Here is a 144179-nt window from a genome sequence, read left to right on the forward strand (position 1 = left end):
CGATCCTAGAGCTACACAGTATTATTAAACAAGGCCGTGAACCCTCACGAACCTGCCTTAACCCAAGGCCTGCGATGATTCGGACCGAACTGGCAACCCGACCTGGGTCCCAGCTCGTCCCAAGCCAACCCAGGCCAACCATTCCATATTTTAGTTGTTGAGCAAATTTTAAGAATTAAAACACTGACTTGGGTACATTGCTCGGCTTGCCCATATCCGAGGGCTCGGCTATTCGAATAGATTTACTCTGATCAGAGGTGTACATCTTTACCCACAAGACACATCTTTACTCCGCATTCCATGGCCTTGGAACCCGTCGTAAAGATGTGACATAGTTCCCAACCCATCCTAGCCTTAGACAAGAGTACCGACCCAATCCCACCTACGGCCGGGATACCCGGGACAGGCAGGCAGAACTGAGCCCCTAGCAGCAGGGCACCAACCCTCTGCCGTATGACATCTCGACTACCGGGCCGCAGCTCGTGTAGCCTTCATTTGCCCTGGAGAATGTCCATCGACACCCGACTTCATCCATCTCCAATCCGTGTACTTTTGTTTATGACTAGACTGAGCCACAAACTAAGCCTTACCCATTAGACATGTGGAAGTACGGTAGTGCTTTGCAACAGAGGCCCGAGCTTAATCCTTATAGTGGCCGGGGTGCTACTTCCCACAACTGGCATGCACCCAAACCCCACCGAAAACAGGTTTTAGGGGTTTTGAAAGAGGAAGAGAGGTGTGTGTCCAATTCCAACATAAGCCAACCATTCCATAGTGTCCAAATGATATGAGAATTTCCCAAGTCTAAAGTTGTAAAACCACCTAATGTTGTCTAATTCAAACCGCGAAGCATCTACCTAAATTCATACTAGTGGAACCATGAATAGAGTACCCACTAGTTGAGGTTTTGTTTAATCTAGGGTGAACAAGGTAATAATAATAACAATAGCAATAATAAGGTCATAACAAAGGTAAATAGGCATGGCTAAATAAAACAGTGATAACGCGGGAATTTAAACAAAGCGATAATGCATTAATTTAAATTAAAAATAATTTTGTAAACTGGGATTCAATATGCTCAAGGATGATGTGACTTGCCTTGCTCAGAGAGAACGGCCTTCCGAACCTACGGCGACGACCACGAACCACGCTTCGGGAACCTCCGGAACGACAGAAGCTACGCGAAGCACACAAGCAAAGCTACAAGCCTATAAAGAAGCAATAACAATACATAAAAAGAAAGCACAGGGTTCTTTAGGTTATAACAAACATTAGGAGACTTGAACGGGTCGATTCGGAGTTCGTATGACCAAAATATGATCATCCGAGGTTTAATGCTGTTATATGGAGATTTGCGGATTATTAAGCTTTGCAATTATAAAACATGTGTAAGCGCTAGCCTGGAAAAGACAGGAAGGCTGCGCCGTTGACATGCGGACCCCACATGTCAACCTAAAGGACCACGGTAGACCGGGTACACAGAGACGGTCCACGGGTCGACGGAAGCGGACCCCGTGTGTCAACCGAGGCGAGTGGCCGACAAACGGACTCCACTAGACACCACACGGGTTGCACACGTGGAAACCACGCGGCTACCGAGCGGGCACACTAACACGGACACTACACGGTCACCACCCGCACACGTGAACGACTACCGACACCGGTACACGGGTACCGGGGTCGACGACCGCACAACGGGTACGGGGCGACACCGAGAGGACGAGGGCGGGGAAGCGAGAGGACGGATCCTTACCACCACGCGACGAGGCGCGGGAACGACAACGACGAACGGGCGCGGCGGAGACAGACGGGCACAACGGAGACGAACGGCGAGGGGACGGCTTCGGCGGCGATCCTTGAACGAAGGCGAGACGCGGCCGGCACGGGGCTTGACGACGTGGAGCCGAGGACGAAGACGAGGACGGGGCTGCGGCGGCTCGCTTGACGAACGCGGACGACGGACGAGAACGGCTCGACGGAGGGACGAACGCCACAACGACCGGGAACGACGAGAGGACGAGGACGACGACGACCGGGACCGGCGAGGAGGTGACGAGGACAGCCGGCAGCGGCTGCACGGGGACGAGGACGACGAGGAACACGCCGCTACGATGACGATGACGGAGGCGGCGCCGCGAGACGACGAGCCGAGCGACCGACGGGACGTCGACGACGAGAACGGTCGGAGACGATGATGATGGACCACGGAGGGGTTTGGATGGAGGGGAAACGATGCCGAGGACGGCCTTGCCGCTGCGATGCCGGAGGTGGTAGTGGTGCAGCAAGCCGACGAGCCGGGGAGGAGGAAGGGGCGGCCGAAAGGACGCCGGCGACGAAGAGGATGGAGAGACCGGCGCGGCGACGGCGTTCCGGCGAAAACCGAGGAGCAGCCGGGGTGGAGGGCGATGCGGCGACGCCGAGGGAGGAGACGGTGACGTCGGCCGACGCTCAGGCGAGGCGGCCGGGACGGCTGGAGATGGTGGAGTGGTGGCGACACCACTAGTCGTCGGTGAGGACGCGTCTCCGGTGATTTCCCCGCGAAACGGAGGCGAAGTCGGGAAAGAGGAGGCAGCTGCGAGGCCGAGGGAGAAGACGGCGCGGCCGGGCGGCGCTCGGGCGAGGAGAGGAAGGCGGCTGGAGGTGGCCGGCGCGAATGAAAGAGGAGGGCGACGGCGGGAACGTAGTTCCGGGGGTCTCCTCGCGAAACGGAGGGCAGGCCGGCGTGGAGGAGGTGGCGGCGACGCTGGAGGAGGCGATGGCGCGGCCGGCCGGCGCACGAGCGAGGCGGCACAGGCGGCTGGAGGTCGCCGGCGGCGTGGGAGAGAGAGGGCGACGGCGGGGATGGGGCTAGAGACCACGGGGAGGCTCGGGATGGGGTTAAAACGGTAGAACGGAGTGCGGGGATCCTATTTTATATGAGAGAAGAGGGAGCCGGCCACGGGGGAGGTCGGAACGGCGGCGGGAAAGCCGGCCGGCGGCAATGGAAGGCGGCCGGGAATGGCGCGGCCGTTCCCGGCGATTGGGGGCACCATTCAAGGGGAAAATTAGGGGGAAATGAAGAGGAGTCAATGGGGATTAATTTCCCCTATTTAATTTTGGAATTAACCAAGTGAATCAAGCGGATTTAGAGGAGGAAGCGAGCTAGGGTTCACGGGAGAGGGAGAGAGGACGGCCGGGCGGGAGGAAGGAGACGCGCCTGGCGCGTGGGCCCCACGCGGTCGGGCGGCGGCGTCAGCGCGCGCACGCGCGCGGCACGTGCGGGAGGGGAGCGGCTCGGGGGCTGGGGCGGCTTGGGCCGGCGGCCGGCCCAAGAAGAGAGGAGGGAGAGGCGGCCTGGGCCGGGCAGGCCGGGAGGGGAGGGGAAGAGAGAGGCAGCCCGGGAGGGAGAGGGAAGAGGGAGGTGGGCCGAGGGGAAGGGGGCCCAAGAGGAGGAGGGAGAGAAAAGAGGGAGGAGAGGAGGACTTCGGACTGGGCTTGGCCCAAAGGAGGAAGAGGAGGGATTTTTAGGTTTTCTTTTAAAAAAACTTTGATCAAGGTTGTTGTTGCTTAATAATTATTTCCGGTGCTCTGAAAATTCAAGTAAAATTTGAGGACTCCTTTTAGACCAAGGAGAATTTAACAAAAATTCTCCGGGCCACATTTAAATTTTTCTTGTACGTATTTTAATGTTTGCCAATTTCTTTTTCGAATTTTAATTAATTCTATTATTCCTTTTAGCGAATGAATTTTAATTTTGGGATGAATTTATCAGGACGTGACAACAATTGATGTTCCCGCAACTTTCCCAATACCAGACGGAGATGGTGCTGATGGTCTTCCTCTGATTGTGAGTATACCAGAATATCATCAATGAAAACCACAACAAACTTATCCAAGTATTCCATGAACACTTGGTTCATTAAGTTCATGAAAAGGCAGGAGCATTGGTTAAACCGAACGACATCACCGTGAATTCATACAATCCGTATCGCGTGGTGAATGCGGTCTTCGGAATATCTTCTTCACGAATACGTAATTGGTGATATCCGGAACGAAGATCGATCTTGGAGAATACAGTGGCACCTTTAAGCTGATCGAACAGATCATCGATCCGGGGAAGAGGGTACTTGGTTTTGATGGTGACTTCATTGAGAGCTCTGTAGTCAATGCACATCCTCTTCGTCTTGTCTTTCTTCTCCACAAAAATCACAGGAGCACCCCAGGGGGAAGTACTCGGACGTATATACCCCTTTTCTTTCAACTCTTCCAACTGTTTCTTAACTTCAGCCAGTTCATTTGCTGCCATACGGTAGGGTCGCTTGTACAGAGGAGTGGTTCCTGGAGCAAGATCTATCCGGAACTCAATCTCTCGTTTGGGCGGCATACCGGGTAGTTCTTCCGGAAACACGTCTCCGAACTCTCTGACGATGGGGATTTCTGACAGTCCTATCTGATGAAGTTCGGAACTACTGACAGAGGTTGGGGGTGCAAAGAAAACAACCGGTTGTTCCGGCCCTCGGTACAGAGTGACAGTGCGTCTCGCACAATCCACTACTCCTTGGAATTGAGCCAACCAATTCATCCCAAGGATCACATCCAAGTTCTTGGTGTCTAGCAGAATCAGATCCGAGGGAAAAGGAATCCCCTGAATTTCTATAGGGACGGCAGGACTATAATACTTTGCTGTCATAACCCCTCCAGGGGTGGTGATGAGCAGAGGGTTCCTAAGCCTTTCTACCCCCAACTGATTTCTCCCCACGAATGGCACAGACATAAACGAGTGGGAAGCTCCAGAGTCGAACAGAATGGTAGCAGGGATGGAATGAATGAGGAACGTACCAACGATGACGTCTGGAGTTGTCAGCACGTCCTCGGCCGTCACGTGGTTCACCCGACCCCGAATGACATCCTTCCCACCGTTGTTGGAGCGGGGAGGCGCTTGGCCTTGCTGACGCCTCGGCTTTGGGCATTTATCCGCAAAGTGCCCGGGCTCGAAGCAGTTGAAGCACAGACGCTGCGGACCTTGAGCGTCCCTGCGGCCTTGACCAGGCTGCACAGTTGGCGTAGGAGGACGGGGCGCACGAGTCCCTTGTTGATTCTGCTGCTGCTGCGGCTGTGGGACGCGCACCACGAATTGAGGTCGAGGCGCGGAGCGAGGTTGCTGCTGCTGTTGTTGCTGCTGCGAGGAGGATCCCCCTGGATAGGGATTGGTGTAGCGGACCCTTTGGTTAGCACCCTGTTGATTGCGGAAATTCGCCAAGCGGCGCTTGTGCGACTCCAGTTCCTTGTGCTTGGCTTCCAAGCGGATGCTTTTGTCCACCAGACGTTGGAAATCCAGATAGTCCCCGGAGACTAGACGGACGGACAGCTCAGGGTCCATTCCTGCCAAGAACTTCTCTTGCTTCTCCTCATCTTCCCGCACATCCTCCGGGGCGTAACGGGCCAGGTTGTTGAACTCATGCAAATACTCCATCACGGAGCGGTTGCCTTGCTTCAACTCTCGGAATTCTCTTTTCTTAAGGGCCACGACTCCGGCGGGCACATGGGTCCTCCGGAAAGCGGCGGTGAAACGGGCCCAAGTAATAGGCTGCCCCTCTGGCTGCGTAGCCTGGAAATGGTCCCACCATAGAGATGCGGGCCCCTGCAGCTGGTGGGCAGCGAAGATGACTTTCTCCTCATCGCTGCACTGCACAGTGTCTAGCTTTTTCCCCACGGCATGCAACCAATCCAACGCATCCACGGGGTTGTTGGAGCTAGAGAAGGTAGGTGGGCGGATGCGGAGGAACTCGGCGAGTTTAGAGTGTTGGGGAGGTGGTGGTGGAGCATTATGTTGTGGCGGATTTTGGAGGTGGTGGAGGAAAGCAGTCATCATGTTGGCCTGCTGGGCGAGGATTTGGGTGAGAATGGCGTTGGTATCTGGCGGTGGTGGTGGAGGCGGAGGAGGAGGTGGAGGTGGGCTGCCCTGGTGGTGGTTGCTGCCTTCAGGTTGGTTGCCATCACCGGTGGCAGCACTTCTCCTGGTCGTCACCATCTGAAAACCCCACACAGAACCAGCAAACAGAGGGAGAGCTGACAATTAAAGCTAACCATCCACGACTACCATAATTCTTGAATTTATTACTGCTATTAAATGGGTTCATTAAAGTTCAAGTTGCTTAGGCAAATAAAATAAAGACAGGCTCCGACACAGTTATACCACACACCGGCATAACCATGCCCCACACAACCCAACAAGAAGACAAACGAGAAAGAACACACGCGCAAGCCTACTAACTGCTCGTCTACCGCTGCGACGGGCCAGGACGGAAGGTGAGCAACAGCGCATCCTCCGTGCTACCAACGCCGGAGGCTTCCCCCTCCTGAGGAACCACGGGCGCGGGCTCGGCACGAGGGGTCTCGACGAAGCAAGTCCACGCCAGGGACTGACGAACAAGCTCGGGCCTGGAGGTGCTCTTGCGGGCGGTGATCTTCTGGCTGCGGCAGACGCGGCGACGCTTGGGGCGGCAGACCTCTCCCTGGGCGATCTTGAGCTGATGCAGCTGCGCCTCCACCGCGTCTAGGTCCTTCTTGAGCTGCAGGTTCTCCTGACGCAGCTCCAGGATCTTCATGTTGTTCTCGACCATCCCACGGCGCACCATCTGATGGAAGTCGATACGAGCCGCGTCGTACGCCTCCACCATGCGCGCCAGGTGCATGATGGTAGCGTCATCCTCCGAGCTAGCATCCCGGAAGGTGGCGTAGTCGCGGGCTCCTCCGCGACGAGGGTGGTAGCGGTAGGGCGAGTGCTGCAACTCGTCCGGGTAGCGCTGGTGAAGAGTGCCGATGGCGAGGAGAGCGGCGCTTTGGCAAGCGGCGGGGAAAGAATCTCCACCCGCGGTGACTGCCAGCGAAGTCCGCTCGGGAGAGCCAGCGAGGATCACTGCATGTCACGACCGGAAATAACCCAACGGGCTTTCCTGACGTGCGTGCATTAATCCTTGTCCCAGGAGGCAAGGTACACCAAAAGTTGATACAATTCAGAGTTTAACAAGCGGAAGCGTAAATAAAAATTATTACACGGGCAACGAAGGCCCAGCACACTCAAAGACAACGAAAAACAGCGGAAGACTAGGGCGACGACCACAGGCACTTGACGGCAGGCACGAGCTAGACACCAAAGCCTTCATCTTCCAGGAACTCCTCATCTGGGCTTGGGAAAATTGAGCAAGACTGAGTACAACCACCGTACTCAACAAGACACACCCACAAATGCAGAATAAATGCAAGGGAGTACAAGGGAATTATAATATAAAGGGTTAGGGTTGCAGTAAACAGCATTTAAAGACATTTAGTTGCTCAAGGCCATTTTGTAAACACGATCCTAGAACTATCCAATATTATTAATCAAGGCCGTGAACCCACACGAACCTGCCTTAACCCAAGGCCTATGATGATTCAGACCGAACTGGCAACCCGACCCTGGGTCCCAGCTCGTCCTAAGCCAACCCAGGCCAACCATTCCATATTTTAGTTGTTAAGCAAGTTTTAAGAATTAAAACACTAACTTGGGTACATTGCTCGGCTTGCCCATAACCGAGGGCTCGGCTATTCGAATAGATTATACTCTGATCAGAGGTGTACATCTTTACCCACAAGACACATCTTCCTCACGTGTAACCACGTGCCACATACCACCACGGTATACAGACGAAAGACGTGACATAGTTTACAACCCATCCTAGCCTTAGACAAGAGTACCGACCCAATCCCGCCTACGGCCGGAACCCCCGGGACAGGCAGACGGAACTGAGCCCCTCGCAGCAGGGCACCAACCCTGTGCTTTTTGACATCTCGACTACCGGGCCGCAGCTCGTGTAGCCTTCATTTGCCCTGGAGCATGTCCATCGACCCCCGACTTCATCCATCTCCAATCCGTGTACTTTTGTTTATGACTAGACTGAGCCACAAACTAAGCCTTACCCACTAGACATGTGGAAGTACGGTAGTGCTTTGCAACAGAGGCCCGAAGACCGGTCCTTATACGGCCGAGGTGCTACCATCAAAACCACGCACCCCGAGCCCAGCCTAAAACCATTTTAGGGGATTTTGAATAGAGGGGCGGTGTGAAGCCAATTCCACAATAAACCAACAATTCCAGAGTATCCAAGTGATATGAATATTTCCCAAAGTCTAAAGTTGTAAAACCACCTAAGGTTACCTAATTAAAGCGAAGCATCTACCTAAAATTTATACTAGGGATACCATGAGTAAAGTGTCCACTAGTTGAGGTTTTGCTTGTCTAGGGTGAACAAGGTAATAGTAATAACAATAACAATAATAATATGGTCATAACAAAGGTAAATAGGCATGGCTAAGTAAAACAGTGATAACGCGGGAATTTAAATAAAGCGATAATGCAATAATTTAAATCAACATAATTTTATAAACTGGGATTCAATATGATCAAGATGATGTGTCTTGCCTTGCTCGTTTTCCCAATCGACGGCTTCGACTTCCACGAAGAGCGGATCTTCCGAAGCTGCAGCGTCTACACGACCAACGGAAAAGAAAAAGGCTTTAACACTAAATAACTCCACATAACAGCAGAAACAAAGCACAAAAATGGGTTCTTTACATCTTAAGGAAAAATTAGAGACTTGAACGGTCCAATTCCGAGTTCAAATGGCCAAGATATGGCCATTTGAAGTTTATATGCTCTTTAAATGGATATTTGCGAATTTCTTCATTTAATTTTCAATTAAAAATCGGATTATTGCGTCAGCCGAGGGGGCGGGCGCGCGGACCGGGTCCACGGGAAGTGGGGCCCACGCGTCAGCCGCGCGGTCCACGGTGGACCGGGCGCACGCGGCTGGCGGCGGTCGGCGCCGTGGGTCCCGCGCGTCAGCCGCACCCGCGGGCGCGGGCGGCTGACGGCCGGGCCCACTTGGCAGCCGCGAGGGCGCGCCCGAGGGCGGCCTCGCCGGCGCGGCCGACGGGAGCGGCGCGCACCCGCGCCCCGATGGTCGCCGCCGGCGACCAACGGCGCGGCGGAGTGGCACCCGCGAGAGAGGAGGGAAGGGGGAAAGCGAACGGCGGTCTTCGGCTCACCCCGGGACAACGACGACGACGAGAACGGCGGCCGGAGCGGAGGAAGACGGCGGCGCGGTTCGGGATGACGATGACGACGGTGCTCCGGCGGTCGGCGGGCGAAGCGGAGCGGCGGACGGGGTCGGCGACAACACGGCGAAGCGGACGGAGGGGTCGCCGAGTAAGGAGGAAGTCCGGAGCGGCGGCGGCGGCGGAACGGAGCTCGGTGGCGACGGCGGAGAGAAGGTGCGACGGCGCGGGCACGAAATCGACGGCGAGAGCGAGCGGCGAGCGGCGGAAACGGAAGAGCGGAGCTCGGGGAGCAATTATATAGCACCGAGAGGGGGAGAACGCGGCCGGAGAGGAAGGAAACGGGCGCGGGGATCTCGGGCTCCATAGATGTCGCCGGCGAGGATTACGGGATGAATCCGGACGGATCCGAGGGAGAGAGAGAGGGGAAATTGGGGGAAACGGGAGAGGGAATCACGGGGAATGATTCCCCTCTCTTTAATGCGCGCGGGGACGGCGGGATGCGGCGCAATCCGCGGCGGCGGCGGCGCTAGGGCACGGGCGCGGCGGCGGGCGCGGCGGGAGGAGGGAGATGACAGGTGGGTCCCACCCGTCAGCGAGAGCGGCGGGCGGGCCCGCCTGTCAGCGGCGCGCGAGCGCGCGGGGAGCCGATGGGCCGGGGGGGGAAAGAGAGAGAGAGAGGGAGGGAATGGGCCGAGCCGGCCCAAGAAGGGAGGAGGAGGGGGAAATGACTTCTTTTAGGGTTTTCTTTTTATAAAACCTTTTTAACTTTGTTTATATCTTTTCAATTATTATTTGTGCTCTGAAAATTCCACTAAAATTTATTTAAGCATTTTAGGCTTTTAGGAAATATACAAAAATCCTCCAAGCCTCATTTGACTTTTATCTTTGCACATTTTAATTGTTGGAGGCTTTCACATGAATTTTAATTATTCTTTGCACAATTTCGAGGATGAATTTTAGAGTCGTTTTGGGACGCGACAAACCTACCCCCCTTAAACGGAATCTCGACCCCGAGATTCGGAAGAACTGGCGAAGAGATCGGGATGGGCTGCCTTCAGCTCGTCTTCGCGCTCCCAAGTAGCTTCTTCTTCGGCGTGGTTGCTCCACTGGACCTTGCAAAAACGGATTACCCGGTTCCTGGTCCTGCGCTCCATGGTGTCCAGGATTTTCACTGGCCTCTCCACATAGGTCAAGTCTTCGCGAACTTCAATTTGCTCTGAGTCGGCCTGCTCGGATGGCACTCGAAGACATTTCTTGAGTTGCGACACATGGAACACATCATGCACGTTACCCAAGGAAGCGGGCAACTCCAGCTGGTAAGCAACCTCTCCACGTCGAGCGATGATACGGAAGGGACCCACATACCGAGGTGCGAGCTTCCCTTTTGTCTGAAACCTGTGCACACCTCGCAATGGCGTGACCCGAAGATACACAAAGTCATCCACTGCGAATTCCAGATCACGGCGACGGTTATCTGCATAACTTTTCTGCCGAGACTGTGCCACCTTTAGATTATCCCGAATGATTCTGACTTTAGCTTCAGCTTCTCTCAGGATATCAGTCCCGAACACTTGGCTTTCTCCAACTTGGTCCCACAATAGCGGTGTCCGGCATTTGCGCCCGTACAGCGCTTCATAGGGTGCCATTTGTATGCTGGCTTGATAGCTGTTATTGTAGGAGAACTCGGCATAGGGGAGACTCTTATCCCAAGTCTTCCCGAAATCTAGGACACATGCGCGGAGCATATCTTCTAGGATCTGATTTAGACGCTCGGTCTGTCCATCTGTCTGCGGGTGATAGGCGGTGCTGAAATTTAGTCGGGTACCAAGCTCTTCTTGGAGCTTCTTCCAAAAGTGAGAGGTGAATTGGCTTCCCCTATCAGATACGATTTTCTTGGGAACGCCATGGAGACTCACGACCCTAGCGAAGTAGAGCTCCGCTAGTTTATTTCCTCCATAGGTGGTCTTCACAGGAATAAATCGAGCTACCTTTGTTAGTCGATCCACAATTACCCATATAGAATCATATCCACCTTGGGTTTTTGGAAGTCCGGTGATGAAATCCATCCCAATTTCATCCCATTTCCATTCCGGCACTTGGAGAGGCTGGAGAAGTCCGGCCGGTCGTTGGTGCTCTGCCTTGACACGCTGGCACACATCACATAGAGCCACAAACTCTGCAATTTCCCGCTTCATGCTGACCCACCAGTATTTCTCCTTCAAGTCTAAGTACATCTTTGTACTGCCCGGGTGAATGGAATAAGGACTTTCATGAGCTTCCTGAAGTATCAGCTGTTTAAGTTCTCTGCTATCTGGAACGCATACCCGCTTTCCGTTCCATAAGGTTCCGTGTTCATCCTCTGTGAAACCAGCGGCTTTACCCTGTTTCATATTCTTGAGGAGTCCATGCATGTCCGGATCATTCTTCTGAGCCTCGCGGATTTGATCGAGCAAGGTGGGCTTGGCTTCCAACGCGGCCAAAAATCCACGACCAACTATGTTTCTTAACTTCAGCCAGTTCATTTGCTGCCATACGGTAGGGTCGCTTGTACAGAGGAGTGGTTCCTGGAGCAAGATCTATCCGGAACTCAATCTCTCGCTTGGGCGGCATACCAGGTAGTTCTTCCGGAAACACGTCTCCGAACTCTCTGACGATGGGGATTTCTGACAGACTTATCTGATGCAGTTCTGAACTTCTGACAAAGGTTGGAGGTGCAAAGAAAACAACCGGTTGTTCTGGTCCTCGGTACAGAGTAACAGTGCGTCTCGCGCAATCCACTACTCCTTGGAATTGTGCCAGCCAATTCATCCCAAGGATCACATCCAAGTTCTTTGTGTCTAGAAGAATCAGGTCCGAGGGAAAAGGAATCCCCTGAATTTCTATAGGAACGGCAGGGCTATAATACTTTGCTGTCATAACCCCGCCAGGGGTGGTGATGAGCAGAGGGTTTCTAAGCCTTTCTACCCCCAACTGATTTCTCCCCACGAATGGCACAGATATAAACGAGTGGGAAGCTCCCGAGTCGAACAAAATTGTAGCAGGGATGGAATGAACGAGGAACGTACCAACGATGACGTCTGGAGTCGTCAGCACGTCCTCGGCCGTCACGTGGTTCACACGGCCCCGAATGACATCCTTCCCGCCGTTGTTGGAGCGGGGAGGCGCTTGGCCTTGCTGACGCCTTGGCTTTGGGCATTTATCCGCAAAGTGCCCGGGCTCGAAGCAGTTGAAGCACAGCCGCTGCGGACCTGAAGCGTCCCTGCGGCCTTGAACGGGCTGCACAGTTGGCGTAGGAGGACGGGGTGCACGAGTCCCTTGCTGATTCTGCTGCTGCTGCGGCTGTGGGACGCGCACCACGAATTGAGGTCGAGGCGCTGGGCGAGGTTGCTGCTGCTGCTGCTGTTGCGAGGAGGATCCCCCTGGGTAGGGATTGGTGTAGCGGACCCTCTGGTTAGCACCCTGTTGATTGCGGAAATTCGCCAAGCGGCGCTTGTGCGATTCCAGCTCCTTGTGCTTGGCTTCCAAGCGGATGCTCTTGTCCACCAGACGTTGGAAATCCGGATAGTCTCCAGAGACTAGACGAACAGACAGCTCAGGGTCCATTCCTGCCAAGAACTTCTCTTGCTTCTCCTCATCTTCCCGCACATCCTCCGGGGCATAACGGGCCAGATTGTTGAACTCGTGCAAATACTCCATCACGGAGCGGTTGCCTTGCTTCAACTCCCGGAATTCCCTTTTCTTAAGAGCCACGACTCCAGCGGGCACATGGGTTCTCCGGAAAGCGGCGGTGAAGCGAGCCCAAGTAATCGGTTGCCCCTCTGGCTGCGTAGCCTGGAAGTGGTCCCACCATAGAGATGCGGGCCCCTGCAGCTGGTGAGCGGCGAAGATGACTTTCTCTTCATCACTGCACTGCACAGTGTCCAGCTTCTTCCCCACGGCATGCAACCAATCCAACGCATCCACGGGGTTGTTGGAGCTAGAGAAGGTAGGTGGGCGGATGCGGAGGAACTCGGCGAGTTTAGAGTGTTGGGGTGGTGGTGGTGGAGCATTCTGTTGTGGCGGGTTTTGGAGGTGGTGGAGGAAAGTATTCATCATGTTGGCTTGTTGGGCGAGGATCTGGGTGAGAATGGCGTTGGTGTCTGGTGGTGGTGGTGGAGGTGGATTGCCTTGGGGGTTGGGGTTGCTGCCCTCGGGTTGGTTGCCTTCACCGGTGTTAACATTTCTCCTGGTCGTCACCATCTGAAAACCCCACACAGAACCAGCAAGCAGAGAAAGAGAGCTGACGATTAAAACTAACCACCCACGACTACTATTATTCTTAAATTTATCACTGCTATTAAATTGGTTCATTAGAGTTCAAGTTGCTTAGGCAAACAAATAAAGACAGGCTCCGACATAGTTACACCACACACCTGTGTAACCATGCCCCACACAACTCAAAAAGGCAAACGAGGAAAAACACACGCGCAAGCCTACTAACTGCTCGTCTACCGCTGCGACGGGCCAGGGCGGAAGGTGAGCAACAGCGCACCCTCCGAGCTACCAACGCCGGAGGCTTCCCCCTCCTGGGGAACCACGGGCGCAGGCTCGGCACGAGGGGTCTCGACGAAGCAAGTCCACGCCAGGGACTGACGAACAAGCTCGGGCCTGGAGGTGCTCTTGCGGGCGGTGATCTTCTGGCTGCGGCAGACGCGGCGATGCTTGGGACGGCTGTCCTCTCCCTGGGCGATCTTGAGCTGGTGCAGCTGCGCCTCCATCGCGTCGAGGTCCTTCTTGAGCTGCAAGTTCTCCTGACGCAGCTCCAGGATCTTCATGTTGTTCTCCACCATGCCACGACGCACCATCTGATGGAAGTCGATACGAGCCGCGTCGTACGCCTCCACCATGCGTGCCAGGTGCACGACGGTAGCGTCATCCTCCGAGCTGGCGTCTCGGAAGGTGGCGTAGTCGCGGGCTCCTCCGCGACGAGGGTGGTAGCGGTAGGGCGAGTGCTGCAACTCGTCCGGGTAGCGCTGGTGAAGGGTGCCGATGGCGAGGAGAGCGGCGTTCTGGCAAGCGGCGGGGAAGGAATCTCCGCCCGCGGTGACTGCCAGCGAAGTCCGCTCGGGAGAGCCGGAGAGGATCACTGCAGTGACCTCCCAACCAGCGTGAGGCTCTGCATCCTCACCCTCCTGCTCCGGGAGCGGCCTGGCCTGGTAATCCACTCCATGTGGATACCCCAAGACCACGCACATGCCCCGCAGCTCCAAGACGAAGCCAGTCATGTCCAAACCACGACGGGTAACGCTGCCGGCCATCTACAAACAAAAACAAAAGAAAAGCAACATTTAAAAGATCAGATTTTGACGATAAATGAAGCAGCAAGACAAAGAGAGAATAGCGGGTTTTCACAAATAATAAAGGATTTTTATTTTTGAAAATATAGCTAAGGCTTGGGATCTACGGCTCGTCCTAGGGTCAAGGAAGGCTCTGATACCAACTTGTCACGACCGGAAATAACCCAACGGGCTTTCCTGACGTGCGTGCATTAATCCTTGTCCCAGGAGGCAAGGTACACCAAAAGTTGATACAATTCAGAGTTTAACAAGCGGAAGCGTAAATAAAAATTATTACACGGGCAACGAAGGCCCAGCACACTCAAAGACAACGAAAAACAGCGGAAGACTAGGGCGACGACCACAGGCACTTGACGGCAGGCACGAGCTAGACACCAAAGCCTTCATCTTCCAGGAACTCCTCATCTGGGCTTGGGAAAATTGAGCAAGACTGAGTACAACCACCGTACTCAACAAGACACACCCACAAATGCAGAATAAATGCAAGGGAGTACAAGGGAATTATAATATAAAGGGTTAGGGTTGCAGTAAACAGCATTTAAAGACATTTAGTTGCTCAAGGCCATTTTGTAAACACGATCCTAGAACTATCCAATATTATTAATCAAGGCCGTGAACCCACACGAACCTGCCTTAACCCAAGGCCTATGATGATTCAGACCGAACTGGCAACCCGACCCTGGGTCCCAGCTCGTCCTAAGCCAACCCAGGCCAACCATTCCATATTTTAGTTGTTAAGCAAGTTTTAAGAATTAAAACACTAACTTGGGTACATTGCTCGGCTTGCCCATAACCGAGGGCTCGGCTATTCGAATAGATTATACTCTGATCAGAGGTGTACATCTTTACCCACAAGACACATCTTCCTCACGTGTAACCACGTGCCACATACCACCACGGTATACAGACGAAAGACGTGACATAGTTTACAACCCATCCTAGCCTTAGACAAGAGTACCGACCCAATCCCGCCTACGGCCGGAACCCCCGGGACAGGCAGACGGAACTGAGCCCCTCGCAGCAGGGCACCAACCCTGTGCTTTTTGACATCTCGACTACCGGGCCGCAGCTCGTGTAGCCTTCATTTGCCCTGGAGCATGTCCATCGACCCCCGACTTCATCCATCTCCAATCCGTGTACTTTTGTTTATGACTAGACTGAGCCACAAACTAAGCCTTACCCACTAGACATGTGGAAGTACGGTAGTGCTTTGCAACAGAGGCCCGAAGACCGGTCCTTATACGGCCGAGGTGCTACCATCAAAACCACGCACCCCGAGCCCAGCCTAAAACCATTTTAGGGGATTTTGAATAGAGGGGGCGGTGTGAAGCCAATTCCACAATAAACCAACAATTCCAGAGTATCCAAGTGATATGAATATTTCCCAAAGTCTAAAGTTGTAAAACCACCTAAGGTTACCTAATTAAAGCGAAGCATCTACCTAAAATTTATACTAGGGATACCATGAGTAAAGTGTCCACTAGTTGAGGTTTTGCTTGTCTAGGGTGAACAAGGTAATAGTAATAACAATAACAATAATAATATGGTCATAACAAAGGTAAATAGGCATGGCTAAGTAAAACAGTGATAACGCGGGAATTTAAATAAAGCGATAATGCAATAATTTAAATCAACATAATTTTATAAACTGGGATTCAATATGATCAAGATGATGTGTCTTGCCTTGCTCGTTTTCCCAATCGACGGCTTCGACTTCCACGAAGAGCGGATCTTCCGAAGCTGCAGCGTCTACACGACCAACGGAAAAGAAAAAGGCTTTAACACTAAATAACTCCACATAACAGCAGAAACAAAGCACAAAAATGGGTTCTTTACATCTTAAGGAAAAATTAGAGACTTGAACGGTCCAATTCCGAGTTCAAATGGCCAAGATATGGCCATTTGAAGTTTATATGCTCTTTAAATGGATATTTGCGAATTTCTTCATTTAATTTTCAATTAAAAATCGGATTATTGCGTCAGCCGAGGGGGCGGGCGCGCGGACCGGGTCCACGGGAAGTGGGGCCCACGCGTCAGCCGCGCGGTCCACGGTGGACCGGGCGCACGCGGCTGGCGGCGGTCGGCGCCGTGGGTCCCGCGCGTCAGCCGCACCCGCGGGCGCGGGCGGCTGACGGCCGGGCCCACTTGGCAGCCGCGAGGGCGCGCCCGAGGGCGGCCTCGCCGGCGCGGCCGACGGGAGCGGCGCGCACCCGCGCCCCGATGGTCGCCGCCGGCGACCAACGGCGCGGCGGAGTGGCACCCGCGAGAGAGGAGGGAAGGGGGAAAGCGAACGGCGGTCTTCGGCTCACCCCGGGACAACGACGACGACGAGAACGGCGGCCGGAGCGGAGGAAGACGGCGGCGCGGTTCGGGATGACGATGACGACGGTGCTCCGGCGGTCGGCGGGCGAAGCGGAGCGGCGGACGGGGTCGGCGACAACACGGCGAAGCGGACGGAGGGGTCGCCGAGTAAGGAGGAAGTCCGGAGCGGCGGCGGCGGCGGAACGGAGCTCGGTGGCGACGGCGGAGAGAAGGTGCGACGGCGCGGGCACGAAATCGACGGCGAGAGCGAGCGGCGAGCGGCGGAAACGGAAGAGCGGAGCTCGGGGAGCAATTATATAGCACCGAGAGGGGGAGAACGCGGCCGGAGAGGAAGGAAACGGGCGCGGGGATCTCGGGCTCCATAGATGTCGCCGGCGAGGATTACGGGATGAATCCGGACGGATCCGAGGGAGAGAGAGAGGGGAAATTGGGGGAAACGGGAGAGGGAATCATGGGGAATGATTCCCCTCTCTTTAATGCGCGCGGGGACGGCGGGATGCGGCGCAATCCGCGGCGGCGGCGGCGCTAGGGCACGGGCGCGGCGGCGGGCGCGGCGGGAGGAGGGAGATGACAGGTGGGTCCCACCCGTCAGCGAGAGCGGCGGGCGGGCCCGCCTGTCAGCGGCGCGCGCGCGCGCGGGGAGCCGATGGGCCGGGGGGGGAAAGAGAGAGAGAGAGGGAGGGAATGGGCCGAGCCGGCCCAAGAAGGGAGGAGGAGGGGGAAAAGACTTCTTTTAGGGTTTTCTTTTTATAAAACCTTTTTAACTTTGTTTATTTCTTTTCAATTATTATTTGTGCTCTGAAAATTCCACTAAAATTTATTTAAGCATTTTAGGCTTTTAGGAAATATACAAAAATCCTCCAAGCCTCATTTGACTTTTATCTTTGCACATTTTAATTGTTGGAGGCTTTCACATGAATTTTAATTATTCTTTGCACAATTTCGAGGATGAATTTTAGAGTCGTTTTGGGACGCGACACTGCAGTGGCCTCCCAAGCAGCGTGGGGCTCTGCATCGTCACCTTCCTGCTCCGGAAGCGGCCTGCCCTGGTAGTCCACTCCATGTGGATACCCCAGGACAACGCACATGCCCCGCAGCTCCAAGACGAAACCAGTCATGTCCAAACCACGACGGGTGACGCTGCCGGCCATCTACAAACAAAAACAAAAAGAAAAGCAACATTTTTAAAAAAAATCAGATTTTGGCGATAAATGAAGCAGCAAGACAGAGAAAGACTAGAGGGTTTTCACAAATAACAGAGGATTTTTATTTCGAAAATACTGCTAAGGCTTGGGATCTACGGCTCGTCCTAGGGTCAAGGGGGCTCTGATACCAACTTGTCACGACCGGAAATAACCCAACGGGCGTTCCTTACGGTAGTGTTTGGTTGAGAGGATGGGATGGGATGGGATGGGATGAACCCACTTTTAGAGGTGTTTGGTTGAGAGGTGAGTGGGATGGGATGGTCCCTGGAGAGGAATATTCCTCCCAGATCCGGGACGAAACGGTCCGCCAAAATCGGCCGGACCAATCCATCCCACTTCGACGGAGAGAACGGCGTCTGCTCCCGCTCGGCTCCGCCGCGGCGCCGCCACGGCCGCCCGTCCCTCCTCCGCCTGCTCCCTCCCCCGGCGCCGCTCCATCCTCCTCCGCCTGCTCCCTCCCCCGGCGCCGCTCCGTCCTCCTCTGCGTCCGCGACCGGCCGCCGCCTCATCCGCAACCGTCTCCGCGACCGGCCGCCGCCGCTCGTCATCAGCTCCCGCCGCCTCCCGCTCAGCTCCGCCGCGGCGCCGCCACGGCCGCCCGTCCCTCCTCCGCCTGCTCCCTCTCCCGGCGCCGCTCCGTCCTCCTCCGCCTGTTCTCTCCGCCGCGTCCGCCGCCTCATCCGCCGCCTCATCCGCGACCGGCCCCCGCCGCTCGACTGCTCCTCGCCTCGTCTCCGCGCCCGCCTCCGCCTCGTCCGCGACCGGCCGCCGCCGCTCGTCGTTAGCTCCCGCCGCCTCCCACTCGACTCCGCCACGGCCACCCATCCCTCCCCCGCCTGCTCTCTGCCACGTCCGCCGCCTCATCCGCGACCGGCCGCCGCCGCTCGACCGCTCCTCGCCTCGTCTCCGCGCCCGCCTCCGCCTCGTCCGCGACCGCCTCCGCGACCGGCCGCCGCCGCTCGTCGTCAGCTCCCGCCGCCTCCCGCTCGGCTCCGCTGCGGCGCTGCCTCTCCTTCGCTCGCGCCGACCTGCTCCTCCGTCCCCCATTCTAACGGTCCGTGAAACACTGTCCATCCCATCCCACCTCAATCCCTTCTACCAAACAAAAAACTATAACCATCCTATACCACAAACCAAACACACAACTGGAACCATCCCATCCTAAAAAAAGGGATAGGTCTAACCCATCCCACTTGGTCCCCAAACCAAACACTACCTACGTGCGTGCATTAATCCTTGTCCCAGGAGGCAAGGTACACCAAAAGTTGATACAATTCAGAGTTTAACAAGCGGAAGCGTAAATAGTTAATTTATTACATGGGCAGCGAAGGCCCAGCACACACAGAGACCAACGAGAAACAGCGGAAGACTAGGGCGACGACCACAGGCACTTGACGGCAGGCACGAGCTAGACACCAAAGCCTTCATCCTCCAGGAACTCCTCTTCTGGGTTTGGGAAAAATTGAGCAAGACTGAGTACAACCACCGTACTCAACAAGACACACCCACAAGTGCAGAATAAATGCAAGGGAGTACAAAGGATTTATACTATAAAGGGTTAGGGTTGCAGTAAACAGCATTTAAAGACATTAGTTGCTCAAAGCTATTTTGTAAACACGATTCTAGAACTATACAATATTATTTATCAAGGCCGTGAACCCACACGAACCTGCCTTAACCCAAGGCCTACGATGATTCAGACCGAACTGGCAACCCGACCCTGGGTCCCAGCTCGTCCCAAGCCAACCCAGGCCAACCATTCCACATTTTAGTTGTTAAGCAGGTTTTAAGAATTAAAACACTAACTTGGGTACATTGCTCGGCTTGCCCATAACCGAGGGCGCGGCTATTCGAATAGATTATACTCTGATCAGAGGTGTACATCTTTACCCACAAGACACATCTTCCTCACGTGTAACCACGTGCCACATACCACCACGGTATACAGACGGAAGACGTGACATAGTTTCCAACCCATCCTAGCCATAGACAAGAGTACCGACCCAATCCCACCTACGGCCGGAACCCCCGGGACAGGCAGGCAGGACTGAGCCCCTAGCAGCAGGACACCGGCCCTGTGCCATGACATCTCGACTACCGGGCCGCAGCTCGTGTAGCCTTCATTTGCCCTGGAGATGTCCATCGACCCCCGACTTCTTCCATCTCCATCCGTGTACTTTTGTTTATAACTAGACTAAGCCACAAACTAAGCCTTACCCACTAGACATGTGGAAGTACGGTAGTGCTTTGCAACAGAGGCCCGAAGACCGGTCCTTATATGGCCGAGGTGCTACCATCAAAACCATGCACCCCGAGCCCAGCCTAAAACCATTTTGGGGATTTTGAATAGAAGGAGCGGTGTGAAGCCAATTCCACAATAACCAAACCATTCCATAGTGTCCAGGTGATATGAATAACCCAAAGTCTAGAGTTGTAAAATCACCTAATGTTACCTAATTAATCAGCGAAGCATCTACCTAAAATCATACTAGTGGTACCATGAGTAGAGTGTCCACTAGTTGGGGTTTTGTTTATTCTAGGGTGAACAAGGAAATAATAACAATAACAATAATAAGGTCATAACAAAGGTAAATAGGCCTGGCTAGATAAAACAGTGATAACGCGGGAATTTAAATAAAGCGATAATGCAATAATTTTAAAGCAACATAATTTTATAAACTGGGATTCAATATGTTCAAGGATGATGTGACTTGCCTTGCTCGCTTTCCCAAACGCCGGCTTCAACTTCCACGAAGAGCGGATCTTCCGAAGCTGCAGCGTCTACACGACCAACGGAAAAGAAACGGCTTTTACTCTACTAAACTCCATATAACAAGCAGAAACAAAGCACAAAAATGGGTTCTTGACTTCTTAAGGAAAAATTAGAGACTTGAACGGTCCAATTCCGAGTTCAAATGGCCAAGTTATGGCCATTTGAAGTTTATATGCTCTTTAATTGAATATTTGCGAATTTCTTCATTTAAATTTTAATTTAAAAAACATATTTATTGCGTCAGCCGGGAGAGAGGAGCGCGCGGACCGGGTCCACGGGAGTGGGGCCCACACGGCAGCCTCTCGGTCCACGGTGGACCGGGTGCACGCGGCTTACGCCGGCCGGCGCCGTGGGTCCCGCGCGTCAGCCGCACCCGAGGGCGCGGGCGGCTGACGGCCGGGCCCCACATGGCAGCCGCGGGGCGCGCCCGAAGGCGGCCACGCCGGCACAGCCGACGGGAGGCGGCGCGCCCGCGCCCCGATGGTCGCCGCCGGCGACCACCGGCGCGGCGGAGCGGCGCCCGAGAGAGGGGAGGGAAGGGGGAAGCGAAACGGCGGTCCACGGCTCACCCCGGGTCGACGGCGACAACGGGAACGGCGACCGGAGCGGAGGAAGGCGGCGGCGCGGCTCTTGTCGACGGGGACGGCGGCGTTCCGGCGGTCGGCGGGCGAAACGGAGGGGTGGACGAGGTCGACGAGGTTGCGGCGAACCCGAAGAAGGCGACGCCGAAACAGGAGAAGGTCCGGGGCGACGACGGCAGCAGACCGGAGCTCGGCGGCGACGGCGGAGAGAGAGAGCGACGGCGCGAGCTCGATTCCGACGGGGAGAGAGAGCGGCGAGTGGCGGAAACGGTGGAGGGAGGCACGGGGAGCGTTTATATAGGGTTGGGAGTGAGAGAGGGCGGCCGGATGAGGGGGAATCGGCCGCGGAAGATCCGGCCGCCATTGATGCGCCGGCGAGGTTTAGGGGGAAACGTTTCCGAACAAATCCGAGGGAGAGAGAGAGAGAAAAGTGGGGGGAAAGAGGGAGGGAATCACGGGGAATGATTTCCCCCTCTTTATTGCGCGCGGGGACGGCGGGAGGCGGCGGGATTCGCGGCGGCGGCGGCGCTAGGGCACGAGCGAGGCGGTGGGAGCGGCGCGAGGTAGGGGATGACGGGTGGGCCTCACCCGTCAGCGAGGGTGGCGGGCGGGCCCGCCCGTCAGCGGCACGCGCGCGGGGAGGACGCCGATTGGGCCGCGGGGGAGAGGAGAGAGAGGGAGGGAGGTGGGCCGAGCCGGCCCAAGAGGGGAAGGGGGGGGAAAAGGACTTTTTAGGGTTTTTCTTTTTATAAAACCATTTTAACTTTGTTTATTTCTTCTTAATTATTATTTGTGCTCTGAAAATTCCACTAAAATTTATTTACGCATTTTAGGCTTTTAGGAAATATACAAAAATCCTCCAAGCCTTATTCGACTTTTAACTTTGCACATTTTAATTGTTGGAGGCTTTCACATGGATTTTACTTATTCTATGCATAATTTTGAGGATGTATTTTAGAGTCGTTTTGGGACGCGACAAACCTACCCCCCTTAAACGGAATCTCGACCCCGAGATTCGGAAGAACTGGCGAAGAGATCAGGATGGGCTGCCTTCAGCTCGTCTTCACGCTCCCAAGTAGCTTCTTCCTCGGCGTGGTTGCTCCACTGGACCTTGCAAAAACGGATTACCCAGTTCCTGGTCCTGCGCTCCATGGTGTCCAGGATTTTTACTGGCCTCTCCACGTAGGTCAAGTCTTCGCGAACTTCAATTTGCTCTGAGTCGGCCTGCTCGGATGGCACTCGAAGGCATTTCTTGAGTTGCGACACATGGAACACATCATGCACGTTGCCCAAGGAGGCGGGCAGCTCCAATTGGTAAGCGACTTCTCCGCGTCGGGCAACGATACGGAAAGGACCCACATACCGACGTGCGAGCTTCCCTTTTGTCCGAAACCTGTGTACACCCCGCAATGGCGTGACCCGAAGGTACACAAAATCGTCCACTGCGAATTCCAGGTTATGGCGACGGTTATCTGCATAACTTTTCTGCCGGGACTGTGCCACCTTTAGATTATCCCGAATGGTTCTGACTTTAGCTTCAGCTTCTCTCAGGATATCAGTCCCGAACACTTGGCTTTCCCCAACTTGATCCCACAAGAGCGGTGTCCGGCATTTGCGCCCATACAACGCTTCATAAGGTGCCATTTGTATGCTGGCTTGATAGCTGTTATTGTAGGAGAACTCGGCATAGGGGAGACTCTTATCCCAGGTCTTCCCGAAATCCAGGACACATGCGCGAAGCATATCTTCTAGGATCTGATTTAGACGCTCGGTCTGCCCATCTGTCTGCGGGTGATATGCGGTGCTGAAGTTTAATCGGGTACCCAGCTCTTCTTGGAGCTTCTTCCAAAAGTGAGAGGTGAATTGGCTTCCCCTATCAGATACGATTTTCTTGGGAACGCCATGGAGACTCACGATCCTAGCGAAGTAGAGCTCGGCTAGTTTGTTCCCTCCATAGGTGGTCTTCACAGGAATAAATCGAGCCACCTTGGTTAATCGATCCACAACTACCCATATAGAATCATATCAACCTTGGGTTTTTGGAAGTCCGGTGATGAAATCCATCCCAATTTCATCCCATTTCCATTCTGGTACTTGGAGAGGTTGGAGAAGTCCGGCCGGTCGTTGGTGCTCTGCCTTGACACGCTGGCACACATCACAAAGGGCCACGAACTCTGCAATTTCCCGCTTCATACTGACCCACCAGTATTTCTCCTTCAAGTCTAAGTACATCTTCGTACTGCCAGGGTGGATGGAATAAGGACTTTCGTGGGCTTCCTGAAGTATCAGCTGTTTAAGTTCTCTGTTATCTGGAACGCATACCCGATTTCCGTTCCATAGGGTTCCGTGTTCATCCTCTGTGAAACCAGCGGCTTTACCCTGTTTCATATTCTTGAGGAGTCCATGCATGTCCGGATCATTCTTCTGAGCCTCGCGGATTTGATCGAGCAAGGTAGGCTTGGCTTCCAACGCAGCCAAGAATCCACGACTAACTATGCTTAGGTTCAGGGCTGCCATCTGTTGGTTAAGTTCGGGTGGAATGCCACGGATGTTAAGAGTGTTGCAATGGCTTTTTCGACTTAGAGCGTCGGCAACCACGTTGGCCTTACCAGGATGATAGTGAATTCCCACATCATAATCCTTGATGAGTTCTAACCATCTCCTCTGCCGAAGATTCAGGTCCAACTGAGTGAAGATGTATTTCAAACTCTTATGATCAGTATATATTTCACAGCGATTCCCAATGAGATAGTGCCGCCAGATTTTTAGAGCATGAACCACCGCAGCTAACTCCAAATCATGGGTGGGGTAGTTGCCTTCATGAGGCCGTAGCTGGCGTGAGGCATAGGCCACCACATGACCATCCTGCATGAGCACGCACCCCAATCCTTGGCGCGAAGCGTCACAATACACCATGAAATCCTTGCGAGTATTCGGCAAGATTAACACTGGCGAGGAAACCAGCTTTTCTTTGAGAGTTTGAAACGCCTTCTCGCATTGCGGGCTCCACACAAATTTCTCTTCTTTCTTCAACAACTGTGTCATGGGTCGAGCGACTTTGGAGAAGTTCTCGATGAACCTCCGGTAGTATCCTGCCAAACCTAAGAAACTGCGAATTTGAGTGACTGTCTTGGGTTGCTTCCATTCAGTGACGGCGGTCACTGTTTCGGGGTCCACAGCAACTCCTTTAGCAGATATCACGTGCCCTAAGAATTTGACTTCGGACAACCATAACTCACACTTGCTAAGTTTGGCATACAATTGATGTTCCCGCAACTTTCCCAATACCAGACGGAGATGGTGCTGATGGTCTTCCTCTGATTGTGAGTATACCAGAATATCATCAATGAAAACCACAACAAACTTATCCAAGTATTCCATGAACACTTGGTTCATTAAGTTCATGAAAAAGGCAGGAGCATTGGTTAAACCGAACGTCATCACCGTGAATTCATACAATCCGTATCGCGTGGTGAATGCGGTCTTCGGAATATCTTCTTCACGAATACGTAATTGGTGATATCCGGAACGAAGATCGATCTTGGAGAATACAGTGGCACCTTTAAGCTGATCGAACAGATCATCGATCCGGGGAAGAGGGTACTTGTTTTTGATGGTGACTTCATTGAGAGCTCTGTAGTCAACGCACATCCTCTTCGTCTTGTCTTTCTTCTCCACAAAAATCACAGGAGCACCCCAGGGGGAAGTACTCGGACGTATATACCCCTTTTCTTTCAACTCTTCCAACTGTTTCTTAACTTCAGCCAGTTCATTTGCTGCCATACGGTAGGGTCGCTTGTACAGAGGAGTGGTTCCTGGAGCAAGATCTATCCGGAACTCAATCTCTCGTTTGGGCGGCATACCGGGTAGTTCTTCCGGAAACACGTCTCCGAACTCTCTGACGATGGGGATTTCTGACAGTCCTATCTGATGAAGTTCGGAACTACTGACAGAGGTTGGGGGTGCAAAGAAAACAACCGGTTGTTCCGGCCCTCGGTACAGAGTGACAGTGCGTCTCGCACAATCCACTACTCCTTGGAATTGAGCCAACCAATTCATCCCAAGGATCACATCCAAGTTCTTGGTGTCTAGCAGAATCAGATCCGAGGGAAAAGGAATCCCCTGAATTTCTATAGGGACGGCAGGACTATAATACTTTGCTGTCATAACCCCTCCAGGGGTGGTGATGAGCAGAGGGTTCCTAAGCCTTTCTACCCCCAACTGATTTCTCCCCACGAATGGCACAGATATAAACGAGTGGGAAGCTCCAGAGTCGAACAGAATGGTAGCAGGGATGGAATGAATGAGGAACGTACCAACGATGACGTCTGGAGTTGTCAGCACGTCCTCGGCCGTCACGTGGTTCACCCGACCCCGAATGACATCCTTCCCACCGTTGTTGGAGCGGGGAGGCGCTTGGCCTTGCTGACGCCTCGGCTTTGGGCATTTATCCGCAAAGTGCCCGGGCTCGAAGCAGTTGAAGCACAGACGCTGCGGACCTTGAGCGTCCCTGCGGCCTTGACCAGGCTGCACAGTTGGCGTAGGAGGACGGGGCGCACGAGTCCCTTGTTGATTCTGCTGCTGCTGCGGCTGTGGGACGCGCACCACGAATTGAGGTCGAGGCGCGGAGCGAGGTTGCTGCTGCTGTTGTTGCTGCTGCGAGGAGGATCCCCCTGGATAGGGATTGGTGTAGCGGACCCTTTGGTTAGCACCCTGTTGATTGCGGAAATTCGCCAAGCGGCGCTTGTGCGACTCCAGTTCCTTGTGCTTGGCTTCCAAGCGGATGCTTTTGTCCACCAGACGTTGGAAATCCAGATAGTCCCCGGAGACTAGACGGACGGACAGCTCAGGGTCCATTCCTGCCAAGAACTTCTCTTGCTTCTCCTCATCTTCCCGCACATCCTCCTGGGCGTAACGGGCCAGGTTGTTGAACTCATGCAAATACTCCATCACGGAGCGGTTGCCTTGCTTCAACTCTCGGAATTCTCTTTTCTTAAGGGCCACGACTCCGGCGGGCACATGGGTCCTCCGGAAAGCGGCGGTGAAACGGGCCCAAGTAATAGGCTGCCCCTCTGGCTGCGTAGCCTGGAAATGGTCCCACCATAGAGATGCGGGCCCCTGCAGCTGGTGGGCGGCGAAGATGACTTTCTCCTCATCGCTGCACTGCACAGTGTCTAGCTTTTTTCCCACGGCATGCAACCAATCCAACGCATCCACGGGGTTGTTGGAGCTAGAGAAGGTAGGTGGGCGGATGCGGAGGAACTCGGCGAGTTTAGAGTGTTGGGGAGGTGGTGGTGGAGCATTATGTTGTGGCGGATTTTGGAGGTGGTGGAGGAAAGCAGTCATCATGTTGGCCTGCTGGGCGAGGATTTGGGTGAGAATGGCGTTGGTATCTGGCGGTGGTGGTGGAGGCGGAGGAGGAGGTGGAGGTGGGCTGCCCTGGTGGTGGTTGCTGCCTTCAGGTTGGTTGCCATCACCGGTGGCAGCACTTCTCCTGGTCGTCACCATCTGAAAACCCCACACAGAACCAGCAAACAGAGGGAGAGCTGACAATTAAAGCTAACCATCCACGACTACCATAATTCTTGAATTTATTACTGCTATTAAATGGGTTCATTAAAGTTCAAGTTGCTTAGGCAAATAAAATAAAGACAGGCTCCGACACAGTTATACCACACACCGGCATAACCATGCCCCACACAACCCAACAAGAAGACAAACGAGAAAGAACACACGCGCAAGCCTACTAACTGCTCGTCTACCGCTGCGACGGGCCAGGACGGAAGGTGAGCAACAGCGCATCCTCCGTGCTACCAACGCCGGAGGCTTCCCCCTCCTGAGGAACCACGGGCGCGGGCTCGGCACGAGGGGTCTCGACGAAGCAAGTCCACGCCAGGGACTGACGAACAAGCTCGGGCCTGGAGGTGCTCTTGCGGGCGGTGATCTTCTGGCTGCGGCAGACGCGGCGACGCTTGGGGCGGCAGACCTCTCCCTGGGCGATCTTGAGCTGATGCAGCTGCGCCTCCACCGCGTCTAGGTCCTTCTTGAGCTGCAGGTTCTCCTGACGCAGCTCCAGGATCTTCATGTTGTTCTCGACCATCCCACGGCGCACCATCTGATGGAAGTCGATACGAGCCGCGTCGTACGCCTCCACCATGCGCGCCAGGTGCATGATGGTAGCGTCATCCTCCGAGCTAGCATCCCGGAAGGTGGCGTAGTCGCGGGCTCCTCCGCGACGAGGGTGGTAGCGGTAGGGCGAGTGCTGCAACTCGTCCGGGTAGCGCTGGTGAAGAGTGCCGATGGCGAGGAGAGCGGCGCTTTGGCAAGCGGCGGGGAAAGAATCTCCACCCGCGGTGACTGCCAGCGAAGTCCGCTCGGGAGAGCCAGCGAGGATCACTGCAGTGGCCTCCCAAGCAGCGTGGGGCTCTGCATCGTCACCTTCCTGCTCCGGAAGCGGCCTGCCCTGGTAGTCCACTCCATGTGGATACCCCAGGACAACGCACATGCCCCGCAGCTCCAAGACGAAACCAGTCATGTCCAAACCACGACGGGTGACGCTGCCGGCCATCTACAAACAAAAACAAAAAGAAAAGCAACATTTTTAAAAAAAATCAGATTTTGGCGATAAATGAAGCAGCAAGACAGAGAAAGACTAGAGGGTTTTCACAAATAACAGAGGATTTTTATTTCGAAAATACTGCTAAGGCTTGGGATCTACGGCTCGTCCTAGGGTCAAGGGGGCTCTGATACCAACTTGTCACGACCGGAAATAACCCAACGGGCGTTCCTTACGTGCGTGCATTAATCCTTGTCCCAGGAGGCAAGGTACACCAAAAGTTGATACAATTCAGAGTTTAACAAGCGGAAGCGTAAATAGTTAATTTATTACATGGGCAGCGAAGGCCCAGCACACACAGAGACCAACGAGAAACAGCGGAAGACTAGGGCGACGACCACAGGCACTTGACGGCAGGCACGAGCTAGACACCAAAGCCTTCATCCTCCAGGAACTCCTCTTCTGGGTTTGGGAAAAATTGAGCAAGACTGAGTACAACCACCGTACTCAACAAGACACACCCACAAGTGCAGAATAAATGCAAGGGAGTACAAAGGATTTATACTATAAAGGGTTAGGGTTGCAGTAAACAGCATTTAAAGACATTGGTTGCTCAAAGCTATTTTGTAAACACGATTCTAGAACTATACAATATTATTTATCAAGGCCGTGAACCCACACGAACCTGCCTTAACCCAAGGCCTACGATGATTCAGACCGAACTGGCAACCCGACCCTGGGTCCCAGCTCGTCCCAAGCCAACCCAGGCCAACCATTCCACATTTTAGTTGTTAAGCAGGTTTTAAGAATTAAAACACTAACTTGGGTACATTGCTCGGCTTGCCCATAACCGAGGGCGCGGCTATTCGAATAGATTATACTCTGATCAGAGGTGTACATCTTTACCCACAAGACACATCTTCCTCACGTGTAACCACGTGCCACATACCACCACGGTATACAGACGGAAGACGTGACATAGTTTCCAACCCATCCTAGCCATAGACAAGAGTACCGACCCAATCCCACCTACGGCCGGAACCCCCGGGACAGGCAGGCAGGACTGAGCCCCTAGCAGCAGGACACCGGCCCTGTGCCATGACATCTCGACTACCGGGCCGCAGCTCGTGTAGCCTTCATTTGCCCTGGAGATGTCCATCGACCCCCGACTTCTTCCATCTCCATCCGTGTACTTTTGTTTATAACTAGACTGAGCCACAAACTAAGCCTTACCCACTAGACATGTGGAAGTACGGTAGTGCTTTGCAACAGAGGCCCGAAGACCGGTCCTTATATGGCCGAGGTGCTACCATCAAAACCATGCACCCCGAGCCCAGCCTAAAACCATTTTGGGGATTTTGAATAGAAGGAGCGGTGTGAAGCCAATTCCACAATAACCAAACCATTCCATAGTGTCCAGGTGATATGAATAACCCAAAGTCTAGAGTTGTAAAATCACCTAATGTTACCTAATTAATCAGCGAAGCATCTACCTAAAATCATACTAGTGGTACCATGAGTAGAGTGTCCACTAGTTGGGGTTTTGTTTATTCTAGGGTGAACAAGGAAATAATAACAATAACAATAATAAGGTCATAACAAAGGTAAATAGGCCTGGCTAGATAAAACAGTGATAACGCGGGAATTTAAATAAAGCGATAATGCAATAATTTTAAAGCAACATAATTTTATAAACTGGGATTCAATATGTTCAAGGATGATGTGACTTGCCTTGCTCGCTTTCCCAAACGCCGGCTTCAACTTCCACGAAGAGCGGATCTTCCGAAGCTGCAGCGTCTACACGACCAACGGAAAAGAAACGGCTTTTACTCTACTAAACTCCATATAACAAGCAGAAACAAAGCACAAAAATGAGTTCTTGACTTCTTAAGGAAAAATTAGAGACTTGAACGGTCCAATTCCGAGTTCAAATGGCCAAGTTATGGCCATTTGAAGTTTATATGCTCTTTAATTGAATATTTGCGAATTTCTTCATTTAAATTTTAATTTAAAAAACATATTTATTGCGTCAGCCAGGAGAGAGGAGCGCGCGGACCGGGTCCACGGGAGTGGGGCCCACACGGCAGCCTCTCGGTCCACGGTGGACCGGGTGCACGCGGCTTACGCCGGCCGGCGCCGTGGGTCCCGCGCGTCAGCCGCACCCGAGGGCGCGGGCGGCTGACGGCCGGGCCCCACATGGCAGCCGCGGGGCGCGCCCGAAGGCGGCCACGCCGGCACAGCCGACGGGAGGCGGCGCGCCCGCGCCCCGATGGTCGCCGCCGGCGACCACCGGCGCGGCGGAGCGGCGCCCGAGAGAGGGGAGGGAAGGGGGAAGCGAAACGGTGGTCCACGGCTCACCCCGGGTCGACGGCGACAACGGGAACGGCGACCGGAGCGGAGGAAGGCGGCGGCGCGGCTCGGGTCGACGGGGACGGCGGCGTTCCGGCGGTCGGCGGGCGAAACGGAGGGGTGGACGAGGTCGACGAGGTTGCGGCGAACCCGAAGAAGGCGACGCCGAAACAGGAGAAGGTCCGGGGCGACGACGGCGGCGGACCGGAGCTCGGCGGTGACGGCGGAGAGAGAGAGCGACGGCGCGAGCTCGATTCCGACGGGGAGAGAGAGCGGCGAGTGGCGGAAACGGTGGAGGGAGGCACGGGGAGCGTTTATATAGGGTTGGGAGTGAGAGAGGGCGGCCGGATGAGGGGGAATCGGCCGCGGAAGATCCGGCCGCCATTGATGCGCCGGCGAGGTTTAGGGGGAAACGTTTCCGAACAAATCCGAGGGAGAGAGAGAGAGAAAAGTGGGGGGAAAGAGGGAGGGAATCACGGGGAATGATTTCCCCCTCTTTATTGCGCGCGGGGACGGCGGGAGGCGGCGGGATTCGCGGCGGCGGCGGCGCTAGGGCACGAGCGAGGCGGCGGGAGCGGCGCGAGGTAGGGGATGACGGCGGCCCCACCCGTCAGTGAGGGTGGCGGGCGGGCCCGCCCGTCAGCGGCACGCGCGCGGGGAGGAGGCTGATTGGGCCGCGGGGGAGAGGAGAGAGAGGGAGGGAGGTGGGCCGAGCCGGCCCAAGAGGGGAAGGGGGGGGAAAAGGACTTTTTAGGGTTTTTCTTTTTATAAAACCATTTTAACTTTGTTTATTTCTTCTTAATTATTATTTGTGCTCTAAAAATTCCACTAAAATTTATTTACGCATTTTAGGCTTTTAGGAAATATACAAAAATCCTCCAAGCCTTATTCGACTTTTAACTTTGCACATTTTAATTGTTGGAGGCTTTCACATGGATTTTACTTATTCTATGCATAATTTTGAGGATGTATTTTAGAGTCGTTTTGGGACGCGATACTTGCTAGGTGGCCTGGTTCGGTTCATGACATGAGGGTATTCAATGATGCACAAACTAGATTTAGTGCCAAGTTTCCAAAGCCACCTCCAGGAAAGTTTTATCTCGTAGACTCGGGATACCCAAATAGGCCGGGTTATCTAGCACCATACAAGGGTATAACATATCATTTCCAAGAGTACAACGAAAGCACATTGCCAAGGGGAAGAAGGGAGCACTTTAATTACTGCCATTCTTCTTGTCGGAATGTCATAGAGAGGTCATTTGGGGTCTTGAAGAACAATTGGAGGATTTTGTTTAGTTTACCAAGCTACTCGCAGGAAAAGCAAAGCAGAATTATCCATGCATGCATAGCACTTCATAATTTCATTAGAGACAGTCAAATGGCTGATACAGAGTTCGACAATTGTGACCATGATGAAAATTATGATCCATTGGGTGGAACCTCTTCTCCATCTAGCGAACCAACAAACGAATTGGACTCGCGTGTCATGAACCAATTTCGGGACTGGATTGCCGATGGATTGTGGTATTTGAAAGGAATGTAATGAATGGTTCAATTTTTCTTGTGAATTGTATTTGGTTTAACTTGTCAATTGAACCATGAGTGCTTGTAATTTGTAACATTGAAACTTCTGTGATGTATTTCAACAACTTGAGATGTATATGAGCTTCTTTGAATTTCTGTGATTGGGCTGTGATATTGATGATGAAATTGATGTGGGGGTTATTGCTTGTGATTCGGCTTGCTGAAGGTGTGTGTTTGTCCAAATTATGATGGATTAAATCATGTGATGTTGGGGTCAAACATTGATTTGGCTTGCATTTGGTTGTGCTGTCATGCAGCAACAATGGTTTGCTTGTAAAATGCTAGCAGCGGCAGCAAACAGCATGCTGCAGCAAGGGCATGGTGCAGTCCACTTTGCATGGTTTTAGGGGGTAATATGGTCATTGTGCAGTGCATTTAATGAACTTAAGTCCCTTTTAGTCAATTTTAATTAGCATATGAATGCTAGTAAATTAAATGTTAAAAACTCTAATTAACATACATATGAAATTGCCACCTGTGTGATTTAAAACTTTTAAAAATTGTAAGTATCACATATAACTAGCATATACATGATTTAAACTTGTTGAAACCTCTAATAATCGTGCGTAATTAACATATGCCATACATCAATTGATTTATATGGATAATCAATACATCCAAAATAGTTTACATCGTGTACACAATAATTACGGCATTACATCGGCGGTGACGGTTGACCGCACGTACTTTCTCCTCACTATTGTTCCCTCCTTGTGATCGCTGCGTGAGTAAGGGGTGTCTTCATTTGATAGGAGGATGCTAGGGTCAATCGTCACCGTGAAAGGGGGTTGCCCATCCAACTGATCGTAATCCTCGTCAGTCTTGTCCTCAACTCCGACGATTTTTCTTTTGCCTGGGAGAACCACTTGACGCTTAGGCTCATCAGGCCCTCTGCCCTTCTTTCCTTTGCTAGACATGTCCTTCACGAAAAAGACTTGCGTTACATCATTGGCAAGGACAAAAGGTTCGTCCGAGTATCCAACCTTGTTAAGGTCAACAGTTGTCATCCCACTGTCATCAATCATTACGCCTCCACCAGTCAACCTAACCCATTGGCACCGGAACAGAGGAACCTTGAGAGGACCATAGTCAAGTTCCCATATGTCCTCGATGGCACCGTAATACGTGGCAGTTGTTCCATCGTGTCCCATGGCATCGACACGAACAGCGCTGTTTTGGTTCGTGCTCTTCATGTCTTGGGCTCTCGTGTAGAATGTGTACCCATTGATCTCATATCCCTGGAATGTCGTGATCGACCCAGACGGTCCCCTCACCAGGAAGGCAAGTTGTTACCCATGAGATGTTGTCGTAGCCATGCGGGGAAAGTATCAATGTGATGCCGTGTAATCCATGCATCGGACTTACCGATGTTCCTGGCGCGAACTAGAGCCAAGTGCTCCTCGATGTAAGGAGCTACCAATGAAGAGTGTTGCAGAACAGTGAAATGGGCTTTACGGAATAAATTGTTGTCTACCGTCATTATTGCTTTCCTTCCGAGAGTTCCCTTTCCCCGTAGTCTCCCTTCATGGCGTGATTCAGGTACCCCGATTGGGCGAAGGTCTTCGATAAATTCTACGCAAAATTCAATGACCTCCTCTGTTCCATAACCCTTGGCGATGCTTGCCTCTGGACGAGCACGGTTACGAACACACTTCTTCAGAACGCCTATGTACCTCTCGAAAGGAAACATGTTGTGTAGGTACATAGGCCCGAGAATACGGATCTCTTTCACAAGGTGACAAAGCAGATGCGTCATTATATTGAAAAATGAAGGTGGAAATATCAACTCAAAACTGACGAGACATTGCACCACTTCATTCTGAAGGGCTTCTAATCTATCCGGATCGATGACCTTCTGCGAAATTGCGTTCATGAATGCACATAGCTTTGTTATTGTTGCCCGGACATTGTCTGGAAGGATACCCCTTATTACAACTGGTAGCAGTTGTGTCATCAACACGTGACAGTCATGAGACTTTAGGTTTATGAACTTCTTCTCCTTCGTGCTTATTATTCGCTTGATATTCGTGGAGTATCCAGACGGTACCTTTATGCTCTCCAAGCATTCAAACATACTTTCCTTCTCTGCCTTGCTAAGAGTATAGCTGGCTGGACTCAAGTAATGGCTTCCTTTCTCCTTTGGTTCCGGGTGAAGGTCGCCGCGTTGTTCCATATGCTTCAGATCATTACGTGCTTCCAGGGTATCTTTCGACTTTCCGTATACACCTAGGAAGCCAAGAAGGTTTACGCAAAGGTTCTTAGTGAGGTGCATCACGTCGATTGCGTGGCGTACGTCCAAGAATTCCCAATATGGTAACTCCCAAAATATAGAGTTCTTTTTCCACATCGCCGCGTGACCATCTTCGCTCTCTATATGCTGGCTTCCAGGCCCCTTTCCGAACACTACTTTAAGATCTTTAACCATAGCAAACACTGTTTTCCCGCTGCGATGTTTAGGCTTCGTACGGTGGTCGGCCTTATGTTCGAAGTGCTTGCCTTTCTTCCGTACCGGGTGGTTTGCTGCAAGGAATCGACGATGACCCATGTATACAACCTTCCTACAGTGCTTAAGATACGTACTTTCTGTTTCATCCATACAGTGAGTGCAAGCCTTGTACCCCTTGTTGGACTGTCCGGATAGGTTGCTAAGTGCAGGCCAATCATTGATGGTTACGAACAGCAGCGCTCGTAGGTTAAACTCCTCCTGTTTGTCCTCGTCCCACACGGGGACACCTTCCTTCTTCCACAACTGTTTAAGATCTTCTACCAGTGGTCTTAGGTACACGTCGATGTCGTTACCAGGTTGCTTGGGGCCTTGAATAATAATCGGCATCATTATGTACTTCCTCTTCATGCATAGCCAGGGGGGGAGGTTGTAGATACACATCGTAACGGGCCAAGTGCTATGGCCGCTGCTCATCTCTCCAAAAGGATTCATGCCATCCGTACTCAAACCAAACCGTATGTTTCGTGCGTCCTTTCCAAATTCTTTAAATTTTCTGTCGATGTTTCGCCATTGCGAACCATCGGCGGGGTGTCTCAGCATCCCGTCCTGTTGACGCTCTTCAGCGTGCCATCGCAACATTCTAGCATTCCCCTTGTTCCTGAACAAACGCCTTAGCCGTGGTATTATAGGGAAATACCACATCACCTTAGCAGGAATTCTCTTCTTTGTTAGCTGCCCGTCAACTTCTCCTGGATCGTCCCGTCTAATCTTGTATCGTAGTGCTTTGCAAACAGGGCATGCTTCTAGGTTCTGATACTCCTCACCGCGATATAGGATACAATCGTTCGGACATGCGTGAATCTTATGAACTTCCAGTCCTAACGGGCAGACTATCTTCTTAGCCTCGTACGTTGTCTCGGGCAATTTGTTCCCCCCCGGAAGAATGTTCTTGACGAGTTTCAATAAATCGCCAAATGCCTTGTCACTAACCCCATTTTTTGCCTTCCATTGCAACAACTACAGAGTGGTATCCAACTTTTTGTGCCCCTGCTCGCAACCTGGGTACAACGAAGTTCTGTGGTCCTCCAACATCTTGTCCAATTTATGGGCCTCCTTTTCACTTTCGCAGTCCCCCCTGGCGTCCTGCAACATCTGACCAAGATCATCCGCAACGTCGTTACCATCAGCAGCTATTTCCTCCTCGCCCGTTTGATTTCCTTCAAATCCAACATACTGAGCAAAGTCCGGAATATTGTCGTCTTCCACTTCATCTTCTTCCATTTCAACACCTTGCTCTCCGTGGGATGTCCAACAATTATAGCTTGGCATGAACCCCGACTCAAACAAGTGGAAATGAATAGTCCTGGATGCAGAATACTCCTTCTGATTCTTACACTTATTGCATGGACAACAAATAAAACCCCTTTGCCTGTTAGCTTCGGCCACTCTCAAAAAATAGTGCACGCCGTCAATAAACTCTTTGGACCGCCGGTCAGCGTACATCCATTGCCGATCCATCTACATGAGTCAAAAAAACCGTACACAAATAATTATTCTTACAATAATGACAGTCATACAATAATTATAAGATATCTTTATTCATACAAAAATCATAAAATATTACACCAAATAATTCTTAAAAACTATTTGTAAAGTTTTAAACTAATTTTAATGTGTTTTACTTCTTTTAATTTTCATTTTAGTTTGTTTTCTATTATTTAAGATTAACTTTCACTAGAGTTTTCCTTCTCAACTATTTTATAAAACCTTGTTTAGCAAATGAACTAAATTTCTATATATTCTTTCTTCCCCACACACATTTTCTCTCTCATCAACTTACAACTAAATTTTGGAGACAAAAAAAGTGTGCAAAACATAGGTGCAAATGTAGTATGACAAAAAAAACATTGGAGGATGAAGTTGCAAACCTTTTAGGCACCTCCGATTTGTATGTAATCACCAAAATAAATTCAATAGAAATTTTGGCATGACCTCCACTCTTTTTTGAAGAAATTTTGAAGCTTGCTCGGGCAGCTGGAGGAGGAAGAAGACATATATATAGGGGTGGGACTTTAGTCCCGGTTGGTAGCACCAACCGGGGCTAAAGATCACCGGGATCTTTAGTCCCGGTTGGTATTACCAACCGGGACTAAAGTTACTATCTTTAGTCCCGGTTGGTGTTACCAACCGGGACTAAAGATCCCGGGGGGGCCTGACAGGCCCTGACAGCATTCGAACCGGGACTAAAGATGATCTTTAGTCCCGGTTGGTAACACAAACCGGGACTAAAGATCAAATATGCCCGTTACCCTTTTGAACCGGGACTAAAGATCATCTTTAGCCCCGGTTTTTATTGCATCCGGGACTATTGTGGAAATCGGCCGACCGACGAAAGATGGTTTCTCCACCAGTGGAGGTGCGCCGGATGCAGAGAGTGCAAGCGCAAGATGGAGGCACAATCTGTTGGCTTTATCAGCAGACCGATAGGAAGCATTTTTAATGATAATTTCGTATAAATAAACCATCTGACTAAATTCTCCCCTCAGTTCTATTATATTTCTTGACGTGTTGGACAATAATACGGTCTCGAGAACATATTTTTAACTATATTTTTATTATATTATTTAAATTTATTAATGCATGTTTCAAAATTAATCTATGCATAATGTTGTAGTTTCTTCAAACTAGATATTTTAAAAGTTACTTCCTCCGTTTTACAATGTAAGTTATTCTAGTATTTCTCACATTCATATTGATGTATATGAATGTTAATGAATCTAGATAGATATATATGTCTAGATTCATTAACATCAATATGAATGTGGAAAATGTTAGAATGACTTACATTGTGAAATGAAGGGAGTATTGATAGTTAAAGTTTTAATTGTTGATCTCAATCTTATCCAAAACATCAAGGATTACGGAACGGGAGGAAGTACCAACATGAAATTGATACCAGGCACCTAATTTCCATAAAAAAATTTGGGGGGGGGGTGAAATGTTTAAGTTGTCCACAGGTGAAACATTGAAAAAAAATAGTGATTGAAATACTGAAAGATTATGTGAAACATATGTTGAAACATTTCAGTATCGCGTATGAACATGAATTTTCATGGTTAAAACATAAGTTTATATATCTTTCATAAGAATATAATTATGTGATATCTTTTTTTACATATTTAATAACAATAAATTCAAGATATAATCGGATTGTAAATTGAATATAAATAATTTAGAAGAAAACTCATGTCAAGCTATTTTAAAAACGTAGAAAAGACATCGGAAGGGAGGAGAATGCTAGTGAGTAGGAAGATAGGCTACTGCATGCACATATAGCGGCCATGTAGCTTAGACATGGGTAATATGATGCCCTATCTTTTCTATTTGATTGGACGTCTAACTGAAAGCGTTGTCGATTATTTTAGCTTTTTTATAGGTGATGGAATAAAACATCTCGGTTTTTGCTTAATGAGCTATATCCAATTATTACAGAATTCACACAAAAGCAATCTCACACAGTGAGTTTAGAAGCGCACCAACAAAATATTAAGTAAGCACAAACTAATAAACACCAACACAAGATAAAGCTCCCACAACTACTGAATTTTATTTGTGAACCTCTACCTGAAGTTGGCGAAGAGCTGCATGTCGATTATTTTAGTTATTGAACCGTTGTAAATTTGGTTTTAACTGGATCGATGTCCAGATTTATTCACTAAAATTTCTCGGGTGAACGTGGACATTTTGTCGGAATGTCCTAATAATAGTATAGGTATACGTGTAGAGATTTGCTTGCACTTTGTCGGCCATAGGTAGGGTGCACCTCCACCATTTTGGTGCGTAGAACTGTAGGCTGTAGCTACCGCAGCTTCCATCGGGTGCCAATGGCGACGGCGCTGGCTAGACCTTGTCCGCCCGCAGCACCACCATGGGAGCTCCGGTGTAGAACGGGCCGACGCCCAGCTCAGACCTCAGGTAGCACCTCGCTCCGGCGACCCTCGCGCCCTCGCCGTTGAGCGGGAACACCTGCCACCACCGCGCCAAGACGCCGTCGAGGCACCTGCGGCACGACGCCGGCGGCAGGTCCGGCGAGCACTGCGCCATGGAGTAGATGTTGCGGAACCCCGGGTCGCGGGCGTCGTCCCCCACGCGCTGCCCCGTGGCGAACAGCCTCGCCGGGTTCTCCTCCACCGCGTACCGCACGGTGGCCGCGAGCAGCTCGGTCACCGCGCGGTCGTACGCCGCCACGACGCCGGCGCCTCCGGTGATGTTGGTGCCGCTGATGAGCAGCGTCTCGCCGCCGGCGTTGTCGGTGGCGGCGAGGAAGTCGCCCTTGTTGGAGAATCGGGCGTAGCACTGGTTGTACACGAGGGCCACGTCCTTGGCGCGGCCGTGGCGGCCGCCGCAGACGCGGCCGACGTCGGCGAGGACGCGGGTGCCGCAGTCGAAGCAGTCGGAGACGCTGAGGTCGCCGCGGCAGAGGAGGAGGCCGTAGACGGCGTCGGGCGCGCCGCCGCGGTTGCCCGTGGCGAAGAGCGCCGACGGCGAGGCGGCGGCGTCCGCGCGGAGCGCGGCGGCGAGGTCACGGAGGTTGGACTCGTAGGCGCTCCCGGCCTTGTACGTGCCGGCGCTGGTGTCGCACGTTGGCCACGGCTGGCCGGCGGCGAGCGGAGGAAGCAGCAGCGCGGCCGCCGCCGCCGCCGCGACGACGGCGACGGCGTGGATGAGCGTACAGCGCGGCTGCATATTGGCGCGGCGTCACTCAGTTTAAGTTGGGATCGATGCAAATTAAAGCAGGTGAATATATATATAGGACGTAGCCTAGCGTACGTAGTTTTGGGCTGCACTGCGGCATCGATCTCCTACTTTTCGTTTTGGATTTGATCAAGTTCCAAATCGATCTCGGCAACTTGGGCAACTTGGGCGTGCGATAACGCACCAATCTGGCTGAATTCACAGTGATAGTTAGGTATTTGTCCACGCACACACCAACGCACGTTCATTTTGACGCTTAATTGTCAGCACATGCGCGCGCGCGCCGGGGGGGGGGGGGGGGTGGCTTGGTCCGCGCGTGCCGCTGCCTTTGCTATTCTAGAAGCCAGCAACTCTGGTTTCTGGCAGGAGCTGTTCATAAATCACAACGAAAGATGATAACAACGCAACAAAAAAACGACCAAGATACGTCTCGAAACGTAAGAGAGTAATGGATCTTTGTTTGAATGGGTTTATGTCGAAACATGGATTCGGCAATAATAAAACGGGGTAGCGCACGAGACGTAAAAGTGGATGGATGTGGAGACAAAGGATTTAGACAGGTTCAGGCCCTCTCAATGAGAGGTAATACCCTACTCCTGTTTGGGGATTTGAATCCGCCGGGTGTAGTATAGATCTGACGATCAGGTTGTCTCCTGCCCCCTAGAGGGCCTCCCTGCCCTCCTTATATAGGTTGGGGGGCAGGGTTACAAGATAGAAACCATAACCAATACGGTATCGGTTTCCTAAATCTACTTTACAATCTTATCAAACCAGGACTTTAGGCCGTTCCATAATATACAGGGAAACGTAATACCCAAGTCATGATATGTTACATATTTCATATATATAAGTTATCCCCTATAACTAGTCGGATAACCATGCCGTGTGGGTATGGGGTACCCATAATATCCACAGTAGCCCCTGAGACCTTCGCAGTCGAAAAGATAATCTTCTCTCGAACCAGATTACTCCAAAGCCGAGTGCTTCAATCATCTTTGTCATGGTCTCCCGAGTACTTTTACCAAATCTGAAGACTGTGGAGGGCTGGAAAATAAAGTCAGGTGCACCGACTAGATGCACCTAATAGGTGTAGCCCTCGACTATGCGGTTAAGTGAACAAACTAAGCATATAGTCAAGGAATAAATAATCCAACCAACCGAGTGGCTTCGATAATTATAGTTAACCAAGCGACTTGATATTAATATGTAGCATATGCGGTGTAAATCCCTGAATAACATGATCCGAGTGATATACCAACTGCTTTGTAAAATATGATGAGTGTAACCTAAAGTTGGCTACATTATTGAAAATTCACATAGCAAAACAGCTATAAAAAAGCTTGTATGTTGTGAATAAAGAAATTTCCAAAGTATTGGTCATACGCCATGCGCACACTGTTTTAATAGATGTGCTTAAGTCCCTAGAAGACACATGGTTCCACCACACCTGGAAATATATGGCATATGTGGTATAAAATCCGAGTAAATAAACTCATAAAGGATTTACCAACCGCCTGAAAAATGACCACAATATATAATCAGCCTAAGCCATAATATTGGTCAATAAAAATGCACACTTACGTGGCAAAAAGCAACGATATTGTATCTAATCAATTGCTTAAAAAACCAAACAGCACCATGACTATATTAAAAAGTCAGCGGGCCAGCTATATAAAGCTTTACTGTTTGACACCTTTTAAGATGCATTGTACCAACTCCTAAAAAGTTAAGTAACTGCGGTATAAAAGGATTTTAAGGTATTGGGGTATTGGGCACTTGATCACGCGCACTTTGGCCTAAGCAAAAAGTGCCTAAGTCCCTAAAAGAACGTGACAGGCCACACCTGAAAACATGGGTTGCAGACATATTAGGCCTAGGCCAAAAAATATGCCTTCGACACCCTTTAAAGGATGACGCATGTAACATGCTCCCGAGTAATAAATCTTCTGGGTAATATAGACCAAGTGTAGCTCATATGAATAGCTTCTGATCTGAATGATTATCCCTTATGGGATACTCCAAAATAAATATAATAATTGAATCCCGACTGGCGCAAGTATTCGGTTGATAGCCCTTACGGGGAATAATAATTGGTCCAGTCTTTGAGCATAGAAAATAGACTCATGACTATGAATCCATGTGGAATGTATCCGGAACAAGTCCAAATTGGAGATATAATCCTCACGCTTGAGTTGATGAGCCCCTGAGCATATAGCTTGTCCTTCTGTCATAGTCAAAATTGTCTATTGGCAATAGCTGACGCAGTCGGCATGGAGATGAAATGACCAACATGAAGACGAAATTGCTCATCAGAAGTAACGGAAGATGTCAGTGGTAGTAAAAACAGTGACACCAATCAAAGGTAATGAAGTTGCATAACCATGGAGGCGAAGAAACCAGTCGGCAACAGTCAGGTCAGCTAGCAATGAAGATGTAGGCACCCAACAACAACAAAAGAACAGTCGGTGGTGACAAAAGCAAACCGACGATGAAGACGTAGACGCGCATCAACGGTGATGGCGAAATCCACCAATCATGAAGATGAAGAAAATAATCGGCGGCGACAAACGCATCCGACGGTAATGATGATTAGCGGCAACAGAGATAGCCGACTATGATGACGAAGTTTCCCATCAACGGCAGCAGAGTAGGCTATGTTGAAGAGGCTTAACAAGATGTTGATGAAGATGACGATGTCGGTGATCCAGTCAATAGCGATGTAGCAGCCGATGATAACGATGAGATCCTCTATCGGCAGTTGCGTAGTAGGCCAACCGTGAAGACAAATAATTGGAGGAGAGCTGATGTTGTTGCCCAACTCGTCTAAACCGAAATATTTGAAGTTGTTGAAGTAGAATGTCTGCTCCGAAGCAAAGATGAAGATAATGACTCCTGGAGTTGACTCGTTGGCTGATTAATTGATTTCTTCAGCTTGACATAAAATTTGTCAAATTTTGAGCCTTGTATTTGTGTAGCCCCCGACTCTTTGGTTAGTTGGGAAACAACTGAACATAGAGTCGAGAATTATAGCTTCTTGTCGTCGAGTAGTCATTGCTTGATTGAAGATATGTGTTGAAGATGTCCAAGTAGAAATCCTGAATATTGGAGAGCCTCTTGTTGTAGTAAAATAACATGGCATCGCATGCCAAGATGTCGAGGCTCACAAAGACGTCGTGGTTGGTGAAGTAGCAAAACTTGCGAAGTAGCAGCAATAGAGTTTGCCAGTGCCGAAGATAATAAAGATGAAGTCGCTCTACCATGATGACAAAGTTGCATTGCCGTGATGAAGTGAACACGAGTCGTCGGCAACAGAAGCAAACTGGTAGTGAAGACGCGCAGTTGTGAAGATAAAAACACCAGTCGACGGCGGCATAACCAGTCGGCGACGGAAGATGATGATGTCCATCAGTAGTGGTAGCTGTATAAACCAGACGTAGAGGTAAGGGCACTAGTCAGCAGCAGACGAGACGACCGACGATGAAGATGTAGATGCCCAACAACAGCGGCATAATGGGCCAATCAACACTGGCAGAATCATGCAGCCATGGAAGTGAAGAAACCAGTCGGCAGCCATGGCAAACGTAGGCAGCTTGTATTGAAGATACTGATGCCTATTAGTAGTGACAGCGATGTAGCCAGCCGTGAAGAAGATAGCATCAGCTGGCGTTAAAACAGGCCAGCCATGCAGGCGGTGACACCAGTCAGCGGCGGATGCGGCGGCCGGTCGGTGAAGACGTAGACGCCCAACAACGGTGGCATAATAAATCAGCCGTGCAGGCGGATACACCAGTCGGCGGCGGACGAGGCGGCCGGTCGGTGAAGACGTAGACGCCCAACAACGGTGGCATAATAAATCAGCCGTGCAGGCGGAAACACCAGTCGGCGGCGAAGGCAAGCCGGTCGGTGAAGACGTAGACGCCCAACAACGGCGGCATAAAGGCCAGCCGTGCAGGCGGAAACACCAGTCGGCAGCGGCGAAGGCAAGCCGGTCGGTGAAGACGTAGACGCCCAACAACGGCGGCATAAAGGCCAGCCGTGCAGGCGGAAACACCAGTCGGCGGCGGTCGAGGCGGCCTGTCGGTGAAGACGTAGACGCCCAACAACGGCGGCATAATAAGTCAGCCGTGCAGGCGGAAGCACCAGTCGGCGGCGGACGAGGCAGCCGGTCGGTGAAGACGTAGACGCCCAACAACGGCGGCATAAAGGCCAGCCGTGCAGGCGGAAACACCAGTCGGCGGCGGCGAAGGCAAACCGGTCGGTGAAGACGTAGACGCCCAACAACGGCGGCATAAAGGCCAACCGTGCAGGCGAGGACACCGGTCGGCGGCGACGAAGGCAAGCCGGTCGGTGAAGACGTAGGCGCCCAACAACGGCGGCATAATAGGCCAGCCGTGCAGGCGAGGACACCAGTCGGCGGCGACGAAGGCAAGCCGGTCGGTGAAGACGTAGACGCCCAACTACGGCGGCATAAAGGCCAGCTGTGCAGGCGGAAGCACCAATCGGCAGCGGCGAAGGCAAGCCGGTCGGTGAAGACGTAGACGCCCAACAACGGCGGCATAAAGGCCAGCCGTGCAGGCGGAAACACCAGTCGGCGGCGGCAAAGGCGAGCCGGTCGGTGAAGACGTAGGCGCCCAACAGCGGCGGCATAATAGGCCAGCCGTGCAGGTGTGGACACCAGTCGGCGGCGACGAAGGCGAGCCGGTCGGTGAAGACGTAGGCGCCCAACAACGGCGGCATAATAGGCCAGCCGTGCAGGCGAGGACACCAGTCGGCGGCGACGAAGGCGAGCCGGTCGGTGAAGACGTAGGCGCCCAACAACGGCGGCATAATAGGCCAGCTGTGCAGGCGAGGACACCAATCGGCGGCGACGAAGGCGAGCCGGTCGGTGAAGACGTAGGCGCCCAACAACGGCGGCATAAAGGCCAGCCGTGCAGGCGGAAACACCAGTCGGCGGCGGCGAAGGCAAGCCGGTCGGTGAAGACGTAGACGCCCAACAACGGCGACATAAAGGCCAGCCGTGCAGGCGAGGACACCGGTCGGCGGCGACGAAGGCAAGCCGGTCGGTGAAGACGTAGGCGCCCAACAACGGCGGCATAATAGGCCAGCCGTGCAGGCGGGGACACCAGTCGGCGGCGACGAAGGCAAGCCGGTCGGTGAAGACGTAGACGCCCAACTACGGCGGCATAAAGGCCAGCCGTGCAGGCGGAAACACCAGTCGGCGGCGGCGAAGGCAAGCCAGTCGGTGAAGACGTAGACGCCCAACAACGGCGGCATAAAGGCCAGCCGTGCAGGCGAGGACACCAGTCGGCGACGACGAAGGCAAGCCGGTCGGTGAAGACGTAGGCGCCCAACAACGGCGGCATAATAGGCCAGCCGTGCAGGCGAGGACACCAGTCGGTGGCGACGAAGGCAAGCCGGTCGGTGAAGACGTAGACGCCCAACAACGGCGGCATAAAGGCCAGCCGTGCAGGCGGAAACACCAGTCGGCAGCGGTCGAGGCGAGCCGGTGGTGATGTTCTGACTGATCCATTCCTGGAGCGTAAGAGATAAGCTTAAAGCCATGAATCCCTTTTATGCATATCTGGATCTGGATCCTGCAGAACAAACATATAGGATGAGTAGTATCTGATATAAATATAATACTCGAGAAAAAATCAAGTATTTTAAAATATTTATAAATATGTATTTCTCCTCTTGTCAATTTTGATTTCCCCGAGCAGATGACTCATTACGTTTAAACACTCTGCCCGACTAATCATAGCCACCAAGCACTGGGAGTCGGCCTAAGCACTTCCCAATCATGCATATGAGTGTCATGAGTTCGTCATTAATGGAACAAAGTTTCACGGATCGGAGTTTACTACTCGGGTACTTTTGCAATTATTAAGAGCAGAAAATAAATTATCTTATCTCTATGCTTTTGATTTATTCCGAATAATACTTAGCACCTTGCGTTATTCGGTCCATCCAACGAGCCCCCGGGTGCTAGGAATCGGCCCAAAGGCAACCATCCATTGGCAAACCGAACGGAAAGCATAGGAAGATAGAACTCCATAACTCGATAGGTACTTTTGTACTCAGATTATGTCGCAAGCAATCAAGATAAATATTATGAAAAATATGATATAACATCTGTAGCCCCCGACTCACTACTCAATGGAAGACCAATTGGTATAGTGAGGCAGAGGAAAAGGAAAAATATCATATAAAGAATAAAATAAATGATGACTTAGCTTTGTAATATTCCCCTTGGTGATGGCAGAAGTGGCCAATGTGGGAACAAAGTCGTCCATCAATAACAATGAAGACACCAGTCGGCGGCGACGAAGGCGGTCGACGGTGAAAGCGAAGATGCCCACTAACGGCGGCATAATAGGCCAGCCGTGTAAGCGGAAACACCAGTCGGCAGCGGTGAAGGCAAGCCGGTCGGTGAAGACGTAGACGCCCAACAACGGCGGCATAAAGGCCAGCCGTGCAGGCGGAAACACCAGTCGGCGGCGGCGAAGGCAAGCCGGTCGGTGAAGACGTAGACGCCCAACAACGGCAGCATAATAGGCCAGCCGTGCAGGCGGAAGCACCAGTCGGCGGCGGACGAAGGCCAGCCGGTCGGTGAAGACATGGACGCCCATGAACGGTGGTGTGACCGACCAACCGTATAGGCGATGACACCAGTCGGCGGCGACGGAGGCAGGCCGGCGGTGTAGACGTAGGCGCCCAACAGCGGCGGCATAATAGGCCAGCCGTGCAGGTGTGGACACCAGTCGGCGGCGGCGAAGGCAAGCCGGTCGGTGAAGACGTAGACGCCCAACAACGGCAGCATAATAGGCCAGCCGTGCAGGCGGAAACACCAGTCGGCAGCGGTGAAGGCAAGCCGGTCGGTGAAGACGTAGACGCCCAACAACGGCGGCATAAAGGCCAGCCGTGCAGGCGGAAACACCAGTCGGCGGCGGCGAAGGCAAGCCGGTCGGTGAAGACGTAGACGCCCAACAACGGCAGCATAATAGGCCAGCCGTGCAGGCGGAAGCACCAGTCGGCGGCGGACGAAGGCCAGCCGATCGGTGAAGACATGGACGCCCATGAACGGTGGTGTGACCGACCAACCGTATAGGCGATGACACTAGTCGGCGGCGACGGAGGCAGGCCGGCGGTGTAGATGACGATGCCCATCAACGGTGGTGTGACCAACCGACCGTATAGGCGAGGACTCCAGTCGGCGGCGACGGAGGCGGGCCGGCGGTGAAGTCGTGGACGCCCAACAGCGGCGGCATAATAGGCCAGCCGTGTAGGCGGAGGCACCACTCGGCGGCAACGAAGGCAGGCCGGCGGTGAAGTCGTGGACGCCTAACAGCGGCGGCATAATAGGCCAGCCGTGTAGGCGGAGGCACCACTCGGCGGCGACGGAGGCAGGCCGGCGGTGAAGTCGTAGACGCCCAACAGCGGCGGCATAATAGGCCAGCCGTGTAGGCGGAGGCACCACTCGGCGGCGACGGAGGCAGGCCGGCGGTGAAGTCGTAGACGCCCAACAGCGGCGGCATAATAGGCCAGCCGTGTAGGCGGAGGATCCACTCGGCGGCGACGGAGGCAGGCCGGCGGTGAAGTCGTAGACGCCCAACAGCGGCGGCATAATAGGCCAGCCGTGTAGGCGGAGGCACCACTCGGCGGCGACGGAGGCAAGCCGGCGGTGAAATCGTAGACGCCCAACAGCGGCGGCATAATAGGCCAGCCGTGTAGACGGAGGCACCAATCGGCGGCGACGGAGGCAGGCCGGCGGTGAAGACGTAGACGCCCAACAGCAGCGGCATAATAGGCCAGCCGTGTAGGCGGAGGCACCACTCGGCGGCGACGGAGGCAGGCCGGCGGTGAAGTCGTAGACGCCCAACAGCAGCGGCATAATAGGCCAGCCGTGTAGGCGGAGGCACCAGTCGGCGGCGACGGAGGCAGGCCGGTGGTGAAGACGTAGACGCCCAACAACGGTGGTGTGACCAACCAACCATATAGGCGGAGACACCAGTCGGCGGCGACGGAGGCAGGCCGGCGGTGAAGTCGTTGTTGTTATCAGCAGTGGTGGTGGCGAAGACAAGCCGGCAGAGTGGACTCGCGGCCGATCGACCGGAAAGCTGAGACGCCTCGAGTCCATGACCAGCATCAATCGCCTCAATAGTGCCGCGTAATTATATGCGAACAACAACAAAAAATAGCAAGAGATTAATCTGAGATTAAAAATCAATATGATAAATAATGATAAAAATCAGATTGAGTTTCCCCCTGACTGATTTGGATCAAGTCAGAGAAGAGGAGCTTGAAGAAGTGGTCGACGGAAAGGAAGTGAAAACTCCCAAAGCGAAAACGAAGTCGGCGACTCATGAAATTGATTCCATCGCGCTCGTTGATAGGAAACTCGACGCAACCCCTACCTGGCGCGCCAACTGTCGAAACATGGATTCGGCAATAATAAAACGGGGTAGCGCACGAGACCTAAAAGTGGATGGATGTGGAGACAAAGGATTTAGACAGGTTCAGGCCCTCTCAATGAGAGGTAATACCCTACTCCTGTTTGGGGATTTGAATCCGCCGGGTGTAGTATAGATCTGACGATCAGGTTGTCTCCTGCCCCCTAGAGGGCCTCCCTGCCCTCCTTATATAGGTTGGGGGGCAGGGTTACAAGATAGAAACCATAACCAATACGGTATCGGTTTCCTAAATCTACTTTACAATCTTATCAAACCAGGACTTTAGGCCGTTCCATAATATACAGGGAAACGTAATACCCAAGTCATGATATGTTACATATTTCATATATATAAGTTATCCCCTATAACTAGTCGGATAACCATGCCGTGTGGGTATGGGGTACCCATAATATCCACAGTTTATTTATTAGATATTTGTTTTACCCTCTTAGGAATTTTTCAAACAATAGAAGGGTATCTCCTCATTGTAAAGTAACCAAATCAAATTATGCGATTTTTCTTGTTTCTTAATTAACCGACTATAGTTACAATACATATAGCCTAAACTTGTATAAAATGTGAAACAACACAGCTTTGTATAGGGTTAATAACTAGATTTTCCATATCTACTATAGGAAAAAATTAATATGATTTATACCGCCCTCAACTATGAAAAAAAAAAGACAACACACACCTCATCGGTTAAATCCGGACATTTAATCACATGCGGACATTTTTAGGTGGTTTTGAATCTAAGTTTTCCCACGGCATACTCCAATGTGGAAAACAAGTTGACGAATAGATTGCCACGAGCATTTTTCCAACATTATTTATTAATATCTATGAAAAATTTATTCGCTTGACGAATAGATTGCCGCAAGTATTTTTCCAATACCTTTCTGTCAATATTGTGAATCTGTGTGCTTGTTTGTTTCCACCTCGTTCACGGAATCTCTAGACTAGCTATAGTCCCTATAATGCAGCAGGATCCTTACCTTATCAACGTGGCATATCATGAAAGCAATAGTAAGTTGCGTTGTGTGGTGAGAAATCCAACTAAATTATATTATGCAAATGTGCAACTCAATACCAATACGTTTGTATAAATCTGACAATGTACTTAGATCTTTTTGGTACATTTTTGGATCAAATTAAGATTTATTAGAGATGGGTATTTCTAGCTTTACAAATCAATGAATCTAGATCTACGATTACGTTGATAACATTTAGATAAATCATTTAATTCCCGATTTAGATAAAATTTAAAACTTTGCACCGCTATAATTTAACGTAAAAATTTTAAATTTACCATGGGTCCAAGATCTAAAACTATGCCCAAGTGACTTAGTTAGTATATTAAATATTGAATAGTAGATTGAATGGTGCACCATCGATCCTATGGTTGCAGGAGTCGGCGGCACAATACCTCGGGCTACAGATTGATCTGTGGTTACAAGAGCGTGCAGAGATCGGTCTAGGCACCAATAGTATACCATTTGGGAGGTTCTGTGCATGCCTGTCAGGTGCTCGCTCGAGATGTTTTTGTCTGTATATCTGTATGGCTTCCAGAATCAGGCATAGACATCCATATTTATATATCCAGTTTCTTCCGTTTAACTGAAGTGATGAAATTTGTTTATCAGTTTTCCCATAAAGAACACGTTGTGGTCGGAGACTTGGTATCCTGATGATCAACCACAGGCATGTAAGAAATTAAACATGCATGCACGATCAGCCTGCATCGATGCATCAAACATATGGTAATTGGAAAAAGTACGAATTATCCCCTGAACTATTGCGGTAGTACGATTTACCTCCCGAAACTATAATACCGGACATTTAACACCCCAAACACTTAAAACGGAATAAATTACCCCCCTAACTCGCTTTGAAGCGGTTTTCAGCCTACGTGGCACACACGTGGCGATACAGTCAGCAAAAACAAATAAAAACAGGTGGGGCCCACCTTTTAGCGTTTTTTTTCACTCCTTCTCTCTCTCGGTTGACAGATCTTGCGGCTGGCGGGCGGCGGCGGGTGAGGAGCCGACGCCGACGGGCGGCCAGCGGCGGGGATGGCTGCGGGCGGCGGACGGGTGATGAGCCGAGGCCAGAGGCGGGCGGGCACGGAGGCCGACGCCGACTGGCAGCCGGCGGAGGGGATGGCTGCGGGCAGCAGACAGGCGCGGAGGCGGCTGCAGGCGGCGGACGAGCACAGAGGTGACTGCGAGTGGCGGGCGGGCGAGGAGTGGACACCGACTGGCGGCCGGCGGCGGGGATGGCTACAGGCGGCGGGCGAGGAGCCGCGGCCGGAGGCGGGCGGGCGCAGAGACCGAGGCCGGCGGGCGGGCCAGGAGGCGAGGCTGGCGGTGGGCTGAGCAGGCTACGCCGATCCTCCATCCCGCGAGCTAAGAAGGGTGGCGCCGCCGTCGTCTGTCAAGCTGTGGTGACTATGGCGAGCGGCGGCAACTGCGGCAGGGCGCCAAGCAAGGCTCTTCCCCTCTTTCTCTCTGGCACCGTCGGGAGAGCGGACCCCAGGCCGGCGGCGGGCGTTGCGGAGGCGGTGATGGCACGCGGCGCGGCCCACGACGGCGACTACGGCAAGTGGCCTCCCCCCTCTCTCTGTCTCTCCGTAGCGCCGTCGGGAGAGCGGACCCCGAGGCCGGCGGTGGGTGTGGAGGGGGCGTTCAGGGCGTGCGGCGTGGCCCATGATGAAGCTCACGTGAAGGAATCGACCGCGGCCGGCGGCGGAGGTCCTCCCGCACCTCTCTCTCCTCTTCCCCTCTCTCGGCGAGCACGGCACCCCGGCGGTGGCCGAGGACGACCTCGGCTCGGCGGGGAAGGTTGTCTCGTCGTCGTCGTCTGCTGCTGTTGCCCCTACAAGCTCGCGCCACCCCCTCCCTCGCCGTCGCTCCCCGTCTCTCCCTCCCCTCACCGCCACCCCCACTCTACCGCCGTTGCTGCCTTCTCTGCCCGGGCCACCACCACCACCACACTGCAGCCATCCGCCTCCTGCAAAAGCTCCATCTCGCGCAACTCACGCGTCGCCGCCACGGATGCGGTCGCCGACACCGTGCTTCGCGTTCGCCATCGCCGCTCGCCCTCCCGGCATGCCCGCCGTGCCCCCTAGCTGATGAGAGAGAGAAGAGAGAGAGGGGTGAGGTAGGAGTACATGACAAGTGGGCCCACAGTTTTTTAATATTTTTTTTATTGGATTGCCACGTGGCGCCATGTATGTGCCACGTAGGAGCAAAACCACTCTGTGTTGAGCCAAGGGGGTAATTTGTCCGGTTTCAATAGTTTAGGGTATCAAATGTCCGGTTTTGAGATTCGGAGGGGGGGGGGGTAATTCGTACTGTCCCGATTGTTAGGGGTAATTCGTACTTTTTTCCTATGGTCTCTAAATGTCTCTGTATTCATCTGGAAAAGTAACCACATGATAGAAAAGGAGGCAAGACGCTTGAGCGAACTGTATGCAGCACGAACGCTGCCATGAATCAGAGGTGTCGAGTCGAAAATAGCCGTGTGCAACAAAAGAAAACTAGCAGAGCAAAGCTCCTCTGGTCTTATGCGATTCGGACTGTCACTGCCACGAAAATCATTGAAGACTTTCTTCGATGCCCTGTAAAAGCCCTCTTACACACGGCTAAATGACGTTTCAAGAGACAGTTCGCTAAATGACATCTAACAAAAGGCCTATGGAAATAATATATTTGTGTAGAATAGTAAATGGAGAAAAATACTACGAAATATTAGACATGTACGTATTAAGCTCAGGGACCGATATATACAAAATATACGTGGTAGAGATAAGAAAAGATTACATATAAGAAATAAGTTTACACAAATCAATACTATCCTCATACATTTCTAAGTACCATATATATACTCTAACAATTTGTACACAGGTAGTCATCATGCCATATGAGGAAATCATGCCCTGTCTACATGATTGAGCTGATGTTGCAAATTAAATCCTGCATATCTACAAAACCTATGTCTCTTTCATTTGTAGATGGAGAAACTTGTGATTTCAAACAAAAGAAACCGCGGAGAATGAAGTGTTCAATCGATCAATTGTCCCATATTCCTAATGTGCTATAAGAAAAAAAAAGGAATACATTCAGTCCCTCGATGAACCAGAATCCTTCATGGTGGAAAAGCATCAATGGCTTCCGATGGACACATCAAAGCACAAACCAGCAAATAACTAGAACCTAGTTTCTCGAGCCTCTCTTGCTTCCTCGTGCTACATTGAGGCCGTGTTTAGATAGGGCCAAAGTGCCAAAAAAATCGGTACAAGGGGTGCAGTCTGGACTTTGGAACTAAACGGGTAGCGACCTGAAATTCGGCCATATTGCACATTTAAGGCCCAACAGTAGCCTAGGGTTAGGGTGTCCCATTATACCCCTGGGAGGCGCCGACGCCGCCGATCCTATCCATTCCTCATCGCCTCTTCACACGCGCTAACCCTAAGGTTCTTCTCCCTCACGTCCGCTCTCTCTCGAACTCGTCGGCGTCGCATCTGTCCTCCCCGCCGCTGTAATCCAACCCTACCCTGGGTGAATCGAAGGGTTCCTCGTCCAGATCCAGCACATCCGTGGCGGCGCGTGCAGCGGAATCGACGGGAGCACGCAATGGATTCGTACGAGGGCGACAGCAACAACGGGGGCGGCTACGGCGACGGCCATGATGGCGGCGGGTACGGCAACGGCGACAGCGGCCACGGCTACGGAGACGCCAATGCCGGGCGCGTGTTCGGCGACGGCAACAACCTTGGCGGATACGGCGGCGGGAGCACCATCCTCCTGTACGGGGCCGAGCATCGATTCGGCGCCAGCATCCCTACGCGCGACTTCCTCGCGCAGCCTCTCCATCTCTCCCGTGATGGCGGCCTCACGTCCTACAACTCGGGTAGCTTCGGCGAGGGTTCTTCCAGCAGCCAGAACCCTCCCGGTTCGACTTCGGGGCTCTTGACCTCAACTACGGCGACAAGTGGTCGGCCATGCACGGCTACCAAGACCTTCTTCGCAGTGGCGGAGGGGATGGCAGTCAATGCCCTCCTGGCGTAGGCGTCCCTCCCCGTACCGTGCATCGCACGCTCGGGTTGAGGGGCCGGCCAAGTGCTCAAGGAGCTTCCGGATCTGGGCCGCGACGGGGCGGTCGGATGTCGGCGGCAGGAGTCGACGGGCCGCATGCGATTGGAGCTGGGTTCCAAGCGCCAATGGCACCGCCATTTGGAGGTTCAGGCCATGGAGGCGTATTCGTGCCTCCCATCCGGCCTCAAGCTCGAGCCGCATCTCAGGGTCGAGGCCGAGGTAGGGGTCGCAGCGCATGGCGCCGGCTGACAGAGGTAAGGACGTTTTTAGGTTTTGCAATGTGTGGATTCCCATTTCATTTGAGGTTAACAAGTGGTTCATCTGATTAGTTGCTACATACTACAGTTGTTGTAACTTGTCAAGTACAGCTAGTACAATACTTGCGAAATGTATTACAGCTACGTGGACAAATGAGAACACCAAACTTTTTTGTGAGCTGTATTGCAAGCAAATAGATAATGGCAACTACATAAGGGGAAGCATGAGTAAAGCAGGTTGGAAGGAGATCAGAAAGGGTTTTTATGCCACCACTGATTTGGTCCACGACAATGAGCAATTCGGATTTAAATACAGGGGTTTGAAAAATATGTGGACCTTCATATTGAGGTTGCGTACAGACACTGGTTTGGGCCGAAGACCTGACGGCACCATGGTTGCTTCAGACAAGTGGTGGGATGACAACACTAAGGTACAAAAACTTCACTTTTTCGTTGCGCAGTTTTACACATGATCGTTCCTATGCATCTGACCGATGCATTCATTTTGTGCAGGACCACCCTGAATTTAGGAAGTTGAAGAATGGGATGCCCGACTATCGCGAAGAAATGGACCGCATGTTCATGGGGGTGGTTGTCAACGGATCGACTTCATTTGTTCCTACATAGCCCACAACCCAGCCGGCCAACCCCATTGTGGATGTGGAGGACAGCGAGGATGACGAAGAATCTGACGATGACGACTTTGACCCCCTAAGCCCCATCAGTGTTGGGACGAAGAGGTCGCACAGCATGAGGAGCACACCAAGCACGCGGAGTAGGGCTACTAGTCCAAGCAAGAAGTTGAAGAGCCTAGCCGTCCGCGCCGTGGTGAACGAATTGAAGGTGCACACGAGCTGCAGAAGGAGAAAGCGATAGCAACGGACAGCTATTCGGCACAGCGTGAGAAGAGGAGGGATGATGATGACGCTCGCGCGGGGGAAAAGGCTGAGCGTATCATGGCACTCAGTAGGGAGTGCTGGGTCACAGAGGCGACTCCACACTTGTGGGTTGCCATGTTCAAGATGCTCAAGGATCGAGATGCCATCAATGTCTTTGAGCTGTCCAATCCTGAAGGAAGAAAGGCCCTCCTTGAGCACCTCGCACGGGTCGACAACTAGACCTTCTAATGCTTGCTTAACATGTTAATGTATCAGCCTTAGTTATATCTTTTGGGTTATGTACGCTTCGGAAGCTATGAGGTGCTATGTCTGTTAGCTATGTCATTTATGGTATGTTGGCTACTGTTGTGTTGCGAACTATGTCATGCGTAATGTTGGCAATTAAATATAAGTTGTAGTAAGGCTGTCTTTCCAAATTCATTTCTTAATATGAGGATGTTTGAAAGTTACCGTTGTTGTTTTACTTTTATTACAGGAGGATGCGCGGCTCCAACCTGTGGATACAAAGGATGAAGATTCCGACAAAGAGTTCGGCAGAGTTATGATGGAGTACTTTATGGACGATTATGCATCCACCGCGTTTCTGTACGGTACGTTACATCTTGCAAAACACATTGACAGGTACTGCAACCAGTCGGAATATAGAGATGTTAGCACAACAATGAGTGCGTTGGAATGGGTAGAGAAGAAGCTTGCAGACAGGAAGCGGTGTTACAACATGTTTAGAATGACCTCTGATATGTTCTTTAGTCTTCATGATCTATTGGTCGACAAGTATGAGCTCAAGTCTAGCATGAAATCTAAAAGTATTGAGGCGTTAGGATTGTTTCTTTGGATGGCTGGGGCTCCACAGTCGGTTAGGCAAGTTGAGGACAGATTTGAGCGATCATTAGCAACAATTCACAATATGTTCCACAAAGTTCTGGCAAGCATTTTGAAGCTAGCTGCTGATATAATTAAACCACGTGACCCACAGTTTGCAACATTGCACTCGAGACTGAGGAACCCTAGGTACTATCCTTATTTCAACGACTGTATTGGGGCGATAGATGGAACCCACATTCCTGTGCAGGTTTCCAAAGATCATTTGGTTCAGCACATATGTCAACACCACATTACAACGCAGAATGTCATGGCCTGTTGTGACTTTGACATGATATTTACATTCGTGCTTGCTAGATGGCCGGGTTTTATGCATGACATGAGGGTGTTCAACGATGCAATGAGTACATACAATCATGTTTTCCCTCATCCACCTCCAGGTACACTGCTACCTATTCTATGTTTGCAATTTCTAACCTCCATCACGTGTAACATACAGGTGTTTACCGCTGCAGGGAAGTACTATCTAGTGGACTCGGGCTACGCAAACCGGATTGGGTACCTGGAGCTGTACAAGGGCACGAAGTACCATAACACAGCCTGATAGCAACAGCAGAAGGGGAGCTGCACTTGTCCTTACGACCGCTGCCTCCATAATAGCTGAGCCAAAGGTGGCTTTCGGGAGGAACCCCTCCTCTCCGGCACGCAAAACGAAGCATGTATTATTGCATGATTAATTAAGTATTAGCTATTTTTTTAAAAAAATGGATTAATTCGATTTTGTAAGCAACTTTCATATAGAAACATTTTGCAAAAAAACACACCGTTTAGCAGTTTGAAAAGCGTGCGCGCAGAAAACGAGGGAGAGGGGTTGGGAACTTGAAGGTAAGAACACAACCGAAGGATAACATATGTATATCCAGGGTTCCTCATGTCTCCCAGTCCTAAACTGTTGGACGAACGAAGGGTCTGCATGCATGCCTAAGCATATCGCATATGATTTTTAGGTTAGAGAGAGTACATATATATAATACTACCTCCGTTTCAGATTATAACACTTTCTAGCATAGCCCACATTTATATAGATGTTAATGAATATAGGCACACATATATGTCTAGATTCATTAACATATATATGAATGTGGACAATGCTAGAAAGTCTTATAATATGAAACGGAGGAAGTAGTAAGGATGAGAAAACTGCAATGTATGAATAGATCATATATATAGGCTGTATAAGTGGAAGAAAATATAAGCATATGTGGGCTTAATTGATTTTAACTTATAAATGTTGATATCAAACATGTAAACTAGCAAAACCATCTCATGCGCATAACCTAGAGATAAAATCGCACATGAATAAATCAAATGTACGGAATATAATTAATGTGTACAGCTAGATATTTTCTAGATGATTTGCACTTGGCGTAAAGGGTGCTGCTTTGACCACGCATGCTACGAAATGTTGACGATGACTCGTCGCAACCGAGAAATGATGAAGACATGTCACCGTGAATATACAGCGGGAAGCCACACGTAGCACTTCCCAAACACCTTATTCGCTTGCAGTGATGACTATACACAACTACTTCCTTTACACCGGAGAAGAGTTCGACCTAATGTTTTACGTCTGTCTTAGTAGATTTTATCGTTTGTTTTAGTGGATCCCTATTTAACATTAAAAGTATATTAATTTTTTCCCAATATCCTTTTCCTAGTGCAGGACTTTGAAGTAGAGAGTTTAAGAGAAATGCTCTCCCAATCATCGGTGTTTGCCGGTGAGTGGGATCTCGTAGATTATGTGTATTGCACATGAGTGTGGGATGGAGTAGATCGATTACAGACAATGGTGCAATATAGAAGTGAGGCAAATTAAACCCAATATTATTTATTGTCAGTGATATGCCCTAAAGGCAATCATAGAGATGATTGTATCACATACTATGTTTACATATTTATCCAACATTGTTCCTTGAAATAGATAACTCCTTATTGGTTAATGAATATGTGATTCTTTCATGAGACTCTTTATGTTATGTGTTGCTATTTCTAAAGGATCCCTGATCAAATATCATATGTGGAACAAATATGTTTATATGATCAGCACATGTATTAATTGATGATCATGTCTCATGGATCATGATATAGAGATACCAAATTAATAATGTGGACACATGTTGGTGAACATGTTGTTGGATAGACCCAACATGAGACACTGCAAGAGCCATATGTATTGTGTCATCAGTGATCTCATTGAGTGTTGGTGTTGAATCCTTAGACCTGAGATTATCATGGTTCTCAACATTTGTAGTAGCTTACTTAGGGACTGTTAAACGCTACTCCGTAATTGGGTAGTTATAAAAGTAGTTTTCAGGTATGCTGTGAAACATGTAGTGGGTATGAATAATCAAGATGGGATTTGCCCCTCCTATGGAGAGATATCTCTGGGGCCCCTCGATGTTGTAGATTATGGAAGTGCATGGCCATGCCAAAGGTGATTGAGGAGTCAATCGCAAGTTATATAATCTATCAACAGGTTCGAGTGAATGATTGAGCTATTAGAGGATGGCACATATCTAACCTTGAGCTTAATCGATATCGTGAGGCAAAGGGGTTCATACAAGTATACACTAGAGGTTCAGCCGATATGATCTTTATGTATGCCCGGTAGGTCAATACGTTCTGCTAGGGGCCTCTGTTGACACGTGGACCGAAAAGGAGTTTTCGGGTTACAGCCGAGTATATATGAACCTACAGTGTCGCACGCTTAATGGGCCGAAATAAGGGGATTGGATAGAGATCCAATATGAGCTTAATTCGGATAGGGATCCGAATAGGAGTCCTACGGGCCTTGGAGGCCCGAGTGATGAATCCTATATATTCGTGAGGGGTGTGACCGGCGGAGGCATTGCATCACGTGAGAAACCCTAGGCATCACTTCCCTCCCCGAGCAAAACCCTAGCCGCGCGGGGGCTAGCACATCTGCGCGTGGCGTTCCGTCCCTGTACGTGTGGATACCGGTAGAGGCGCCGCTGGTTTGCGGTGCTGATCGGCGTGGGAGTACGGCGAGGAGAACGCACAAGGAGGAGAAGGTCGAGCCGGTGCTATCGACTACTTCCTCTACATCGACGCGCGCTACTACGCGAGAGTTCCTTCGACTTCTCAGCGTCTTCTTCCGCTGCACAGCGCGTCGAGTGGTAACGATCTATGATCTAATACTTACATGGTTCCTAGTTTACACGATAGAAAATTTTAATTTATGCTATCGTAGCCTACGCGTATCCTAACATTTATAGTGTGTGTTTTATGAAGGTGGCGTCTCGGTATTATTAAGATATGACTAGAACGTCTGGACAATCTTCACAGCTCGAAATCGAACCAGATAAATCGTGCTAGACTGATATGGATTTTTACATCACACCAGCACAAGAAAAGATGTCCTACAGACTTGACTATGGCAAAGATAGCAAATGAATCCCTCCGGGATTTATCATGTTTTTTCTTATCAAAGTACAAATGATCAGTTGGTGTAGTGCTCGATCCTGTATACACGTAAAAAAAAAACATCTGAAAATGAATCGTACGGTTTTGTCCTAATAACCCGATTGATTTATGAGAAAGTTCTGTGGAAGATCAAAAACCATCCCAACTTGGTACGCAGCTTTCGAAATAATTAAGGCTACAATATCCCCATCACTCTGCCAAGCATGTCCTGGAGACATAGACCCTATGAATGAACTAGTTTACAACAGTGAAATTCTGACATAACCTGGGGAATATATATGCACAAGCACTTAAACTGCAGTACCTAGTTCATGGCAGATACAAAACTGGCATAGACTTTAGGTTTATCATTGTGCAAGATGTTATCACAGAGGCTAAAAAACTGCACCCAAAGCACCAAAGTGTGGTTAGCCTGGGCCTGCTAGTAGGGATGAAAACGGATCGAATACGGTTGGAAACTAGCTCTATCATATTCGTTTTCATATTTTTTTTAATCGAAATCGGAATCGGAAACCCGGATATGAAAACGGAATCGAATATTATCGAATACAAATACGGAGCGAATACGAAGCGAAACGAATACGGTGACGAATATTAGTCAGAATATAAAAACCCCTCACTACTCACAAACGATTTTTGATATTGTGTTTTTAAAATCATGCTCTATCATGTTATTGTGTTTTTACTGCTATTATTTTGGCTATTTTTTTTTACTTTGTTTTATCAATTAAAAATTTGAATTTCAAAACTTCGAATGATATTTTGAAGCAGTAAATAAATTCAGCTGAAAATGTCATGAACATAAAAGTTGTAGAACTCATCAAGACATTCAACTTTTATTTTGGTCATTTCTTCATCCGACAAAGTGATAGTAACATTGTTCACAAAATTTAAATCTCTCTATTATAGTTTATAAAAACAAATGAGAGATATGTAAATTTTGTGAACAATGTTACTATCACTTTGTCGGATATAGAAATGACCGAAATAAAAGTTATAGATCTTGATGAGTTATATAACTTTGCTGTTGATGACTTTTTCAGTTGAAATCATTTAGTATTTGAAAATGTTGTTTGAAGTTGTCATATTTTCAAATTCAAATTCAAATTGTTCAAACAAAGTCATATAGAAAAATTACCAAAATAAAAGTTATATATCTTGATAAGTTATAAAACTTTGTTTTTGATAATTTTTTCATTTGAAATCATGTACTACCCAAAGAAATTATTTGAATTTCTTATATTTTAAAATTTAAAATTTATATAGTTCAATCAAACTCGGATGGAGAAATGACGAAAACAAAATTGGTAGGTCTCAATGAGTTCTACAACTATGTTTTTGATAACTTTTTCATATGAGTTTATTTAGTATCATAAAATTTAATTCGAAATTTATTTTTTCTAAGAAGTCTGATTTGCCTTCTCTTTGGGTTGAGCTAGCTTATGGGCCTTATGTGTAAGTCGAATATACAGGATAATATCCGACAGATATCCGATTCCAACGGATATCACTTATATCATATTCGTTTTCATATCCGAAAAAAGTATCCGAATTCAAAAATTTTCGGATATATCAGATCGAAACTATCCTAGAACGAAAATTATCCGAATCACTCTCAACCTTACCTGCTAGTCATCGGCAAAGGAAGATGAGGGAGTGTAATTGCAGCACAGCATTTCCCAACGCCTCCAAGTCCCAGGCACAAGTGTTTGGAGAGAAGACACGATGCGTGATTAAACAGTAACTGGCGCATCTCCCTAGTTTCTTCTGGTAATAAGAGCCAACACATACGTGGAATGGAATGGTAGTTTTTTATAGACGTCCTCTCGGTGCGTCGTATAAGAACGGTAAAGTTTTTTCTTTCAAACTATGCATATCTCTAGCCAGAGAACTGACTACTAGTACCTTCTAAATATATGTGTTCATGTGCGCAAATTGGCAGACTACCTACCTCAAAACTATTACTATCTTAACTTATGTCGATTCAAATCTCAGAATCTTCAATAATTAAGTTATAGAAATATCAGGATTTAATGTACAGAAAGACTTGTCCACGTCACCAAGAATATTTTTTTTACTCATAGTTAAATATGGAATTAAGATTACCTTTGAATCGCAAGAATAGAAAAACACGGCATTCTAATAGTATTATAAGTGCAAAACAGAGTATTGTAAAATATAGGAAAAAAGTGTAAAACAAAGAATTGCAAAATATAAAAAAAACACAGAAATAACCGTTTGATTGGACTGCAGAAAAACGTAGGAATCAGATGAGAGAGATAGACTAAAAGGGAAACTTCTACGAAGTTGGAGCTCTTGCTAAATTGTCTAAAATCTCTATAGGATTGTCTATTCCATATGAAGTTCAAAGGATAATATAAGATTCAATCATTTGTTTCAAAGGTTTTCATAGGAAATTTTTTCTATTGGATTGAAATCCTCCAAAATTCTTATGTATTTTCTTTAAATCAAAGGGGCCTAAATGCTTTACTCAGGGCGATATGGATAAATCTTATTTTTTATTCAATTATAGTTTTTGGTTTTCACTACATATGGTATGTCCAGCATGTATAACAAAACTTACTAATACATGGGAAGGAATGGCTCGGAGAAGACTCTTGTCTAGTACTACTATGTTCCACAAATCTTAACCTGATCGATCAACAGGCTTCAAACTTTCTTTTTCCACACTTCGATTTGTTTGAGCGCCTCTGTTTTTCCCCTGTTTGTTCGGAGCTCTGTTCCGCCACTGTTTTTCACGTCATTCATATTGTGTGATTTGTGTGAACTGTCACATTTATCTTCACGTGATTTAGCCCTTGTTTAGTTTCCACCTTTTTCTTCAAACTAGCAAGGTAGCCCGCGCGGCACCTTTACTTAGTGGTGTTTGAAATTTTGTTATCATGTTTATGTATAGGTTCTTTTTAAAAAATATATCTTTTTTACTTTTAAAAATCTGCATTTATCAATAATTTGTTAGGGATTGTTTTGAAAGTTGGTTTCGTTCATTGGACATACGGACGTGCGCTAAGAGGGGGGCATGTTCTTAGACATTTGTCTACATGCATGCGTAGCTATGCAGGTAAGTTGGACCGACGAGGACGTCGGGACATTTGACGGTTGTGTGTGACATCCTACTTCACTTAGAATGTGGCCTTTCTTTTTTTAGAAAAAAATGTGACCTATGTTGCTCATAAACATTGTGTGCGCTTGAGTACAACCAACTTGTAAGTCATTGTCCCTTCCAACATATCATTTTCGGGCTAACTATTTTACACAAAGTGAGAACAAAAATGTAAGTGGGATGATATTTGAAAGTGGGCGTACTAGTTGGATGAGCTAGGCTGTGTTGTTCTAGATGATAGGTTGTTACAAATTGTAAACTAAAATTACTTAAATCATGTCGTAATATGTCGCAAGAATGGAGCAGCTGGTTCATATGAAACTATAATTTATATTACATGTGTTTAGATTTTTTTAAAAAAAATATCATATTAATTAAAACCGTAATATATTTTTTATACTAAAGATGTTTTTTAGATTTTATGATATATTAGTTTAAGAAATTTTTTATTAAAAATGTGGTAATATGATTTCTTTATCTAATTTATTAAATTAAGACATACCCACGTACTCTTGTTTGCTTCTCCTACCTCCATCCATAAATCGAAATATTTAAATTTTATGGTAAATTATAAGGGATTATAAATACTACTCGTACCATCCAACCATCTCTCATTTAATTTTTATCCAATATTACTTTAACCACCTTATAATTCGCCAACTACCCTATTTAATGAGACTTATTGAATGAGGGCAAAATATCCCTTGTTGGGCTTCTTAGTATTTTTTTCATTCCTCCTTATTTCCTATAAAATTATATGATCCATTTTAGGCAGAAGATAGTAATTAAAAAGAGCTTAATTCGTAGAAGGATTTATTTGTATCTTTGTGGATTGATTTAGCTTTACCTATTTCTATAGTTAAATAGACCTCATATACACGTTGAGAGATATAATTAAGATGGTAGAAAAACGTCACATGTTTAGTGGTACATAGTAATGTGTCCACCAATTGTATTTTTAAAAAAAGGTGGTTATTTTGTCAGCAGTAATTTTTAGGATTTTCTTTTATTCAGCGGTTAACTTAATTGCCGTATGGAGAAAAAGAGGCGACAACCTATGGGCTCGTCTCGTCCGTGAGGAAGAAAGTGGATACATGCTCGTCCGTGAGGAGGGAAGTAGATATGTGCATTGTACATATGAAATCTGACGGTCTTATCGATCAATAATCTTTTTAATATATAGATCTAATAGTTTAAAATAAGGTACATAGGTTTGGGTAATACGATTTTTTTTCTCAGAATCTCTTATATTTACTTTAGTTTATTAGAGCATCATGTGGTGGCTTAGGAATGTTTAGAGTTTATAGGACATTTAATGAAATTTTAGTATATAATAATAGATAATTCATGTCATGTTAATTAATATATCAATCAATAATTAAATAATTTGTATGCGTAGTGCCAACATAATTTTTTATTGGTTCGCCACTGAACAATTAAGTTGGTATAAAGTAATGAGTCTACCAATTTTATTTTAAAAAATAAGGTGGTTATTTTTTCAGCGGTATTTTTTAAGATTTTCTTTTTTTTTCAGAAGTTTGATATTCATCAATTTTTTTCGAAGGCTATAACTCACCAAATTATAGGCTGAAGGCTAAAAATCACAAAATTATAAGATATAAGGTTAAGAGTAAATTTCACAAAACTACAGGTAATTTGATCAATTTATCGCAAAAGTACAGATTTAACATGATATATCACAAAACTACAGATTTAACGCTAAATTTATCATAAAACTACAGATTTAAGATGTAATATCACAAAACTACAGATTTAGTAACAAAGTTATCACAAAACTACAGGTTTAATGACAATTTAATCACATTACTTGATCAATTATAAGTCCAACATAACATTAGTGCTAAGGATTTCAGCCTCAAAATCTGTAGTTTTGTGATAATTTTATTATTAAATCTGTAGTTTTGTGATACTTAGCCTTAAACCTGTAGTTTTGTGATAAATTTATTGTTAAATCTGTAGTTCTGTGATACATCACCTTAAATCTGTAGTTTTGTGATAATTTGACCAAAGTACCTGTAGTTTTGTGAAATTTACTCTAAGGTTAATATTCATGAATTTTATGTGCGTCGATCCCAGTGCAAATACTCATGAAATATTGGAGTGAAAAAAATATTTATGCATTTTCCCCAAAAGATCATGAAATATTAGGCCAAAGGCTAAAAAAATATTGAATTTTCTTCGTCCTAAGGTTAGCATTCACGAATTTTATGTAGAAATGTTTCAAGGCTAATACTATTGAAATTTTGGGTCGGAGAAATGTTTAAAAATCATGAATTTTTTGTCCTAATGTGTACATTCGTGAATTTTATCCGCAATGATGCCAATGCTGGTTGTTGTGAAATATGGCATGGAGAACAATATTCAAGGGTTTTTTCTCAAAGGTTCGTAGCAAGGAAAGTTTGGCTGAAGCCCGAAGGATATATATCATGAAATTATAGGTTGAAGGGCAATATATATTTTTTATATTGTAATATTAATATTGAATTATTTTGTTCTGAACGGGCCCAAGGCAAATATTCGTGAATTTTTGGGATAGAGATAAATATTCAACTACAATTACTCAGAACGAGGAAAAGTCACTTCATGTTAGCATCATGTGTTTCTAGAAAATTAGAAAAAAAAATAGTGAAATTAAATGGAAAAAAAATATAGCAGCAACAAGGATTGCGTTAGGACAATCGAAAGTCTCTAGATAAATACAATCTAGAATGTTTACTTCAAACAAGGAAAATTAATACCTAAATTTCTATAGAATGGAAAGAATAAAAAGTGAAATTAGATGAACAGATATGTATTCTCTGTTAACCGACAAGTTCAGCACTACTTTCCTATTAATTCGGAGCATTTTGTTTTTCTTTTATAATCCTCACATTATACTTTTTCTAGATACTAGGAATCTATTTATTTTGGAACATGGGTAAGTAAAGACAATAATTTTGCTATATTTTTTGTTTGTGAAACTCAATATAGTTATAGATGCTTATATGCACGCGCGTATATTACTCACTCCTATAAATATACACACTGGCACTTTTTAAGACTAGGCCGTTAGGCATATATTTGAACTGATAAAGATTGGTAGGTTGCCTATCATTGAAACAACAAATAGTCATAAAATGCAAGAACTCGTACTAAGTCTATGACCTAAACCTGTATAGGCACGGAACCTAACCAGCTGAGCTGCATTAGAATAACTGGATATATGAAATCAAGATAAGTATGTTTACTATGTCGATGTCCCTTGCTCTAAATAAAACCAGTATAAACAAAAAGGTAACATAAGACAAATTTATTTTAGATATATATTTCGGACTTATTATACAAAGAGCAATGCTACATGTACTAATTTTTTTTCTTGTTAAACTTTTACTAACAATCATTTCAACCGTTTGATTTAAGTACATGCACAACCTTCCCAGCATATATACTACCCTAGTTCATTGCTCCAAACAGGCACAGATATAGTACAATATATACATACATGTATATTAATTTTGAGTAGTCGTAATGACCTGCGTAGCACCCCAGGATATTGAGTTCAAATCTACGTAAGAGTGAATTTCAGATTGGGTTATTTGAAGGACTAAGTTCCTAACTTAAATGGCTGCATATGGCTGCATATATCCACATGTATATGCTGGGTAAAAAAATACTCTTCCGAAAATATAAATTCATCAGTTCTTACTTCGAGTATGTACACTGAATCATGTCAATTAATTTGAGGTCTATCTTTGTTGTAAAAAGCAACTATGCAGCGCAGCAACAAAATGTGCAACTAGCTAGTACACGGCAGAGTTGCACAAAGCAGCTGGAGTAGACTGCGACTTCTTTCCCGCCGGTGCCGTCGGAGCTTTCAATTTCGAAATTCTTTCCCGGGGGACCGAAATTACCAAAATTTTGGAAATGTTGAATTTTTTTAGCTGAAATTATTTGAAATTTTGACTGTCTTAATGAATTTTAATTAAATTTGACCAAAATCAGAAAAATTTGCAAAAAAAAAATAAAACCGAAAATTTCGGGCGAGATGTGAGCTTTCCAGTAGGGGACAAAATTACCGAAATTTCAAAACGAAATTGCAAACCCTGCCCTTAAGTCAACATTCTCATTGGCGGAGTGGTGAAACCACAGAACTTTGTAAACTATCAGAAGAAAACTGACAGATTTCGTGGCGTCACTGCAGCACAACAATTCCTGGGACCTCCCAGTCCAAACATAGATATATAGAATGTATGGTAGGATGGATGCAATGACCGAGTGAATCATAAGTGGAAATGCTTCACTTCCAACAAATATATACTCCCTCCGTTTCAAAATATTTGACACTGTTAACTTTTTAGCATATATTTGACCGTTCGTTTTATTTAAAAAAATTGTGAAATATGTAAAACTATATGTGTACATGAAAATATATTTAACAATGAATCAAATGATATAAAAAGAATAAATAATTACTTAAATTTTTTGAATAAGACAAATCGTTAAATACATACTAAAAAGTCAACGCTTCAAACATTCTGAAACGGATTGTGTAGAAGCTAGCAACATGCATCTCAGCCATTAATAATCTCTGGCTGCCTTAAAACTATAGCCAATTCTTTTCGTAGCTAGAAACCATCCACTTAAAACGTACTAGAGTACACATGTGGTAACACAAGTTGTTGTCTTATAACTTTTTGCCCCATTGAAGCACACTTGTCATAAAATGAAGGGAAAAGAGTGTATCAGTGTTGTTTAATTAGAGAAGTGTGTGTTTGTTTATCTGCCTCTTAATTAGTTTTCCCAGGGAAAATCATTACAATGCAAGCAGCAAAAAAATCACGTCATGCAGGGGAGGGCCCACGATTTTGAGGTTGCGTATAAGCGTACTCAAAGTAGAAAGGGGTAAAAGAAATTTATCTTTGACAGTTTGTATGTTGTTTCACGAATCACATTATTAGGCCATAAAAGTTGTGTGAATTGGACCCTCATAGGAGAGGGAGCCAAGCCTAGAAAGACAGGTTTATTTACTAATTATATATATTTTTAACTTTTTTATAAACATACATATAACAAAAAAAATTGGGTCTCCATTTCAATACCCGTGAATCTAATTGGGCCGCTGTGAGCACCGTGAATGGAATTACTAAACAAAATGGAATTAATAAGGCTGCGTTCTTTTGCAATGGTTCCCAACTCCATCCTCTTGTTTTCCGCGTGCATGCTTTTCAAACTATTATATGGTTTGTTTTCTGCAAAAAAATTCTATTGGAAAGTTGCTTTTAAAAATCATATTAATTCACTTTTCAAGTTAGTTTTAGCTAATACTTAATTTTTTTACGGTTAAACAGCAGGAGAGGCTTCTACTGCGCTATATTAAAAAAATGGGGAAATTATGTACAAGAGCTAATACTTAATTAATCATATGCTAATGTGCTTTTCCATTTTCTATGCTGGAAGGGAAGGTTCCCAATCAGTACAAACGAACACAACCTAAATGGCTGTTGATAGAAAATTGTGGGATTTGTGTCACAATCAGACCTTGGGATTTGTGTCACAATTTGTGCTCCGACAATTCCAACTCGTTCTCCTCTAGCTCTATAGAATCTTCGGCACCCGGCGCCGGCATGTTGAGTTAGGGTTTAGGATCCCGGGTTGGGGTGGAGGTAGGAATGGAGGCAAGGGAGAGGGAAGAGGGCTTAGAGGGATAGTTGTGGGAGGCAGCGTTCCTATAGGCGGTGAGCAGTTAGAGCCGTGGGGATGGAGCAACGCGACTGGCCAGCAATGGTGCGCGGCGGGGGCAAACCAGAGCTTTGTGGTTAGGACATGGGAAAGATGGTGGGATGTGCCGTAGAGAAAAAAGGGAACCGGTGATTGACCCAGGCGACCCTTGGTTCCAAATATATAATGTGTATTTTCTCTAAAACATAAGGGAACAAGGGTAGGATGGCTAGAGCTAACCGCTCTCAACGCATAGATCCCGGTTTGAGTCCCCATGCCACAAGCCTTTTCTATGATTTTTGAAAACCAAAAACAGTAGTACGGGGCTAAAGGCAATGGAATGGGCCTTAATTTGGCCCATTTATCTCCTCTGCCTGGTTCGACCAAAGGGGCTTAATGCCCGGTCCGACCAAGGTGTTTTAATGCCGGGTCCGACCAAGACGGTTTAATGCTCCGTTTAGTCTAAACCTTATTGCGCGGTTTAGTCTAAACTCGGCTGGTTCAATCTGGGTCGAATGCATGTCTGATCTTTAAGCGTAACCGAACTATGGAGACTTCTGGTTCCGTACTTTTCCAGTCGAACTGACGACCCGGTCTGATTTTTTCAACTATGGGACAGGGGCACTCACCATCGCTGGATAAGAAAAGAGAAAGGGGAGGGGAGGGGGACTATGGGATGGGGGCACTTGCCGCTGCTGGATAGGGAAAGAGAAGGGGGAGTGGGAGCGAGGCCGGTCAGGATAGCTAGCTCGGTCCGTTTTTTTCCACTATCAGACGGGGGCACTTGCTGCCGTTGGATAGGGAAAGAGAAGGGGGAGGGGAGGGAGGCTGGTCAGGAGGGCCTCCTCATCAGCTTCCAACAAGACAACGAGGTTGGGCGGCACCGCTGGAGATGCTCGCCTTCCGTCGCCGTCGCCGCCACACACAGCTGCTGGAGCCGCCGCGTGCCGCCGCCCGAGGACCAGAACCGCCACCGGAGCCACCAAAAGGAACAACTGCTGCCATCCAGGGAGGGAGGAGGAGAGGGTGCTGTCTGGTGGATCTGGAGGGAGGAGGAGGAACGAGAGGATAAGGATGGGTAGGTGGATAAGGAGTGATGGGTGGCGATTTTTTAATAGGCTATGATATTTTTAAGTGCGCATGATTTTTTTGACGGGCTCTACGGTAGGTTAAGAGGCCTGCCAGCTAAAATAGGCTTATTTTTGCAAGCGGATCTTTTAACCTACCACCAGCAAAAACGGATTTTCGCTGGCGGTTCTAAACTCACCGCCAGCGAAAAAAATAGGGTACCGTCCTGAAAAATCATTTTTCTAGTAGTGATGTAATTTAATCAAACTTAGAAGTATATGTATATATGATAAATGTAACTTACATATATAATAAAAGTAATTTACAACATATATATTTCTTTTCATCAGAATATATTCATATAAGATCTTGTTATAAAGATTTAATTACAACGAATAAAATGGTATAATCGGACTGTAGATGGGATGATATGTAATTTGAAAGAAAAAGTATATTTGAAGTTTAACTATTAAACTATATTTCCTTGCTGTTGCATGCTTGTATACTTACCACATAGGAAGAGATACTAGTTATGAAAATAGTTGGGTCTCTGGTTTAGGCTATCAAGAGACCAAAAGCAGTACAGTTGCCACCTGGAACTGCTAATGCACGGGTGATCACCCGCACTCCCCTCCCCCTATACTCCTCCCTCTTCCCCCCTTCCTCCTCCCCTTTCTCTTTCAACTACAGTACACCACAAAATTTTTTAAAAAAAACAAAAGTTAGAAAAATTTATGTATAGAAATACTATATATAAAAAAATTGAATTCAAATTCAAATTTGAATCGGGTATGTAAACTTTTGACTTATAAACTTTGGATCTATAAACTTTAGCTGTATAGAAATACTATATATAGAAAATATTTGAATTCAAATTTATATAATTCAAATTCAAATTTGAAACGGGTATATAAACTTTAGGTGTATAAACTTTAGATGTATAGAAATACTATATATAAAAAATATTTGAATTCAAATTCAAATTTGAATCTACTTTTGGTCTCTCAACTTTAGATGTGTAAACTTGAGGTGTATAAACTTTAGTTGCTTAAATTTACCAAAATAAGAAAGTAATACGGTGCCAGAAAAGGAAACCAAGTGGAGGGGGTGAATCTGAGAGTCTTTTACCCCTATGCCATTAAGAAAGTTGGAGGTTACGCGAGTGCCACAAAAAAGTTTTGAGTCACCTGTATGCCATGACACAAACTTTCGTTTACCCGTGTGCCATTCCATCCACCTTCTGTTAGAGAATGAGCTCTGACATATGGGACCCACGTATGAAAATGACTAAATTGCCCCTGAAGCATTTTCATCTCACTACTCCTCTCACGTGCAATTTCTCCAGTGCCCTAGCCTAGCACGCCGTCGCCGGCACGCCGCCGCCACCGCCAGTCGTCGCCGTCGCCGCCGCCGCCTCGCCTCGTCTATCCGCCGCCGCCGCCTCTCTAGCCGCCGCCGCCGTCGGTAGTCGCCGTCGCCGGCACGCCGCCTCACCTCACCGTCACCGGCACGCCGCCTCGCCTCGCCGTCGCCGGCACGCCGCCGCCGCTGCCTCGCCTCGTCTATCCGGCAGCGCGCCTCTAGTCGCCGCTGCCGCCGCCGCCGATTTCTCTTCCAAATGTTCCATCCAAAGTGGCTGAAATAGAGCAAGGGCAAAATAGATCTTTCAAACCTCCGTTAGTCTCCGTTAGTGCTGATTCCATCCAAAGTGGTGCACAGGTAAAAGAAAGTTTGTCTCATGGCATACAAGTGACTCAAAACTTTTTTGTGGCACACACGTAACCTCCAACTTTCTTAATGGCATAGGGATAAAAGACTCTGAATCTGATCACTACCCATCGCCCCCGTTGGCCCCTTAAATAAAACGAACCCACAAGAAAAAAAACACACAAGTACATATGTTCTATTTTGCAAAAAAAATAGTGGCCCCAGGTGACAGACCAGAGCAGCAGCCCAACGTCTGACATTAATCGCGGGGTCGCAGGCCGCAGCACCCAACAAACCACGAGGACGCTTGCCTGACTCTCTCGGGGACTCCTAATGGGCGCGTGCGCGCTGGCTGTCCAGCTCGCGCAGTCGCACACCTCTAGTTTTAATGATATTTATTAATGCTAAAGATAATTATAGTATTAGTTTTTTTAAAAAAAATACATAAACAAATCTTTCAACTCGGACTTCAAAACATTCAAGTCAAATATTTGAAAATTTAAATTTAAGATTTTTTAAAAATTCTCAACTCGGATTTAAAAATTTTTAAGTCAAGATTTAAAAACTTTTAACTTAGATTAAAAAGCTTTCAATTCGGATTTGAAAAATTTCAACTCAGGATTTGAAAACTTTCAACTCAGGATTTGAAACTTTCAATTCAGACTTGAAAACTTTCAATTCAGATTTGAAACTTTCAATTCAGATTCAAAAACATTCAACAAGGATTTGAAAACTTTCAATTTAAACTTGAAAACTTTCAACTCGAATTTAAAAACTTTCAACTGAAGATTTCAAACATTCAACTCAATTTTTTTAAAAAAATCAAGTCAAGATTTGAAAATTTTTAACTCAAATTTTAAAACTTTCATCTCAAAATTCAAATTTTTTATTTAAATTTGAAAACTTTCATATCAAAATTTAAAACATTTTCGGACTCTCTCTCCCCCTCAATCGATCCCCCTCCCCTCCCCTCCCCTCCCCCTAGGCGAGGGCGAGGAGCCACAAAACCTCCGGTCGCCATGGATTCTACCGGAGGAAACTCAGGTACCTCACCTCACCTCACCTCTACCTGTTCGCGTATCTCACGAGGTGCTGCACTGTCAGATCCCGTGATTAGAAATGGAACTCGCCTCTCGATCTCACCGATGATAGCTCTCGATTTAGTGGCCGCCGCAAGACTTCTAGGGTTCTAACTCTAACTAAGTCTAAGACAAGTAATAATATGGTTCTCGATATCTTCCTCTCTCCATTCCACCGATTAATAAAGGTTTACATGAGTTTCGATGACAGCTTGCATTACAGCGGAAAAACAGAGTAAAATTCAGAGAAAACGACAATGATGACGTCTACAGTGGTCCCATGGGAAACATGGACGGTGGGATTTGCCTTCATAACGCTTCAAGTGTCTCCTGGGCCGTCCAATCTTCATCAGATCAGTCCTTCCAGTAACACTAAACGAAATTTACTGAATAAAAGTTTAGTTAACTTCTGCATCCTTCAGAATCTCCATTTCTCCTGTCCAATTCCTGACATTACCTTCCCCTTGAGCTGATCCTTGTCCTCAAGGATTAAAAGACGGAAACATACTTTGTATCATCGAAGCATCTTCCCATGTTGCCTCTGATGGACTTAGATTGTGCCACAAAACAAGCCACTGTGTTACTGCAACTCCTCCCCTGGGAATCATTCTTCTTTTCAACACAGCCACCGGTTCAGTTTTGATCTGTCCGTCCGGACCAACTGAAGGCAAATTCGCCATTGGTACAGCTCTAGAACCAATGTGCTTCTTCAATTGGCTTACATGAAACACAGGATGAATGTTACTCCCTTCTGGTAATTGCAGTTTATATGCCACTCTTCCTACTTTCTCCATGATCTTGAAAGGTCCATAGAACTTGGATCGTAATTTAAGTGAACCGCGAATTCCAAAAGCTGTTTGTCTGTATGGCTGCAGCTTTAAATACACCATGTCTCCCACTGCTAAGGTTCTTTCAGATCGGTTCCTATCAGCATAATGTTTGATTCTCCTTTGTGCTTCAGTTAAACTGTACTTCAGCTTCTGTATAATAGCATCTTTCTGTTCTATAGTTACCCTGGCTTCCTCTGAAACATTGCAGGGTACTGAGAACTCATTAATCTGAGGTGGGGGATACCCATATAGTGCTTGAAAGGGGGTCATTTGTATAGAAGTGTGGTATGTTGTGTTGTACCACCACTCTGCCAGAGCTAGCCATGAATGCCACCTTGTAGGTTCTTGAAAAGTCATGCTCCTCAAATATGACTCAAGACATTGGTTCACCCTCTCTGTTTGTCCATCGGTTTGGGGATGGTATGAGGTGCTAAACTTCAGTCTAACCTTCATTGACTTAAAGATTTCTTGGAACAGCTGACTAGTAAAAATCCGGTCTCTGTCAGTTATGATGGCCATGGGCATTCCATGTAGTCTATGTATGTTGTTCATGAACAATTCCACTACTTGCTCCACTGTATAGGGGTGTGCCATTGCTATGAAATGGGCATATTTTGTCAGCCTGTCCACCACTACCAGAATTACATCCTTCCCATTGGATTTTGGTAGTCCTTCAACGAAATCCATGGTAATATGAGCCCATGCCATATCAGGAACTTCTAAAGGATCAAGCAGTCCAGGAATGTGGATATGTTCAGCCTTAGTTACCTGACAAATCGGGCACTCTCGGATGAACCCTTCCACTGCTTTCTTCAGACCCGGCCAGTAAAACAAGGACTTGATCCTGTGATATGTCGCCCTCATTCCAGAATGTCCACCAAAAGCAGAGGAGTGATATGATCTTATCAGCTCCTCCCTGATTTCAGTATTCTCCCCCACATAAATTCTGCCTTTATACCTTAATAATCCAGCTTCCTGACTATAGCTCCCATCTGTGTCACCCTCTGTCCCAATCAAACTAAGGATCTTATGAGCCTGCACATCTCCTTCATAACTCCTCTGTATGTCCCTCACCCATTCAGGTATCACAGTAGTTATGGCCTGGCACTGTTCAGCTGGTGGAATCCTTGACAGGGCATCAGCCACTAGGTTTTCTTTCCCTGCCTTGTACTCAATTGAGTAGTCATACTCCATCAGTTTGAGCAACAATTTGTGTTGAATCCCTTCAACTAGCCTCTGATTCATCATAAATTTTAGGCTTTGCTGATCTGTTTTGATGATTAATCTACTGCCTAACACATAATGTCTCCATTTTTTTAAAGCTTCTAGAATTGCCATTGCTTCTTTTTCATAAATCGATTGAGCAGCTGCTTTAGGTCCCAGAGTTTTGCTGAAATAGGCCAAGGGTCTACCAGACTGCATAAGGACAGCCCCTATACCATTGCCACAAGCATCGGCCTCAATCACAAACTCTTTGGTGAAGTCAGGCAGACTCAAAACTGGACTAGTGCACATATGTGTCTTTAGAGTTTCAAAAGCTTCAGTTTGTTCCCTTTCCCATTGAAAGCCTTCCTTCTTGAGCATATCATGCAGTGGTCTGCACACTATCCCATAGTTCTTTATAAATCTCCTATAGTAACCTGTCATCCCCAAGAATTTTCTAAGATCTGTCACACTCTTAGGAGTTGGATAAGTAGCTATCTTTTCAACTTTCTTAGGATCTGTTGCCACTCCATCTTGCGATATGATGTGCCCCAAATAAGTAACACTAGGGAGGCCAAAAGCACACTTCTTAAGTTTAACTACTAATTTATTTTCCTCCAACACCTTCATAACCTGCCTGATGTGCTCCTTGTGTTCTGCCCAGTCCTTACTATAGATCAAGATATCATCGAAAAACACCAACACATATTTCCTCAAGAATGGAGCCAGTACCTGATTCATTAGGGACTGAAAAGTGGTTGGGGCATTTGTCAGGCCAAAGGGCATTACTTGATACTCATAATGCCCTAAGTGAGTTCTGAATGCAGTCTTTGGTATATCTTGAGTGGCCATTCTGATTTGATGATATCCAGACCTGAGGTCTAGCTTAGAAAAAACTTTGGCCCCATTGAGTTCATCCAACAGATCCTCAATAATTGGCATAGGGAATTTGTTTTTGACTGTTTGTGCATTAAGTTGTCTGTAGTCGACACATAACCTCCATGATCCATCCTTCTTCCTCACCATCACAGCAGGTGATGAGTATGGGATATCACTGACCTGAATCTCCTTTGATTCAATTAGTTCAGCTATGATCTTCTCCATTGCCTCCTTCTGATAATGAGGTACTCTGTATGGTCTTAAATTGGGTGGTTCAGCTCCACTCTTAAGTGTAATCACATGATCACAATTCCTCCTTGGAGGTAAGCCCTTGGGATCCTTCAACACAGCAGGGAATTCTTGCAAGATTTCTTTTATGTCTTCAGGAATTTCATGTGATGTTTCCTCTTCTTTGACTCTAGTTATCTGAAATAGACATCCCAATCCCCCTTTTCTGAGTATTTGATCCACCTTTTTGCTATCCACCCAAAGATGCTTGCCAGGTCTAGTGAAGTCTTGTATTACCACAGTCTTCTCTCCCTTTGTTATGCCCAACTCCCTCTTCTTCAAATCAAGAGTAATTGGACTGTACTTATATATCCAGTCTGCCCCCAAAATTACATCATATCCCTTTAGTGGTATTATATTGAACTTGTTGCTAAATGTCTCCCCTTGTATCTGGTAAACCAATTCAGGAACCTGTACTTCAGATTTCAATTCTCCCCCTCCAGCGACTACCACTTTCTTTGCATCAGTCGACACTAGAGGACAATGGTTTCTGACAGCATAGTCTTGATCCATAAATGTGCTAGTGCTGCCACTATCTACCAGGCCAACAGCCCTTCTTCCATTAATCTGAATAATTACAGAAAAAGTATCTGGCCTCGTGGTTCCATATACAGCATTGTGCGACACAAACATAAGCTCTTCTTGATTTTCATCATCAGGTGGTGCTTCCTCCTTTTCCAACTTGCAGTCCTCCTGATTCCCTGTTAACTCACCTTCTTCCCCCTCATCTTTTCCTTCTTCCCCTTCCATGAGCAAGGCATTTAAAGCCTTTTTCACTTTACACTGATGTTTAGGAAACCAGGGCTCTTTGCAAAACCAACATTTCCTCTCCTCCTTCTTCTCCACCTGTTCTCTAGGTTGGCCTCTGTTGACAACATTTCTTCCCTGAATAGGCCCAGCCTGATTCTGGAACCTATTCCTGTTAAAGTTCAGTAGATTCTTCCTAGCATTTGCTGCTCTCTCATAGTTCTTTGTATACCAATAGGATTCCAGCAGCCCCTGGGGCTTATGGCCACACACATCATGCTTAATATCACCTCTGAGCCCTCCAATAAAGCAGCTATTTAGATACTGTTCTTGTAGGTATGGGTGTTCTCTTCTTACCAGATCAACGTATTCCTCAAACTTGTCAATGTATTGCTCCACCGTTTGGTTATACTGCTTCACATTCTGGAACAACTCCACAGCTTCATGGGTATCAGCAGCTGAAAACCTAGTGCTAACCATTGCACACCATTGAGGCCAAGTGATCAACTGCCAAGGTATCCCTATTCCCCTGTACCACTTCATAGCTTTTCCTTGTAAATGTGCTATTGCTAAATTAACCCATTGTTCAGCAGGGGTCCCAGAAATCTCATAGAACTTCTCACACTGTTTCAACCAGTCAATTGGATCTTCACCGCTAAATAGAGGAATCTCCAACCGTGGTCCTTTTATAATTGCTTCTGCATAATGATTCCCGTCTCCCATATGTCCACCAAGTATGTTCCTCTGTTGATCAAAGATGTGAACCCCAGTGTTTCCTGGATTAACCCCCCTATTAAATCCAGTGTGCAAAGTTGAGTCAATTCCCTGACTTCCACAGAAATTCGAGGGTGCCCCAACAGTTGGCCTGCCCTGCATACCACCAAATTGGGGTATAGAGAAATTCTGTTGTGGCCCAAAATGTGTCCCCAAACCTTGAGAGCCAAATGGTGGTACTGTTGGTTGTGGACGCGGCAGGTCAAAAAACTGATTGCTGTTGGTCATTCCCGGGCCAGTCCCCACTCCCTGGCTCACCATTCCCATTGGATTACCAGATATAGCTTCAATTGCAAATCTTACCTCAGAAGATGTGGTATTCATCGCCGCTGTAGAACTTGGACCAGCAGCATCAGCAGTAGTAGCAGGAGCAGATTTCCCCTTCGCTGTGGCTGCCGCTGCGTTAGCTCCAGCTTCCCCTTGCTCTTCCACCGATTTCTGTTTGCATAGCTCCAACAGCAACCCTTTAATCTCCTTAACCTCCCCCTTGAGTGCCTTTAGCTCAGCCACATCCTTCTTCATCGCTGCCATATCAGTCCTGAATTCGTTCATCTCCTCCATATCAACCATAGACTCGCTGGATCGGGTCTTCGTTACCATCCCCCTCCTACAGGATCGGCTTGGAACTTGTTCCTCCCCTCTGGATCCCGAACAGGAGAATCTTTCTACCGCCGCCTGTTCTGAGTAACGAGCTCCGTAGATTTCACAGGGCCACACCACACAGGATGGAACCCCAACCCTCGCTCAATCACTCAGCAACAACTCCGTTGCCCCCAGGATGATCTTGCCCCAACTCAGGAATTTTACGGTGGATCTCGCCGCCGCCTTCCACCAACCCTCGCCGGACAAAATCAGAGCCAAGAATCGACACTGCTCTGATACCTTTGTCAGATCCCGTGATTAGAAATGGAACTCGCCTCTCGATCTCACCGATGATAGCTCTCGATTTAGTGGCCGCCGCAAGACTTCTAGGGTTCTAACTCTAACTAAGTCTAAGACAAGTAATAATATGGTTCTCGATATCTTCCTCTCTCCATTCCACCGATTAATAAAGGTTTACATGAGTTTCGATGACAGCTTGCATTACAGCGGAAAAACAGAGTAAAATTCAGAGAAAACGACAATGATGACGTCTACAGTGGTCCCATGGGAAACTTGGACGGTGGGATTTGCCTTCATAACGCTTCAAGTGTCTCCTGGGCCGTCCAATCTTCATCAGATCAGTCCTTCCAGTAACACTAAACGAAATTTACTGAATAAAAGTTTAGTTAACTTCTGCATCCTTCAGAATCTCCATTTCTCCTGTCCAATTCCTGACATGCACTGCACTGCTGCCTGGAAGCTGATCCACATCCACCGGTGGTTGTCGTGCAGGCAAGCTGTTCGACGGAATGCATCTTTGCTTGTCGGAACAAGGATCCCCGCGGACCCAGTCGCCGGCGGCGGTGGATCCCAGCTTGGACAGATCCGGTGTGTTGCTTAAGTCCTATGTGTTATTGCATACGTTCTTGGTTGTGGGTGATGTTTGCTATGGAGCGTGACACACCCGGCCGGTGGCTCGTGCAGGTGTGGTGCTCGGCGGAATGCCCAAGAAGATGTCAAGGTTGGAGTTGGACGCGGGGGTGTCGCTGTGGGCAGGCCTTCAACCGGACATACTGGGAATCGTGCTCCACTTCCTTCCATGCCTTGCCGACCGTGCGAGGGTGCGGTCAGTATGCCGTCACTGACGAGCCAGCGCGAACGGCCACGTCCTGCCACCGCCGCTGCCCCTGCTGGTGCTTCCTGGTTTCAAGTTCTCGAGCCTATCAGACAAGGGGGATTTCATGCCTGTGCGGTGCGTGCCGGTGCCTAAGGAGGTTGCAGCTGATGATCTCCGATGTGTGGGTTCTTTTCATGGATGGCTTGTAGGTGTGACTCCTAACAAGGATCGCAGCGACGAGTACAACAGAGATGCCGATGGTGACTGCTTCCTGGTGAATGTTTTCTCTCGCAAGGTCATTCGCCTACCGCAGCTGTGCCATATGCGTTACAATTTTCCTGCTTACTCCAGTAAGACCCTCCGCATCGTCAATGGTTCTGGTGAGGTCCATTTTGGTGTCAATGATATATACACAATGTCACTATGTAATGTGGCACTATCTGCTTCACCTGAGTCATCCAAGTACATTGTGGCTGCTTCCTCAGACCACAAGGGTGCACCAGTACCAGCTCTCTGGCAGCCTGGGATGATTTCATGGCAGGTTTGCTCTGGAGTTGAGATTGATGGCCCAAGAGATCTCTCCTTCTACCAGGGGAAGCTTTATATGCTCATGAGGCACAGGACACGCCTATTCACTTGTGAACTTGAGGAGGATGATCGTGGGTTCATGGTCTCTCGTATTGAGCTCTCTCTCACTGAGCTGCCTCGCAATCATCCCTACCAGGAAGGTGGTGCAATAAGTTGCAATATGGTTGTGTGGCGTGGAGAGCTATTATTAATCATCAGACACTACAATGGCGATTACCGTAAGAGACAACTTCATAAAGTTGAAGTGTTTGCACTGGATGTTGACACAAACCCTTATGGACTAACTGAGATTCACAGCTTGAATGGTGACTGTATCTTTGTTGGCTTAGGTGGCTGCAAGTCCTTTCCTGCTGGTCTACATCATGGAGTTGAAGGTGACCATATCTACTTTGTCCCTGATGATTGGAGGCCTTATGATACATTTGTGTATAGCATGAGAGATGGTAAGATGAGGTCCTTTGCCGTCAAACTATTAGCTTCCGAATTTGATGTGGACCAGTTGAGTCGTGATTTCCCGGTGTGGTTACTTCCTACCGAATGATGCTGCGCAGCAAAGCTGATCTAGCTGGGAGGGTGGTCAAGAGCTTACCTTTCATTAGACTCCTTGGTCGAGACTATAATGTGTATTATCTGCTATGTTCATGTTGCAACTCTCAGATTATCTTTTGTATTTCCTGTTGAACTGGCAACCATGATTTGGTGCTCTCTTTCGGAGTCTTTCTTGTTTCTGTTTTTCTGGGACAGTGGTACTGTTGTTGTCTGACTGAGGACATATAAAGTATGGCTGCATTATTCTGCTGTTGTTTGTGGCATGTCGTTTCTTCAAGTCCGATCTTTGATGGTGTTTTGAGAAAAATATGTCATGGTTTTGCGATATGGATCAGAAGTTAGTATATTATTGCTACTATGTATCTGAAGGCTTTGATGTTGCAGTTGTTGCTGGATCATCTGTAGAGATTTTATTTCTTAAGGCGAAAAGTTTGATTCATATACTCACCAGATATTCCATCTTGTTCTTTCTACTCAAGGTCCATGAAGTTTGTCATGGGGTTGCTGGAACGCACAAACGGGCTCCCTGTCTCTTTTATTCCATTTTCTGGTTATTTTTCCTATCTATTTTGACTATGAAACTCGAGACAAAATTTAGCTGTGAAAATTTATATTTTCTCATAAGGCATTAGAATTTGGACAATAATTTGTTCATGTTCTCATATAAAACTTTTCACCCAACTTTCAAAACCAGATAAATAACTCAGCATTTGCATTATATTGACCTGCATGCTGTCACTAAATCCTTAACATGAACACCCTTGGGTTGGGGCAGATGGAGAATCTCGCATGAATGGAAATGACAACACTAGTTCTTACGTGCTGCATGCCCACTCTGTTCATATATTGGTGCTCCACATATGTGCTAGAATGTTCACAACACTTTTTTCTCTCTCTCATATCTCACCAAGAACTTTGATATATCAAAAGGTCTATCAATTAATCATGTGAAATAGTTTCGGACTAGTGAACATAGTTAAGCGGCCGGATGGTGCGAATTAAGTCATGCCTCTTTCTACTTTTTCAAAATTACCTACTATCCAGGATGAGTCCCATGATTTTGTTACTACGAATGCGTCTAGAGAGCATATAATTTCAGGTGTTGATGGAGGAGTTTGTTTCTTCAGATAAAATTACAAGCTTTCAGAATCAAAGGTTCAACTGATCAATTACTCAATTCCTCAAAGCAAAGACTCCCAGTCCCTCAATGCACTACAAGACCTTATATATATGGATGGAATCATCAATAAATAACAACCCTACTGCTACCGTTTTCCTCGGTCTTTTGAATTTCTTTTGGCTCATCGGAATTTTTTTAGTACAGAAGCTCCTCGATGGGGCAGCTTAACCGTTCAAGCATATCATATATAAAATCCATGTATAGTACATCCATAAAAAAATATTAGTGCTTACACATTGCACAGCCAGCTCGATGCTGAAAAGATATAACCATTTAAAATAACTAGGTGAAACCTCGTGCCTTGCAGCGGGTGTTTGGTATGATAATAAAAATTAGAAATAATGTGTAAGATAACTAGACAATAGAAACTTGCATAAGCTGATTTTTTTTTTTAGGAAACCGACGGCAGGAGCTCTGCCGGAATTTGATTTGAGAAAAGAAAATCCGTGCAATACAGACCAGAGCGAGCAAAATAAAAATACAGATCAAGGTGGCTTAAAAGCCGAGCTACGAAGGTCTATTTCCTGCTTGACAAAGTAAGCTACGTCCCTCTCTGATCTAACAGAACTATTGAAAATTCTATTATTCCTTTCCAACCAAATATTCCACCATGTTGTGAGGAGATCTCCTCTTGTTTTCAGCTTTTGCTCATTTGAACCTTGACGATCGATTTCAGTCCACCAGTTGGATGTTCCACCTGTGGATTGAGCATTTCCTCCTGCCAAGTTTAGCCATGAGCAAACAAGGTTCCATACTTGCCTGACGAATGGACATTCACTGAACAAGTGATTTGTGTCCTCAAAAGCACATGTGCAGAGGCAACATATCCAATTGCATGGCCAATGTCTCATGAGAAGGTTTTGCGCAGTGAGAGTTTTCTGATGAAGAACAAGCCATCCAAAAAAGAGTGATGCTCCGGTGCAATATACTTGAAGTATTATACTCCGAGTAGAATTAATCTGGACCGTTTATTTTAAAGGGTAGGTAAGTAATCTTCTAATATCCTTTAGGGGTAATTTTGGTAGGGGGTGTTTTGTTCGGTGCGCATCTTCGGTTCGCATCGGTTCACATCGTAGGTGTGGACTCCGTCGCGCTATTCCTTCCCCGGCGTCACCGCCTTGCCCGCATCCGTCCGTATCGCTCGCCGTCGCCGCCTTGTCCGCCTCCTCAGTCGCCGTCCCTCTCCTCCGCCCGCGTCGCCTTATCCGCCCCCTCCGTCGCAGTCCGCCTCCCCCGCCCTTCCCGCCCTCACCGCTGTCTCCAGTCCCTCCGGCGCCGTCCGTCGGCCCGGCCATCTCCCCCTCCCCCTTCGGTTCGCATCTGGTCGGAGGCAGGCACCGGCAGGCGGCAGCGCGCCCGGCGGCTATTCCTCCTGGCAGGCGGCGTCGCGGCTGGTGGCGCGGTGCGTCGCGTCTGTTCGACGCAGGCGGCGGCGTGGCCTGCGGCGCTGGTAGTGGCTGGGTGCGGCGAAATCATCAGGTAGGTAGTGGCAATCTTGTTTTTCAGTTCAATAGCAGTTGAACTTGCCGAAATGGGACTAATGTGTTACCTGAATTGCTGAATCTAAATCTGAAAATTTTCTTCTGGATTTTAAAAGCTATTGTTTTTGTAAATACCAGTCCATAAAATTAGTTGTTTCCCATCGATGTTTTCATATCACATCACTGGTCAGAAGTAGAAAACAGCACATTCCCTTCGGTATATTTGGTTATACACATTGATATTTGATTCGTTTCTGTCAGTTTGATGCTTCAGTGGTGATGTTAACATGTCCTACAGAGTAGCAAGTGCAAAATGCATCTTTGAGTGAAAAACATATCTGCCAATGTTGAATCATTAGGATTCAATAAAGATGACCTGATTCTTGTGAACGATGTGGCTTGTGCAAAATTATTTATCTGATAAACGAACTATAGAATACGGTGGAGATTTACTCAGTTTGTCAACGACTGTTATGTGTGTTAGTTCTTAACTGTACCGCATTGGCTCGCCCTCTGTGTGTGTGTGTGTGTTTTACAAGTTATTACTGTTGTGCATGACTAGGAAATTTAGCTGTTAAAAGAACCACACTTTAGTTTTTTTCTTGGTCATCATTAGCTTTTCCTGTCTCAGGTTGAGAAGTGGAATGAACAGAGGGAGAGTGGGACATTTGCAGGACCACTCTAAATCTCCTGTTTGAGAGTCTTCTCAGATCAGTCCGCTGCCCTCGTCGGTGTCACTGCTATCATCTGGTTGGAGTGGGACTCATTCGGGCGACGCTCCGGTGCAATATACTTGAAGTATTCTACTTCGAGTAGAATTAATCTGAACCCTTTATTTTAAAGGGCAGGTAAGTAATCTTCTAATATCCTTTAGGGGTAATTTTGGTATGGGATGTTTTATTCTGTTCGCATTGGTTCGCATCTTCGGTTCGCATCGCAGGTGTGGATACCGTCCCCCAATTCCTCCCCCAACCTCGCCGCCTTGCCCGCCTCCGTCGCCGTCCGTATCGCATTGGTTCGCATCTTCGGTTCGCATCGCAGGTGTGGATACCGTCCCCCAAGTATGAACGATGAAACTGAAGAACAATAGTTTTTTGAAAGAAATATGAACAATATTAAATTGATTTTGCTGTGCATGTATGGCTTGCTGCCCTAGCGAACTGACCATTGATATTTAGATATGATTTAGCATGACATCTTCTGGTAGGATAAGACAAATGCGATATATTTTGACAAAAATAGACAGGGGCTGCATTAACATTGGACTTGGCTTATTTTGCTAGTTTGTCAGCTAACTTGATTATGTCCATAGGAATCCACATGACCTGCAAAAGAGATTCAGGAATTGTGGCAACGATCTGACTACAAATAGGTCTTAATAAGCTGCAATGACCTGGCTCCGTTTCGGATCTTCCTTTTTTAAGGGTTTCGACAATGGTAGAATTATCAGAGAGGAGCATGTAACCGAAGTCATTGTGAAATACACAAATGCATATATTCTCCAGTGGTGCTGAAAAAAGAAACAGAGTTCTGAAACTACTGGATGATGTGCAACACAAAATTTGACTGTACAGCTGAAATGAAAAAAGAAAAATTATCTCTGAACAACCATTTTCAGAAAATGTATTTTAGTATAACAATTTATCGTACATACAAAATTTGCAGCCATTGTGGGGGAACTGTAGTAATTGCTCAATAGTTTAGAGTGGCAATGTATTTATGCAGTTGATGGTTGTTCTTTTTTTATATATACTTATGAGGTATAAAGGACGTAAGCTTATATTTGGGTGCTTGATCTGTTTGTTTTTTTTTGTACTTTTCCGTAGGTGAGGTCTGACATAATGACTTCGAGCTATGTGAGCCTAGAGGATCAGGAAGAGTATAAAATGATGGGTACTGTGGTTTTTTCAAGCGAGGAGGAAGGTTACAAATTCTATTTAGACTATGCAAAGGGGAAGGGTTTCAGTGTGAGGAAAAACAACCTTAAACGGAAGGACGGTGAAATTATATGGAGGCAATTCGTATGCTCATGTGAAGGGTACAGGGAGTTGAAGCACTTTGAGAGGACAGAGCGGATAAGGGAGCCACGGGCACTGACCCGCTGCGGTTGCTTAGCTAAGCTTGAGATTGAGCGGAACGAGGAGAAGGGGGTGTGGTTTGTTAAGGAGTTTGATAACCAACATACGCACGAACTTGCAAATCCAGACCATGTTGCTTTTTTAGGAGTTCATCGTGTGATGAGTGATTCTAAGAAAGCCCAAGCGGTCGAGCTTCGCATGAGTGGCCTTAGGCCCTTTCAAGTCATGGAGGTTATGGAGAATAACCACGATGAGTTAGACGAGGTTGGTTTTGTGATGAAGGACCTTTATAATTTCTTTACGCGGTACGACATGAAGAATATCAAGGGTCATGATGCTGAAGATGTGTTGAAATATCTAACAAGGAAGCAAGAAGAAGATGCAGAATTTTTCTTCAAATACACCACGGATGAGGAAGGGCGTCTTAGGAATGTGTTTTGGGCAGATGCTGAATCACGTTTAGACTATGCTGCTTTTGGTGGTGTTGTTATTTTCGATAGCACTTACCGTGTGAACAAGTACAATCTTCCTTTCATTCCTTTCATAGGAGTTAACCACCACAGAAGTACAACAATTTTTGGGTGCGGAATTCTATCAAATGAGTCTGTCAACTCTTACTGTTGGCTCCTTGAGACTTTTTTGGAGGCAATGCGTCAAGTGCATCCAAAATCATTAATTACCGATGGCGACCTAGCAATGGCGAAGGCTATCAGTAAGGTAATGCCGGGTGCTTACCATAGATTGTGTACTTGGCATATAGAGGAGAATATGAGTCGTCACCTTCGTAAGCCAAAACTCGACGAGCTAAGAAAATTAATTTATGAGAGTATGGATGAAGAGGAGTTCGAGAGACGTTGGGCTGATTTTAAGGAGAATGGAGGCACGGGAAATGGACAATGGATCGCTCTGATGTACCGACTAAGGGAGAAATGGGCAGCTGCCTATACAGATGGGAAATACTTGTTGGGTATGCGCAGCAACCAACGTAGTGAGTCACTGAACTCAAAGCTTCACACCCTTCTAAAGAGAAACATGTCACTAATGTGCTTAGTCAAACATGTTAAGTTGTGCATACAAGGCCTGCGTAAGAAGGAGGCTCAGTTGGACGCTAAGTCTACCAATTCGGTCCCTTTTTGTAGAATAGACGCCGACCCATTGGAGAAAGACGCTGCCCGTATATACACCGCAGTCGTGTTCAAGAAAGTCCGTGCACAGATACGGCTAATTGCAGGACTTGAAGTCATCAGTGGGACTAATCAAGATGGTTCGTCATTGTATGTTGTTGGTTTGAAGGACGATAATGAGGTGTGGGATGAAGTGAGGGTTTCTTTTAAAGGCCAGGCTTTGGAAGGTGTGGAATGTCACTGTCGGAAGATGGAGTGCGAAGACATCCCTTGCTCACACATTTTTGTTGTAGTCAAGTTCCTTGGTTTTGACACCATCCCTCGTTGTTGTGTCGTGGATAGGTGGACAATGGGAGCAAAGGCGGCATTTAGGTCAGACAGGAATGCCGATCCTAATGTGTGGTCTGAACACATGGTTCGGTACCGTAGCCTCCGAAATCTAGGTAGTGATGCTTTCTTCGAGGCCGCTAGGAACCCTGAGCAGACAGAAAAGGCGATGGATTTCTTAAAGGGGATTTTGGATAAAGGATCGTCATCCGATGAGAACATCGTGGCCGGAGATTTTGGTCCTATGCCAACTCACTTTTCGTCTAGTAACCAGCCATTAGAGAAGAGAGTACTTGATCCTGAAGAGATTAGGGCAAAAGGAGCTCCATCGAAGAGACGAAGGCCATTCCGTGAGACATTGCACACAAATAACCAATAAGGTAATTGTGTCTCACAAACTTTGTATATTTTGTATTATTGGCATTGTTTTTGTTTTGGATTAGTTTAATCTTTTCTCAAGATGTGCATATTAAGTGTTTCCGCTGGTGAATGCTTTTGGATTAGAAATGCTGTGAACTAAACTTTATTAGACAGTTATTGTTCAATCAAATGTTACTGTTCCTGGTTGAATTCCATGGAATGGAAATTCGAAATAGTTTTAAAATGATATATGGAGATTTTCTTTATTGGGAAGGATATACTTGTACATAGTCTTAGTTGAACATAGTCTGGGGTAACAATTCAGGTTCAGACAAGAGACTTGTAATCAGGAGACAGATCATGGCAAGAACACAAGATTACTTGTGCCATTAATACTGAAAACTTTTTTTGTTTGGGGAGGGGGGGGGGGTATTCTTCTAGTTACACCCTCCTCTGAATCCATTTCAATTTCGTTTGCTGACTGTTTCCTATTTCTACCAGTTCAGTGGCTCCAATCTTAGCAATAGGTGAAGAACAGACTCCTTTTCTATAGCCATCAAGACTGCATGCATGGGAACAGATCATTTTGCTGTGTGCATCAGGTAAAATCTCTTCTGAAAGTTAGGCGTGCGTTTCCATATGTGCAGAAACATTGCAGCAGTTTTTAATCAGATCTTGTAAGTTATAAGGTACAATACAACTGCATATGGCTGCTGGACTTGGGAAGCTTTTTAATCACTAGTAGTTTGGTCAGGAAACCTTTTTCCTGTGATGATTATAGAACGATCTGCTAACTACTTCCTCCAATGTGAGCCTATGGCAGTAGTAAGGCTTTGCAATCATACAAACTTGTGAGCAGTGATAAGTTTGGATTTATAGGCTTACTTTATGGTGTGTCAACATCTTGGTTTTATTTATTTTTTCTGTCACATCAACTTTTCAGATTGAAGTAATAGTACTGTCATGTTCCTAAATATCCAAGATTACATTAGTACTGTCATGTTCCTAAATATCCAAGATTACATGAACAGAGTGTCCACATGTTGTATGAACTATGAATGCCTCAGAAAAGTGAAGTGCTCCACTAAGGCCTCGAACCTAGTTGTCAGTTCCAAAACTTCAGACGAATTAAATTTTAAAAAAATCACCGACAATTCTTGAAACAGTTTATGGGTGATAATAATAAACATCAAATGTCTTGTTGCGACAAGAAAGGGATTTTCAGTTCCTGCAAAAGACCATTATTCATCTTCTAGCCATCTACATTTCCCTGTCAGGAATAGCATGTAATTTGGCAAGATCTAATCTCATTAGCTTGACATTCCAGTATTGAACACCTTAGCCTTCATAATTTAGGTTTATCTTTAATTTGATTTGATTGCAAAGTCTCCTAAACTTTATTAAATTTTGACAAAGTGCCATGTTCTGAATTCTGATTACTCTTCTGCTGCCCATCCTATCGCGGTTTGCGTAGCATGATATAGACGGCCAACGGAGCAGCTCGGCGACACACTCCCGGCATCGTCAATGGCGCCCATCGCTGCACAGCATCTCCGAAGTCAGTAGCTGATGCGATTGTCAGTGGCCGGCCTGTTCAACTGAACTGTGTTTTAGAGTTCATGATTTTGACTTCATCAGAAGTTTGCGTGTTCAGCTCATGCGATGTTCAGTACTTCAGTTTGGTTGCGTTGGTATCAGCATCTCAAAATGGATTGTTGAGATATGATTGTCTGACAATGACATGTATAAATATTGCACTTCCTAAGTATATTACGTACTTACATGTCATTAAATGACTTATACCCTCTTGAAAAGGATGTGAAGAAAACAAGCTAAATTAATTGATGAATTATGATATGCACTATGTGATTTATATTTAGCCTACGTGATGGTTTAAGCTGTTATATGGTGTTCATGTTAATTTTGTCTATAGATATACCAACTATGTGTTGTAGGAAATAGAAAACTGTACTGCTGAAAATAATCAAAAGGCATCGGTGCAGTAAATACAGTTCGTCTTGAACAGCACCAAGCCAAAACAGTGCAATTAATTTCAGGGAAAAAATTGTAGCTGTATATGACAATAATTAATCGAACACAATGCCTCAGTTATTATTAGTCACCATGAATTTCTGACATGTTCAATATGTCTTCATTGAGCTGAAATTATCAAAACCGTAAAGAACTCTTATTCAATCATACGTCTGCCGCCCTAGTTCCTCCATCAGTACCATTTCCGTTTGAGGTAGAACAGATATTGTTTCGAAGCTTGTTTGACGGAGACATGTACAAGATTGCTGCAAGTTTTCTCCTGTAGCTGTCTATGTCTTCCTGTGTAATTGACAACAATATTATTAGTTTTAAGTGAAATAAATAGGAATGCTTCCGTGCTAATTGTACAACATATATACCTGATAAAATTGTTTGCTTAGCGAATCTCCTGTCCATAACTCCATGAACTTGATTGAGTAAAGCCCACTGGATGTCCTGTACGAGTACGAGTAGATGTAAAATTATTCCGAAATGAATTTTTTTACAAAGTCATCTCTCAGGGTTGTAAATATCTAACCTGTCTTTTTTGTTAGGCAAGTTATATCTAATCCTGATTTTCCAAGCTTGAACATTGTAATCGTCCCACAGAGGGTTCTCTACTATTTTATCATCGAGGACAAGTCGGACACATTTGCGGATGCCTTTCATCTACATGAAATAAATATGTGATAATTAATATTCTACAAACTTGGTTGCACTGATAATGCTAACACTTTATGGGGAAAAAGTACCAGAAACTTAAGTTCTTTCAAGTCATCTTCAGTCGTGTCCATTGAGTCAAGGACACACACCTCCTTTCTGGTACAGTCCAGAACCGCTACGTACCAATGGTCTATTGAAGTTCTTATTGGTAGAAAAATCTGTATGTCAAATCAATACAATTTACAAAATAGTTAAATAATATAATGAATTCAAATTTGTAAGGTATGATTTTACCATATCATTATTCACATAGCTGACTCCAGCGGATTTGTACATATTTTCATCAGTGTTTCCTAGCTCAACACCATCATAATAGCCATACTTGATAAGCATTGACACAACTGACGGGGTCTCTAAGTAGGCATGGTACATATGTTTATGTCGTTTAATTGATCTACTTTGTCCAAAATGCTTGACAAACGCCTTAATGATCTGCATCAACAATACAATTTATGAAGCATTACTTAGAGATGATTTTGCTTTACTTTTTGCAAAAATAGTGCATAGGCGTACCTTTGTGCTAATGTTTTTTTCATAATTGTCATACGGATAAGTCTGTACAAGACATACCAAATCGGCCTTCGTCAAAACGACGTCATCAATATGGATTATCGTCTCAGTAGGCTTTGCACACAATATACGCAACGCAATGCGTGTTTCGTCCGTAGTGCAAACAAAATCGAAGTCATCGTTACCGTCTACCAAGCATCTTTTGTAACAATCAAATTTCTTGTTACTTACAACGGCCCTACCATTGACTCCTCGAACCCTCTTTCCTATAGTGCTAGGATACTCGACCTCGATGTATCTTTTCCTTGGAAAATGTTGTTCTCCATGCGTTATATCCTGCACAAAAGAAAGATATGTGTCAAAGCATTTTGCCATGTGGAAAAAACAAACATAAATGTTCAGAAAATGTACCGTGACTTGCTGTAATTGTAGCTGTTGAATGTGTTCAACGTTTGTCATTCTATCATTCATATTTTCCTGAAATTCAGTGTTATCATGGGCCATCTTTATCAACATCTTTTGCGTTTCACAAATTTGGCTCGAAAGGTCCCCCAGTGAAAGCAAAATCTGTGTTTGCAATCCAGTGACCTGAACAAATAAAAACATTAATTTATTATTCATGCACAAAACCAGAAAACAAACATTCATTTATTCCCGTATACAAAATCACGTACTAAAAAAACAATCACAATCATTTGCTTCATATTGTCAGTACGTCATTATAGCTTCCGGCTAATATGGTGGATACAACACAGAGGTGGTAGACATGGATTTGCAATGTTATATAATTGACAAGTTTATGATTAAAAAAATGGATATAGATGTGCGGACTATGTACCAAAAAAAAAATTGGAGTACACAATGACAGTTATTAAAAATAAATATCTATGACAACAGGAATGTGAGCAAAAATACCGCAGTTTTTTGAAGAATCGGTGGAGATTGGAAAGCATCGATAACACCCGTAACGACGGGGTCATCTGAAACGGTGCAAGTGCTATCATCCTTCGAAGTCTTACTGGCCCTAGACCGTGCCGCTGAAGAATCCCCCGTCGGATGGTTCACTGCCGACGTCGTCATCGGAGACCTCGTCGGGTGCGTCGCTGCAGACGTCGTGATCGGAGACCCCGTCGGGTCCGTCGCTGCCGACATCGTGATCGGAGACCCCGTCGGGTGCGTCGTTGCCGACGTCGTCACCGGAGACTGCTGGCGATCGGCAAGTTTCTTGATTGAAACTAATCTGGCGAGACAACAAGAAAAGCAGAATAACAAATACCTATTTTCCTGGAATCTATATCTATTTGTATTGTTGCCGCTACATCCGGCCGGATCAACATGTGACCGTGCACGACTCAAGTTGAGCATTCCAATGTTTTCGTTGTTCCGTTTTCTGTGGATATATATGTACCTGCACGCTGTAAAACGCAACGGATTATTTCGGTCATAATAACTACTATAACGTCCGAGACGGTCGAATTTTTAGAAAACAATGATTTCCGGTCGAGCGCACATAGAATATAGCTGCACGGATTATTTTGGAGACATAAAAAATTAAATCGCACCGTCCGGACCGGTTCGATTTTTTAGAAAACATGGATTTCCGGTCGATAGCTAGTATATTACAGCGCAACGGATTATTTTGGACACATAAAAAATTAAGTCGCACCGTCCTGTAGACCCCCGTTTTTATAACAGGAATCAATCGTGTAAACAGTACCATTTCCCTGGATCAAGTAGTCTGGTACACACGAATTCATAGCTGAAATACCAAGTGCACATACACGAGCGGCAGCGGGATGGCGATGGGGACGGCGCGGCAGCGGTGACGGGGCGGGCGGTGACGGGGCGGCAGCGGTGGCACGCGGCACGAGGAGGGATGCGACGGTGACGGCGACAGCGCGGCAGGTGACAGCGGCACGGCGGCAGGCGGCGACGGCGACGGCTCGGGGCGCGAGGCGCGCATGGCAGGGGAGGGGAAGGGGCTAGGGAGCCTCGTCGAACACCTAGAGGCTAATGAATAGTGCCTTTTTCCTATTTTTCCCAATTTTAGTTTATTTTCTATATAAATTTGATTCTATAATTTCTAAATCTTGCATAAATGAAGTTTACTCAATATGTGTATTATCTCAACTAATGAATTCACCCTAGATTAATATTACTCATATTTTATTTTTATGTAATTTATTTGAGTTTTAATTAGGGTTAATTCTTATTCCATCGTATTTAAATTTAATTGATCCAAATATGGTCGCGATAATATTTTATTTATTTCTATCCCACCTAATCTTTATTTTGTATTTATTTTACCAATTTGTTTTTAAGGTTTATTCCTAATTAACTATTCTTTACTCACGATTAATAATCTTTGAGATCAAATCCAGATAAAATAGACGAATAAGATCGGCATGATGCAATTAATTTAAAAAGTTTTTGAAAATCCGTATTTTTAGAGTTTTGATTTTGCCGGTCGAATTTTCAGGGTGTTACACGTCCGTACCGGTTCGCTTTTTTAAAAACATGCATTTCCGGTCGATAGCTAGTGTATTAAAGCGCAACTGATAATTTTGGACACATAAAAGATTAAGTCGCACCGTCCGGACCGGTTCGCTTTTTTAAAAACATGGATTTCCAGTCGATCGCTCGTATAATATAGCGGAACGGATTAATTCGGACAAAATAACTATTACGTCCGGGACGGTCGATTTTTAATAAAACAAATATTTCCGGTCGATAGCTCGTATAATATAGCGGAACGGATTAAGTAGCACCGTCCGGAGGGTCGCTTTTTTAAAAACATGGATTTCTGGTCGATAGCTCGTATATTATAGCGGCACGGATTAAATTTGGACAAATAAAAAATTAAATCGCACCGTCCGGACGGTCGCTTTTTTTAAAAACATGGATTTCCGGTCGATCGCTCGTATAATATAGCGGAACGGATTATTTTGCACAACTATAAAAAATTGTCGGAACTTATCCTGTGTTATATTAACGATATCTTTTTATTCCGTTTTAAACTCACGAGGTTTTTAAAACTAATACTACCGAACTCGGCTGAGATTAGGTAGTAGAAGTATAACAGAATTTCCGTACTCTAACTGAATTTTTTTCATGCATAATTATCTGTTTTTTTTCCTGCAGAATTTTGCTCAGATGTTTTTATGCCGAATTATCTGTTCTTTTTTAAACCGAATTATCTGTTATTTTTCCCTGCCGAAATTTATGTTTCTCGTAGCCGCGGATTTACAATAGCTAATAACTGTATATCATATTGATCTTCTATTTTTTCGTAACAAGCTAATCCCAGGTGTAACATACATATATATATATATATATATATATATATATATATATATATATATATATATATATATATATATATATATATATATATATATATATATATGTCGATATATGATACAGTTCTCGGTTTCTTTACAACATGAGGCCAAATTACGAGCCCCCCATGAGGAGCAAACAAAAACAATCTGCTCCCACGATGACGGGCACAAGCCAACAGAAGAAAAAACGGGTACGTCTTTTTACATGAAATTTTCACTCTCAGCTCTTGTATACATCACTACTGCAAATCATACACTCCTCAAGCAAAAAATACATCCGATCTAAGGTGCTATGATAAGTATAGCAGATATGACTAGATTATTTAGGAAGATAGTCTCTTTCCTGATGAAACTGCGTGCCTCTTTTGAGCTCTGGCTAGTCTCTGTATCAAATGTTTAGAGGACGTAGCAGCCTCACAGACAAAACACCATGGCGAGATGTCCCAAGAAATACGGGCCTGCTACATGGGATAATACAGGCAACAGTTTAAAGGGGTCAGGTATAACTCATACTACAGCACCATACACTTTTGTTACCCAACATATAGCTGATTTTCCCACCTAACAGAGCGTATATAGAATCAATTTTTTAGTGAATTAAACAAATGCTAAAGCTCCCATAACAGAACTTGGCAGCAAGTTGAAATGCTAAAGCTCCCCCTGGTACATGTACAAGCTCCAACTTTGAGAGATCTGGATCCTTGGATTCAGCTACCATTCTTCGTATTGTTCCACACATACATACTAGAGGGAACTGCAAAAACAGGACAGAAGTATACTATGATTATACCCATTTTGCAACTGTACTTTAGTATATAAAATCTTTTATTAATCTTGCAGAGATAAATATGAAATACATTTACATTGCTAATACCTTCCAATGAAAGCTCCTTCCACAGACACAAGAAAAGAAAACACCATATGAAAGCTCAAAAAGCATTTACAACCTTAACCCTGATTTTCCCGTGAACCAATTAATGCTTTGTCTCCAATTACGCACTCTTATATTGACTAACACCTTCATCCTATATGTTCAGAAATCCCTGTCGAGCCAAACCCCCACCCCACCCCCACGCCCATCCCCACTAAGAAAGATATAGTACAAAAAAAATATATGCTTGCATAATTATCACATCAGCAAGAATATAGTACATTATGATTTATATGACCCCAAATGGTAATAAGGTGTTCACTTCAATCACATTGGTTCTCATGTTAAGAAAATTAATATGGATTAGTACCTTATGATGTGCAATACAGTGCACCATTAGGATTTATGGCTGCTGTATATATGAGCACTTGCATAAATTTTCACAAGGACTAAACTTTTATTATCTTTTCTGTTAATCAGGGAACTCTAGTTTGCTCTCCACATGCCATGTACGAGGTAATACTCCATCTAAGTCCACGTCAAAAGGAAGCTATCGAGGGTTCAGGTCTTGGCAACTTGCTAAAGATTGACAACATACATATTGACCGAAACTTGTGCAATGAGATTGCAAGAAGCTACGACAAGGAGAAGAAAGCATTCAATATTAATGGTACCTTCGTAACGATGACACTCGATGATGTTGATTGTTTGCTTGGACTGCCATCAAAAGGAGATGACATATTTGAGGCACCAAAAATCAATAAACCAGAATTGTTCAACCTGTACAAAAAGGAAGGCCAAACAACAATTACTTTACAAGCATTACGGGAAGCAATAATCAACTCCTCGAGCTACGATGACCACTTCATTCGAAGATTTATTCTTTTCTCAATTGGATCATTCATATGTCCTACAACTCAAAGATATGTGCGCTCAGAATATCTCAATCTCGTCGACGACGTTGACAAAATGAGGGAACTAAACTGGTCTAGTCTAACACTGAATCAGTTACTGAAAGGCATAATAAAATTTAGAGAGAAGACAACAAACATTGAGGGGAACGTATGCCTCTTACAGGTTCGTTTCAAAATTTAGTATGTTTACAAAATTGTCATGAACATATTTTCATAGCAATACTCATTATCTAATGTTCAAATGCTTGCAGATTTGGTATTGGGAAAAAGTGCGAATAGATAAATTGGCTGCGACAATATATCATTCTAGCCGTCAAAGGCCACTAATTCAGTACTGGGATAAAAAAAAAGAAAAAAAGCGAATTTCTTACCTTTTTGGACAAGGGAAGGTAACTATCTCATTTTTAATACTATGTACTAATTATATCAACTGTCTGTAAAATCTCTAATACACCTTTTTCACTAAAAATAGGTTGTCAACGACATTAGGGGAACTATACATTGCAATGAAATCCCCGAAGAAAAAGCGCAGGACAATGACTCAGAAACACGTAGCAATGAAGATTTTGAAGGCACTTCTGAAGAGGTATATATTATGGGGTTTTAATACGAACTCTATTTAACAAAAAAATGTTCGACATCATTTTCTCACTTGTGCTATGCAGGTACACTCTATAACATCCACTGAACAATCAGCCGACATCACTTTACAAGAAAGGTTACAAGAAAGCATCCAAACTTTACAAGATAATTTCAACGATTTCACAAAGGATTTTTGGCCACGTATGCGATCATTGATACTAGATTGCATGGAAAATGGTTCAAAATGCCCAGATCGAAAAGATAGTACGCATGTGTTTGAGGTAAAGATCATATGCTACACTGTTAATCATTATTACTTACATAACACCGCTAAAAAAAGGTTGATGCTTTTGCAGGATGTTGAACAAGAACAAATTGATCCCAGGGAGCATGTATCAAATCATAACGAAGAGACCTATATAAACCAAAATGTAAACATGACTTGTGAAACGAAGGTAAACAGAATTTTATTTCTCTCGCTAACGTTACTACAACTTATCATAATACTAACGTGCACTTTATTACCTAACAGGACAGAAGTAACCAGAGCAATCAAAGCAGGAAGAGGCTTACAGGTCCTACAGGAAGAACATACAAACCAACTAATCGGACTGACTTCATCTACGAAACAAGGGGTAAAAAGGACATAATCAAAACCCAAGCACAGACAAAGAAAACAATAGGTACTATGCTATTTCATAGTTACATATGCTCATGTCAATGGTACTAACTTTACTCCTTTTCAAGCGCAAACGAATAAAGAAGCTTACATGCCAGACACAGATGAATTACGGGATGAAAAGAAGAGGAAACAAGACAATCAAACACCGAATGAAATATCCGAATGTATGAACTCTCTACATCATCCTTAATTTTTTACTTATAATCTACATTTGTGTGTTACTGATTTGACTTACCCTTTGCCAGACACAAACGAATTACGGGGTGAAAAGAAGAGGAAACAAGACAATCAAACACCGAATGAAATATCCGAATGTATGAACTCTCTACATCATCCTTAATTTTTTACTTATATTCTATGTTTATGTGTTACTGATTTGACTTACCCTTTTCTAGTGTACATCGAGAAGGAAGATCTTACCCAAAAAAACATAGACAAAGGCCCACCAAAGAACGCCTTACGAGGTCAAAAGAAGAAAAAAACGAATGGCCAAACAACGTTAAAAAATTCAGAAGGTAATGACTAACCATTTAACATTTCTATACATCTATTACTAATTTGTCCTACCTTCGTAGAGTTGACTGAAAAAGAAGACCCGTTCATTACCTACATTAATAACACGGAGGATAACAAAGTGATGGTGCATATTGAAGAAGTGGAGGTTAAACGGATAAGAATGAAAGTACTAACACAACCAGCTTTCTTGAATGATGATGTAAGTTCGCCTATTTAACAAGCCTACTATTCTTTTATAACTATATTTGTTATGTAACTCAACTAAACTCAAATTCAGGTCATGGATGCATACATCCAATGCCTCCGCTATAAAGAGAAAGGAATCAGGGGAGATGGCAAGGCCTTCCTAGAGATGGCCATTAAAACAGGTCTACTAAATGTAGAGGGAGCGCATATCGAAGCAAGCGAACCTCGAGATAAACGATGGATTAGAGATATGGCACGCGACTATCTAGCATTTGACATGGTAATACTTATTTAAGCTATCTATGTAATGGGGATTTCAATTTATGACTCAATCTTACTGTTGACCATCTGCAGATTTTCCTCCCAATTAATATTAAAGATACACACTGGTACCTAGCCGTTCTTAACGCCAAGCGACGTGAGGTGCAAATACTAGATTCGCTCGCAAAGCCAATCAGTAAAGATCGACCCGATCTAAGGCGTGTGGTAAGCGATACACTTCCACTTGTATAATTCAAATCGGTTTTGCTATATTTTAACCGTACCAACGTTGCACAAAACTTCCCAGCTGCTAGCTATCGAGAGGGGATTACACGGGACAGAGAATCAGCACCCACAGTTAAAACACGATTGGCCTGATTTCAAAATTACCGAATGGGACTACAACAAAGTCCAAAAATTGCCAAAGCAAGGAGACTGGTGGGTGACTCAAACTCTTCCACGTGATATTCACATTATTCAATTACGGAAACATTTTAGCCTAACGACTAAATTCTTGTAGCGTCTCGTGCGGCCTGTACACCCTTAAGTTCATGGAGCATTGGACCGGATCTTATCTCCCAAAAATTCAACTACAGGTAACTACAACAACCTCTATTCATATTTTGCACCACTGCTTCCCAATACGAAAAACCATTTAAAATGCACTCCCTTTACATTATGCAGAAGGAAGTGAAAACATTTCGACAGGACTTAGCCGGAATTTTGATCAACTCCGAACTGAACAACATTAAAGATCGTCCACTGCTACCAACCACGACATAAATGGATCATCTGTCATACATTTATCACAATTACCTTACTATGCTCTCTTACCCTTATTAAATAATTTATATACTACTTGAGTATTTTTTGGATCCCAAACATTGATGCCTTTTTGAGATAATATTCATAGTTCATATTTCAATCCATTTGAGAAGGAGCGGTATATGAATCCTTACGCTTCGTGGTGACTCAGCGCAGTCAGCTGTCGACGTCACCGACGTGCGTCTGCTACAATGTCGCACCTTGACACCGATAACCCCTTCGCCGGCATGCGGATCCCCTTCGCGCATGCCACCCTTCGCGCATGCCACCGTCTTGCAAACTGACCCTGCTCCCAACCATTCAATCAAATAATCAATATACAATACAATGGATTCAAGAACAAACAACCTTTGAAATTTCATTCCTACCAACACTGTGGAATTTGATTGCTATCATGCTATGATCACCACCTGTATATATCATAGATTACATCCTTCCAGAGCCTGGTAATCATAGAAGAACATAGAATCAAAATACCATACTCACAACGACTGATCAACCCAGAAATCTCAGTGCTAATTTGCACTTGGAAGGTGATAGTGTTATGGCAATCCACAATATCTGCACTTGAACCATAATATGAAAAAAAAAATGAAGTGCAATGTTGTCCTGTCTGAACAAAATGGACCAACTTTGAAGGAAAAATATTCATGCAAATATGGTGATCTGGACAAATTTTAATTTTAAAATGCTATTAGTTCACATATATCTTGATCTATAATATGCTCCACAAATATACCAAATAACCAATGCAGATTACCTGTCGTGGATCATGTACAAAATTCAAAATACAACCACAGTTTTTTGTACACAGTGAACATTAATGTTGTGCCCATTCAACTATAATTTTTAAGCCAACCATAGATTCATGCATGTCTGGAAAAGAAAAGAGACTGCATAATCATTTTGAAAGACTATTTAACAATTGAGCGCTTAATTTATTGTACTAAATCAATCCGAGGCACTAAATAAAACAGAACCAAGCATTAGCTTTCAAGCACATATGCAGAATGTGAGATAGGTCAGAATGCATGGAAGCAATACCGAAGCCATATCAAACAGCATGCAACGGCTGCAGCCAACATGCAGTCCTCAAACAGTCCATTCATCTGGTGGATCAAACAACCATTCAATCAAATAATCAATATACAATACAATGGATTCAAGAACAAACAACCTTTATCTGAAAAATCACAACAGTAATGGTTGGTATATTAAGATGCTGCTTAGGTGAGCACTATAATGAAGGCTGAAGCAACAGAGTAAATGAGTAATCTCGCATTAGAAGATGATACTCTTTACCAACTTCTCTTCGCTGTCTTTCTCATACCGTATAACTGAATATTGGTAAGAAAAGTATGGTAAGATTGGAGGATTCAGAATGTACCTGAAGCTCGGCTGTCTCCTCTCGATTCCTCGCATAGTATCTGAACACTGAAGAGGGAAAAAATTGAAAATTAACCAAAAAAAACTGCAATTCAAGACAATAGAATTGGTGAACTGTGATTAATATGACCCAGTTAGTAGGACTCCTACTACCTAATAGAGTATCGCTTACACTGGGTTAAATCGGTTGCCAAGGGCATGTTCAGACTTCAGAGAAGGGAGCGGCTAGGTCGATGGCGACAGCGGTGGAGTGGAGAATGGTGCGTCGGTCCATGGGGAGGAGACCGTGGCGGTGGTGGCTCGGGGAGGCGACGCGCCGAAGAGGACTCGTCGCGCGCCGGCGGAGGCGGGTGGAGGGGCGACTACGTCACGCGACTCGCTGGACAAGGGGGCGGGGGAGGAGGACGGCGACGGTGGGGGCTCACAAGCCGGCGCTGAGACGCGGGCGGAGGAGAAGGAGGCGAGGGCGACGAGGAAGGGCTTCGACGGAGGGAAGCCGCCGATATCGGGGGAGGCGGGGAGGCGGACGTCGACGGAGGGGCGCTGGCGATGGAGAAGGCGGCGAGGAAGGGCGAGTGCGGCGAGGGAGCGTACAAGGCGACGGCACTGGACAGGCGACGGCGCTGGACAGGCGACGGAGGCGGCGAGGGAGATGGACGGCGGCGTAGGCGGGGATGGGGTGGACTGGCGACGGGAGGTGCTGAAATGGCGACGATGCGATAGGAATCGGATAGGGATAGGATGACTAAGAGACCGAAAAAATACGATAATACCCCTACGCGATTTTTTTCTCTTGACGAAAACACCCTTCCATATTTCTACTTCCACTAATACTGGTGGGAGTAGAATTAGATCTCAGCCCTACAATTAAATACGACCAATGGCCCAGATTAAATTCTACTCCGAGTAGAAAGCACCGGAGTGGGACTCTCCAAAAAAACCTTGTTTTTGGTTCGGCCGGCGCCTTCCATATCGAGGAGAAATTTATGGAAGCAAAAGATCCCTCGAATTGAAAAAGGTAAGCACTCTTGCTTGTGTAAATCCCTACTTCATTCCACTTCCAAGAGATATCATCAGGAATAGCGGAGAGGTTAACATCCTGTAACAGGCTTCCCAAGTGGACTAACTCATGTATTTCCTTGACCGTGGAGAATTGCCGGAAAGAGGCAAGCCATTTATTTCCAACCAGCTCAACTTGGACCTTTCTTTGCTTTCTTTTGGCCAACCTGAAACATGAAGGTGCTATATCCTTCGGGCAACATTTTTGAAGCCAATTGTCATGCCAGATGCTTGTTTTTTCTCCGTTGCCTAGTGTGATCGACGTCGCTGCTTGGAATAATCTCCTGTCAGTTTCATCGCAAGGTACTGGCATTCCGGTCCAAGGTTTGCCTTCATCCTTCCAACTAAACCAGAGCCATCGTAGACAGAGAGCTCGCGAATATCTTTCTAGGTCCAACAGCCCTAACCCTCCTAACTGTTTAGGCATACACACCGTTTGCCAGTTTACGAGACTGCTACCCAGATTGGTCTTGTCTGGATCTTCCTCCTTCCAAGGAAGGCTCTTTGATAGCGATCAATTCTCTTTAGCACCCATTTAGGTGCCTGAAGAGCTATAAGGTGGTGTGTTGGCATCGAGCTTAAAACTGATTGCACTAGTGTTTTGCGTCCTGCCGATGTGAATAATCTTCCTTTCCATCCTAGAATACGTGAACCTATTTTCTCAATCAGCAGAAGGAAATCTACTTTTCTTAATTTTCTGAAATGAAGGGGTAACCCTAGGTATCAGCATGGGAATTGCTTTATCAAGCCCAGGAAATTTGCTAGCAGGGAGGTAAGGTCTATTCCTTCACACCTGATTGGGTAAATCTCTGTTTTGCTCACATTTGTGTGAAGACCCGAGGCTTGAGCGAAGAAGGATAAGAGTTGCAGTAGTGCCAATAGGTCATTTGGTTCAGGTTTCATGAATAGCGCCACATCATCTGCATATAGTGAACATCTGAACCTGTCGAAACGCCCCCCGATCGGAGAGAGCAGAGAAGCGCTTTCAGCCGCTTTCACAATACGATGAAAAGGTTCCATGGCTAGGATAAACAACATTGGCAAGAGCGGGTCACCTTGTCGAAGACCCCTCACATGCGCAATTGACGGCCCAGGAACTCCATTCAGTAGAATTTGAGATGTCGATGTCGCTAGAAGATTAGAAATCCAATTTAATGATTGAGTTCCAAAACCAAAATAACGCATGACTTCTAAAAGATAAGGCCAGCAAACGGTGTCGAAAGCTTTAGCAATGTCAACTTTGAAGAAAAGACTTTGTTTCTTCGATTTATGCAAGAATTTCACCATATTTTGAACGTAAAGGAAATTGTCGTGAATAGCCCTTTTGCGAATGAAAGCACTTTGGTTTGGGGAAACAAGCTCAGGAAGCTCTGGGGCTAGTCTGTTTGCCAATAGCTTGGAAATTATCTTCGATAAGCTATGAATTAGACTTATAGGGCGGTAATGCTCTGCTCCATTAGCATCATCTTTTTTGGGGAGGAGACAGATGAAAGTCGAGTTTAAGTCACGAAGTTGCAATGTATTTCGATTGAAGAAAGAAATTACTGCCTTTAGTAGATCCTCTTTGATTATCTCCCAGGCAGCCTTATAGAAAGCCCCTATGAAACCGTCTGGACCTGGTGCCTTTTCGGCCGGCATTGAGAAAATAGTCGCTTTCAGCTCTTCTTCCGTAATGTCCTCTTCTATATCCTCAAGGTCTAAAGAAGGTAGGTTCAACATGCTCCAATTAATTCCAGATCCTCTTTGGAAAGAAGTTCCCAATCTCTCTTTGAAGAACCGGAAAAGCTCCTCCTCTTTGTCTTGCGCCGAAACTGCGATACCGGTTGGCGTATTAAGAAATTGAATAAAGTTCTTTCTTCTCCTCGAGTTTGCTTTAATGTGGAAAATTTTTGAATTAACATCCGCTTCTTTAGGCCAAGTTTGCCGTGAACGTTGTCTGATTTGGAGTTTGTTTAGAACGCATAAGCTGATGTGGTTTATCATAATTTATATAGTATATAGAATAATGACCTAAATTTAAAGGTAATATGATGTGGCTTTATGAAAGAAGAAAATGAGGAAGATAATTCCAACCATAGATTAATCATTTGTGGGTTAGAAACAATTGAGGTGATATGGCTTAATGAGAGAAGAGAGAAATAACACTAACTAGGTGAGAATGAATTAATTGTATTGGTATATAGATATTATACAAAATGATGGAGAGATATATTGAAATATTTTGAGAATTGTGTGAAATGATGATTTAACATGCTTGGATTTTTTAAGCTCTAAAATTTAAGTGAGGATGAACTACGTAGGCATATAGGATATTATAAAATGTGAAGGAGAGATATATTAAAATATTATTTGAATTATGTGGAAGATAATTTAATTAACACGCTTGCATTTTAAAGCTCTAAAACTTAATATATTAGCATGCTTGCATGAGATTTGAGATGTAGTAAATGTTAGTGGATGATGTGGCATCTTTGTATGTTAAGCTTTAGAATATAGTGGGTCTTAACTTTATAGAAAGATAGGATAAGTAAGTAGTGATGTATATCTCGTAATAACTAACTTAATTCGAAAAAAGAAAGAGAAAATGAGAGGAGGATAGGCGTACTTACATACGTAAGTTTGATGTTGTTTGTTGTGTGGGGCCAGGAGAGAAGGGTTATTTTGATCTCATGGTCAAAATTAGTAGGTCCACCATTTTAAATGAAAATCGATGGTCAGATATTTTTATTTTTTATTATAATTTCTATAATTTATTAGAGTGTCACATCGTGGCTTTAGAGTGTTTGTAGGAGTGTCATGTGAGGTGACTTAGGAGTGTTTGAAGAAAGTTTAACGTACTTTTACTTATAATAGTACAAGATTAGCGATCTTCCCTCCACGTAAACAACGGTTAATCAGTCAAAAGAAAAAGAAAAAAAATCTTCACTCTTCGTCAAGTGCGCCAGCCCACTGCCACCACCTAAAAATTTTGCATAAAGTATTTTTGATTTTGCAGCTTGCAGTCGAAATCTAGCTGCAAGAAATCACCTCATATTTCCTGGGCCATCAAGAAGACCTTGTACTAGCAAGTTGCTCGACTATACATGTTTGCAAGATCAATCCCAAATATCTCAAATCGTGCTAATGCAGGGTACTTATTTCTTACAGGCTCTTTTTCCATGGTGAAGGTGGATGTTCCTGATGCATACCAAGCTTACAATGCTGCACAATCCAAAAGAAAAAGCAAATATTTGACTATATGATATCGATATCTCCACAGTGGCAATGTTCATACTCCCTCCGTACCCGTAAAACAGGCCGTTTTGGACAGCGACGCGATCTCCAAAATATAACTTTGACTCATTGTTTCTATAAAAATATTTATTGAAAAGTGATATATGTATACTTTTATAAAAGTATTTTTGAAGACAAATCTATTCATATAATTTTTATATTTTCAAATTCAACAACTTGACAGTTATTCATGATTTTTATTCTCAAGGTTTGAGTTAAATATTATCCTAAATGACTTCCTTTACGAGTACGGAGGGAGTAGTAGTTAACCTATGCTTGATTGTTCTATTTATCCTTTCCACCAAAATTTTTTATTTAATATAGTAGAGGTGCATGTCATCCTTGTGTTTTTTATTAAATACTCCCCCACTTCATACTATAAGTCATTTGATTTTTTTTCTAGTTAAACTTTGTTAAGTTTGACCAAACTTATAGCAAACTTTTAACGACATAAAATATCAAGTTAGTTTTATTAAATTTAACACTAAATATATTTTAATAATATGTTTGTATTGTGTTTAAAATACTACTATATTTTTCTATAAACTTGATCAACTTTGAAGAAGTTTGACTTAAAAAAGTCAAACGATTTGGGCTGCGTTTGATTCTACAACAAGAGTTGGATTAAATTTTGAATATTCATGGCACGCTTTTTAAGCTACTAAACGGTGCGTTTCGTGCAAAAACTTTCTATAAGAAAGTTGCTCTAAAATATTATATTAATCTATTTTTTAAGTTTGTAATAATTAAAATTTAATTAATCGCACGTTACTACCACCTCGTTTTGCGTGAAACACTTAATTTTTATTTTTATCTTCATCTTCATCTTTAGGAGATTCAAACACCACCTAATAATATGAAACGGATGGAGCATTGAACAGTAGGTCATTATTATTGAGAAAGGTAATAGAATTGGAAAAAAAAAGATTCCCTTCAACTTCCCGAAAGGAAATGCTTCACTTGCAACAAATATGTATATGTATAGGTAACATACCACTACCGAAGAACTCATTTTTACTACCGTGAAAACCCCCATTTATTCCGGTTATAGCTTCCGTGACCAATAAATCGAGACTAAAAATCTCGATCTTTAGTATCAGTTGAAATAATCGGTACTAAATATGCATACAAAATCAAAAAACATGTGATTCAAACTCAAGATCTCTCACCTCAGCCCTCACGCGCGTAACCATCCCACCAAGTCCACACATCTAACTTGGATAGGGATGTTTTTTTTAACTAACCCTAGGGATATCTTTAGAACTGGTTGACCAACCTGTACTGAAATATCTTTAATACTTTAATACGGGTTGATGTTACCAAATGGTACTAAAAATGTATTTTTAACACCGATCGGTAACGTCAACCGGGACTAAAGATTCTCCAGTATTAGTCTCAGCTGGTGTTATCAACCGGTACTAAAGATGTATTTTTAAGTACTAGTTAATAATACTAATCGAAAATAAATATGTTTTTGGGATTTGGATTTCTAGAAGCGGTACTAATGTATTCGAGATATTTGTGTGACCACGAAAACATATCAGTTCTCTAGTATAGACACTAAAAATGATCTCAGCCATTCATAGTGTCTGACTCCCTTAAAGCTATATCCAATCCCTTTGATAGCTAAAAACAAAGCAATTAGAACGATATATACATGTAGTACAGAAGTTGTCATCTCATAACTCTCTGTCCCATTGTAACACACACCTAGCAAAAGTGAAGGGAAAATAATGTATATTAGTGTGTTTCTTTAAATAGGAGAGTATGTTTTTTTTTAATCTCCTGTTAGTTTTATATTTTTGTCCTTTTACCTTTACGGCATGATTCTGAACCTGTAAAAATGTATATAAGGCGAAACGTATTTGCCGACCCACTTATTTTAAGGACTCTCGTAATTATATATTGTGATGCAGTATATCTATATATGAGAAGCGTATAGGGGTCTTTCGGCTAGCTCCACAAGGTAGTAGGCTAGATGACCTGGGTTTAAAGTCTCATCCCTTCTAATTATTTGATATTCCCTAATATTCATGTTTTTTTCCAGTATATCTATACACGGTAATGTATTGGAATTTTTATTATTTTTAGTGTGAATGCCATCCTAGATATTTTGAAATGACTAAATGTTCACGCTTTATATTGTACGTGAGCAAGACAGTTCGCAAATGGATTAAGCCCCTTCTGTCATCACTTGGTGTCATGATTGCTGATTTTCAGCACTGGATTTTTCACAATATGATCCTTTTAAAAAACTTATTTCGCAATAGTCACCTAAAAGTTAGGGTTTGTATTTTTTTTACATCTTTTACTTTCTATAAAAAAAGTTAGGTTTTTTTTTTTACATTCGGTGTCATTTTTCTTAAAATAGGACTAACTTTCTCATACGAACTTGGAATCAGGTAAATAATATATCCACGGACATCTACAGAAAATACATCCGATTCTCCCCCACTTTGCCAGGTTCGGCGAAATTAGAACCTCAAAATTCTGCTTGCAAAGATTGTGTTTTTAAGGAGAGAAGCTTTTCGGTAGAGCTTTGGAAAATTCTATAGGTCACATATTTCATCTATTTGAGTTTAACTTTTCTATGGTTGGTTTTTGTATGCTCCTAAGCGTGAAAAAAATATCAAAAAAATACAAATAAAAAATAAAGAAAACTCCGGGGGGAGGGCGCCAATCACATTGGCGCGCTCCCCCTGCCACTTCATCGCCGACCCGCTACGGTGGCAGGAGGATGTCCCGTTAGACAACGGCACCAGCAACTCTAGCGCCCTAAAAAGGCCCTAAAAAGGACCATTTTTAGTATAAGTTTTTTTTCTATTTGCGAAATAAGTTTTTTAAAAGGATCAAATTGTAAAAAATTCAGTTTTGAGGAAAGACAATGTCACTGAAAACAATTGAAGGGTTTGAGGAATTAATCTCTGAATCGTCAAAAAAACTATGCCAAGATGGTCCCTAAGCTGTACAGCCTTAAAAACCGATTATTCTGTAATGCTTTCAGAGAGAAACTATGATGGAGATCAACCGTTTGTTTGGTCAAATTAAGATTCCAATGAAATATCAAACTGTGCTATCATCCTGTGTACAAAGAATAGGCTTCCATGGCGCAAATCTAATATAAACATCGTGCAAGTATGCACAACCTTCCCAACATATATATATATATACTACACTTTTTAGTCTGTTTCTTAATTAGCTAGTTCATTGCTCCAAACAGGCACGGATATAGTGCAATATATACTTACATATAAATTAATTTCGAGTGGTTGCAATCACATGAGTATTATAATAAGGTCCTGAGTTCAAATCTATATATGAACGAAGGGGCTAAGTTCCCAGTTTAAATGGCTGCATATGTCCGATTGGATGTACATGCCGAGTAAAAAAAAACCCCTTCTCTAATTTAAAAAAAAAATCTTTGCTTCTTTCGTTTCATATTACAAGTCGTTTGACTTTTTCCCTAGTCAAACTTTGTTAAGTGTAAGTAAGTTTATAGAAAAATTTAGTCACATCTAAAATATCAAACTAGTTTCATTAAATCTCACATTAAATATATTTTAATAGATCGTTTGTTTTATGTTGATAATACTACTATATTTTTCTATAATTATAGAAAACATAACTAGAAAAAAAAGTCAAACATGACTTATAATATGAAATGGAGGGAGCAGTTCTCACTTCGAGTATGTACAGTGAATCTTGTTAATTAATTCGAGTAAAAAGCAATTATGCAGCGCAGTAACAAAATGTGCAACTAGCCAGCATACGGCAGAGTTGCACAGAGCAGCTGGAGTAGACTGCGATTTCTTTCCCGCCGGTATCATCCCACGGCCCTCGAGTCGACATTCTCATTGGCGGAGTGGTGAAACCACAGAACTTTGTAAACTATCAGAAGAAAACTGACGGAGTTCTTTGCGTCATTGCAGCACAACGATTCCTGGGACCTTCCAGTCCAAACATAGATATAGAATGTACAGTAGGATGGATGCAATGACCGAGTGAATCATAAGTGGAAATGCTTCACTTCCAACAAATATATAGAAGATAGCAACATGCATAGCATCTCAGCCATTGGTGATCTCTGGCTGCCTTAAAACCATAGCCAATTCTTTTCATAGCTGGAAACCATCCACTTAAAACGTAGTTGTCTTATAACTTTCGGACCATTGGAGCACACTTGTCATAAAATGAAGGGGAAATTAAAGAGTATATCAGTGTTCTTTAATTTGGGAAGTGTGCGTTTTTTATCTGCCTCTTAGTTTTGCCCGGGAAGATCATTACAATTGCAGGCAGCAAAATCTCATGTCATGGAGGGGCGGGCCCATCATTTTAAGGTTGTGTATTAAAAATAGAAAGGGGCAAAAGAAAATCTTTGACAGTTGTACATATAGTGTTGCGCGCGAATTGCAGAATTTGGCCATAATACTTGTGCGAATTGGATCCTCAAAGGAGGGAGCCAAACCTAGGAAGGCGGGTTTATTTGCTTCTTATCCTTTTGTCATTTTTTATCCACGTACATATTACACAATAGATATACTTATTTTCTTTCTAAAAATCATGGGTACACTCCCTTCGTCCAAAAAAAAAAAAGGCAACCTAGGAGGGGATGTGATATCTCTTAGTACAACAAATTTGGACATAGGAGAGGTCACATCCCCTCGTAGGTTGCCTTTTTTTAAGGAAGGAATGATTACATTTGAATGCCCATGGAATCTATTTGGGCGCCCACCGTGAGCACCGTGAATGGGTGTTTTCCTAGGGTTATGCGAATGGAATTAGTTCACTTTAGGTCCCTCAATTTGTCGTCCAGTCAGATTTTCATCTTTAGCCCAGAAAACCGGATACAACACGTCCCCTAACTTACAAAACAATGCAACTGAGGTTCCTAGGCAGTATTAACCCTAGTTTTGGCTGACGTGGCACCTACATGTATCATTTCACTAGGTCTTCGTCCCATGTGGTATTGATGTGACGCTTATATGGCAATTCTATAACAAAAAATAATAAAAACCATAGGGCCCGCATGTCAGTTGCATAAAAAATAAAAATATGATGGGGCCTATGTGGCTCCACATGTCATCTCACTCCCCTCTTCTCTTTATCCTCTCTCTCTCTCCCACCTAGGCAGTCGGAGCAGGCGATCGATGGGTGGGGCGAGGCGCTCACGCGGCTGCTGCTCCGGCTCAATGTGGTCCACGGTGCAAGGAAGTCCTTGCGCTTCAGGATGCAGTCAATGCCCTCGAGCACATGTTGGCGGCGCCCGTAGCCGCTGACGACATCGGCAAGCCGTCGACATGGAGCAGCGGCGACCGAAGCAAACCGTCACGGGTTTAGCTTCATAACCTCCATCGCTGTACCCGCCACTGCCTCCATAGCCATGGTTCCCACCACCGCTGGGATGAGATCCGCCGGTGACGTCAAACCCCGTTGGTGGCGTCAAACCACTTCGCCGTCCCCTTCACCCTCTCCGACGGTCGGCCATGGAGTGTACGAGCTCGGCGGCGGAGATGAGCGCCACGCATGGGAGAGGAGCAGCACGAGGCATCGCGGCGGGAGAGAGAGGAGAGGAGAAGCGCATGGCACAGCGGTGGGAGAGAGGAGAGTGCGTGGCTTGCGGTGGAAGAGAGGAGCATGCACAGCTTGCGGTGGAAGAGAGGAACGTGCGCGCCGCGGCATCCGGCGGGAGAGAGGAGAGGTGCACTTACGGCGTGACGGTGGGGTAGAAAGCGCACATAGCGTCTGGCAGGAGAAAGGAGTGGAGCGTGGGCGACGCAGCGGCGAGGAAGACAACAACATGCGGCATCCGACGGGAGAGAGGAGAGGAGCGTGGGTGGTGCGGCACCCGGGGGGAGAGAGGAGAGGATTGAGGAGCGTGGGTGGCGCGACGACTAGGGAGAGAGCGCCGCGAGGCTCGTCAGCCTCCCCGCGCTATCCCTCTCTGAGAAAGTGATAAGGGAAATGTAGGTCCAATATTTTTATTTTATTTTGTTTGACTGACATGTGGGTCCCTCATATTTTGTTTAGTTTTTTAGTTTTACAATTTTGCACTTCTATTTTTTTCCGGATCAAACTGCCACGTAAACGCCATGTCAATGCCCCATGGGACGAAGAACAAGTCAAAGGAGCCACGTAGGCACCACGTCATCCAAAACCAGTGTCAATACTACTGAGGGATCTTTTTTTAACTAGTTTTGTAAGTTGGAGAACGGGTTGTATCTGTTTTTTAGGTTGAAGGACGAAAATCAGATTGGGCGATAAATCGAGGGACCTAGAATGAAATTATTCCTATGTGAATTGGACCCTAGGGTTGTTATGGAACCTTCTATTATGTGACAGAGAGTACATAAATTGAACAGAATTACTAAGTACATCCTCAATGTATCCAACCCAACTTGGTAATAGTGTGGTCCCAAACAACAGGAGGTAGAGAATAAGATGGGGTCCACCAAGAAAAAACTATTATCTCTTTTTTCTATAAAGCTAATGTCCACTACACACCTAAACTCAACATACAAGCATAGTATTTATTAGCACTCCTAAAACCTACGTGCAAGCATGCCGCATCAACCCATTAAAGCACAGAAAGCTCGACATACAAACATATGGTAATTATGTTTACAATTTATTTCATTCTAAAACTAAACATACCCATGCTAAATCATCATTCTCAAATCACTTTTATAATATTTCATTCCAAATCATTTCATCATTTCTTCAATGTCTAACATATATCCCACAGCAAAGCGCGGGGCACTATCTAGTTTCCTATATGGTAGAATTGGTATCTCCCGTAATGCTCTGGCCTTCCTCATTTGCAATGCTCTAAAGCTGTTTCGTATTTGCTTGCTGCGCTTGCTGCCTGGTAGTATCACTTCAACTAGGTAGTTGTTGTTACCTACCTTTTGCCATAATGCCTACACCTTGCTAATAAGAGTGCATTCATTGGTTACTTCCTGCTTTTGAACCATTTGCCTTAAATGACTATCGATTGGAAATTGTGACTATTTTGCCTAAAAAATTATGACATTTGGATTTATGTCGTGATTCATGCTCCGACAACCCCAACTCTTTCTCCTCCAACTCCAGGAAGCTCCTGCATCTGGCGATGGCATGATAAGTTAGGTTTAGGGTTCCGAGTCAGGGTAGAGGTGGGAATGGATGTAAGGGGAGCGGGAGAGGGCTGGCTTAAAGGGATGGCTGTGGCAGGCGGCATCCTGGTGAGCGGTGAGGTGCTAGAGCAGTGGGGAAGGATGTAGGCTGGTGTTGGCGCACGGTGGGGGCAAACCGGAGCTTGTGGATAGGAGATGGGGAAAATGGTTGGATGGGGCACTGGTGCGCCCTCGGCTTGGAAAAGATAAGGGAGATGGGGAGGTGGACGGTTGGGAGAGCCTCACCAACGCTGTTGACACCTTCCGGCAAGCCGACATGGGGGCAATGTCACTAGATACGCAATGACGGCAGAGGATAGTGGGGCAGTGTTGATTGTGGGGACAAAATAGGGCTTGTGTGGTTAAGAGGGGGGTGGTCGCCAGATATGAGAAAGACGTTTGGATGGAACACTCGACACAACTGGCTTGGGAAAGAGAAGGTAGGAGAAGGAGGTGACCGGCTAGGGGGACGGGAGGGGGGGAGAAGGGGCTCTTGAGCTAGCTGATGAGATTGGGCAGCGATGGCGATGACACAGGAGGCAGAGGCATCGTGCGAACGCGCACTTGCTCGCGAGTTTCGGCAGTGTTAAGAAAAAATGATGAGAGTGGAGAGGAGGGGTTACGGTCAGAGGAGGAGTGGACAAATTTTGAAGCGATCCACCGGTTAAGAATTTATAAGGTTTTTTCTATGAAATATTATATAAGTAGTCGCTAAATTAAATCAATTCTTCAATCTCATGCTCCCCCATACACTCGCCTATGTAACTGTTGCTTCTAACTTCTGTTCCCCGTCACTGTGGTTGAGACATCACTCTGTCCTAACACTAACCCACGGGCACACTTGGTACTCGAGGACCTATCAGACTTGTGGGTTATCTGCCAATAAAGTATGTATGTGTATGATTAAAATTGTTTTGAACCGTTGCACGCACCAGCATTCTACTAGTTTAAAAAAAATCGAACCCACTAAGATCTTGTTCGGTTACACGGCCGGGATTCGTTCCATGCTAGGAATGATAGGTACGTATAACAAGAAATTTATAATAGGTAAAAAGGAGACCGGCATTTATTCCGGATCGAGAACCAATTTATTCATATTAGGTACAACAAAACATCCGGATTAGTTCTACACCTCTTGACTAGTGGATTGATTCCTGGTCTCTTATTGTCCCTATCATGACTAAATTGGTTTCCGGCTCGAAATAAATCCCGATCTCTCATTACATCTATCATAAATTTTTTACTATACTTGTCATTTCTGGACTGGATTGAATCCGGCGTAACCAAATAAGGCCTAAAGAAACACAAATACATGTTCTATTTTTGCAAAAAAAAAGATAAAAATGTAGTAGACGCTAACTAGTGGGACCGAGCAGCTAACAGTGGCCATAGGGTCAGCCCAACATCGACATTCATGATTCATCGCAGCAGCCAACAATCCACAAAAGCCTAGCCATCCGCTCACCCCCTTCGCTTCGGTGACTCTCTCCCCCTCTCCTTCCCCTAGGCCGCCGCTATGAAACCTCCGGTCGCCATGGATTCTGCCGGAGGAAACTCAGGTGAGAGCTACCCATCTCACCTCGGCCTGTTCGCGCATCTCACAGTGCGGAGGCTTGGTTCTGATCTGATCCACCGGTGGCTGTTGTGCAGGCAAGCTGTTCGACGAAATGCCTCCCCGTTCGTCGGATCGAGGATGCCCCCGGAGCCCGTCACCGGCGGCGATGGAACACGGCTTCGACAGACACTGTGTGTTCGTTATCGTCTAGTATATGTTATTGCGTATTTTCCTGGCCGTGGGTGGGTGTTTGCTGTGGAGCGTGACAGTGACACCCGGTGGCTCGTGCAGGTGTGGTGCTCGGCGGAATGCCCAAGAAGAGATCAAGGTTGGAGTTGGACGCGGGGGTGTCACTGTGGGCAGGCCTTCAACCGGACATTCTAGGAATCGTGCTCCACTTCCTTCCATGCCTTGCCGACCGTGCGAGGATGCGGTCCGTGTGCCGTCACTGGCGAGCCAGCGCGAACGGCCACGTCCTGCCACCGCCGCTGCCCCTGCTGATGCTTCCTGGTTTCAAGTTCTCGAGCCTATCAGATAAGGGGGATTTGATGCCTGTGCGGTGCGTGCCGGTGCCTAAGGAGGTTGCAGCTGATGATCTCCGATGTGTGGGTTCTTTTCATGGATGGCTTGTAGGTGTGACTCCTAACAAGGATCGCAGCGACGAGTACAACAGAGATGCCGATGGTGACTGCTTCCTGGTGAATGTTTTCTCTCGCAAGGTCATTCGCCTACCGCAGCTGTGCCATATGCGTTACAATTTCCCTGCTTACTCCAGTAAGACCCTCCGCATCATCAATGGTTCTGGTGAGGTCTATTTTCGTGTCAATGATATATACACAATGTCACTATGCAATGTGGCACTATCTGCTTCACCTGACTCAAGAGGCAAGTACATTGTAGCTGCTTCCTCTGACCACAAGTGTGCATCAAAACTTGCTCTCTGGCAGCCTGGGATGATTTCATGGCATATTTGCGCTGGCGTTGACATTGATGGCCCAAGAGATCTCACTTTTTACCTTGGGAAGCTGTATGTGCTCCAAAGATATAAGATACGCCTCTTTGCTTTTGAAGTTGGGGAGGACAATGGTGGGCTCATGGTCTCTCGCGTTAAGCGTTGTCTGAGTGCGCTGCCTCTCCATCATCCCTACCAGGAAGGTGGTGCAATAAGTTGTAATATGGTTGTGTGGCGTGGAGAGCTATTATTAATCATCAGACACTACAGCGACAATTACCGTGACCGAGAAGTTCTTAAAGTTGAAGTGTTTGCACTGGATGTTAACACAAACCCTTATGGACTAACTGAGATTCACAGCTTGAATGGTGACTGTATCTTTGTTGGCTTAGGTGGCTGCAAGTCCTTTCCTGCTGGTCTACATCATGGAGTTGAAGGTGACCATATCTACTTTGTCCCTGATGATTGGAAGCCTTATGATACATTTGTGTATAGCATGAGAGATGGTAAGATGAGGTCCTTTGCCGTCAAACTATTAGCTTCTGAATTTGATGTGGACCAGTTGAGTCGTGATTTCCCGGTGTGGTTACTTCCTACCGAATGATGCTGCACAGCAAAACTGATCTAACTGGTTGTTTTGTGCCGCTAGTTGCTCTTATCAAGACAGAGCTTACTTGTCATTAGACTCTTTGGTCATGACTATAACATGTATAATCTGCTATGCTCTTGTCACAATTCTCAGATTTTTCTTTCTTTCCGAAAAATATTAATCTGGAAGGTTCTACTTCAACATTTAACTCTTTTAGCAACTATAAGAGAAATAAAACAAGAGGACAAATACCATTAATCACATTCATAAATATTATTACATCCGTTCTTTGAGATAAGTTTTGCTTGCAGAGAACATGACCACTGAAAGCTCGCTTCAATTTGAGTTTCACACATTGAAACTCCTATGTGACAACCAAACATTGTTTGGAGTTTGGACACTTGGTGGAGGTGACCTCCTGCTGTGTTGTAACTGACAAGGTTAAAAGAGCCTTTTCAGCTAGAAAATTGTCAATAGACTGAGTTGAGAAATAAGATGGGGAATGATAGGTTGAATCATATTGAGAGAGATGTTTTGGCAATCACTGAAGATGATATTTTGTAATATTTCCTAGAACTGAATAATAGAGTGAAAAAGTTTACCTCCGTTATCTCAAACTAGAGCAAATGATATGTTGCATTCCTACCATTTTTGTTCATTAATCAATTGTAGTTTGTAGATTGCATCTGTATTTTTTTTTGTCAAATGCCAATCTTGTATGTGTAGGTTCACATTTGATATTGTTCATGAAGATATGAGAGATGAGGATGAACCAAATCGTCGTTGTTGCCCTCATCCCATTCTGCTTAGTATTATTGTAAGTGGTTCAGTAAGTTGCAACATCGTGGTGTGGCATGATAGATTTGTACTCTACAACATAAGAAATGGTATGATGAAGCCCTTTGCTCTCAAATTGTTACCTTGCAACATTGGCGTTCCTGAGGAAATCATTGATTTTTCCAGTGTGGTTATTTCCATCCAACTGATGCTGCAGAGCAAATCTGATATTTCTCACTGTATGGTGCTACTGTTTGCTCTTCGAAGATTATGAATACTGAACGAGTTGCTACCTGTCTTTTGACATCTGTATGATTTGGACAATGGTTTGCATTGTCACCTATGTTCATGTCTGTATGATTTGGACAATGGTTTGCATTGTCTACTACGTTCATGTCACCCTGGGATTAAAGGTTATTAATTTGGAGGAAAAATATTCCATACCTATTGAGGTTTGGAACTAATCCTCTCGATCCCATTTAATCTCTTCATTCTAGGAACCCCAACATGGTCTTAAATAGTTGCAAGGTCTTAAATATCCAAGACTCTTTGTGCTTTCTTTACATTCTAGAATCCCCAAAGCTTCGCATTCCAAACCTTGAAAATCTGACGCGAATACACTGCCGCTCTAGTGTTTTGGAATATTTCCATTTTCTTCCTACCAGCAAAACTGAAGCAGGATAGCTATTGTGGTAGTGTTATATATGCATGAGTTAATGAATTACTGGAAATTCCTAACACACAAACGGGCTCCTGGTCTCTTTTATTCTATTTTCTTTTTGTTTTTCCTATCTATTTTGACTATGAAATTCGTGACAAAAAAATTAGCAGTGAATTAAATTTTATATTAACAGCAGGCATTAGAATTTGGGCAACAAATTTGTTGACCTTCTCATATAAAACTTTTCACCCAACTTGGGCAATAAATTTGTTCACGTTTTCCTCGGTTTTTTGAATTTTTTTGGCTCGTCGCAATTGGTGACATGTATTTTTCTATGGTACAGAAGCTCCTCAATTGGGCAGCTTATCCGGCTGTGTGTCAGGTTTGTCAGTCATCCACACTATTCACGGATATGCCAAATAATTTTGTAAATAGTAAATGCATAAAAATAACTAAGTGATTCTCTACTTAGGGGGTGTTTAGATCCAGGTGTGTAAAGTTTTAGCGTGTCACATCGGATATTATACAGGGTGTCGCATGGGGTGTTCGCACACTAATAAAAAAACTAATTACACTATGCGTCAGTAAATCATGAGACGAATTTATTAAGCCTAATTAATCCATCATTATATTAGCACATATTTACTGCAGCACTACATTATCAAATCATGGAGCAATTAGGCTTAAAAGATTTGTCTCGCAAAGTAGTCGCAATCTGTGCAATTAGTTATATTTTTAGCCTATATTTAATACTTCATGCAGGAGTTTAAACGTTCGATGTTGTAGGATCGAATCACAAGAACTAAGCCAACCAGAGGGGGTGAATGGTTGGTATACCCAAAAACCGAAAACTTTTAGCAGAAATAAAAGTTACCCTCGAAATCGATGGAGATCGGTCTGACCGAGATTGATCTGCCGGTCTGACCGAAGCGTAGCCGCCGGTCTGACCGGTATTGATCTTCCGGTTGGACTGCCCTGGAATCCCTGCCACGCCTGATGTCGCCGCCAGTCTGACCGCCTCGCCCTAGCCGGTCTGACCGTCGGTGCTTCGCCGGTCTGACCGCCGGTGAGTCGCCGGTTAGACCGTCGAAACCCGGTGAAACACAAATCGAAGAACTCTCAAAGTAGATGACAACTTTATTGCTTCTCTCTGTGTTTACAAAGTGCAACAACAACACTCCTTACAAAAATCTCGACTAAACTCGAAACCCTAACTAAACTATCAACTCAATTGCTCTTAAAAGCGATACAAAAGCGATACCGGGAAGCCTCACGCTCCCCCTCTATTTATACATGAGGTAGACAGTCTAAAGCCACGAACCAAACTCATACTAAGAGTCCTAAACACCTCAGGAAACCCTCTAGTACAAGACACAAACTTAACATAACCAATCGTATCAAATTTGGACTCCTTCCAAATTCGACTCCGCATCCCATATGCACACAATACCTCCATCATATGCCATATGGAATCTTCACTAACCACGTGCATCAACTCTAGCCTTAGTATCCCGCATGATATCTGACCACCACGGACATCGTCTTACCACCAAGCCGACTCCCGGTCCATCACTGCAAATACTCTCCCGAGGCATCGAGTCACCTACACATGAAACAAACAAAAAAACCATATTCCGAGACCAAACTATCCCCAACTTGACTCATTGTTAGCAAACAACAGTATTACATATGTATAGTATCCATCTAAAAGCCATAGCCATGAAACAATCACGGATATCCTATGGAACAACCCGAAACCGAAACCGACACACTGTCGGCCGGTCAGACCGCGGGCCGGCCGGTCTGACTGCTCGATCACCGCCGGTCTGACCGGCATACACAGCCCGGTCGGACCGGTCATATAAAATAACAGTGAATCCAATCATCACCTAAAAATTGATTATCTCCAAAACCACTTCGACGATAATCTCCAAATATCAAAACCAATAATCACAGATGCCAATTGTTCATCACAGAATAAGAATCAAAACACACTTTGATCTTACAAATGTGACAGGGTGTAAAATTTTGAAGTGGGATCTAAACAGGCCCTTAGGTTCGGAAGTTGATCAAAGGATGGAATCATGGCTTGCCTTGTGAGATGTGGATTTCTTGAGCTTCAGAGAAGCCCCATCTCGGTCCACCTCAGCATTTTGGTGCAAACAGATCCTCTACACGATCTAGCGCGCGCACACAAAGATACAACCAGATAGCCTCTAAATAAAATACTGCAAGTAAATGTTTAGAATAAATATCGAAGATTGGAGCCAGAACAGAAAAGTTGATGAGCCAAAGGTTCAATGAATTTTGAGTTTAAAAGATGGTGTAGGGTTAGAGTTTTGGGTACCTGTGAGACCTGATGAGATCTAGGATTAGTTTACCGATTGACATATAATTAAGAAACCAGGAGAATTTGATGTCTAGTGAGGCAAACCAATTGCGAACACTAATTGGATGGATTTGGATTGATTGCGAACACTAGTGAGGCTAGGTTTTGTTAGTGATTCTAGTGTTCCCAACAACCTAGTATAGATGGCCATAAGGCCTGAGGGCTGAAGGCCCAGCCCACGGCACGGTATTTTGGCCCGGCCCAAGCACGGCACGGCCCGACCGCTGGGCCTGCCTGGGCCTCCCCACCCGCACACTGGGCTGGATCGACACGATCGGCCGGCAGGCCAGGCTCGTACACAAGTATAGGGACTAAAAATAGACATATAAATGTCACGTTCCAAAGAATAGGGATCTAAAATAGACTTATTTTAGCTATTTATATATCACAGCCCAAAGAAGAGGGAGGTAAAATAGACTTTTTTTAGCTATAATATATATGTCACAGCCCAAGAGGAGGGAGGAAAATTAGACTTATTCTGAGGAAAAGCACGATGGGCTGTCGTGCCTTCGGGCCGGCCCGGCACAGCCCGAGTCGTGTTGGGCCGTGCCTGGCCTGTGTGTGCGGCCCGTCGGCTGACAGGCACGGCCTGATGCGTTGGTCGGGCCGTGTCGGCCCGACAAGCCTCGGCCCAGACACGGCCGAGCCTGGGCTGTGCCATGCCGTGCGGCCCAGATGGCCATCTATACCACCTAGAAGCTCGGTTGCTTCCAGTGAAAGTTGAAGGTGAGAAAAAGATATAAGAAGTTCGGATGGGGCAACTTCCTCAGCTGGGCCACAACGGCAGTGAGCCGGAAAGGTCCAGAACAGACGGGGATGCTGGAGGAAATGAAAAACAGGGTGACAGACTGGATTGGGGTTGATTTTAGCCCAGGGAGAGATAAAGTGGTTTTTGAATTGTTGATGTGATTTTGAATAGAACTTCCATATGAGTTTCTAGACATGAATTGATGTTGTGATTTTCAAAGAGATGTTTTGGAGAATTCTAGAAATTTCAGAATTTTGGTTTGGAAGTGCAAATGGATGAGATTATGTGGGAGGTTGAATCTTAATGAATGAAATAAAGAAAATGATTGGGATGCTCCAATTAAAAAGAACAACAAACAATGACTTTATTTGGTTTTTATTAGTCTGTTTCCTCTTTTGAATGCTATAGTACACTTCCGTCATTTGAGAGGATCACGAGTTCGTCGGAAGTGTTTCAGAATACGAATTGAAGACATTTATTTGCCTAGCAAGTCAGACAGATCCCAAAGATCCCTTCGAGCATGTCAATCCTATATTTAAATTCTTGCTTTACTTCAAATGTGCATTATATTTATTTACAAATAGAATTGTGTGGAGTGAACAAATTCCTTTGTTATGGCCAATTTACACTGGTTACCTTATTCCTTGTTACCCTGGCCTATAAATTGACTAGCCGTGACTTTTTGCTGGTTAAGCCATATGTTTAGTTAATTTGCAGTGTGGCTTGGGGAGTTCATATACTGACCTTTCAATAATAATCAATCTCAATTGAAAAATGATTCAGAAGAAGAACACCTTGGCTTATACACTAGTTGAGCTGCCTGTGAAAGTGGAGTTAAAGCTTCGGTAGTTTTTTCTTTTTTCGCTGCAATTGTCTTCGTGGTGAGGACTAATAGCCTCTTTTGTAAGTATTAATTGCTTTAGTTTTCTTGGTACTGTATAGTTAAATTGTCAGTTTGTATACCTCAGCTAATTCCTACTTTCCTAGATGACGATTTAATGCACAAAGTTAGTTCGGGATGCACATGCTGTTACATCCATGCAGCATGAGAGCTACAGCCTACAGGTGAGTGGAGGTCCATGGTCAAGCACGTAGGAAGTATAATTTGATCTGGTGGTGGGGGTTGGGGGTCTGTTTCCATTGGCATAGGGTAAAGGGACATCATGCGTGCGGGAGTTGCTCGAGAGGGCATGGGTGTGAGGTTAGGCATACATGATGGAGGACAGATCATAAACCACCACTACATTTTTTAGGAGTGAAAGATTTATTTGTTCTTTATGTTGAATGTTTGGAATTAAACGGTATGTTTTTTAGATCCTTTGTAACACACTGGTAATGTAAAAAAAAATGATTTAAAGTTTGGAACTAATGGCATATTTATTTTAGATTCTTTCCAATAGATTGGTATTCTCATAGTAGTATATAAACTTTGTTGTTGAGTATAGCTCTGGGCCTGGCCCAACTATATGATATGAAGCTTAATTTTGCTCCTCTCAAAGCTGACCTCATTTCCATTCTACTCCGATTATCACTCATTCGTGTTGGATATGTGAGATTAATGTGACTTGCAGTTTGTTCTGATATCTGAATATACTAAACGATGTACCGATGCTTTATGCTTATAGTTTCAGGTCATAGTATGGTTGATACAACAATCTGTTTTCAGAAAAGAAAAAAAAATACACGTGTAGGTGTGACTTTACAATATTTTTTACATGCTAAAAAGGTGAAATGAGCTACATTGGTTAGGACATACGTATATACTAAAACTTTGGAAAATCAAATGCACCCAATCATCTTGATGAAAGTTGATGAAATATACTTTTTCCCATATCCTATCTTACTATAAAGTTATGACCCACTAACCATAAAGCTCAACATGTAAACATGCCACCTCATCATCCACTAGCAATAAATACATGCAAAACTTATGCAAGCATGCAACATCATCTATAATTTATTGAATTATACAAATCAACATCCAATCATCTTCCTTCACATTATTTTTCACAATATTTTTAACATGTATATATCCATCATTTTTATAATCCTTAACATATATTCATCCATATAATTAAAGTGTGGGATATCATATTTCATCTACAATCTCATACATACATAGTATACTAAATGTATTTCTCTCTGAACATAGTTTGACAAACCATTTTTATTTGTTGCTAATAACTAATATAAATTTTACTTTTAGATCGATTATTAAAAAAATATTAAAAGTTACTTAGGAATTTTGGCAGCAAAGCGCGGGGAATCACCTAGTATCTTATATAAATAACATATATTCAAAACCATGCTCGCATATAGCTCCACAACAATATTTTGGAGTACACATGTATGCCTTATTTTAACACCAGCCTATTACAAAAAAGTAGCCACAGAAAATTAATTATTCGCTCGCTCAAACATGGCGTGATCTCTTTTAAGAGATAATTATTTAGAGGTTCATAATTCTCATGTGACCCAACACAAGAGTATGCATGCCTCTTACTTAGAGTTGGATGCCACTCTTATATTCAGAGCCAGCAGTGAAGCTTTCGGGGATGACATCATCGACGACGCGGTAGCCGCCATTCTTGACAAGGAAGCGGACAGAGAAGGGGCCCTTGAGCGGCGCCTCACTTTTGATCGTCCAGGTGTTAGATGATGACTCCTTGAGCGCCACCCAGTCCTTGCCACCCTTCTCCTTGATCTCCACCTCAGAGATGGCGATGTTGGTGACAAGCTCTAGACTACTGGCGCTAGAGCCCTCAGCGACCTTGAAGGTGAGCTCAGTGGCACATGAGCCAACAACCAACAGTGCTGCCACCGCCACGGCAAGCCGGAAAGAGGACAACGAGGCCATTGGCTAGCTAGTTTGTTTGTTGGTGTAATCTTCCTTGTTTCTTGACTGGTACAGGGATGGATCGATATGTTTGGTGATACATGTTACAGTTGGGTGCGTATTTATGGTGGAGGGAGGGTAAGCAAACTAGGCATAGATGCGTGGAGATCGTTGGTAGACTTTTTCATTGAGGGGTTCTTATACAATTGCTATAAACAGATGCTAGTTGGGTGGTCCCGGTTGTTTCGCTAGCCTAGGGCATGCAGGCCTCCCAAAAATCAGCTATGTGGTCCCATTTCTTCTCTACTTATGTTTTTTAAACTTAGAATAATGATAATTAATCACCTCCTCATGATCTGTTCATGGAGCATGTGAACCGACACATGCGGTTGATGGATCTATTGACCGCATACTTGTATGGGGCATTAGATTTGGAACTTTATCTGAGAGTCCCTGAAGGACTCAAGATCCCAAATCCGAAAGGAAATTGCAACATCTATATTGTTCGCCTGCAGCGATCAATGTACGGATCAAAACAATCCGGAAGGATGTGATTCAATCAATTAAATAGATATCTCCTAAAGAGAGGTTTCCCAAAGAATTATGATTGTCCCCCTGTGTTTATAAAGAAATCCCTGAATGCATTTTGTATCATCTCGGTCTATGTCAATTATCTAAATATCCTTGGCACCACACAGGACATTAAACAAGCAATGGCTTATCTTAATATTGAGCTTGAGATGAAGGACTTGGGGAAAACCTAGTTCTGCTTGGGCCTATTGCTCGAGCATCTCCCTAAAGGAGTGTTTATGGACCGGTATGAAAACCTAGCATGGATGTGCGGTGCAGCATGGAGATCTTTGGTAGGCATTTTCATCGAGGGACTCATACTATTGCTTTAAGTAGATGCAAGTTTGGCGGTCCTGGTTGTTTCGCTAGCGTACGACATCTATGCGGTCCCATCTCTTCTCCACGTAATTTTTTAACTTATTAATAATTATGAGAATTAGTCACCTCCTCATGTTCTGTTCATTGAGGATATGGACCCATACACAAACAAATTAGGGGCCGGGGGGATATGCTAGTGGAAGATAGAGGGGTGGTCGAGCGAATGGTCGGGAGGAGTGATGGCAAGGCACCTAGGGGCATTGTGTGGCACACGTAATAAACTCGGTTGGGGCAGCTGCCTTTGTTGGGGTGCAGTGGCAGTGGGCTGGAAATATAGTTGGCCATAAGGCCCGAGGCCCGAAGGCCCGGCCCACGGCACGCCTTTTTGGCCCGGCCCAAGCACGGCACGGCCCGACTTGGATCGGGCCCGTGCTGGCCCGGCCCGACCGTCGGGCCGTGCCTGGGCCTCCCCACCGGCACGCTGGGCTGGCCCGGCACGGTCGGGCCGGCCCGGCACGATGGGCCGGCAGGCCAGGCCCGGTACATAAAGTATGGGGACTAAAAATAGACATATAAATGTAACTGTCTAAAGAATAGGGACCTTAAATAGACTTATTTTAGCTATTTATATACCCCAGCCCAAAGAAGAGGGAGGTAAAATAGACTTTTTGTAGCTGTACATATGTCACAGCCCAATAGGAGGGAGGAAATTTAGACTTATTCTGAGGAAAAGCCCGACGGCCCATCGTGCCTTCGGGCCGGCCCGGCACGGCCCGAGGCGTGTTGGGCCGTGCCTGGGCCGTGAGTGCGGCACGTGGGCTGGCACGGCACGGCCCGGTGCGTCGGTCGGGCCGTGCCGGCCCGACAAGCCTCGGCCCAGGCACGGCCGGGCCTGGGCCGTGCCGTGCCGGGCGGCCCACATGGCCAACTATAGCTGGAAAGGTGCAGGACAGAGCTAGGGAGATGGTGGAGGAAGTGACACAGAGGGTGACGGGTTGGATTGTGGTTGATTTTGGCCCAGGGAGAGATATAGTGGTCATTCAATTTTTATGTGATTTTGAATAGAACTTCCATATGAGTTTATAGACATGAATTGATGGAATGATTTTCACAGAGATCGTTTGGAGAATTCTTGAAATTTGGAATTTTGGTTTCGAAGGGAAAATGAATCAGATTATGGGGGGGGGGTGAAACTCAATGAATAAAATAAATAAATGGATTGGGAGGCTCCAATTCAAAAGAACGACGAACAACGACTTTAAAGATTTTCACAAAAAAATTACCTTGAAAACTCTTGTACGCTATAGTTTTTTTTTCTTATTAGTCTTTTTCTTTGTTTTGCATGCTATAGTGTAGTTCTATCATTTCGGAGGATCACAAGTTTGTCGGAAGTGTTTCAGAATACGAATTGAAGGCATTTGTTTGCATGGCAAGTCGGACATATCCCAAACTTCCCTTTGATCAGGTTGATCCTATATTTAAATTCTTTATTTACTTCAAACATGTATTTATTTGTGGTGTGCACCTATTCCTTTGTTATGACCAATTTGCACTGGTAACCTTATTCCTTGTTTCCCGGGGTTATGAATTCACTAGCTATGACTTTATGATGGCTTTGTTAGATCATTCGTTAATTTGTTGTGTGGCCTATAGACTACGTTATATACCCACCTTGCAATAATCATCAATCTCAGTTGAAAAAGGAGTATGCCCCAGTTGAGCTACCTGTCGGAGTGAATTTAAAGCTTTGTTAGTTTTTCCTTTTTGTTACCGTTTTTGTCATGGTGAGGACTAAGAATTTATTGTTTTAGTTTTTCTATTGTATGATCAAATAATAAGTTTGTGTACCTTGACTGATTTTTGACGAGGATTTAATACACAAATTAATTTTGAAATTGCACGTGACACGGATGCACATGCTGTTACATCCATACGACATGAGAGCTACAGGTCACAGGAAGTTCATGGGCAAGCGCCTGGGAAAGGACATCATGCAGACATCATGTGTGCAGCTAGGAGTCGCTCGAGAGGGCGTGGGAGTGAGGTTGTGCTTACACGATGGACTATAGAATGTAAACCACCACTACATTTTTTTGACGTAAAGATTTACTAGTTCTTTGCGTTCAAATGTTTGGAACTAACGGTATACTAGTAGTGCAAAAATATTTCTATTTAAAGTTTGGAACTAATGGTTTATTTATTTTATATCCTTGCAATACATTGGTATTCTAATAGTATTATATTACCTTTGTTTTTTAATAGATGACGCCGTTGACTTTTTCTCACATGTTTGACCATTCATCTTATTCAAAAAATTTACGTAATTATAATTTATTTTGTTATGAGTTGTTTTATCACTCATAGTACTTTAAGTATGATTTATATCTTATACATTTGCATAAAATTTTTGAATAAGACGAATGATCAAACATGTGAGAAAAAGTTAACGGCATCATCTATTAAAAAACGAAGGGGGTATAAACTTTCTTGTTGACTGTAGCTTGGGGCATTGACCAACTATATGATATGAAGCTTAATTTTGCTCCTCTCAAAGCTGGCTTCATTTCCATCCTACCTATTACCACTCAGTCGTGCTGCAGTTTGTTTTGACATCTCAATAAACTATACAATGTACTGATGTTTTATCTATACCTATATATTAATTAGACACTTTTTTAAACCTCTCATGTGATCTAACCGTTGATTAAACAGATTGTAATATGTCAACCGTTGAAATTTGAATCCACATTCTATGTGGTGTGGGTCTCTTTAAAATCCATCTAACCTATTGCCAAGCCCATTGACCCGATCCGTTTAAGTACAATATTTTTTTTCCTTTTTATGAAAGTGCGTAATCTTTTTTTTTTTCTAAACCGATCGATCAAGCAGTCTAAAATCGGTGGTGGTATACAGGGCCATCCATATTTACTGGGATGCTACTGATATCTCTTTTTTTTTTCCAAAACATCTCGTATTAAGCATGCACTACAACGAACATACATTACAGAAACATCTACGTTAATTAATAGCTCTACAACAGTCCTTTTATGATTTTCCACAGCTTGCACGTACTACTCTCTCCGTTCCATTTTAATTTTAGAGTAAAGTGTACGGATAGTCCTTATACTTATTGGGGTGTGTCATTTAGGTCCCTAAACTCTTAAAATGCATATCCAAATCTCAGAACTTGTCATAGTGTGTCATCTAGGTCCCAAATCACTACAACCCCTTTAGGATCCTACGTGGCGTTGATGTGACATGCCACACGGATATGACGTGGCATTATTTTACTGACAAATGGGACCCATTTAATTTTTTTTCTTTTTTTCTTCTCTTTTTCCCCTTTATTCTCCTTTCTTTGTGACCCGAGCAGAAGAAAGGAAAAAAAAAGAATGAGAAGAAAACGGAAAAGAAAAAGAAAAATAAAAGAAGAAAAAAAAAAGAAAAGGACACGTCACGTCCTCAGCACCACCTAGGATCTTAGAGGGGATGCGTCGATTTGGGACCTAAATGATACACTTTGACAAGTTCTGGGATCTGGATATGCATTTTGAGAGTTTAGGGATCTATATGACACAACCCTACAAGATTAAGGACCGCCAATGCACTTTAATTTTAAGTGCAGTTGTGAGTTCCGTGTCAAATGTTTGATTATCCGTCTTATTTAAAATTTTTATTGTTAGTATCTTTGTTGTTATTAGATGATAAGACATAAATAATACTTTATGCATGATTTATTCTTTTAATTTTTTCATGAAATTTTTAAATATGACGAATGGTCAAACGTTGCGCACGAAAAATCATGACTACACTTAAAATGGGACTTAAAATGGGACGAATGTAGTACTGCATATCGATCTGATCAGATAGACGCAATGGCAAACATGGGAGGGCACGGCATGGCCATGCACACAGCGACAGGTGAACGCTATTGCTATTTTCTATCAATTATTAAGGTTTGATTCTAACTTCTAATTTCCAGTTCAGTTCTCTTTACATGCATGTTTCTCATCTGTCACAACACGTCTAATATATATATAGGAGTGTTAACCTACGTCATCACCTTACGATATATATTTTTGATGTTCAGATGTTTGATTTAAAATTGATCGACAAGTTTGCTTGCACCTAAGAAGCCAATCCGTTGTCATCGTACCCATAATTCATAAAAGTGTTCCATCTATTTGCTTTTACAAATTTTTCTGGCATTTAGAAAGGTCCATAGTGTGGTAGCCTCGTACAATTCAAGTAGTATTCCATCAATTTGCATAGTCTAACTTTTTTATCTATATTTGATCTACTTTTATTATTCTTCTTATATTTATATTCACCTGTACATCCTTAAATATATGGGATGTCAAGTTTCTTTAGAGATTAGGAAGGAACGCAAAAATAAGACAAATTTAAATAAGAGAGTGTTATGGTTACGGATAATACATATATACCTCCTATCTTACGACTTATGGAATATACGTGTATGGTATACCTTCACGTACACAGGTTGTATCTATACACGTAGTAGGAATCCATTACAAAATATGTAAAATATCTATACGAGTCAAGTGATTTCCAAAGTCCTACTTGAAGGGGATAAAGTTTATATTGTATCGTACGGGATCTGATGTTCCCGAGTCTATACTCCAAAATAGTTATACCACTGGTCTGACCTCTGCTGTACCGCCGGTCTGACCGGTGTATCTATACACGTAGTAGGAATCCGTTACAAATTATGGAAAATATCTCTACGAGTTAAGTGATTTCCAAAGTCCTACTTGGAGGGGATAAAATTTATATTGTATCGTACGGGATCCGATGTTTCCGAGTCTTACATGGAGATCAAGATGATTCACGGTATAAAAGAGACCCCTAGGAAGGGGTGTAAGGCATCGAATCTCATCGCTAACACACCCACCATAGTTTACGAAGCCGGAATACACGGAGCCAAGTCACCGGGAGATCTCGTCGAATATATCAACTACGATCTTGCCGGTATCGTCGAATTTTTCTACTCCCATTGAAATATGCGGTTTTCAATCATCAATCCCATATAAACTGGACTAGTACTATTACCTGATAAGGGGCCTGAACCAGTATAATTCTTGTCTTCTGTTTGCTTGATGTCGTATTACGTAGATCATCATTCTAACATACCCCAATACCCTAATCATCCGGTCTACGAGTATCATTCATCGACAGTGCAGGAACATGAACAATTATTATTAGCAATAAGGTTTATCGAAAAATATTAAGTGAGAGGTGGTTGGGTGATGGATGTTGTACACTTAAATGCTCATCTCTCTAAGTGAAAGTTAAAACCAAAACTTAACTTTACTGAAATCCTCCACATGATCAGGATAATATGAACCATTTGATTCAGAAAAGGACAAAGTAGAAGAAAAGATCATAGCCATCCAATCAAATTGATGCTTAAAAAAAGTTAGAGAAATAAAAAAAAATCATGGCCCAGAGAAACAACTGGATAGTCTAGATAGATACGTTGATTTTTCTTTTAATTAAAAAAAAACTGCATCCAAACCTTCTGTCTCTGGCTTTGCTGCCAGCTGACCGGCCTTCCATCCCGCCAGCCACACTACTAAAACTTATGAAATATGTTCTAGATAGTTCATTTGTAATCATTTATTGTAACAATAACATTGTTTATTTTAGAACAATAATACTAAACTATGTACCATATGTTTCTCTAATTACCTGTTTACAATATTACTATAAATACAAAGGTGATATGGTCGCATGAAAGCATGTTAAATTATTGGTTGTCATGATAATATTGTCACTTCAGTGTCCGACAGTTTTGGTCCACACACCTACATCTAGAGTGTTAATTATTATTGTAAAATTAAATTGATTACTGTAAATAACAAATAACACATTTAATATACAGGGATGTTACGGCCGCGCAAACGCGCAACTCTCTACATACTAGTATTTGTGGATAAAATTTGAAGTCTATGACTGATTATATTTTTGGACGAAGGGAGTATATAATATATTACAATGTATTTTTTCTATGTTTTATGAATTTTCTATCCTTATTTTTATTTTGTAAAAATTTTCAAATTTATGTTCGAAAAAATGTTCAGACCTTCTGAAACTATCTGTATATATAGTATTTAGTTTATGCACTGGAAAATTTGCATTATAAAGGCGGTCATGCATGGTCTGGGGCAAGGAAAAAAATCAATAAATATGCATGCATCTAGCAGGTTTTTCCACTATGATGCATGCGTGGCTTTAGTGAAGTAGGAGTAATATACATACATATATGCATGCAAGAGAGAATGATTATAAATATTTTGTTTATAATAATAGATTTTTCCAAACTAATAGATGATTTTCCAAATGGTATGTGGCGAGACATGGCTTATTTTTGTTCCTATTTCCCTAGATCATGGAAGAGAGAATGATTATATATTTTTTGTTTATAATAATAGATTTTCCAAATTAATAGATGATTATTGCAATTCCCCAATGGTGATCAAAGGAAAAACTAATGTATCCTACAGTTTTTTATATTATTTTAAAATTTATAAGCGATATTTTTATTATGGGCCAAAACAAGTAATGTTAAGAATCATAATAACTGATTTCATATGCATTAGGATAGGACAGTATAGAAGAGTTCTTGATTTGGCTCCTAGAAGAATCCATTCATACCTACTAGTGCATGGTGTCCTATCACTATATGTTATAATGTTTATATGTTATTTGATTTTGATCCTTTATGTCAGGTTTTCACGATAAGTATAGGTGAGTTATCCTATTACTATAATATATTATCTGTTGCATATGCTTCACCCAGTTCAACAACTTATGTTTCTATTAATAGTCGTTGCTTCAGAAAATACATGATTCCTCCAACAAATTCAGTGAAATTACTTTTCTTTTACCAATGTTGAGGGATAAAAATGACTAAAATTGTTTTATTTATAATACAAACAATAATATATTGAGACATTGTATTAAGAAAACATGCCATTGGAAGTCATAGTCAAAACGAATTAAAAATCATGAATTTTATCCACTAAGTATTCTATTAATTAGGAATCACTAATTAACAAGGTATATATAATTCATATAAAATCTTATTTTAATTTAACATAAGAGCTATTGTAATTACAAAAGACAAATATTCATTTGCAACTAAAGTATTAATATTTATGATGATATAATTAGATAGTATGGGTTGATGGCTAGTGCTTATAGTTTCAGTTCATAGTATGGCTGAGAATCAACAATTTGTTTTCAGAAAGGAAAAAAAAACAAGTATAGATGTCACTCTACAATATTTTTGACACGCTAAAATGGTGAAAGGAACACATTGGTTTGGACATACCTATGTACTAAAACTTTGGAAAATCAAATAATGCACCCAATCATCTTAATGAAAGTTGACCAAATATACTTTTTCCCATATATCTTATATAAATAACATATATTCAAAACCATGCTTTGCATATGGCTCCACAGCAATATTTTGGAGTACACATGTATGCCTTATTTTGCCACTAGCCCATTACAAAAAAATAACCACAGAAAATTAATTAATAGAAAATTAATTAATGGTTCGCTCGAACATGGAGTGATCTCTTTTAAGACATAATTATTTAGAGGTTCATAATTCCAATATGACCCAACACAAGAGTATGCATGCCTGTTACTTAGAGTTGGATGCCACTCTTATATTCAGAGCCGGCAGTAAAGCTTTCAGGGATGACATCATCGACGACACGGTAGCCACCGTTCTTGACAAGGAAGCGAACGGAGAAGGGGCCCTTGAGTGGTGCTTCACTTTTGAGTGTCCAGGTGTTAGAGCCTGACTCCTTGAGCCCCACCCAGTCCTTGCCGCCCTTCTCCTTGACCTCCACCTCAGAGATGGCGACGTTGGTGACGAGCTCCAGACTAGTGGCGCTAGAGCCCTCAGCAACCTTGAAGGTGAGCTCTGTGGCACATGAGCCAATGACCAATAGTGCAGCCGCCGCCACGGCAAGTCGGAAGGAGGACATGGAGGCCATTGGCTAGCTAGCTAGTTTTTTGGTGTAATGTTTCTTGTTTCTTGGTTGGTAGAGGGATGGATCGATGTGTTCGGTGATCCATGTTGCAGCTGGGTGCATATTTATGGCGGAGGGGGGAGGGGGTGGTAAGAAAATGTGCGGTGCAGCATGGAGATCGTTGGCAGCCATTTTCGTTGAAGGACTCTTATACAATTGCTTTAAATAGATGCAAGGTTGGTAGTCCCGGTTGTTTCGCTAGCGTAGGGCATGCAGGCCTCCCAAAAAGCAGCCATTTTAACTTATAGATAATGAGAATTAGTCACCTCCTCATGATCCGTTCATTGAGCATGTGGACCCATGCATGATCAAATTGGGAGGGGGGTGGATATGCCAGTGGAAGATAGATGGGTGGCTGAGAAAATGGTTAGGAATGATGAGCAAGGCACCGAGGGGCACCGTGTGGCATGCATATATAGTATTCTTGGCAGAGGTGCAATCAACAGTTCAATGTTGATGGCACCATGGTGGTGATGGAGGGTCCCAGGTGCTGCCCCGTTGTGGCTCTATATCTGAGACATGGGTTTGCATACATGGCTAGATGGTGCTGATGCTAATTAATATGGTAGTGCGCCCCTAGCTGGATATCGAACGGCGGTGGCAGTCGATGAAATAAATTTGAAAGGAATAAGAGATGGCGAATTGATGAGGCATAGGTGGAAAGGAGCACATGGCCTTGGGGGAAATAATCCTACAAGTCGGTGTAGATCGTGCTTCAAACAAGAGTGCACTTTAAATTCAATTTAATTTTAATTGGCAGGTGCACATGTTGTTACAGTCATGCAACATGAGAGCTACAGGTGAGAGGATGTCCTTGGGCAAGCGCTGATGGAGATTTGGAGGGTGTGCTTGACACTGGTGGAGAAACCATCTTTGGTCGGTCGACCAGATTTCACAATAGTCCCGGTTGTATTAAAAATCGGGACTATAAACATCTTTAGTCCCGGTTTAAAAACTCCAGGGGTACTTTCCAATCTTTAAGTACCGGTTGGTGTTACCAACCGGGACTAAAGATTTATTTGTAGTCCCGGTTGATAACACCAACCGGGAAAAAAGATCGCCATACGCTTTACTCCCGGTTGGTAACCGGGACTAAAAATCTATTTGTAGTCCCGGTTGGTGTTACCAACCGGGAAAAAAGATCAACGCAGAGATCGGAGAGGCGTGCCGATCGGATCGAGGTATCTCCTCCTCTCCTTTAACTCCTCTCTCCTCCTCTCCTCAACCTTATCTGTTCCTCTCCTTATCTATTCCTCTCCTTCTCCTCTCCTTCTCCTCTCTACTGCAGTGGTGGGGCGAGGATGCCAGGCCAGAGTGAAGCGGCGGGGCGAGGATGCCAGGCCGGCGCGAGGGCAGCGGGGCGCGGAGGGCCGGCCGGCGCGGCGGCGGCGCGGCGCGCAGCGAGGCGGCGCCTACTTTGGCGGTTTTTTTTTTGGGAGAATCTGATATTGTTGTGTGATGTATTTGATTGGATCTGAGATTGTTGTGTGATGTATTTGATTTGTATGCGATGTGGATTTGTGATGAATTTTGTAGAAGTTGTGATGTAATTTTTTTAAGATTTTGTGATGTATTTGATATGATCGATTTGTGTATTTGGAGGCAATTTGGGGATGATTGATTAATGAAATCATTGTCATGATTAATATTTGTGATGAACAATTGGTTGTGCAGATGATTTAATCAATGAATTGGTTTGAGAGTTTATGTGAATGTTGGTGTGAGTGCGTGTGACTAATGTGGGTCAGGTTGTGATATCTGTGCTCAGGAACGATTGTTTTGTCTGATTGTGTGCAGGTGACTTGAGGTCAGCCTTGGTCAATAGTGAGAACCGGGACTATGCTCAGGGAGGAGCAGAGGTCTAGTGCTGTCGAGGAATGATCCTCTCTAGCGGGTGACAGTGAGATCCCCCTTTTGTGAGTTTGGCCGGGGGAAAAGGCACGCTTGACGAAATCGTTTATCCGCCCTGAGTGCTTCGAGATCGTGCACGGGTGTCAAGATTATACAGGTTCGGGCCGCTATGGAGCGTAATACCCTACTCCTATGGATGGGATTTATGGTTGAGTGTTACAAAGGTTCCTAAACTCTGGAGAGCACTCTCGCTCTTCTTCTCCTAGGGTTTAGGCCTACTAGGAGTCGTCCCTTTTTCTCGATGGGCAAGGTCCTCCTTTTATAGTTCAAGGGGATACTACATGCACCGCTTCTACCTACTCTATCACGAGAGGGGGACCCACTCTACTCAGACCGGACCACGATCCATGCCTTCGCCCAGAAGCTAAGCGGCCGTCCGTCCTCGAGTGGGACCCAGCACCACCTCCCGCCTGACACGGGGGACAGCCCTGTCATTCCCTCTTAAATGAACGAAGACTTGTGGCGGTCCTTCTCATGTGGAGGGAGCTCCGGATGATGCCTTGATGGGACGGGGCATACCTGCCTCCACTCCGCCGGGTACAGGGGCGTACGTGGGGGCACGGCTGCCCGTCCGACCGGACGTGACCGGCGACGGGCTGGTCACAGTCTGGTCATGCCTGATTGACGTAGGTCAATCAGGCCGCACCGCACGTCCGCCCTTACCGCATTAAATGCGGTGACAAACGGTTGGGGCGCCGCGCATTGATGGGGGTTCAGCCTGAGTCTCCTCCCCGCGCGCTCCCCTCGCCACATGGCAGCTGGGCGAGGGCCTCGGGGCGAGGCAGCGCGAGGGCCCGAGGGACGTGACGTGGCACCCCGAGGCCCCCTGGCTGCCTTTGCGTCTTCCGAGGTGTGGGGGGAGGGCCAAGTTGTAGGGCCACGTGGCTAGATTTGAAGGTAACTCCCCCGTACTTTGCATACCCCCGGGCCCATATCACCGACAGTAGCCCCCGGCACCGCGTCGGACATTGGCCCCCTGAGGGCGGTCTGGCGTGGTGCCTCATGAGTTCCCGTGCTGTGGTTGTGGGTCCGGCGGGGAATCTAGGCAGCCGCCGTCGGGTGGCCAGGCTGGCGCATCAGCCATAACGGCGATTTGACCGCCACTAAGTGCGCCGTTCACTGGGGCACTTAGGGCGTGAAAGTCGGGGGGTCTGCCAGATCACACCCAGAATCGTCACCCAACGCCGCCTCAACTCCCCCGCCTGCTAGGCACGCGAAGGGACCGACGGCGGGCCCACCTAGCCACGCTCGTGAACACCACATGTCCCGCGCCGAGTGCGCCACTAACAAACGCACTAACCGCGGGGCGCGGTTCAGTGGGGCGACGTGATGAGTGGACGCAAGAATCAAGGAGGCAACCGTAGGCGCAGGAATCGATGGGGCAACCGCAGGGGCGTGAAACGAGGAGGCGAGCGCGGACGAGGCGGGGATAAAAGGGAAGGGAGGCGGAGAGTTCGTCTCCTTCCTCTCGCCGATTGCACACCCGCATACTCGCCCCTCAAGCCCTAGCGCTTCTCTCCCTCCATCCTATTCCGTACGCCAAACTCCTCGCCGTTTCCCGCCGGCCATCATGGCCCAAGATGCTGGCGACGCCGTCCTCCCGGCATCGCGCATTACGGCGGAGAGGCACCTTAGCCTCATCCGCAAGATCATCTGGAGGATGCCGCCGTGAGGGTAGGGGAGACGCGGCCGTGGCCACGGTACCCAGAGCGATCCGTGCACCTCCTGTCCTTCGCCATGGTGGGGTTGATCCTGCCATTCTCCAAGTTCTTCCACGAGGTCTTGGATTTCTACGAAATTCATGCCTTGCATCTCGCCCCCAATGCTATGATGACGCTGGCCATCTTCGCGCACTTGTGCGAGATGTTCGTCGGGGTGCGGCCGACGATGCGGCTGTTCCAGTCCTTCCTCGTCCCACAGCTGCTGCAAGGCGCGGTGGGGGGAGGATGCTACTTCCAGCCCCGGCAAGGCGTGGCGGGGCAGTACATCGATAGTCACCTCCGCAAGAAGTGGGAGGATTGGAAGAAGGATTGGTTCTACACCGCGCTGCCGGATCGTCCACGACTTCGGCTCCCTACCGGCCCTCCCGAACGATCAGCCGCGTGGTTGGCGGTTTCAGAGCTGGGCGAGGAGTACGACGCGGTGCGGGACCGCCTCAAGGGCCTGCAAAGCTAGGGCTTAACGGTGGCGATGGTGTTCGGCGACTACTTCCGCCGTCGCATCACGCCTCTCCAGGAGTAGTCCCGCGGCACGTGGGAGTACACCAGGTATAACGATCCCATGTGCACCCACGTAGGTGAGCGCTGGGATTGGGGCGAGGAGGACGCAAAGACGGTGGTTCGGCGGTGCTGGGTCTAGACACCGTCGAGCAAACGCTGATTCCGGATGGGATCCTCCCCCTCTGCAGCGACCGCGACTGGGAGAATATCCTGGCTGTGATGTCGGCCGTCGGTGCTGTAGGGGTCGGTCCCGTCGAGGCGCCGCCGATGGTGGTGGTGGCGACGGTGTGGGTAGCAGCGGCGCCACCACGGGCGGCAGTCGGACCGGCGGCTCCGGCAGGGGTGGCGGCTCCAGGGCGCCCGGTCCGAGCCGTGGGCCCGGGGGAGAATCGGCCGGCGACCCGAAGAAAACAAATCTAACCATCAATTTTCAATTAAATTGGCAGACTTATAATTTCATCAATTTTCATTTAAATCAGTCGAGTTATAATTTAACAATTGGATTTAAAGACATAAATATTTCAAACTGATGAAGGCATTAAATATACCTCAATAAAAATAAAATCTCCTTACCAAATAACAACGAAACATTGAAAAACATGAAAACGTATATTATATATTCTTGAATCGTTTTACATAGTAAAGATCGATTAAGCGTGCTCTGTAGCACTCTCAAGTCACCACGTATGATATTTTAAAACTTTGAAAAAATTGAAATTCAAAGAGAAAATAAAGTATATATCTATCCATCGGTTTCCACTTAATTTGATGACCCATTATTTTTAACTATTAGATTGCCTTTCTCTTTATAAAAAAACTTAAGCCACCACATGTCATGTCTTAAAGATCCTTAGAATGAGAAAACAACAAATCATAGGTTCTCACTTAGATTGTTTACGAAGATTTTTTATTAAAAAAAAAACAATGTACCGTCCACCTCCCTCTCCAATCATATTCACATAACACCATTGCACTGCGAACCCTTTCTCATATCTGATTTGAGTTCTACGCTATTCGTTTCTCTCCAGTCTCCTCCCTATTTTCAGCTACAAAACTATAGAGAGAAACAAATATTAAAAAGAGCATAATTTTAAGCTACACTGATAATTTTATTTTATATATCATCTAATCAATTTTAGATAATGGTTTCTTTTTTATATAAAGTCACCACCTATTACCCCATAAATCCTCCTAGGCCTTTTAAACCGATAAGCCCATTATTTCCAACCATTAGTTCTATCTCATCTTAAAAGACAAGCGTGTATTCATAATACATCATCTATCAAAATAATATATTGCACAACCATATTTCTTCATCCAATATTATTTGCGCTAGGTTGCATGGAGTCTCACACACTCTCTACATGGAACGTTCACATATGGGTTCTTTCTCAAATTAAACAATAATATAAACCCATGCATTTAGTAGAGCCTCATATCCCACCCAATTCATCCGTCAATAAACAATGACAACCTATATTCAATTAAAAAACATCTTACTTTTCATTTTACACATAATTTTCTATACATGTTTTCTAACACAAAATATGTCTACCTACTTAGTAGATGATGAAGAATATTATAAATAATTACTTGTAGGAATTAATTAAATATGATATGCTATAAAGATAACTAATAGCTAGGTTAGACAATTATAAAAGCAATGCTAATGAAAACAATTTATGGAGAAATCATATATTGTAGATGTTCAAACATAGTGTACGACACATGCCCGCGTGAATACACGGGCTATTTTCCTAGTTGAATTAAAAATGGCTACTCCTATGTAAGAATGTGCCCCTATTTTGTATGAAGTATATTAGCAAGAATATGAGCCTAGTGTATGAAGTTTAGTTGACTTCAGATTCAGTGGTGACTGCAACTTAAGAATTGCACATTTTTTTTGGTATATATCCATTTTGGTGGCGTTTTGGATTTCTAGCTACAGTAACAACATGAACAAAAAAAAGAACTGACCAATGGCCAGTTAGAACTGTTTGCTCAAAAACCAGAATGTACTACTACCCTACTTCCAACTGTCGGAGTAACTGCTAATCGGCCACTCTTGCATATTGACTATGATGATTTGCTTCTAGAACTGTGAATGCAGCTCTGTGCCACAATTTGTGCAGCTATATGAAAATTCCAGAGATTTCCCAATCCTGTAAGCTAGTAAGCTGTAAATTGTCAAAGGAAAAAAAAAGATGGAAGTATATGATGATTCACCTAGCTAGCAAGGCCATCGAGATTTGTTAGAAGTTTTCTATTCGTTTGCACAGTTTATATATATATATAAAAGCAGATATGAACCGAGGTTCATCTGCACCCAGAATCACTAATGAAGATGCGTGCTTTCTAAATCGTTCCAAGATGCGTGCTTTCTAAATGGACCTTTCACTAATGAAGATTGTCTACACGAGAAAATGTCAGGGAGGTACGTAATGCATGTGTTGCTCTGACATGGGACATGTACTTCCTGAGCAAAGAGAGAGAAAGGACAGATGAGAGGTAGTTGACCACACATCATGTAGTATTTACTCATCATTTGAATATTGTTTTTTTTCTCTTGTTATCCATGGAAATTTAGTATACATGACCATTTTGGAAATAACACACGTGATTTTTTTTTAATTTCAATACATGTCAAGTTATATGTTATCATTTTGCGACATCTTTTTTTTAGACATGACTTTTCAAAATGATATTTTCGTTGTATTTCATTTTCGGTGTCAACAAATTGCAGTGTATATTATTTTCTTTGTCAATTAATGAAATTATACTTTGTTATGTAGCATATATCTGTAAAAATAAAAATCATGTATTTTTTATTTTAATTTATGCCAAATGATATATTATTTTCACAATGTCATTCTTGGACATCGGATATATTGTATTTGCGTGGTGATTGGACATTCATCTTGATATATCATGTCCGAATAAAACCAGATATAGATTAATTTCCGGACATACAAAACAAGGTGGTCAGATTAATTAAAAAAATCAACGTATATTTGATGGCTAATCACATGGAGTAATGTGATTGTAGCCAAGAGATCTATTAAAACTACATGTTCATCTCTCTCTCTCTCTCTCTCATTCTCTCTCACGGTCACATTAGTGAAAAGACATGAATACAGTTGCAGACTAGTACTAGTACATGGGTGGGTGAGAAATGCATGACTACAGCATCATTGTGTACCTGCCTAAAATTTTCCCTATAAGAGTTTGGGCTGGGTAGGTACAAGTTGTAGGAGCTTTGGTGAAAATGATGATCAGCTACAACGAAAAGTAGACACGTGTCACATGTGGGATTGAGGTGCAGATGCACCTAGGTTCATATTATCCAACTCCTATATATATATATACATATACATATACATATATATATATATATGTATATATATTGATATCTTATAGTCATTACGGGTCTGTTCACTTTGATGCTAAAAAAACCTTACTAAATTTTGGCATTGCCAAAATTTTGGCAACTTGCCAAAATTTTGGTAGGATTTCTTATATAGTTACCAAATTTTGGCAACAAACTAAATGTAGCCACTTTTTTTGGCAACTTTACCAAAATTTGGTAAGGTTGAAAATGGCATCAAAGTGAACATGTCCTACGTACTATATGTAATATAGGTCATTTTACATTTGTTTTAATGTCTAAGAAAATTGTGGATTAAGTAATTGGGATCCTCAGGCTAGCTAATTTGTATGACTCCGTCAAACGAAAATGAAAAGGACTGTTTCGTATGGTCGCTCCATAAGAATGGACAATTTTCAGTCAAATCTATGTGATTATGAACTCTAATGTTTGGATAAAAAGAATTATATGAGACTTAAAGGTTCCACTAAAGATAAAGGTGTGTATGTGGTTACTTCATAAGAAAGTAATTCTAATGAAATAAAACCTGGCCAAAAGAAAAGGGTGGGGGGAGGAAGAAACATTGTTCTTTCTGTTATCCACAAGAGATAATCCAACATCTTTTCTTTGAGTATTTTCAGGGTTACGGATAAGGCATACCTCCTATCCTACGATTTACCAAATATGCCGGATTGGCATATCTCATATCCTACGATATGTTTCCGTATGCGATAAAGAAATATGCAAGGTATTATGGAAAATATCCTCACAGCATGTAGATTATCAAAGTCCTACTAGGAGAGGATAGAAATTATTCTATATCGTGCAGGGTTCGTTGTCTCCGAGTTCTACTTGAAGACTAAGGCAACTCATGGTATAAAAGGCACACTCCCGGAAGGGCTCGGGATCATCGAATCATAACGCCAACACACCCACCATAGTTTACGAAGCCAAAGAACTCAAGCCGAAGTCGCCGGGAGATCACGTTGATCAATCTCAACAAGGATCTCGTCGGTATCATTGGATTCATCTATACCCTTTGTACTATGTGGTTTTCTATATTAATCTCGTATAAACTGGATTAGGGCTATTACATCACGAGGGGCCTGAACCAGTATAATCCTTATTTCTTGTCTGCTTTAATATCGTATCGTTTAGATCATCGTACCAACGTACTCCACTACTCAATTTATCCAGTCTACGGGTATCCACCGTTGACAAGTATCAAGTTGCTCAGTTTGTTACAGATGTGTATTTTTTGTTTTTAATATCCCTCCACCCTGTAACGTCAAAAATATTTTTTGGTAATTGGCTTAGAGGGGTACCTAGGTCCATTAAAAAATTGATTCTAATCGGAGCTAGTGTTGTAAGTTGGCCAATTATGAGTTGTCGTAATGATAAAGTTTTTAATGCTAAATAATTGTCTAACCCTATGCAGGTTATCTTCATGTCTTCCAATTGGATCCATTTTTGGTCTACGATGCTACCACAAGAGGAACAAGATACCACGCGTAATGGTGCTATATTTTTGCAATCAGTAGCCAAGGGTCTCTTATTTCACTATGGGTGGCGTAGTTCCATTAGAATTGCTAGCTAAAAATCTGTGTGGTTTAACGCTAGTTAATAATAAAGGGGGTTGGGGAATTGTCCCATCATCTTATTTCTCATTTTGATTTATTTTTATCTTTACCTTTTGTATTAAACTTATGACTTTGTGTGTTATGACCGAAGCTGGAGATGTAATCCATTTCCATTATCTAAAAAATAATTGGGATGCCTCATTCATAAAACATTGGTTAAATATTTGAAGTTAGCTATTTGTCAAAAATATATTTGAAGGTATAAAAGTTTATACGTACCAAACATTCCATCACCAATCATCTAATGGACAATGGTACGAAACAATAATTAATCTGTAAACGTTGAACAAACCGGCATACCAACACAAGCAGCAGTCGGAATATATACATAGTCTACAGATAATTATCTAGTGCAAGCCGTTTTTTCCTGAGATAAGTGGGTCCGTTTTGGTTCAGCATCAATCCCTTCGGCCTCACATCATCTTCATCGTTGATCTTCCCCGGCCACGTTTGGTCATCCATATTTACACAGATATGGTCAGTTTTTTTTTCTAATAGATATGATGATCCAATTTCTTGTTTGATTGGGTGGATAAGAATGGATTGAACATATTAATTAATAATAAAATATATTAATTATCATTAATATAGTCATAGTTTATACTAATTAACAACAAAATAGACTAATTATATCTTATCAATACTATTTTTGACAAGTTAATTACCAATTAACAACAAAATATATTAATTATTGTAAATAATTACTAATGATAGAGATTAGCAAAGGTGGATATCCTCATTCAGAAATTTAACCGGAGCATTCATCTAGCATCTTCGTGGAATGCTTCCTCTCCGGAGCACCCTATCGATCCTTACCCACCAAGTAGACACGTAAAAAAAACCGAATCGGCATAACCATACAGTGAAGGCTGTTGACTTCTTTCCATGGTGCAAGTGAACGTCCTGGTGCTTCCCAGGCCTAATTAACATGATGCTAGCCATGCCAAAGAGAAGCATTATATTAGCATACTATATAGATGTAGGTTCACAGTGCCATTTTTCAGATCGGTTAGCCTGGTGTGGTATTTATGCTTGCCCCAAACCTCAAGCTGTCTGCTTTAATAAAATAAATTGACTGGAAGGATTGATTTTAGAATGGAAGTTCTGGTATGAAACCCTCAGCATCACTAATATAAAAAAGCACATACATATTGGCACTATAGGCACCGGAACAGCTAAAACTAGCACCTATAGTGTTTTGCCCACCTCCACAGGCTGAAAATACAAAAAAAAAATCCATCACCTTTAAGTGAATATAGGTGCCGGTTTAATATAAAAACCAATACCTATACTATAAGTGCTATTTTTTTAAAAAAAACCGACAATTATAATATATTAAAAACCGCCAGCTATAATATATTATCGGTGCCGGTATTTAAAAAAAACGCACCTATCAAACGAGCCGAGCCAAGAGAGAGCCGCGTGCGAGTGGATAAAGGCACGCGTGGGAGGTGACGGGGGGCGACCTTATCATTCGCTGCCCTACTCTCACCCGTCTCTCTCCCCCTCTCACTCAGTCACCCCTTTCCTCCCCTCGTGGTGGTAATGGTGTCAGCAGCTCCTGCGGGCCGGATTCGGCGTTCCTCAGCCCCCTCCCGCAGATCCATCGGTGGCGGTGGCATTTCCGATGGGTGGATCCAGTGAAGGCAGTAGCAGTGGTGTCGGCGGCTCCCGCTAGCGGATCTTGCGGAGTTGGTGGCGGTGGCGTTTTCGGCAGGTTGATCCGGCGGAGGCGACAGTGGTGGCGTTTTCGACGAGTGAATCTGGCGGTCGTCTACCCCCTCCTCCTCATCCACCGCGCCCAAGCTTCTCCTTCGGCAGCGTTCCCGTGGGCCGGATCCGGTGTTGCTCAACCCCCTCCCGCAGATCCGTCCGTGGTGGTGGCATTTCCGGTGGGTGGTGGATCTGGTGAAGGCAATGGCAGTGGCGTCGGTAGCTCCCGCTAGCGGATCTTGCGGAGTTGGCGGCGGTGGCGTTTCCGACGGGCAGATCCGGCGGAGGCGATAGTGGTGGCGTTTTCGGCGACTGAATCTGGCGGTTCTCTACCCCCTCCTCCTCATCCTCCGCGCCCAAGCTTCTACCGCAGCAGCGGCGGTTGCATCGGCGCTCCCATGGGCATATCCTGCGGAGGAGGCGGCGACGGCGTTTCCGGCGAGCAGATCTAGTGATCTCCCCCTTCGCCCCAACCTTCTCCCGCAGATCTGGCGATGGCGACGACTTCTCCGTTGGATCTAACGGCGGCGGCGGCGACCCGCGGACGGATCCGGTAGATTTCTTGTTTGTGTTGTTTGTATTGTTCTGTTTATGCGATGATGATGTCGTGATTGATTTTGGGGGCGAAGCGGGGGAACTCGCGCTTGATGAATCGGCTAGATTCCAAACAGTCCATCACCAATCATCTAATGGACAATGGTCCAAAACGTTGAACAAACCTGAATAATAGCACAAGAGCCAGAATATATACATATACTGCTGATAATTATAAAGTGCAAGCCGTTTTTTTCCAGAAATAAGTGGTATTAATTCGTTTTGGTTCAGTATCAATCCCTTCGGCCTCGCTTCATCTTCATGGTTGATCTTCCCCCCGGCCACGTATCGATCTAGTGAAATGCTCCTAGTGTTTCCCTGGCCTAATTAGCATGATGCTAGCCAAGCCAAATTAAATGAAAAAAGCATTATATTTGCATACTAGATGTCGGCTCGCAGTGCCATTTTTCTGACAGATTAGCCTGTTGTGGTATTTATCCTTCGACCAAATCTCAAGCTATCTGCTTTAATAAAATAAATTGACTACAAGGTTTGATTTAAGAATGGAAATTCTGGTATATACGAAATCCCCCAGCACGCTTGGAATTCTAGTTTTTTGGAAATCACCAAAGAGTCTGATGGATATGAGAACTTTGCCTAGGAGTTGCAAAATTTCAGTGTAAACAATACTTTGTAGATGCATGCCAAACCACTTACTCTGGCAACTCTGATATACACATCAATATGAATGAATGTTTGTTGTTTTTAATAGGAATGGTCCAGCGTGAATCCTGAAACAACACCAAACTCACTGCGAACAAGTGAAGAATGCAACTTCCGTAATGCACTATGTGGGAGTAGCTACACCCGGATTCCCAATGCCTCTTAAGCCTAAACTAGTTAAGTTAAGCATGTGTACGTATCTGAAGATGTTTATACACAAGGCAGCACATGCATGTTGGAAGGGTTTTCAATATGATAAATATTAGAATACGAGTTAAAGTATCTTCAGCTTTTGGCTGAGCACTAGCCTTGGCCTATTTATATAGTCCATGAATGGCTTGTACTTCTATGGTCCAACACTAGTTTAATATCTGTATTTCTTAATTGCAAGCTCTCGTGACATCAGCATACCAGATTTTTAAGTTAATCCGGTAATCTTAATCTAGTTATAGTATCTAGAGAACTAAACATATTGGTAAATGAGAGAGACGATGTCCTTGGTGTATAGCTTATTTGAAATGCAGAGAAACTCATGTATATATATAGTGAAAGGCCCTCGAACTTTTGGAGAAGTTGGTTGTTTGTTTACACCACTTATTATCATATATGCTGCAATAAATAATAGAGAAGGGTCTTTACAAGCCCATGGATTGCATTGCATGACACATATCATAGGAAGAACAGAGTATTTTTCATAGAATCTTGAGATGTTTGAGAACATAGCTATGATGTGATGATTTGCTGCCCTGTTTAATATGCTTAAATCCTGAGGTGATAATACATTATTTGCTCTGCTTAATAGTTACAATAGGTTGTCATATCTGAATTAGCGCATATCTTTTTGACTCGATTTCAGAGGTAGGTGGTGGACATATGGAGTCCTTCACTCCATCTGCTCTAGTTCAAATCGATCGTGGTGTCTATAGTTGTTGACACGTAACCACTTTTTTTTTTTGCGTGTGTGCATAAAAAAGTTAAAAAGGTACACGTATGATTACGGAAGTTGGTTGAATTTATTGGATAACATTCACTTATAATCCCTCCATCCTATATTATAAGGGATATGACACATTCTAGGACATCTAGATTCGTTGTCTTAAAATGTATCATATCCCTCTAAAATTTCTTATATTATAGGACGGAGAGAGTACAACATTGGAGATGTTGTAGCGATGAAATCGTCACCAACTATCAATCATCAATTTTGAAACGGTGTGCTGCACATTCCCCTCTTCCATCACATTATTTATCTTTGTTGTTACTGTTGGCAACTTTTTGTGAGAAGTCGACAAGCACGATCGCAGCACCTAAACACCTTACGGGGATATGGAGTCGGCAACTACCCCGATCTAGCCAAACAACCAAATCAAGATGGGTTTTGTAAAAAGAAAGCTAAACCGGCTAGCGAAGCCGATTTAGAGATCAAAATCAGCCTCTAGGCCGATTTAAATCAATATGAGGATAACTATCCATCTTGTGGGCAAACGGAAGGTTTTTAGGACAAACCTAATTTTTTGAGTGCGGCACCTCTTTGTGGGCAAACGGTGCAAATCGATAAAGATGAACCAAAATTAGGGTAAAGTAGAAAACATGGCTAAAAGTAAAGTAAAAGAACGATTCTATTGATTGTGTGTTTGTCAGGTAACAATTGAACCGGCCTTGTTCCTTATATAGGGGTTGGTCTTGCCCTCTATAAGCCCTTCTCCATGTCCAACTCGGGATAGAAACCAATGGAAATCCGAAACATACCTTCCCAAGTAAGGAAACCAGAGACCCGATGAAAATGGAGTCTGACTCGGACTCTGCCAATTAGACCGGCAATGCCATTGAGTTTATTGCATGTCTAAGATTTGCCACTGACTTTGTCACATTATATAATATACCATCGACTTTTGCTTAACTTTTATGATTTACCATTACTGTCCGGTTAGCCTCCATTAGTACTGTACAATTTTGTTCTAATGACCAAAATACCTCCAGGACAAAAACTTGCAAAATGTAGACAAAAATTCTAAAATATCAGATTTTAAGTTTTTGGCCAAATTTTGGATGTTTACAATATGATATTTCAAAATTTTTTTCCAAATTTTGGAAGTATTTGTTATAGGGGTATTTTGGTCATTGGATAAAATTATACATTTCTCACGAAGGATAACCGGACGGTGATGGTAAGTCGTAGAAGTTAAGGAAAAGTCGATGGCATATTGTAGAACGTGACAAAGTCAATAGCAAACTGTAGACCTGTGACAAACACAGTGGTATATAATGTATTCTCTCGTAAGGTAAACGATGTACCAATATGCTTAATGCTTATAGTTTTAGGTCATAGTATAGTCAATTCAACTATTTGTTTTTAGAAAATGAAAAAAAAGTGTAGATGTGACTTTACAAATTTTTTGACAAGCTAAAATAAGTGAAATGGATTACATTGGTTTGGACATAAGTATGTACTAAAACTTTGGAAAATCAAACAGATGCAATCATCTTAATGAAAGTTGACCAAATATACTTTTTTCCATATATCTTATATAAATGACATATATTCCAAACAATGCTCACATACAGCTCCGCAGCAATATTTTGGAAGGACACATGTATGCCTTATGTTGCCATCGGCCTATTACAACAAAATAACCAAAAATAATAATTATTTGCTCACTCAAACATGACACGATCTCTTTTAAGAGAGGATTATTTAGATGTTCATATTTCGCATGTGACCCAACAAGAGTACACATGTCTGTTACTTAGAGTTGGATTCCACTCTTGTACTCAGAGCCAGCTGTAAAGCTTCCAGGGATGACATCGTCGACGACACGGTAGCCGCCATTCTTGACAAGGAAGCGGACAGAGAAGGGGCCCTTGAGCGGCGACTCACTTTTGAGCGTCCAGGTGTTAGACGACGACTCCTTGAGCGCCACCCAGTCCTTGCCGCCCTTCTCCTTGACCTCCACCTCAGAGATGGCAACATTAGTGACAAGCTCTAGACTTTTGGCGCTAGAGCCCTCAGCGACCTTGAAGGTGAGCTCAGTGGCACAGGAGCCAACAACCAACAGTGCCGCCACCGCCACGGCGAGCCGGAAAGAGGACAAAGAGGCCATTGGCTAGCTAGTTTGTTTGTTGGTGTAATCTTCCTTTTTTCTTGACTGGAAGAGGGATTGGTCGATATGTTTGGTGATCTATGTTGCAGATGGGTGCGTATTTATGGTGGAGGGAGGGTAAGAAAACTAGGCATAGATGCACGGTGCAGCATGGAGATCGTTGGTAGACTTTTTCGTCGAGGGGCTCTTATACAGTTGCTATAAATAGATGCTAGTTGGGTGGTCCTGGTTGTTTCGCTAGCCTACGGCATGCAGGCCTCCCAAAAATTAGCTATGTGATCCCATCTCTTCTCTACTTTTTTTTAGCTTAGAACAATGAGAATTAATCACCTCCAGATGTTCTGTTCATGAAGGATGTGGACCCATGCATGAAGTTGATGGAT

At 45.1% G+C, this 144179-nt stretch overlaps 7 protein-coding genes, 1 long non-coding RNA gene and 2 pseudogenes across 11 annotated transcripts; 3 read left to right on the top strand and 7 right to left on the bottom strand.

Moving 5' to 3' along the window:
* Positions 1 to 32380: 32380 nt before the first annotated feature.
* Positions 32381 to 35733, bottom strand: LOC136356362 (uncharacterized; annotated as a pseudogene).
* Positions 35734 to 37672: 1939 nt separating this feature from the next.
* On the bottom strand, positions 37673 to 39172 carry LOC4335460 (cysteine-rich receptor-like protein kinase 6). Its single transcript, XM_015778413.3, has one exon. It carries the CDS (start codon positions 38974 to 38976, stop codon positions 38131 to 38133), a length of 846 nt encoding a protein of 281 aa, XP_015633899.1. The 5' UTR covers positions 38977 to 39172; the 3' UTR covers positions 37673 to 38130.
* A 31407-nt stretch (positions 39173 to 70579) lies between these two features.
* LOC4335462 (uncharacterized) lies at positions 70580 to 78520 on the top strand (annotated as a pseudogene).
* A 4248-nt stretch (positions 78521 to 82768) lies between these two features.
* Positions 82769 to 84835, top strand: LOC136356188 (protein FAR1-RELATED SEQUENCE 5-like). The gene has a single exon (XM_066309775.1). The coding sequence runs from the start codon at positions 82769 to 82771 to the stop codon at positions 84833 to 84835; it is 2067 nt and encodes a 688-aa protein (XP_066165872.1).
* A 1999-nt stretch (positions 84836 to 86834) lies between these two features.
* Positions 86835 to 89407, bottom strand: LOC112938569 (uncharacterized). The gene is made up of 8 exons (XM_026024503.2): positions 88996 to 89407; positions 88492 to 88668; positions 88084 to 88416; positions 87805 to 88002; positions 87600 to 87728; positions 87386 to 87516; positions 87228 to 87303; positions 86835 to 87147 (listed from the first exon to the last, which is right to left on the bottom strand). Exons 1-8 carry the CDS (start codon positions 89230 to 89232, stop codon positions 87013 to 87015), a joined length of 1416 nt encoding a protein of 471 aa, XP_025880288.1. The 5' UTR covers positions 89233 to 89407; the 3' UTR covers positions 86835 to 87012.
* Positions 89408 to 91523: 2116 nt separating this feature from the next.
* On the bottom strand, positions 91524 to 98381 carry LOC107280723 (uncharacterized). Of its 3 annotated transcripts, XR_010740652.1 has the most exons (7): positions 97817 to 98381; positions 97646 to 97692; positions 97303 to 97367; positions 96627 to 96701; positions 96393 to 96544; positions 92967 to 93072; positions 91524 to 92175 (listed from the first exon to the last, which is right to left on the bottom strand). It is a non-coding gene; the product is annotated as an uncharacterized lncRNA (long non-coding RNA). The 3 variants fall into 3 exon arrangements; XR_010740653.1 differs by lacking the exon at positions 97303 to 97367; XR_001545279.3 differs by lacking the exons at positions 96627 to 96701; positions 97303 to 97367.
* Positions 98382 to 110537: 12156 nt separating this feature from the next.
* LOC4335463 (uncharacterized) lies at positions 110538 to 112833 on the top strand. 2 transcript variants are annotated; one of them, XM_015778779.3, is made up of 4 exons: positions 110538 to 110686; positions 110778 to 110873; positions 110974 to 112140; positions 112535 to 112833. In XM_015778779.3, the coding sequence occupies exons 1-4, from the start codon at positions 110644 to 110646 to the stop codon at positions 112657 to 112659; spliced, it is 1431 nt and encodes a 476-aa protein (XP_015634265.1). In that variant the 5' UTR covers positions 110538 to 110643; the 3' UTR covers positions 112660 to 112833. The 2 variants fall into 2 exon arrangements, with proteins under 2 accessions (XP_015634265.1, XP_015634266.1); XM_015778780.3 differs by lacking the exon at positions 112535 to 112833 and having other exon boundaries at positions 110974 to 112369.
* Positions 112834 to 119059: 6226 nt separating this feature from the next.
* On the bottom strand, positions 119060 to 119749 carry LOC4335464 (pollen allergen Phl p 2). Its single transcript, XM_015779810.3, has one exon. The coding sequence runs from the start codon at positions 119653 to 119655 to the stop codon at positions 119302 to 119304; it is 354 nt and encodes a 117-aa protein (XP_015635296.1). The 5' UTR covers positions 119656 to 119749; the 3' UTR covers positions 119060 to 119301.
* Positions 119750 to 127921: 8172 nt separating this feature from the next.
* LOC4335465 (pollen allergen Lol p 2-A) lies at positions 127922 to 128637 on the bottom strand. The gene has a single exon (XM_015779786.3). It carries the CDS (start codon positions 128553 to 128555, stop codon positions 128202 to 128204), a length of 354 nt encoding a protein of 117 aa, XP_015635272.1. The 5' UTR covers positions 128556 to 128637; the 3' UTR covers positions 127922 to 128201.
* Positions 128638 to 143184: 14547 nt separating this feature from the next.
* On the bottom strand, positions 143185 to 143894 carry LOC4335467 (pollen allergen Phl p 2). The gene has a single exon (XM_015779713.3). It carries the CDS (start codon positions 143794 to 143796, stop codon positions 143443 to 143445), a length of 354 nt encoding a protein of 117 aa, XP_015635199.1. The 5' UTR covers positions 143797 to 143894; the 3' UTR covers positions 143185 to 143442.
* Between the last annotated feature and the right edge of the window lie 285 nt (positions 143895 to 144179).

The sequence above is a fragment of the Oryza sativa genome, chromosome 4 (assembly GCF_034140825.1).
Source record: "Oryza sativa Japonica Group chromosome 4, ASM3414082v1".
Taxonomy (NCBI): Eukaryota; Viridiplantae; Streptophyta; class Magnoliopsida; order Poales; family Poaceae; genus Oryza; species Oryza sativa.

Excerpts from the sequence above, each read along its gene's own strand:
- LOC4335460 (XM_015778413.3), bottom strand. The coding sequence starts at position 38,976 with ATGCAGCCGCGCTGTACGCTCATCCACGCCGTCGCCGTCGTCGCGGCG.
- LOC136356188 (XM_066309775.1), top strand. The coding sequence starts at position 82,769 with ATGACTTCGAGCTATGTGAGCCTAGAGGATCAGGAAGAGTATAAAATG.
- LOC112938569 (XM_026024503.2), bottom strand. The coding sequence starts at position 89,232 with ATGTCGGCAGCGACGGACCCGACGGGGTCTCCGATCACGACGTCTGCA. Across the intron at positions 87,729-87,804 it reads GCTATGTGAATAATGATATG|ATTTTTCTACCAATAAGAAC; the intron begins GTAAAATCATAC and ends TTTGACATACAG. Across the intron at positions 87,517-87,599 it reads TGAAAGAACTTAAGTTTCTG|ATGAAAGGCATCCGCAAATG; the intron begins GTACTTTTTCCC and ends TATTTCATGTAG.
- LOC4335463 (XM_015778779.3), top strand. The coding sequence starts at position 110,644 with ATGAAACCTCCGGTCGCCATGGATTCTGCCGGAGGAAACTCAG. Across the intron at positions 110,874-110,973 it reads ACACGGCTTCGACAGACACT|GTGTGGTGCTCGGCGGAATG; the intron begins GTGTGTTCGTTA and ends TGGCTCGTGCAG. Across the intron at positions 112,141-112,534 it reads TGTGTATAGCATGAGAGATG|AGAACATGACCACTGAAAGC; the intron begins GTAAGATGAGGT and ends TTTTGCTTGCAG.
- LOC4335464 (XM_015779810.3), bottom strand. The coding sequence starts at position 119,655 with ATGGCCTCGTTGTCCTCTTTCCGGCTTGCCGTGGCGGTGGCAGCACTG.
- LOC4335465 (XM_015779786.3), bottom strand. The coding sequence starts at position 128,555 with ATGGCCTCCATGTCCTCCTTCCGACTTGCCGTGGCGGCGGCTGCACTA.
- LOC4335467 (XM_015779713.3), bottom strand. The coding sequence starts at position 143,796 with ATGGCCTCTTTGTCCTCTTTCCGGCTCGCCGTGGCGGTGGCGGCACTG.